Source organism: Rhinolophus sinicus, chromosome 17, assembly GCF_057876585.1.
Source record: "Rhinolophus sinicus isolate RSI-liver-muscle chromosome 17, RSI-T2T, whole genome shotgun sequence".
Classification (NCBI taxonomy): domain Eukaryota; kingdom Metazoa; phylum Chordata; class Mammalia; order Chiroptera; family Rhinolophidae; genus Rhinolophus; species Rhinolophus sinicus.
Window position 1 is genome coordinate 159,026,431 of NC_142517.1, and position 144,179 is coordinate 159,170,609.

Consider the following 144,179-nt stretch of genomic DNA (forward strand, 5'->3'; position numbering starts at 1 on the left):
CGATAACATTGTTCAAGCTGGCAGATTCTGAAGTTATTAAACGTTCACTTGCATTCAAGTCCCTTGTTGATGGTATCGGCTTTTCTAAATACCAACTCTCCAACATGATTGCTATGGATGAAACTTCAGTGTTTATGGGCCAAGGATCTCAAATGACAATTGATCAGAGGGGTGCCTCGTCAATCTACATTCCCTTCACTGGTTACAGAAGTGCACGTGTTACCTGTATTTTGGCAATTCGTCTGGATGGAAAGAAAGCCCCACCTCTAATCATCACTAAGGGAAAGAAAGATTAGGTTGAACATGTTTCAGGCATTTATGTTCTTGAAACCGAAAGAGCCTGGTGCATACAAGCAGGTATTATAAGGAAGTGAGTCGATTTAATGCTGCCACTTGTTTTGCATAGTGGCCAAAAAGGTCTGCTAGTCTGGGATTCAGTCAGCACTCACCGAGCTAAAGACATGAAGAACTTCCTTGCTGACAGAAGAATAGATCAAATAATGATTCCCACAGGAATGGCTGCTTACCATGTTTTCCCCGAAAATAAGACCTAGACAGACAATCAGCTCTAATGCATCTTTTGGAGCAAACATTAATATAAGGCCCGATCTTATATTATATTACATTATATAAGACTGGGTCTTATATTATATTAAATTAATATAAGACCCGGTCTTATTTTACTCATAGTAAAATAAGACCGGGTCTTATATTAATTTTTGCTTCAAAAGACGCATTAGAGTTGACTGTCCAGCTAGGTCTTATTTTTGGGGAAACGGTATCTCCAGACTCTTGATATTGCAAGAAACAAGCCATTCAAGGACCATTTGCACGTGGATATCAATGACTACATTGAAAATAGAATGGAGAGAAATCAGTGTGGAAACTTTTTGAAACCTAGCCTGCAAGAGGTCGTGATTTGGGTGAAGAGTTCATGGGATAAAATCACTGACAGCTGTTGTCAATGCACTACGAGCAGGCTACATGGACAAGAAGTGCTCATTTAAGGAAAGCTCTATTGCTGGACATGAGAGATTGGGGCCAATGGTTCTACAGGAAATGGAGTTGCAAGAAATTCAAGCCGGAATTTGGGTTTTGGAGAGTTATGACGATGTTCCAGAAGAACATGACATGACTGTATTTGAATAAATGTAGATTTTTATACATGAATAAATGGAGATTGTTGTACATGAATAAATGTAGATTGTTGTACATGAAAAAATAAGACATCCCCTGAAAATAAGCCCTATGCATCTTTTGGAGCAAAAATTAATATAAGACCTGGTCTTATTTACAGGGAAACATAGTACATTAACCTGGTGACCACAACTCTTCCCACTCTAGTGACTCCCTGAGACCCTGCCTCACTCAACTCACATACCACACAAGGCATTATCAGTAGTTGAAAGTTAAGGGAATTGGCAGGTGGCAGCAGGCCTCGGGATGTCTTGGCATTTTGCAGAGTTACCCTAGGTCTGGTACTGGTGACAACTGTCCTAGGTTCGCAGTGTGGCCTCTCTTACGTGCCTCCAGGTTTAGCACAGGCAGCAAAAAACTGCAGACCACTTTGTAGCTCCTACCAGGCAGTCCCTGGACAGTCACAGGCAGTGGCTGACCTGGGCCTGCACTGGAGCCCCTCCCGAGAGGCCCCAGAACCAACATACTTGGAAGATGGCTTCAGCCCACAGCAGAGCACTGCCCAATTAACCCCACAAGCAGCACACACAAAGGGTGGACTAAAAAGGCACCAGAACCCACTGGGGTGAATCCCACTCAGTGGGGTAAGCCTCCTGAACAGCTCAGTGAGAACTTCAACAAAGAGATAATAGAGGATGTAGAAACCATTAAAAAGAACTAGTCAGAAATTAAGAATACAATCACTGAAATGAATGCACTAGAAGGAATTAACAGCAGACTAGATGAAGCAGAGGATCAAATCAGAGATTTGGAAGACAAAGTAGCATAAAACACACAACTGGAGCAGCAAAAGAGAATTTTAAAAATGAGGACAGTTTAAGAGACATTCACATCATAGGGGTACCAGAAGGAGAAGAGACAAAACAAAGGATTGAGAACCTATTTGAAGAAATAATGACTGAAAACTTTTCTAACCTGACAAAGGAAATAGATATACAAGTCCAGGAAGTACAGAGGGTCCCAAACAAAGAACCCAAACAGGCCCACACCTAGACACAATTTAAATGGCAAAGGATAAAGACAAAGAGAGAATCCTAAAAGCAGCAAGAGAAAACCAACTACTAACTTATAAAGGAGCTCCAAAAAGACTGTCAGCTGATTTCTCAACAGAAACTTTGCAGACCAGAAGGGATCGGCAAGAAATATTGAACTTGATGAAAAACAAGTATGTACAACCAAGACTACTCTACTCAGCAAAGCTATCATTTAGAATCGAGGGACAGATAAAGAGCTTCCCAGACAAGAAAAAGCTAAAGGAATTCATTACCACCAAACCAGTATTACAAGGAATGTTAGAGGGACTTCAAGATGGGGAGAAAAAAATCGAAACTATGAATAATGAAATGACAATAGCTACGTATCTATCAACAATTACTTTCAATGTAAATGGATTAAATGCTCCAATCAAAAGACATACGGCGGCTGAATGTCTAACAAAACCCTTACATATGCTTCCTACAAGAGACTCACTTAAAATTGAAAGACACACACAGATAGAAAGTAAAGGGATAGAAAAAGGTATTTCATGAAAATGAAAATGAAAATAACAGATGGAGGAGGTGGAGTTGAAAGAGGCAGGATTCAGTTGCAGGTTTCCGTAAGCCATTAGAAGACAGATATGAGAAACACAGTCCTATCTTCAAAGATCACAGTCTAGAGAGAAGAAACAGCAACAGATGGTCACAGAGCAGCAGCTGTTCCTGTTGGGTACACCGTTCACTCCTGTGATAATTAGCCTACAGTAGTTTTATTTGTATATCCTTACACCTAAAGAAAGAAAATGGCACGTGCTGAGTATTCCTTTCATGTGCCAAGTCTAGAGGAGTTTGTTGGAGTTCTGCAGAAGAGGCTAAAGGATAACTTTGTTGATGTCCAGGCCTCTAAAGTTGATTGCTATGATTTGACTAGGAGCCATTTACCTTTCCTGTAAAAGGCATCTGTGGGAAAACTACAATTGCAGAAATAGGAGGTGTGCCTTACTTATTGTCTCTTGTAAATAAAAAAAGAGTTTATAATCTAAATAAGATCACAAAAGAAATCAAGCTACCTGGAGCTTTTATTCTTGGAGCAGGGGCAGGCCCATTTCAGACTCTTGGGTTCAATTCTGAGTTTATGCCAGTCATTCAAACACAAAGTGAACACTAACCTCCTGTAAGTGGAAGTTACTTTGCCTGTGTTAACCCTGCAGGTGGAAGGTGCCTACTAGAGAAATACAGTGAGAAATATGATTTTGGGTGTGCATTACTGGCTAATCTTTTTGCCAGAGAGGGCCACCTGGAAAGGTCATTGAGGTGAAAGCCAAAAGAACTGGAAAACTTAATTTTGTGACTTGTATGAATGAGACAGACTCTTGAAAAACATTATGAATATAAGCCTGTAGGGATGGGAGATACTTTTTTAATTCAGAAGGGAAAAGTGAAGACTTACATTATGCCTGCAGAATTTTCTTCCTGCCCACTGATCTCTGAAGAGGTGAATAAATGGTTGCATTTTTATGAATGAAGGCTCCTTTGGTGTGTCTGTCAGTTTTTGTCTCTCGAGACCCAGGGTTTGATTTGTGATTGGAGCACACTCACTGTTTTAGTCATCGTGGAGAAGGTAGACACTACCATTACGACTCTACCCCAGACACAGTGGAATATCTTGGCTACTTCTTACCTGCAGAGTTTCTCTATCACATTGATCAACCAAGAGACCCATTCATTTGGGTGAGATTAAATCAACTGATATTTAGAAAAAGAAATGATTAAGGATAATTAATTCATTAATACAAATATAAAATCCAATAGAAGTGATCTCACTACTTACACCCTATTTTTTAAGCCTTTAAATGAAACATATGTTGACATTACTCTGTATTATTTCATAGATTTATCTGAAAAGTTTATTGGGAACAAAGATACATGATGGAGATGTTCTTCATTATTTTTTTATTCTAAAAATCAGTCCTAAGTATAAACATGATCTGAATTATTTGGTTATTTTTACTATTTAATAGTAATAACTTACATTTGTTTCACATTATTACATTTTTCAAACTAGTCTCACAACTGATAATTGGATATTTCTGGGTATTAGAAAAATCAATGTTGGAAATTTTGATAGTTGTTGAATCTTTGTATTGAATTTAAAAAGCCCATTTTAGAAGTCAGAGTATACTTTTTTCATGGATAAGGTGGTCAGAGGGAGCAACTTTACCCCTTTTAGTGCAGTTGAACCAGACTCGGTTTGCAATTTGCCTTTCACAAACATTAGCAACTAGATGATTAGCCATGATTTCTCCTTTGTTTGGATTGCCAACTGAAAGCAGTTTGTGCCTGGTAGGTTATTTGCAAGAAGAGAAGGGAAAAGAAACAGTATCAAAATACAACATTGAAGTGAACATACTTTAATTCATAAGTGAGGCTATTGCTAAACATGACCACTGTCCTTCGTAAAATATAAAATTATACTCTTACTAATTATGGTTGAAATTATCTTCAGTTTTCTCCTATAATAACCATTAGCCAAAAATCAACTCTACAATTTTACTAATGCCAACAATGTACAGATTTAGGAGCTCTTTAGTACTAAGCACATAATAAATCTTCAAAAAACATTTTTTTATTGTCTTCTTTGGATGTTAGCTATTACATGTCCTTTGAGTTAGCTATTAAATATTAAGTGAGTAAATCACTAAATATTATTTAAAAATAAGCACTAGTTTGTAGTAAAAAAAAATGAATAAAAATTTCATATTAAAAAATAATGAAAAAAACATAAAAGCTAGGGTAGCAATACTTATACCAGACAAACTAGACTTTAAAACAAAGGCTGTAAGAAGAGACAATGAAGGACCCAGTAATCTCACTTCAGGGTTTTTATCTGAAGAAACTCAAAATGCTACTTCAAGGGGACATGTGCATCCATATGTTCATTGCTGCACTGTTTACAATGGCCAACATGTGGAAGCAGCCTGGGTGTCTGTCGATGGAAGAATGAATAAAGAACAGGTGGTACACATGTGGTACACATATATAATGTGTATATGTGGTACACATATACAATGAAATATTGCTCAGCCATGGAAGGGAATGGGTTCTTGCCATCTATAACAGCATGCATGGACCTGGAGGCTGTTGTGCTGAGTGGAGTGTCAGACAGAGAAAGGCAGATGCAATGTGATTTTGTTTGTATGTGGAATCTATATAACAAAATACAGAAACAAAACAGAAACAAACTCATAGATACAGAAAACATTTTTATGGTTGCCTGATGAGAGGGGGGTTGGGGGTGTGGGTGAAAGAAGGGAAAGGGAGTAAGAAGTACAAAATGGTTGTTACAAAGTAGTTACAGGGATGTAGGGTTTAGCATAAGGAATACAGTCAATAATATTGCAATAACTATGTATGGTGTCAGATGGGTACTAGATTTGTTGGGGTGATAGATGGGAGCGGGGATTCAGAAGTACAAATCAGTAGTTATAAAACAGTCATGGGGATATAAAGTAAACCATAGGGAATATAGTCAATGATGTGGTAATAACTATGTATAGTGCTAGGTAGGTACTAGACTAGTCAAGGGGATCATTTCTTAAATTATATAAATGTCTAACCACTCTGCTGTACACTTGAAATTAATATAAAATAATATTGAATGTCAACTGTACTGATACATTTAAAAAGGGGGGAAAGTGAAGGGGAATAAGAGGTCCAAATTTCCAGGTATAAAACAAATACACCATGGGATGTAATGTAAAGCATAGGGAATATAGTCAATAATATTGTGATAACGTGGTATGGTGTCAGATGTTTACTGGACTTATCATGGTGATCACTTCTTTAGGAATATAAATGTTGAGTAACTTTTGGTGTAAATGGTGTACCCCTGAAACTAATATAATATTGTATGTTAGCTGTATTTTTTAATAAAAATCTTTAAGTAAAATAAAATAAAAATTACACCTATCAACAATATTCCTAACACCTCCTCTGAATTCTTCTCCATAGCATTTAATATCATCTAAGATATATTTTATTCATTTATTTTGCTTGACTCCATCCCTGGAAGATATGCTGTATTCACTGCTCTATTCCCAGCATCTAAAACAATTCCTGGCACATAGTACGTACTCAAAGATGAATTGTAAGCTATTTTAAGTTTCTTAAAAGCCACATGTCTTTTTCATTAAGAATTTTAAATAATTTCCCAACCAGACAGTAGACAAAATATTGTGTTGTAAAATATCTGTTTATTTTAATAGGGATGCAATTGACCTTGAAATTAGTCAATTCTATACTATTATATTTTAACTGAGTCAGGTCACTTAATTAAAATAAGTTCATATGTGATACAGTATGATAACTAATCTTAAATAAAAACTACAATCGTGATTTGCCTTCTCCAAATATACGTTCTCTCAGGTAGTCCATACGCGCATCCTTTGTCGACAGTGCCATAGAATTCCACTCAAAATGAGGGATCTGTAAAATAAGTAATGGAATTTTTAAGCAACAACAAAAAATATCAGGGAAGACTTCTAAGCACGACTGAGCAGAGCTACAGGAACCCTATAGAATTAGTTTACATAAGCATAGCCTACGAACCCTTTTTGGAAGCCAAGTGAGTCCTTCCTAACAAAGCCCAGAAGACTTTTTTCTGTCTCACAATTTCTTTCATCCTGTTTCTAAAATATCAACAATGGACATTTTTTCCTATGTATCTTTCCTACATTCATACACTAGCCATTTTCTCTTATAATTCTATCCATTTTGTAAGATAAATGTGCAAATCAACAGATCTTCTAGAGACAAGAAACAAAGCTTTTTATTCTCTTCTTATGTCCTAAATCGAGGATGTTTTGTTTTAGAGATATTTTAATACAATTTTTTAAATATTAAAATGAGGGAATTCTAGAACTTTAACATTAAAAGGTAACGCATGTATAGGCAAGGGTCTCCAGGTTTTTTAAGGACTGATTTATGTGAGTCTCATACCTGAATTACACGATAGCCCAAAATTTCCAAATGTCGTTTTTTCATAGCAGATTTTCCTTTTAAGTGAGGGATGTTTCTACAGAAAGCTCTTAAATCCAAAAATTCCAAAGCAATTCTATGTAAGAAATTGAGAAACTGAGTAATTATAAGCCTTTCAGAAACAAGTTTGCATCTTTATAAACTAACAAAAACAAAATTAATATAAATGAGTATAGCTATTATTTTTCTACTTAGTAATTAATGATAAGCCTATTCATTAGTAGAATTACAGTAAATTATAGTAAATATATCTCCACGCTTTCATCCTTTTGTTTCTTTGTCAATATATATTTATTAAGCACCCAGCATACGCAAGGAAGGCACGGGTGAGGGAAACAAAGATAAACAGACATAGCTTATATTCTGACAGAGAACACGTAATATGTAGTAAGTAACTGTAATGTAGTGTAAGAAGTGGCTAAGTGCTATCAGAAAAATAGAGAGATATGGAAGCTCCAAAGAAGGTACTATTTGCTTCTGCTGAGATCAACTAGAAGGTTAGTACTATAGTTAGAGAGATGCAAGGCTTTAGACAATGAAGAACGGGCATTAAGGCGGAAAGCACAGGAAAAACAAAAGTACAGAGGTAGAACGTATGAGATAGTTGAGAAGCAGATTTTACTACATCATAAAGCCTTGATAAATGAGATCACTTAATTATGCCAAATTTAACATCTAGATGACAAAATCTGAAACTAAGAAATAACTTACCTTTCAGCTCCTGGTGGCAGCCTTGATCTAACAATTGGGGTATTTGATTCCCAGTGACTTGCTGGCAGTTTTCCCAAAGTTATATTATGGTTTCCATAAGGAAGAGGTTTTTTCCTTTTATCCAAGATACACTCAAAATCTATAAGCAAGTATAGGAATCAACAGTATGAATTAGGTAAATTCTTACAGGTAAAAGTTTAAGATATTTTGGATTGCTGTTGGCTGAACCTGGAGCAATCATTTTGGATCATGAAGTGTAAACTACATGTTGAGAATGGTGGATTATAGTAAAATGGAAGGATCCTGGATCTTTAATATTTGTGGAGCTGGCATCGCAGCCCTGGACATCCCAAGTGTATGGGAGAAGGAAACACAGTTTGTTAAGTTCCTGTTATTTGTGGACTTTTGTCAGTCATAACCAAACCTAATACTGGCAAATATAAAACCAAACAACTGAGAGCGTGTGTTTTGTAGTGCAAGATGAGGGTATAAATGACCATCTGCTTCAGCCTCCTGCCAAGTACAGAAATCACATGCATACAGCATCATCTGACCATCCAGCCTCTGCTTGAACAAGTCATAAAATATTCCATATATTCAAGTTAAAATATTCTTCCTTTAATTTTTACCATTTTTTATCCTTGAGATAGACATCCAATTCTTTCATATCACAATCCTTCAAAGATTTTAAGTTATGCTCTCCATAAGACTTCTCGTTTTCAGACTAAACATCCTACTTTTTAAAATAAAATTTATTGAGGACTTACTATGTCCCAAGGGTAGCACTAAATGCTTTTCATGCAATATGTTGGTTAATCCTGATAAGCAGGAATTATCCCCAGTTTACAAATGAAAAAAACTAATAAGGTTCAGAGGTTTAGGACCTTGCTCAAGGCTTGAAACCCGTGCAGTCCCAGTCTTCTCTAGTTCTTTCTATGACATGATTTCTAGATCCTTTGTTTCTGTGCCTTATTTGTCACTGTCTCTCATGAAATGCAACACTTAAAAAAAGAATACAACACTGAGATGTGTGTAAAGGACAGAATACAGTGAGACTACCAAGTTTCTTGTTATTATTAATAATATACTTTAAAAGAGCATTTGATTTTTGGCAACCACTTACATTATTATTTGTATCTAACTGATAGCCTTTTAAAATACCCTTTATGTACACAGATGTTTTCTAAACCTGATTTAGAAAATCTATGTTAATCCTCTTAAAATTTCTTCTTTTCATTTAAGCCTACCATTTGAATTTAGCAATTTTTAAGAATCTTATATTGCCATCCAACATATAACCTAGCTTACCAGCTTTGTCATCCACAAATATATGGGAATGCCTCTACCATTACACCTCTGAGAAACAAGATTAACCAGGTTAGAGTTGAGCACATACCTATGGAAATCCTCGTCCATGACACTAATCCAATTTAGTTTCTGAGATGAACTTAAAACAATGAAATTGACATAAATCATTTCCCTAACTTTAGGGCACTAAGTGGAAAGGACGTAATCTTATGAAGATCCAGAAATGTCCAATGCATCTAAATCTTGGTTTTACGTACTTAGAATTGGTGAAAGACTGACCTTAAAAATCTTAAAAAGTTTTCTTTGTGGAACAGCAAAATGCTGATGGTTACAAAAGCTGGGTCATGGGAACTTAAGGATTCATTGCACTGTTCTTTCTACTTTTGTCTCTTTGGAAATTTTCAAGATAATGTGAAAATATTTTTTAAAAACTTTTTAAAAATTCCAATTGATGAGATGATTAAAGACTTACCTACTGTGTGGTAATAAGGTGTAAGAACCGAGGCTTTTACACAATTGATTCCTCCTAGTACCTCTGCTAACATTTTATAAATATGCTGTTGTATTCCATTCATGCTGCCAATATCTTTATGAAAACAAAAATAATTAGTTCACTTAAAATAAGTTAATCGGTTTTTGAATGAAAATCATCCAATTCTATAAACTGAAAAATAAGAATTACTATTTCCAACAAGAACTTCCATGTAATAACATATGCAATGACACTAAATTCAGTATAACACACGTTCTTTGCTCTCTACCATGAGGTTTAGTGTCCTAAATATTAAGAAATTCTTATAACAAAAATCTCACCTACAAAATGATTCCATTAAATAGGTCATAGCACTCTTGGGAACTCTGGTGTCATGGTTAAGGTTTAACAATAATATCAGTGTACTACCTAATAATTTACTTTATAATTAAACTTCACTGTCTGACCCAAAGAAAACTCAAACCTTTATTATAATGTTGTTGACAGAAGCGGTCGTGGAACCATGGAATCTGATACTCAGGACATTCCAAGCAGACTGCTCTATTTAATTCCATGAGACGAAACTGGACCCTCATATTTAGAGAGGAACATAAAACTGAAATTAAAAAAAAATATATTAATGGATTTTGATAGCTTGGACCTAGCAAAAGCAATCCATTTGTGCACAGACATTTATCCCCATTATTGGTTGATACTTTTATTCTCATAAAATCATTTCAGTTGCACACACATGCTTTATATTTTTAAAGTATTACATTCAGTGGCATAATTACGATCAACTCCTATATTGTTTCCACTAATTATGAATGTTAAAACTACATTTTTAAAAATACTACCAAAGAATTTTCATTAACCTAATATCCCACTTTTAGGAATCTATCCTCAATCAAAAAAATGAGGTCAATGAATCATGCATAACAACCATTATTTATAATAATAAAGAATTGGAAACAATCTACAAGGTAACAAATTTTATTATATCCATATAGTGGCAGATAATGGCAGATTATGTAAATACTAAAAAATCATGATATCAAAAAATATTTAATGGCACAGAAAATTGTTCAATATAGTTCAACGACAAAAGGCAACATACAAAAGTGAATATATAAATAATCCAAATTTTCTTTTACAATACACATAGGTATATAAACATACACGAAAGAGCAGGAAAGAGACACAAAAGCAACACTCCAAACACTTAAAAGCAGTAGCTCCTCTTGGTAGTAAGATTATGAGTAATCTTTTATTTTCTATTTTATAGTTTCCTGTATTTCCCAAATTTTCTATCATAAGCAGGAAATACTTTTATAAACAAACAATAAAATTAACATTTAAATGCTTCAGTATAGATAGAACTGAAACTTGGATATAAAGTACAAATGATAATTTAATAAAATGTAGATACATACGTTCAAGTTGGGAATCCAATCTGTCTAAGAATTTGATGTTAAAAATTGTCTTTAGCAGATCTTCTGGAAAATACTGAAGTGTGGCGAAAGAGAAACCAAGAAACACTAACATGAGAGGATCCAATACAGCTAAAACAAAATTAAGATATTTTTAAAAATTATAATGTACAGCCACCTCACATGTACATAAGCACACACTTTATTCAGTTAAAACCAGGTTTTAAAAAACAGATACAGACACAGCCTTCACAAAACTAATCTAATTTATATTGTTACAATACTATCAGGATAGTGGTGAAGTTTTAGTGGTTACCTTTGTGCGGGGGCTAGATAGAGTAGGAAAGGGGAACAGAGAAGAAGGCGACTGTGGTATATTCTATTTCTTGATCTGTGTACTCCTTTGTTGGGTGAATCAAGTTGTATAAATCCATACTATGTACTAAGGATACGTGAACATTTATTTACTATTATCCTTCCATAAAGTTTTTTTTAATTCCCTTGAAAAGAGAAAGAGTTCAAAACTAAAGGTTAATAAAAACTAAAGGTTAATAGTATATATAGGGGTGGCCGCATGGCGCAATTGGTTAGAGGAGAGTTCTCAACAAGGTTGCCGGTTCAATTCCCACAAGATGGTGGGCTGCACCCCCTGCAACTACCTTGTTTCCCCGAAAATAAGACCTAGCCAGACCATCAGCTCTAATGCGTCTTTTGGAGCAAAAATTAATATAAGACCCAGTATTATATTGTATTATATTATACTATACTCGGTCTTATATAAATCCTGGTATTATATTATATTAATTATATTATATTGTATTATATTATATCATATTATTGCTATACAAAACCCCGGTCTTATATTAAAAATAAGACCAGGTCCTATATTAATTTTTGTTCCAAAAGATGCATTAGAGCTGATGATGGTCCAGCTAGGTTTTATGTTCAGGGACAAACAGTAAGATTGAAAACGGCAACTAGACTTGGAGCTGAGCTGCGCCCTCCACAACTAGATTGAAGGATGACTACTTGAAGGATGGGCCCTGGAAAAACACACTGTTCCCCAATATTCCCCAATAAAATTTTTTTTAAAAAGTGTATATGAAAAGAAGTTATTCCAGTCTCTATGTATTGATAATAATAAAATATTACTCAGAGTGTGTTAGGTACCACTGTAAGCACTTTCCAAACTTAAACCTCACCTCAGTATACAGTAGAAACAATTACTATCTCTGCTTTATAAATGAATGGACCAATTTACAGAGAAGGTAAATGACTTGCCCAAAGTCACACCGTTAACAAATGGCGAGTGAGATTTAACCTGGAGGTCCAGCTTGGAGCCTAGACCACTATATTGTGCAGCTCTGTAGGGCTCTCAGATCTCCAGGCTGAGTGTAGACAAGTATGGAGCTCGGATCTCCCCTAGCACCTCCTCCCTTACCTGTCACCGAGAAGAATGGTACATATTCCACCATACGGTGTAAGATAATTTAGCTGATTTGCCTCATCCAAGACACATTTCTGATGAGAGGGAAGGGATTATCCAAAAAACTGTATCGCAGCAATATTCTTACAAAGTACAAAACTGACATTAAATATTTTCTTTTGGATTTTTTTGCTGAGTTTCTTTAATAAAGCAAGATCAAGTCACAAACAAGGTTATGATGATCTTCACCAGCAAAACTGATCTGTCAAAACTAACATTCATTCAAAATAAATTACTCCATGAGTTATGTTAAATTGTACTCAAAAGGTCTCCAACATTTTCCAAACATTCTCAGTAAATCTTAGAAAAAAAAAAAAATTAAAGCTGTACATTTCAACATTTTTCTCATACATTTAATTTTTTTAAAAAAAATTGTAATATATAAGCCTCTATTTAGAAAATATGGGAGGACATGTACTTTCATTTCCTTCTGGTTGTTGAAACATGACTAAACAACCCGGAGAGCACACTCCATTTCAAGTCTCAATTTCAAGTCTGTTTCAAGTCTCATCTTTCTACATATAGTTGTAGTAAGTACTAAAAAGGGGTATATGTGAATGTCACATATGCATACACTTACACATAAACATGGACGTTTTACAGTCCCATTTTACTTGTCTATTAGCAGACACAGCAGTACCAGACATGGTTAGACACTATCTGGCTTATAGATCCCACGAAAGTGTAGCAAAGTCTATGAGCATGATACTGATATAATCAATGTATTTATAGTGATCTTGTACCAGCTTAACTATTAAAATTGACAGAAACAATCAGATATTATGTATCTCCACATGTGATACAAATATTAGGTACACAGCACCACATACAAGGCATTTTTGCTAAAAATGTTTAATCTGAATCTAATTAAGCATCTATAACTAAGTTCTAGTTTACAAGAAATACTGGAGATGGAGGAGCAAGGTTTTAATAGAAAGCAATCACACAAATCCAGAACGTGCGTGATCCACAACAAATAGCCAATCTCTTTTATAAAAAGACAAATGCCAAGACAAAAAAAGATAGGGAGAAAGTGACGTAACAATTCAATGTTGGTTGCTTTGAAAAAAACTTATAAAAGACAATCTGGTGAGATTTGGAAAATTTTGATTATGGTAGTATATGGTACTCGTTCATTTTCTTAAGTGTGATACTTTACTTCCTTATAACCTATTTAGGGCTAACACTTCAAATGTTTCATCATACACACACAGTAAATGTGATAAAATGTTAATCATTAATCAAAAACTTGATTGTGAGTATATAGTATATAGATGTTTGTTATATTGTTCTTTCAATTCTTCTGTGTATTTGCAAGCTATGGTAACAAAAAGTTGTAAAAAAAAAAAAAAAAAACTTTTCCCCCAAATCGAAATCAAGCAAAAAACAAAACAAAAAACCAAGAACATTCTAGACTATAAGAGACCACAAAAGATAACTACAAAACACAATGAGTGAAACTTGATTGAATTCTGGGTCCAAAATAACCACACTACACAGTATTTTGGAAATAATGAAGGACATTTACACATGAATTGTGTTTATATTAGAAGATTATTAATTTTCTTAGGTGTGACAACAGAATTGTGGTGATATAGGAGGTCATTGCTCTTAAGAAGGTGTATGCCTGAGTATTTAAGAGGTGAAGGGTCACAATGTCTACAACTTACTTTGAAATGGATCAGAAAAAATAGAGCAAGAGGCACAAACAGTAAAGCAAAGCAAATAGGATAAAATGTTAACAATTATTTGAATCTACTCACTGAGTATTCAGGTGTCCCTTCTTGGTTCTTTTCATTTTATCCGTAAGTTTGACATTTTTCATAATAATAAAGTTTCAAAAATGGATAGAAACATTTCTTTTCGGTATAGAACTCACAGCTATTATGGTTACCCTTTAAATGAGGAATATCTGCAACAGTGTACTCCCACCTACTCATTCAATGTAGTACCAAACAATATACCTACTTAAGTAAGAATTAAGGTGTTGAATGCAGGTTCCGAAAAATTCATCCCTTTGAGGTGGATCATAATTCAAGATGCTGAATGGAAGAATAATAGCAAGGACTGCAAAAGGATGGATCTATATATAAGAGAACAAAAATGTTATAGTTTAAACTTCAGTAAAACACATTTTAACCTAATTATTATTTTAGAGAAGTCTTTTTCTAACATACCTATAAAGTTAAATGAACATGCCTACAGTTAAATGACAAATGTATCACTATTTACTAATTTTCCGACCCTGCTATGATCTATTTAGTCCCACCACTAATTTCTAGCAACTCTAAGTGTTAAGAAAAAGTAAATCAGACTATCCACAAATTAATTTTGTTAGGTATAAAATCCTGTTCCAGAAATACATCAGTCATTAAAGTGAATAGGAAATAGTATCATTAATTTCCATGTCATCAGTGCATTTTGTAGATACATCATATAAGGTAATTAAGGGAGTTTATAATCAGAATTTGTTTTTCTTTTATTCATTCATTTTTAAATTTCATTATTTACTCATTCATCTAATATTTAATGACTGCCAAGCAATATGCTAAACAAGTAAGACAGACTTTTTTTTCATTAGTGGGAAACACTAAGTAAAAGCCTTACCCTTGTATATATACATTTTGTGAGTTTCTTCTCATTTAATCCCAAAAGCAGCATTTTATAAGTACGTTCCAGAAACAAATTTGTAAAAAGATACACTGACAATTTAAGAATACAGTAGACACTTCAACAAAATAGGTTTGAATTCCATAGGTCTGCTTACATGCAATTTTTTTCAGTAATTACTGTAAATGTATTTTCTCTTCCTTAGGATCCTCTCAATAAGATTTTCTTTTCTCTAGCTTACTTGATTGTAAGAATACAATATATAATATAGATATGAGGTCAGACAATTAAGTTCGCAAACTCATCCTAGAAAAAGTGCTACATACCTTATTGCTGACTATCACTACAGTCACCTTCGAAGTACTCCCCTCGGGAAGCTATGCACGGACACAAGTGCCTAGTCCACCCTTCAAAGCAATTTTGGGACTCTTTTTCTGGAATGGCCATCAGAGCTACCGTCGTATTACCCTTGATGTCCTGAATGCCATCAAAATGCCTTCCTTTCAATATTTCCTTTATCTTCAGATGCAGAAAGAAGTCATTGGGGGGCGAGATCAGGTAAGTAGAGCAGGTGTTCTAATACATTTATTTGTTGACTGGCTAAAAATTCTGTCACAGACAGTACCGTGGGAGCTGGTGCATTGTCGTGATGCAAGAGCCATGAATTGTTGGCGAAAAGTTCAGGTCATCTAACTTTTTCACAGCCTTTTTAGCACTTCTAAATAGTAAACCTGGTTAACTGTTTGTCCAGTTGGTACAAATTCATAATAAGTAATCCCTCTGATATCAAAAAAGGTTAGCAACATCCTTGCAAAAGTTCGTGAACTTAATTGTCAGACCTCAAAACATACAAAATATGTGTTAGTCAACTGTTTGTTACCAGTAAGGCTTCGGGTCAACAGTAGGCTATTAGTAGGTAAGTTTTTGGGGAGTCAAAGTTATATGTGGATTTAATAATAACTGCCACATTGTTCAAGGGTCAACTGTACTAAAGTCAGTGGATATCTTAAAATTTTTTTGATTTTCACACTTTTGAATATGGTAGTTTTTATTTTGTTTGGGGGGAGGTACATATATTATTTTCTTAATTATTAGTTTCAGGTGTACAAAACACAGTGATTAGACATTTACGCACCTCACAAGGTGATAACCCCAACAAGTCTACTACCCATCTGACTTCGTACAGAGCTGTTACAATACCACTAACTATATTCCCTATGCTGTACTACACATCCTATGACCATATATACTTTTAATTATATTTGACATTCAATATGATTTTATATTAGTTTCATGAATGTAGTTGTTCTTAAATAGTAAAAGTAGGATTACAGAAAATAAAAAGGGAAAAAATCATTCACACTCTATCTTTATATAATCAGTATTGTTTTAAATATTTCCTTCTAGTCAATGAATTTTGACTATTGATCTTAACAATACTGCAAGAATGAAAAGATGACTGCTAATCTGCTCAAATCTGCAATGCTGAACAAAGAAACTTTAGGAGGAGGAACAACAAACTGCTGAACCAGAAACTAGAGTTTAATTTTTAAACTTCAAATTCCAGTCAAGTTCTCAAAGTACGTATGATAAACATTTATGCTTTTAGAAGTTGACTATATAAAACTGTGACATTTCCATTTCACCTTTTCAATCTGCTGAAGGACCACTGAGGCTATCCTATCAAGTATCAAAGTATTGAGGTAGTTCATTCTAGCAATAAAAGATGAAATTCCCGCAACATTTACGTAATTAATTTCATCCATCAAACACTGCAAAGTAGCAATTGTTTCTTCCAGAAGTGACTCGACAAACCAGTCTCCTTTTAAAGATTTAAGTTCTTCCCATAACAGATTCAAATTGTTGCATTTTTGTAGTCTCTGATGACCATAGTGATCTAATTTTTGAAGTAGTTTCAGCTGCTTTCCAGTAGTACTCTCCAGATACATGTAATCATACTGAATCCATCTTAAAACAGATGTGGCAAAACTATTCAGGTCATTTAGGTCACACTGTGGTAAAACTGCTTCAATTCGAGATATCACCACTTCATCTAGGTGAGGAGACGGAAGCATGGAAATAGCATAGACCAGGAGAGATATCTCACTAGATTTGACACTAATTTTCAAATGACTGTAGAGGGGGGGAAGTAAAAAGAACAAAATTAATACATCAGCAACAAAATACAATGCATATAATTATTAAAATATGAATGTTATTATTATTATAATTAATAGGTGTTGTAGTCTTAACATAAAGTTAATTTATTTTAAGAAGGGTTAACTAATTCAAAGATGACAGGTCCACAGGAGTTACAAAGGGAAGCCTTAAGATAATCTAAAGCACATCCTAAATTTTATAATGCAAAAATAAAACCATAGTCTCTGGAAAACAAAAGGTCAGTGTCAGAACAATGTTTCTTTCCAGTACTGTTGCTAGAGACAGAATTTGGGCTGATTTTTTTTTTATATATATATATATTTTTAAAGATTTTATTGGGGAAGGGGAACAGGACTTTATTAGGGAAGAGTATGTACTTCCAGGACTTTTTTTTTGTTTTCCAAGTCAAGTTGTTGTCCTTTCAATCCTAGTTGTGGAGGGTGCCATTCAGCTTCAAGTTGTTGTCCTTTCAGTCTTAGTTGTGGAGGGCGCGGCTCAGCTCCAGGTACAGTTGCCGTTGCCGTTGCTGGTTGCAGGGGGCACAGCCCACCATCCCTTGCGGGAGTCCAACGGGGACCTTGTGGTTGAGAGCCCACGCTCCAACCAACTGAGCCATCCGGGAGTTCAGCGGCATCTCAGCTCAAGGTGCCGTGTTCAATCTTAGTTGCAGGGGGCGCTGCCCACCATCCCTTGCGGGACTCGAGGAATTGAACTGGCAACCTTGTGGTTGAGAGTCCACTGGGCCCATGTGGGAATCGAACCAGCAGCCTTTGGAGTTAGGAGCACGGAGCTCTAACCACCTGAGCCACCGGGCAGGCCCCTGGGCTGAATTTTTGATACGACCTGTCAGAAGTTGGTATGACCTAGTATAGGCCCTGGCATACAGTGATCACTCAATTTTATTAGTTCCTGTCTTATTTCTGCTATATAAGAAGTCCAACCTTAAAAAAAAACCAGAAAACACAGGACATATAATTAAATCCATTCTCTACTCCTCCTTTTCCAAACCCCCACAGTTAAGAGTCCTTTCATCAGGACAGCAGTTTTTAAAATACAAATAAAACACTAGGAGCTTTTAAAGAATCTTCAGGTTTAGAAGTAGTGAAAGAGATAGTCAAATCTCTTTCAATATAAATTAAAACAAAATTGAGTAACTTTTTAAAATATTAAATTAATACATTGAAATAATCATTATATTCAACGTTAGCAAGGGTGCATTGATACAGGCACCCTCATGTAAACTTTAAAAGTTAGTATAACCTTTCTGAAAAGTAATTTAGCAGTACAGCTCAAGAAATTTAAAACTAATTATATCATTTGATATGATCAATCCCTGTTGACGAAAGTAACCTAAGAAAATAATCGAAAATGCAGGGAAAATGTATATGTTATTCACCATATTTTTAATGGGGCTAAAATTTGAAAACAATCTAAATACCCAATGATGGAGAATAGTTAAGTGAATTATGGTAGTCATACGTTGGCTAATATCTAGTCATTAAAAACATTTACAAATAGTTCTAAATCATGTGGGGAAATGCTGATAAAGTTAAGTGGGAGAAATAAATAGCATGAATACCACAAATCGTCACATTTATGAACCACAAAAAGATCTCAAAATAATTTATATATAGTATTTGGCCCAGTACCTGACACAAATTAAGTTCTCAATAAGTACTAAATGAATATTTTATTCTAATAACCACGAAAAATTAACACATTGTATAAAGAAACGAAAGCCCCCAAAAGCTGTATCAGTTTCCAGAATTGACCCAAGGACAGAACTCTCAATATTTGCTAATCTTCTCATAGTTGTCTAAAAATAAACCCCAGAGGCACCAGATGGCTCAGCTGGTTAAAGCGCGAGCTCTTAACAGGGTTGACAGTTCAATTCCCACATGGGATGGTGGCCTGCAACTAAGGATTGAAAACGGCAACTGGACTTGGAGCTGAGCTGCACCCTCCACAACTAGATTGAAGGACAACAACTTGACTTGGAGCTGATGGGTCCTAGAGAAACACACTGTTCCCCAATATTCCGCAATAAAAAAAAAAAATAACCCCAACAGACAAAATCTATCCAACCTGCAACTGATGTTATTCCTTGTGATTCTTCCTCAAATTCCAAAATTTACATACGCATGTATTTATTTACAGTACTACCATATATCCACCCGCATGACTAAAATTAGACAATAAAAGAACACCTAGGGTTGGTGAGGATGTGGAGCAACAGGAATGCTCACATTCTGCTAGTGGGAATATAAACTGGTCCAGCCACTTCAGAAAACTGTTTAGCAGGATCTGCTGGAGATAAACATATGTATAACCTATGAACCAACAATCATACTTCTTGGTAAATATCCACAGAAATGCATACATATGTCCACTAAAATATATGTACGAGGATATTCATAACAGAACTATTTATAACAGCCCCAAACTGGAAATAAATCAAATACCTATCAACAGTAGAATGAGTAAAAAAAAATGTTTGTTACATTCTTATGAGAATACAACAAAAACATAGGTAAATCTCATATACATGATACTGAGCAAAAGAAGCCAGACAAAACAGGCAAAACTAACCCATGCAGTTAAAAGGATAGTAGTTAACCTGGGTTGGGGGTGAGGGAGCAGGGTTATGAGGAGTGGATACGTGTATTTTATGTAGATTGTATTTCAGTACGTTCAAATGAAGAAAACCATGTTATTCCAGTACATGAACTCCCTGGGTTTCCCAAATGGTTTCTGGAGCTATTTATGTAAATACTTAGGTGAATTGGTTTACTTAGATTACATTGTGTTCTTTCACACAATCTGTACTGAGTGGGAGAAGATAATCCTGAAGCATAAGCCCCTCTGATTTTATGTAACATCTCCCAACTAATTTTTGATAAAATTTTAAACTAGAGATATATAGGGGCTCTTTCTACTGACAACTACTAAACTTCAACACTGTCATATTTGCTTCAAGTCTTTTTATAAAGGAAATAAAACATAGGTAAAGTGAAATCCCCTTTGATGCTCCCACTCCTGTCTTATTTTTCTGTTAACACACCTATATGCAAACAGTATTGTGTCATTTAATTTTTTTAAAAAGCACTGTGCTGGCCAAATAAATCATGTCTCTGGGCCAGATTATGATAATATAATTTAAAGCATGAAATTCTTCATTCAGAGGCTATGTGAAAGTCCATGCTAAATACGGAAAAGGTGAAGAAACAATAATGCTGCATATATAAGAAAGTTATTTCAAGAAAAGTGTGAACTTTCTTATACATACCTACTATGCTAAATTCTCATCTGATAAAGTGCCACCTCATATTCCTCAGCTCAAATCCTTCTTAACCATAATGGCGTATCACTTTGTCAAAATAATGATCATTTTCAACTGTATGCCAATCTTTTGAATATAGCATAGAGCCCCATGCCTGGTCTTTCAGAAATCACAGTAAGAAATCAAACTAGTATGGGAAAATGGAAGGGAAAACGATTCATCTGGTTCTAATTTCATTCAGTCATTATTCTAATCTTTAAAATAAAAATTTTTAATGGAAAATTCCATTTTAGTGTAATGAAAGTCAATGAAAAATTGAATTAACTTCTTAGTTGAAATATGAATGCTACCTCCATAGAAAAGCAGAGAAGTTTTAATTACAGAGGGAGAATTCTGCATAAAAATATCTTTTCATTATCATTACCCTCATATATTTTATTTTAAAAATTACAAATTAAAAAATGTAATATGCCTTAAAATGCACAAATAAGCAAACTGAAGGCCCCTAAATATGGTTCTCCCAAATGGAGTTTGGCCTTCTTCATCAGCTCCACTGTTTTCGTATTCTATTTCTGCAGGAAAGAATGACTTGGCTTTTATTGTTATTCATGCCATAGGGAAATCATACCCAACTGGCCTCATTTCCATTTCAAAGTATACCAAGCTTAATTGGCAGAATGGGTATGGGGAAAAATAAGTGTCTTAACATTTGTAATAATAAGCTGTCCAATTCTTCCTCCAACAGTTCCAACAACTCTATACATAATTATATAAAACAAGGTTATAAATTGAAAGATTAGATTATAAAATGAAAGATTAAATAACTACTTCTATTAGCTGGGTGCAAAAGTAATTGTGGTTTTTGCAATTATTTTTCACCTTTACTTTAATCTTACCTAAGCAATACTTCTCTGAGTTTCACAAAAAGCTCTTTACTTCGGTAATGTAAAAAAGTCAATGCTTGTGTTATCTTCAATAACTCGATTGGTTTATAGTCATCCAAATGCTTATGCAGAATTGAAGCAATTCTAAAAAGAATAAAGATAAAACATGTATTATAATCAGTTCATTCATTTATTTATTAAACATTTACTGAGAAGCTTTTTCATGCCAGACAAGCTCTGTGCGAGACAAACAGCAATGAGATAAGGTTTTCTGTTCTTGAAGAACTACCTCAAGATGACGATAGAAATGTAACAATTAAAATAGAATAAGTAAGAGCTATCAATGAAGTGTAAATGAAATAATATTTAATTATCAATAGTAAAAAGACAGAAAAGCATAGTTTTACTTCCCAAATAAAAAAACCTCACAGAACAGCCATCAAATCCCACACCCTCATTCCAAGAAAATCTTTACCAAAAGCTACTAACAATTAGCAAAACTGATTTAATTTTCTTCCTTAAATCCACTGGCCCTCTAACAGAGATACTTAAAGGCAATGGACAATGCTAACAGGGAGTAAGTTGGAGGAAAAAGGGCAAAGGAAATATTTTTTAAAAGGGATAACAGATAATAAAAAATTATGTACATATGTATAATCTGTACCATGTATTTTTTTCCTTGTTAAATCTCAAATTAACAAAAAAGTCAATATACAGCATGGTAGTTTGAGTTCAAGGTAACAACTGTGGTGTGAAACGATTCAAGTTCACAAAGATGTCAACTGTTTTGCAATAAATGTCCTTTTAAAAAGTAGGGTCCTGCTCTATAATCTCCACTTTCCTAGATTATGATGCTCTGTTTAAGAATAACAACAGTAGCAAATGAAATGAAAAACGCTATAAACAATTTTAGAATCTCTATTTTTAAAAAACAAACTATTTAGGAAATAAACAATACCTTAAGTGTTAATTCCTCATTTCTTCAAAAGCAACAGCTATATTATAGAAAAAAATCGTAATTTTCCCTCAAAAACATAGCTACTTATGAATGACAACTAAACTTAACACCATAAATTTCAGGAAGGACTACTTTTTAATCAAACGTGAATTTCTGCTTTCCATCTCTTCCATTGCTCCCATCACTGCCAAAGCTTGCTGGCTGGTCAACTCTTCTGACATCAATAATATAGATGATTCAAGTCTAGAAGCAAAGAAAAATGTTTTTATGTTGAAAAACTGACAATTAGCTTATAAAAACAATTTTAAAATAACAGTTCTTAGGTGACAAATAGGAAAGAAATAATATGAACAAAAACTTAATTCAAATATATAATTTCAATTTTCTCTCCACATAATTGGGGAATATAAAATATTATCAAATAAAAAAGTTTTTCAAAGCAATGAAGGTCTCAGTAAAATCTAAACTGTCTCTTAAAAATATACATAAAAGGTTTTTTAATTCATTTTTCAAAATAAGATTACAATGGTTATAAAATACAATGGTTCGCTGAAGTTATTCAGTACTAGAGAGCTAAAGAATTAACAACTGACATTTTAACAATATCCCAATTTTTTAAATTAAGATTTGATCAGGAAATCAATATATCTGCACATTAAACAAAAATCTTATGTACTAAATGCTTGCTGTAACACTATAAACTGAAAATTTACAAAGACAGTCCATTTTGAAACCATCCATCATGCAGTAATAAGAGTATCAAAATATAAGTGTCTTTTAGAATAATTTAGAAGACAAACCCAAAACATGAAATCTGAGAGTAACAGGATAAACTAATTTTCTATTCACACTACTCCACATCATCCTTTTCATTAACCTTATCAAACATTTCAAACCCAGCTTCTCATAGCTTTTCCCAAATACCGTGTTTTGCCATGTATAATGCGCTCCTATGAATAATGTGCACCCACATTTTTGGCCCAAACTTTCAGGGGGAAAAATCTTTTAATTTTTCAATTCAAATTTTTATTTGTTTATATTTGGGTACTTGCTTTTTGTATCATAAACGAATTTTAGCATTTATTTTTTAACATTGTACATGGTACAAGAGATTTTATGTAACAAATAATTACAAAACACAAGAACAGATACAAGGTACCAAGAAATAAGGCCAAGAAGTCTCCAAAGTTGGAAGTTTGCCCCAAGTGCAACAAAACTGATTATCGTTTTCCAGGATCCGTATTTTGCATACGGATATCATTATTGATTTCTAGTTACACTTTTAACTTATAAACATAAATAAAAGAATTAAAACATTTATATAGATACGGAATTAATACTACCCATGTATAATGCGCATCCATATTTTTCCCTCACAAATTTGAGCAAAAAAGTGCACATTATACAAGGAAAAATACGGTACTTTAGTCCACATTTTTCTCTATTCTCTCTGCCCATGGCACTTACTATCAATATCACTAATTTGAGTATTTATTCATAAACTATATTGCAGTGTCATAGTATTTACATTATTTCAATTATTATTTCTATCCTCCCAGTTGACATATAAAATCCTTGAAAGGTGGGACCCAGTTAAGTTCAACTTTTATACTCCTTTAGCATATGAGATTTAAACAGTGCTTGGTGACAAGAAAAAGAGAAAGATTCCAATAAAAGTTTTTTAAATCATCATCTTGTTCTCATCTTGATACAGTCTCTTAAAATGTATCCTTAAATTTCTTCATATATAATTCAAAGGACTCTTAATTAAAACTCTCCATGAAGTTTTGGCTAAGAAAAATGATGTAAATACCTCTATTATGCAACTCCTGAACCCCTGCTTAACTGATCCACTAATAGTACTTATCGTTTTGCTATCAATAATCATGTATTTAGTATTTGCTCATCTTTATATCCCAAATATTTCTAGCTACATCAATATCTGGCAATACTGAAAATTCTTTCTTTAAGGAGGGCACAGCTCACAGTGGCCCAGGTGGGATTCGAACCAGCAACCTTGGTGTTATCAGCACCACGCTCTAACCAGCTGAGCTAACTGGCCACCCCTAAAAATTCTTAACAGACAGGAGACAGATCAAATTCACTCAAACCTGACATGAGAATATATGCCCATTTGCATAATAAATGCTTTTGATCATGAATGTGAAGACAACAAAGCAAAAATGGTAAGCTGTGAACTACTACTATAATTCTAAATAGTCCACACCCTATACCGAGGGTGCGGGAGTCTTATGCCTGTGTAAAAGTCAGTCACAAGGCCTAGAAAAGTAGAATAAAAACACTTAAATGGTGTTCTCCTTCATCAATTGCTGTGCTGGCCACCACCAGAGGGTTACTGGCCCCCTTTTAGAATACAGTAGACTGTATAAACTATATTGCAGAGTCTGAGGAGTAAATTAGAATAATTAGAGAAAGAATCAAGGAGCAGAGCATATGAGATTACTTTCCATTCCATGGTTGAATGGGTTGATTTTTGTGCCTTCCAGAACTGCAAAATCTAAGCTTAAAGGATCCATGTATTCTCAACAAGTAAAACATTTTTAGCTGAACTTACTGTTTCTTTTCTTCAGGTCCTGCAGTGGGTCCCAATGCTATAAACAATTTTACAAAGCTAGCAGGGTGATCAATTAGAGGAATCATTTCAGTTAGCCTCTTTTTAGCCATTAAAACAAATTCAAAACTATGAAACTGTAGAAAGTGGTACAGACTAAGTATTTTACTGATGGACTCCAAATCAAGGTGGTTTGCATGGCTTAAGAATATTTTATTACACCTTTCTAATAGGGGGTAATAACAATACTTAATATTTCGAAGAAATTGTACTATTCTTCTTGCAATGTTGACCTGGGAAGAATCTATGGAGTCAAAAAGAAGTTCTGTTTTTTTCACTAATTGTTCTTGAAAACGTTGTGATATTAAAGAAGATATGCTGACCATCAAAACAGACAAGGACCTGAAAAAGGAAAAAAGATGTAAAGATATTTACGTTATTTAAGAATAATGAACAATTCTAAAACTAAAAGAATAGTTTCAAAACAGACAAGGACCTGAAAAAGGAAAAAAGATGTAAAGATATTTACGTTATTTAAGAATAATGAACAATTCTAAAACTAAAAGAATAGTTTCCCTTTGTGAATGTCTTATGTCACGTAGCATAATGTCTTTAAGGCTCATCCATGTTGTAGCATGTATCAGAATTTCCTTCCTTTTTAAGGCTGAATAATATTCCACTGCAGATATATACCACATTTTGATGGTCAATTCGTCTGTCAACAGACATTTAGGTTGTTTCCAAATTTTTTGGCTATTGTGACCAATGCATCTATGAACACTGGTATATGTTATGGACTGAATTATGAACCCTCAAAATTCATGTTAAAGCCTCATCTACAGTATGACTATATCTGGAGACAGGGCCTGTAGGGAGGTAATTAAGGTTAGATGAGGTCATGAGGGTGGCAGGCAAACTTGTCAGCTCGCAAGTAAGGTAAAACCTCAAACCTTTCTCAGATCTCAACAATATAGTTATACTTTCAATACTTTATGTCAAATTCCCAGAGCAACATTGCAAAGTAGACAGACTACTATCCCTATTTTATAAATGAGGTTAGTAAACTTTCCAAGTTAAAAGTAACATAGCTAGGAAGTGACAAATCTAAGTGTATGAGTATCCAACACCCAGGATCTTTCCACCACAACACAAGGCCCCTAAATAAATTTACCTTAAGTCCTGTATGGTTTCCAACTTCCTATTTACAATATCAGCTATTTTTCCCATTAATGGACTAAAATGTAAGTGTTGATCTGCTAGGCATGTGGAAAATTTTGATAGCACATGAATATCAAACCTATTAAAGGAAATATACAAAAGAGATTATTAGTATTTACTTTCACTTAAAACACATAAAAAATAGTTGTAAAATAAAAAGGAATCAAAAATACTAATACTGTATTACTAATACATTACTAATTTGAAATGAATTTTTCTAAAATGTTGATTACTTATTATAAAAGTAATCCATGCTAATAGTTAAAAACTCAGATTCTATCAGAAGATTTTAAAAAGGGAAAAATTACTCAAAATTATTTGAAGCATTTACTTATTTTTTAAGGTGCCAGAACAATTTCGACTCCAGGTTGTATATTAATAAGCAAAACAACCACTACTACAACTGTGCTGTGAAAAACTTCAGAATTTTTCTATAAGAAAGAAATGACCCAATTCCTTCAATAAGTAAATGGATAGATGAAAGGGAGGGAAGGAGAACTATTATAGATTCTAAGACTTAGAATTCACTAAAAGATAAGCATAACGAAGTTCACAGCAGCAAAACATGTGATAGCAAAAAACTGCAAACAATGTAAATGTGCATTAAGAGCACAATGAATAAATAACTTGCACATATTTATAGAATATCACACCACAAAATACCACAAAACAAAGAACAATTGAATCATGCAACATTATGGATAAATCTTTAGAACATATTGAACAAACTAAACTAGATATAAGAGTATATACTATAGGATTCCACTTCTATAAAAACAAAACTAACATATAAGAAGTCAAGATAGTGGTTACTACTTCTTGGGATGAGGGGACATGACTGGAAGAGCACATAAAGAGAACTTTGGGGAAATAATGTTCTGTTTCTTGATCTCAGTGCTGTTACACAGAAGTGATCAGTATGTGAAAATTTATCAAGCTGTACATTTATGATTGGTTTAATTTTATATGATATTCTTCAACCAAATGTTTACTTACAAGGAAAGAGAAACACGAGACAAATCAATCAAAGGTAACGTGTGAACCTTGTTTGGATACTGATTTAAATAAACCACCGATAAAAAGACCTTTATAGAGCAATGAAGGAAATTTGAACAAAACCAGTTATTAGGTGATATTAAGGAATTATTATTCATTTTTATAGGTACAATAATGGCACTGTGATAATACATTCTTTTAAAAGAGTGCTTATCTCTCAGAAATATACTGAGGTATTTACAGATAAAATGACATAACAATTTAAAATATACTGAAGATAGATAAAGAGAACATTCTGATGGCTGCCAGCTGGGAGGGGGGTGAAAAGGGCAAAGATATTAAGAAGTACAAATTGGTAGTTACAAAATAGTCATGGGAATATAAAGTACAGCACAAGGAATATAGTCAATAATATTGTAATTATGTATTGTGTCAGACAGGTACTAGATTTATTGGGATGATCACTTCGTAAGTTATATAAATGTTTAACCACTATGTTGTACACATGAAACTAATATAATATTGTACGTCAACTGTAATTGAAAAATATGTAAAACAATTATAAAAAGTAAAATAAAATATGGGGTAGGGAGGGAATGGGAAGGATTTAGATAAAACAAGACTGCTATAGGTTCGTAATTGTTGAAGCTGGATGATGGGTACATGGGAGTTCACTAAACTAATCTCTCTACTTTTATAAATGTTTAAAGTCTTCTATTTGAATTTCAAATATATGCTAATTTTCCTCGTTATGATCCATTATATAGTACTAATACATAATCCATCTTATTTGAATCATTACAAATTATATTAATGTAACACAAATTCACAGACAATTTAACAAAATCACTGATTAATAGCTATTGGAGTAACAAAAAATTAAATCATAGGGCACAGCAACTATAAAAATTCAGAAATTAACACTTATTTTATGACTCTCTTAGAAAGGCTATAGATGAAACACAAATTAGGGTTTTTAAATTTTTTACAACTTTGTATTATAAAAAAATAAAAGTACTGCTACAAATAAAAATCTCCATATAGAACAAAGTCATTATCTTCTGAGCTACTTTGAAAGGAAGTAAAATTAAAAAGCAACATTTGATTCACTGGGAAGTACAACTGTACGTCTATAATTTAATTACTTAGTATATAGTAAAAGCAAAATTTTTAAAAAACATGTATTTTACAACAGATTTGTTCAAGCTGTTCAGTATACATAACACTTAATGCTGCTTTGAAGAAAAATAAAGTGTTGAGTTATCATCAACAATGACCAAATTTAACCACAAAGATCCAGTAGTTTAGATTGCTCACAAAAGCAGTTAAGATTATTCTCTTTACTCTCAATAAAGGATAGTTATAGGTAAAGAGAATCCAAAAATGAAGGATGAAAAGACAGATGCATTTGGATAATGATATTAACTAAAATCACAATTTAGAAGGTAGAATTTCTAACCCCAGAGAACTGTTCAGTCCCCTTTGATGTAATCCAGCCCCTATAATAAAGGCCTACAGAGCTCCCTCATATATGACTACAACTCTAAGAATGTATCATGGTTTTGGCTTTAAAAAGCAATATGCTATAAAAAAGCATAATACGGGAATGCCTGCTCCGCCCTATCTACAAATAAATAGCCTGTTGTTTTTTCTTTATCTTAGTCCATCGTCTCCTTTCTGCTCTAGGTTACTATTGGTTTAGAGGGTGAGTTGTTCTGTGGTTTTTTAAAAATTTTCCTGTCTCTTTCCCACCTAGATTTTTCCTCTCTTCACTAACATTTGCTTTATTCCATTAATGGACCTTGGCTATCCGGAATTTCTAGGTTTCAAAATTCAAAGTTTTCAGAACTTAGCTGAAGATTTACCAAAATGAATTGTTATTACCTCAGCTGTCTTATAAATGGAGAGCTTCTCATATACTCTTATATTAGTATAAATAACATCGATTTCTCACTACTCATTAAGAATACCAAGAACAAATTTCACATTTTTTTAGCTGATTATCAATTACAACAACATGTTGAAAATAGCTGTATAGTTTAGGAAACAGATCTGAATTGATACTATTCACAACAATGGACCTGAAAGCTTCTAAGTCACCTGTGAGCTCTGTTCACTGCCTCTCCATAAAGGAGAGATAGGCAATTATAAATGTCAAAAAGCACACTACATTCCCTACTCTTAAAGAGGGAACATCTGAAATACTGTTCTCCCTCTTAAGGAAAAAACACACTCCACTCTTTTCCTACAATATTTCACTGTGCTAACCCTGAAAAAGATAACCCTGATTATAGATGAAGAACCCAAAGTACTTGCCTTTCCAGTCTTCTCCATGCTTCTGTAACTAGTGCTTCAACTAGTGGGTCATGGGCCTCAATAGCAAACCTCCATAAAAACAAGAGAAAATAACTTTCCATACATATGCATCTTTAAATCATTAAAAACACATGTAGTAAGAATTATAATGCAAAAGTAAACCTCAAGTTATTATACTCTTACACAGTGAGTCCTTATTTTTGGTCCACTCCCACTTCAGTATTCTGATTTCTTGAATACAATCTAATAAACATTCATACTTTATCTCATGTCCCTCTCATCCTTTTGTATGTTCATTTCAATGCCCTCCAACGAACAATTAAAATGCTCAAAGATGCATTTCATATTAAAAGTGCGCACAACATATCACTTTGCTCTGACTATAAAAATATTTCTATAGGAGAAAGTTTGTAAAATAAAGAAAAATTTAATATGGTAATAAAAATCATTTATAACTGCTATTCATAAATAGCCACCATCATTAATTTGGAACATTTCTCTCCAGTTATTTTTTTTCTACACACATATGAAATATACATATATTTCCTTTACATTTCCATATCCTGCCCTTTTCAGTAAGTTAACATTATATTGTGGGCATTTGCTAAGTCATTACATATTCTTCAAAACATTATTTTTAACGATTGTATAATATTCAATTGAGCAACTATAATATCGTTTGGTTAAACATCCATCTACTATTCGAATTTTAGTTTTTCAATATTATAAACAATGCTGGGATGAATATCCATGTACAAGAATACAGGTAACTTCCGTATAACACAGCATTTCTATAACACGGTTCAAGAATCGGGGGAAACCCTCATACAACATGCTATCCTAGAACATGGTTTCACTTAAACACGGTTTAAGAATTAGAGAAATCTCCAAACAACACGAAACGTAATAAAAGCTTAGTAGTGATGACGAATGAAACATTGTTTAATACATATTAATATGTTATACTTTTGGTGAAAATTGCTTTAATAAAGACATTTCTCTTAACTATAAAAATAAAATAGTATGTTTTTTTCACTTTTTGGAACCTAACCCCTTTTTTGTACTAGTTCTTTGTTTCCTATAACACAGATTTGCATAACATGGCATTTTTTAGGAACCTAACAACTGTGTTATACAGGGGTTACCTGTATTTATATATGTGTCTTGGATTACTCTCAGGATAATCTTAGATGCAAAATTATTGGGTCTAAGGGTATTTTTAAAATTAATGATCTATATTATACCACCAGCAGCACCTAAGAGTTCCTGTTCCAGTATACCTTCACTAACAATGCATATTTTACATACATAATTAAGCCACATATACTATATACTGTATGTATAAAAGTCTCTCTTTTAAACCAATTTCAACATGTTTATAATGTTAAGGCTGTATTATTTTGTCTCCTAAAAGTCAAAATCTTTTGGATTTAGTCATGAAGCAAAATCAAACTATATCTTATTTAAAAAAACTCGAAAACAAAATTATATTCCACTCTTAAAATCCTTTCCTTATTAAAATATGACTTAGGAGGGTAACATAAAAATGCAGCTTTTAGGTAAATCATTACGAAGCAGCATTTCTCCATCTGAGCCTGACATACATCAGTCTTGTGAGGTGTTCAGCATGATGTTTTGTGGTTGTATAAGTTTGGAAAATGCCCCGATTTAGAAATTCACAATATACACTGGCATATTAATGGCTCCGAAGAGTCCTGCAATAAAGATGTTTAATTTTTGTCTGGTTCAGCATTCTCCAAAATAACATGGCCACTAGAAAACAAAAACAGGTGTCTTGCCTGTTATCATTACATATTTTCTTCATTAACTTATTATAGTATTCAGAAAAAAACTTTGGAATATGAGGAAGACCACCAGAAAAATGGGGAGCCACTCTTTGTTAGTCTAACATCAATCCCCAAAATAAGTAAAGCCTCAAGCCCCCTTCTGTATGCTGACTCTCTAACAAAACAACTGCATCTCTGCATTGTGCAATGCTGACATCTATAGCTACTTAAATTGCCCCTGCATGTTGGATAATCATGTAAGAAAACTGCTGTTTTTCCGTTAATGAGACTAAGAAACAGACTAATTGTAACTTTTATGTGCTTTTCTCCTTTTATATAACTGCTGAATCCTTTATTAGGGAGCCACGTTCTTCCGAAGGCTGGATTCCCTTGCAAACAAGGTAAAACTTCTTTCCTTTTTTAATGTTTTTTCCAGATTTATTGAGGTATGATTAACAAATATAAATTGTATATATTTAGGTTGTACAATGTGATGTTTGGATATACAAATATTATGAAAATACTACCACAATCAAAGAATATCTTCTAAACATCTTAAAAATATTAGATGGTCAGTAAATTTACAGAAAAAAAGTTTTTCATTTTAAAGAGATATTTAGAAAATTAAAATACAAAAACAAACTATAATCATTTCTGTAAAATCTAAAAATACATTACTTACTGTTGTGTGATGTACAACACATTCACCAGGGTATCGTCATTCATGAATTCCACTTTACTTGTAGTCAAATTATAAAGAGTAAGAAATTGGGGGTGGTCTCTGATATATTCAACACTTTTTAACAAGCTGGTCTTCTGCTTTTGAAACTGCCAAAGTACATTAAATGCACATCCCACTTGCTTTTCTGAAAGTACGGCTTTGTTTTTTTCAATAAAATCAAATACTTGTTCTTCGTCTGTACACTTATCCATCTGGCTAATTAATGGTTCACAACTGAAGGGTCGAAAAGGAAACAGTCTCCAAGGAAATAGACAAATAGCTCTTAAGCGAAGCATATTTGTTAACAGTGTCTAGAAAAAGGGTATATTTTCATTTACATCACAAATTTTCTTGGGTAAAGAAAATTTAAAACTAGTGGCCAGGTGCCATATGCTGGTATAAAAATAACGGTTTTTCCTTCATACTTTTTGCTTTCATTCTGATGACTCCAAATCCCATTCCAATTAGCAGCTTCTGTAAAGAATTGGTTTAACATCATTATACTTTTATTACCAAATTAATTCTAACATTCAAATAAAGTAACAAGCTTTTTCTGCATTAACTAGCGATCTTGGTCTTAGTCTGAACCAGATAGTAGATCTGATCCAAAACTAAATGTCCAAGAAAGTGGCTTCTTTCTTCACCCCACTTAAAAAATGTTTGTTAGGGAATACAGTCAATAATATCATAATAACTTTGAACCGCGACAGATGGATACTAAACTTATCAAGGTGATCACTTAAGGTATAAATGTCAAACACTACGTTTTACACCTGAAAGTAATATAATATTGTATGTCAACTATAATTTTAAAATTAATGGACTTTTAAAAATGTTTGTTACATCTAACATTTACATAAAGTTGTCAAATTTCACCATAAAAGCAGAAGGGGAAAAAAATCCTAAATTCAGAACTGTCTTTTTAAATAAAAGAGTAAAACCGTTTACAATAAATAAATATTATCAGCTTTAAAGTTTCTACAAACAGTAGCCATTAATTCAGGGCCACAATAAAAAAAAATTTTCAGAAGGATAAGTCTCTGGTTTATTTGCTTTCTGGATAATTTCTTGCTTCCTTCTCTTGGAGCTCCAAAATAACTCAAACGATTTAGTTACTACTGACCTTAGATAGGTTTCAACCAATAAGCAAGACGATTAAAGGTCCAATCAGAAAATATGAAGAAATCAAGTAATGTAACAAAGACATTGTGAGGCAATATATGAACCAATTTATGAAAAATAATTTGTTTAAAAATATATATTATGTTTATATTTCTAGTTGAGAAACAATGGTTTAAAAAGATGGGACTAAAATCATATCTACTACTTCTGCAACATTTTACGAACAACTTTTAAGATATATTATCCCATTAGATTCTCTGAACTAACCTTCCAGATAGATATTATCGTTTGCATTTTTTGGATAACAAAAGCTAAGTTCAAAAAGATTTAAAAAACTACTCTACTACTAGCGAAGCTGGAACAACCACCCAGTTATTTCGACTCTCAACTTGAACAGTCTCTTTACAGCAACAAACCAACACTAAAAGTACGCCTTAGACTCCACTCCGCTATGCCAACCTCACAAGAAACACCGATGACACAGCATTGACTACTCTGTGCCAACCAGTACAGCAACCTGACCCAAAGCGACCTGGGTCACACACATACACAGAAAAATCTGCACAAAATTATCTTCAAGATTCTCCTGTCCTATCCATCTGAAAATGGAAGCAACTCAACTTTCAGAATACCAAGGTGTCAAGTCCCCAGCTAAGGACCCTGGGGAAGACATTTAACCAAAGGAGGGGCCTTGGGACTAAAATTGAGGGGTAGGTACCAGCTCTGAACAGGTATAGTGCAGATTAAACAGTGACACCCTTTGCAAATGACAGGCATCGTCCGCTCCGAGCACAACAGTAGCGTTGACCTTGTATATGTGGTCTCTCTAGATGCGGACCAGGAGTGGGCTCAGCCCTGCTCTCGTGCTCCGCGCTCGGGAACAATCCAATACCCGAGAGGCTCGGGTTTTCTCAGCTGAACCCTGCATCCCGGGCCTGAAAACCTGCTGATGGCGTAAAAAAAAAAAAAAAATTCTGCCGCCACGTTCTGAAACTTTTCAGGATTCCAGCGAAGGCTGGTTATTCCCAGCAAATAACCAAGGTTATTCCCAGCAAAGAACGCAACAGGTTCGGTTGTGTCGCGCCCCCCTCTTTCAAATCCCAGTTTTTAGCCTTTTCTCGAGAGATATCACCTTTCCTCCGGTGGTACCGACCCCAAACCAGGAAAAAACGCCGGGCAGTACAGCGTGCAAGGCAGAAGGCACGCACTACATGCCCCAGAGGACGTCGCGGCGAAGTCAGCGGAATAGACGTCGCTTACGCATTTGGGAGGAATTCTGGGCATTGTAGTTTCTCATTGAGAGAGGCAGGGGCAGTACATTTTAACTGTCGAAGTTGCCAGTCGTGTAGGTTAGTGTTTCTCAGCTACCTAAGGTTTTATCACAGTCCATGTAAGACTAACATTTTTATAATATACAATAAAAATTAATATTTAGAAAAATGAAATTTGAAAACGTAAACATGGAAGACACATGTGGAATTTTGTTTCTTACTATTGGGATGGAACTGAGCGTGACCTGTGTCAATGCCCCTCAGTCAAAGACCACCAGAAATACACCTATAGTTAAACAAAGTTGGGGTTACTGACTGGTTGCAATGAAACAGAACACACCCCCAGGGGTGATAAATTAAGAAGGTGTTAGAAAGAATTTATTATAGTATTCAGCCTTGTGTTAAGTGACTGGGGGAGGTTTAAAAGGGGTTTTTCTCCACATCGGATGCTGTGAGGAACCAGGGTAATTCTATTATTGAATATCTTAATAAATTTTAGAAGGCAGAAGGAAAAAACATCTGCAAATGATATGTCTAATAAGGGATTTATATCCAGAATATATAAAGAACTTCTACAACTAATGACAAAAATATTTTTAATGGGCAAATAACTTGAATAGACTTCTACAAAACTATAGGCATATGAAAAAAATGCTTAACATCACTAATTATTGGAGAAATTCAAATCAAAATTACAAGACACCACTTCACACCCAATAGGGTGGCTATTATCAAAAAAATCAGAAAATAACAAATGTTGGCAAGGATATGGAGAAATCAAAACGCTTGTATATGACTAGTGGGAATGTAAAATACTGCAGCCATGTGGAAAACAGTATAGTGGCTCCTCAAAAAATTATCATGTAATCTAGCAATTCTACTCCTGGGAATATACTCAAACAAATTGAAAGCAGAAATCTGAACAGGTATTTGTACAGCAATGTTCATAGCAGCATTATTTACAATAGCTAAAAGGTGGAGGCAACCTAAGTGTCCATCAACACATGAATTGATAAAGCAAATGTCATATATACATACAATAGAATTATATTCAACCTTAAAAATGAAGGAAATTCTGACACTTGCTACAACATGGACGAACCCTGAAACACTATGCTAAGTGAAATAAGCCAGACACACACACAAAAAAACAATTTGTAGGATTCCACTTATATGAGGTACCTAGAGTAGTCAAATTCATAGAAACAGAAAGTAGAATAGTGGTTTGCAGGCGTTGGAAGAAAAATGTGATTTCTCAATTACATCACATTCCAGTATGGTTATCCCTGGTCAGTGGAGGACTTTTCTCCACACAGAAATTCAGTGAACTAGGCTTCCTCCATAATCCACCAGGGGCTTTAAACCCTCTGGATCCAGCTGACAAAAACAGAGAGGACATGGAGAAGGCATACCACTTCAAAAACATGTTGGCCTGGATGTAATACACATCTTTTTCACACGCGTTCCACTGATGAGAAGTATTCACATATCTTTACTCAGGTGCAAGAGGACAACTAGCAGGACAGACATTTCCCAGTGACACCCTTCACCATATAAGTGGGAGCACAAATTTGGGGGCTGTCACTGCAATGCTAATCAAAGACTGGCATTTTATAATTGGAGCTGGCAAAGACTCAGATTATTAATATATGAGACAACCTCTTGAAGAAGTCAGTCTAGAGAACGAAGCCAAAAAACAGGTAAGTAGAACTAGACAAGAGAGAAAAAGTTCCATGATATTCTGACTATTCTTTCTTCTCTGTATGAGTTATCCATTGCTGTGTACTAAATCATCCAAAAACTTAGTGACTTAAAACATTTATTATTCCACGGTTTCTGTGGGAGAAAAATTCTAAAATTGCTTAGCTGAGTGGTTCTGGCTTAGTTTCTCATGTGATTGAAGTCAGCTGTTAACAAGGCCTGCACTCATCTGAAGCCTTGACTGGGGCTAGAGGATTGCTTCCAAATAACTCATTCATATGGCTGTTGGCAACGGGTCTCAGCTCCTCTCTGGCTTTTGCCAGGAAGCCTGTTTCTTGCCACTGGGCCTCTCCATAGTCTGCTTGAGTGTCTTCATGACACAGCAGCTGATTTCTCCTAGAGTGAATGATCCAAGAGACACAGCAAGAAGGAAATCAAAGTGACTTTTATGACTTGGTCTCCAAAATCACATACTGTCACTCTGCCTTATTCATTAGGAGAAAATCACATTAAAGAATGTATGGCCATATTTTAAAACTACCACACTGTCCAAACAAAACCACACAGTTTTGTTTCATGAACCAATACATTCCCAATGTTACCTAAGCTAGTTCAAACGGGGTTTCTATTATTTGTAAATGAGAGCTCTCACCAATACTGGAATCAAAAGGCATATACAATAATAGTATTATACAAGCACTTCAGAAGAGTCTTTGGCAGTATCTACCAAAGCTGACCTTATCCATACCCTAAGATCTAGCAATTCCATTCCTGGGTGTATTTCCAACATACATGCAAAATATATGTGCTCCAAGATACAAGAACGTTCATAGAAGCTTTCTTTGTAATAGCTAAAACTCAACACAAATATCCATCTAAAATAAATTGTGCAATACCCATTGTGACGGTTAATTTTATAGGTCAACTTGACTGGGCCAAGGACTACCCAGATTAAACATTATTTTTAGGTGTGTTTTTGAGGGTGTTTCTGAAGAGATTAACATTTGAATTGGTATATTTAGTAAAGTACATTGCCCTCCCAATGTAAATGGGCATCATCCAATCCATGGAGCATCTGAATAGAACAAAAAGGCACATGAAGGAGGAATTTGTCCCTTTTGCCTTCTACTTGCCTGACTGAGCTAGGACACTGGTCTTCTCTTGCCCTTGGACTGGGATTTTCACCGTCAGTTCCCCTGGTTCTCAAACTCGGACTGAAATTACACCACCAGTTTTTCTGGGTCTCCAGATTGCAGACAGCAGAGTGAGACTTCTCAGCCTTCATAATCACATGAGCCAATTCCTCGTATTAAATATCTTCCTATATATACATATGCTATTGGTTCTATTTCTCTGGAGAATTCTAATACAACCATATAATGGAGTACTGTTCAGAAATTAGAAAGAACTATTGTGGCATGCAGTAATATTGATAATCTCACAAACACAACATTGAGCAAAGCCAGCCACAAGTAAATACATATTCGCAATTCCATTTACACAAGATTCAAAAATAGATAAAACTAATACAAGCTGATGTAATTCTGAATAGAGGTTACCGTATTTTATCGTGTGTAATGCACTCCCATGTATAATGTGCAGCCACGTTTTGGGCCCACAAGTTCAGGAGGAAAAAATCATTCACTTTAATTTTTTAATTCAAATTTTTATTTGTTTACTTTTAGGTACTTGTTTTTTGTATTATAAAAGAATTTTAGCATTTATTTTTTAACATATTGTGGTACAAGAAATTTTATGTAACAAATAATTACAAAACACAAGAACAGATACAAGGTACAAGAAATTTTATGTACCAGTAACAAATTTACAGTATTTACGCATCATAGAAGGTCAAGAACTCTTTGTCACTGCAAGTTCATTGTAAGTTCAACAAAACTGATTATCCTATTCCAGGGTATTATTTTGCATAGGGATATCGTTATTGATTTCTAGAGTTACAGTTTTAACTCTTAAGCATAAATAAAAGAATTAAAAACATTTATATAGATATGAAATTAGTACTACCCATGTATAACATGCATCCTTATTTTTCCCTCACAAATTTGGGCCAAAAAGTGCACATTATACACAGCCAAACATGGTATCTTTGGCAGGCTGAGGTTGTAGAATTACGGAAGGGCATGAAGGAGGCTTCCTGGGATGCTGACGTTGCTCTATGTCTTCCCCCGACCCCACCTCGTTTTTTTTGTAAGGAGGGTGCAGCTCCAAGTGGCCCATGGGGGATCGAACCATCAGGTGCAGCTCCAAGTGGCCCATGGGGGATCGAACCAGCAATCTTGGTATTAGTAGCAACGTGCTCTAACCAACTGAGCTAACTGGCCACCTTGTATGTCTTAATGTAGTGGATGTTAGACCTGTATGCTCTCTTTGTAAAAATGTATCAAAGAAACCTATAACTATACTACGGTTTATGAATATACGTTAAACTAATTTTAAAATCCTACCTTTAAAAAAGGCATGCAAAGTAAGTCAAGGGCTAACTGAAGTCACCCTTTGAAAACCCGTCTTGATGATTGTAAATCTAACTTTTTTGGTCTTTACATCTGCTATTAAAAGTGACTTTAAGTAACAGCTCATCTAAGAGTGCTGGAAACTAACCATATTTCAAAACACTAGCAACATCACAGCAAATCTTGTGTCTGCTCACAGTGTAGAATGGTCACACAAACTAAGTACGCAAACAATTATCTTTTAATGGGATATGTGGCCCAGACTGTTAATTTTCCACCAAAGTACCTTTTTGTCTTCCTTCTGGACATATGCCAACATTACATTTCCCAGAACTTTATAATTGAGTTTGGCTGTGTTCTCATTGATGGAATTAGAGCAAAGTAGCATGTGCTAGTTCCTGGTCTAGGCTTTAGGACATTACCTCTTCTTCCTGTTTCTGCCAGCCAAAACCCAAGGCAACACATTCTAATTATGCAATGTCAAGGCTCTGGAGTAGGTTAGAATAACATGATGGAAGGAACTCAAGTTCTTGAATGAACATATGGAGAAGAGCTGTGCTCTCTGACTTGGCCCACTCACCTCAGGTCTATTATGAGAGAAATAAATCCTTTGTTCTTTAAGTTGCAGTACTGATAGAGATAACACTTCCTTTTACTTGCAACAGCTTTCTTCTTGGAACAATACATCCATGTCAAAGCAATCTGAAAAAGTTTCAGATTTCACACACCAGTAAAATTTCAACATATTTGGGACCCAACAAAGCATGTCAATTTTTCATTTGTCCACGTAAGGACATCTAGAGAAAGAAAACAACTAACCACATTCTATAACCACAACTAACCACATTTCACAAAACGATATTTTAACACTAAGAAAAAGTGACAAACTCAATTTAAGAAAACAATTCTTCCTAAGAAAAGAGCAGTGAAAACTTTGTCATGGCCAGCACCAGCCACCAGTCCTTGAATTGCCATTTGTAATGCTGCTTCAAAACTTCTTTCAAGAATCTCCTAAAATCTGACCATTTATAATATACATTACATCTAATAAGCACTGTGGGGCTAAAAAAATTAATGCTTTTCCTCCCACCTTCTAAGGTCTTCTAGCTGGGCTAATAATCAAATTGACAAAGACAGATTAACAGGAGAAAATCAAATTTTAATACATGTACATGGGGAATTCACATAAGCGTGAAAATTCCAAAGACAGTGAGGCAACACAGGATATATATATGACATTTTAGACAAAGGAGAAAAGGAGAGGAACAAGGATGCTAGATTTCAGAAGTGAGGATGGGCAACTTACAGGTAATTGAGGAAGAGCAGAACGTACATGGCAGAAACATTCTTGCTTGGCAACTCAGAAACAATGGAACATGGGAGATATCTAGCTAATAGGCCTCTGCCTAAAGCCCTATTTAACATAAGAGGTAGGACAATTAAGTTCGCGAACTCATCCTAGAAAAAGTGCTACTACATACCTCATTGCTGAATATCACTACAGTCACCTTGGAAGTACTCCCCTTGGGAAGCTATGCACTGACACCAATACCTAGTCCACCCTTCAAAGCAATTTTGGGACTCTTTTTCTGGAATGGCCATCAGAGCTATCGTCGTATGACCCTTGATATCCTGAATGTCATCAAAATGTCTTCAATATTTCCTTTATCTTCGGGTAAATAAAGAAGTCAATGGGGGCGATATCAGGTGAGTAGAGAGGGTGTTCCAATACAGTTATTTGTTTACTGGCTGAAAACTCCCTCATAAACAGTATCATGTGAGCTGGTGCATTGTCATGATGCAAGAGCCATGAATTGTTGGCGAAAAGTTCAGGTCTAACTTTTTCACGCAGCTTTTTCAGGCCTTCCAAATAGTAAACTTGGTTAACTGTTTGTCCACTTGGCACAAATTCATTATAAATAATCCCTCAGATATCAAAAAAGATTAGCAACATCAATGAAACAAGTTCATGAACTTAATTGTCAGACCTCGTATTTAATTCAAATTATGCTATTTAGGCTAGAGCCATCCTAAGATTTCCTTCCTAAAGCAGGTTTTTCTATATGAATCTCTTGGGCAGGAAAGGGGAGAGGGTCAAAGGTTCTTCCTAGTCTTTTGTTTCTTAATAACCAGCTTAAAAATCAATATCCTAAAAAGGCAGCTTTAGGGACAAAACTTTGGTTCCCTTCAGTTGGTTGATAATGTGGGCAGGCAGGGACAATGTGATAGATTCTCCTGGTCTGTAGTTTGAATGTCTCTGATAATGTCATCAGGTACTCAGGTAAAATCTCTGTGTGGCTTGCATCAGTCACTGAGATTGTTTAAACATGAGCTGTTGTGGCGATTTCTCTGAAGTGTGTATCATGTTGTCTAGCTGTAGTTTGTAATTGCAAGGCTTAGAAAAAAGTTTTAATTCTCAATAATTCCAAGTCAAAAGACGGGAGAAAAATGAAACATTACATTAGAGGATGTAGCCAAATATTAAAAAAAAAAAAAAAAAAAAGACAACTAAACTAGAATCTAATTAATATCCTCAACTATGTATTATAGTTTCTACTGAAACACAATTTTTTTTTCTCTAAAATCACCCTCATTTTTGTCAAAGATAGCCAAATTAAGACTAATTTATTTACCGCACAAGTCTAGTTTTAATGATTTTGGCTCGATTATTTGTATAAATACAACAATAGCAATTGATCATACAGGCTCTTTTAAATCTGCTTTGCTGGAATTTTCTGCCTATGTGAATTCCCCATGCACATGTATTAAAAACTTGATTTTTTTCCTATTAGTCTGTCTCTGTTAATTTTATTATTCACCCAGCTCGAAGAACTTAGAAGGTGGGAAGAAAAGTAGTATTTTTTTTAGCCCCCACAGTACTTATTAATATTTTACTTAATATTAAACAATTCTTCAGTCACTTCATATGTCTGTTTCTCTTGGAAGATGGTATATCATAGAACAAGATTGGGAATGTTACCTTTCTACATCTCAAAATGTTAATTATGGCATTATGATGATCTGTAATATATCTTCGAAAATGTCTCTGACTGAATTGGTGAAAAAGAGGAAGAGTACACCAATGTTAAGCGCAATATCACTTACCCATTCCCTCTACCAGTAAGTACGAATCTAAGAAACTAATATGTGTATCATAGCTAAATAAAAATATATTCCCATGGAAGCTGAATCAAAAATCAAACAAACCAACGGTCAAAAAAAAAAATCTATCTTAACATAGTGCTTAATATAAATCAGATTTATTAAGATATTGCAGCATTGCCCTCCTTACTGTAAAGTGTAAATCATACAACCACTGAACTGTCTAAAGATGGGTATCCTGTTGCTGCCCTGCAATAACGGCAATGGCTCAAGGAATTTTCCTCAGTTTTACAGCTATGTAAAATTGGTCAAGACCCTTACATGTACCACATGCCTGTTGTTGATAATTAATTCACCTCACGTAAATGAGTGAAAATTTTAAATGATCATAACGTAAGTTCTTTTTATACAATAATATAGAACTCAGATTATAAATTTCCTTATCTAGTTCCTTTAAAACTTACCCACATTCCCACAAGGATTTCTGATTCCTCCTCCCCCAAATAGCAGTGGGCATTTATTTCTAACATAATCTAGAGAATCTTACTTCTTAAAATAATAATATTGTATGTCCTATTTTCCCTAGAGAGCGCTGGATTTGGAGTCACAGACTTGCTCTGATATTTAGAAACAGCGTCTTTGGGAAGGTGGCACTTGCCCTCACTGGGCCTCAATTTTTTTATCTGTGAAACGATAACCTACATCATGGGTTGGTTGTGAGAATATAAAAAACGAGCATCAGTTACCTTTGTAATTTCATTCTTTCCTCAATTGCACTTTGGTCATTTCTGTTTTTTAAAACTCGTGTCACAGCGTTAAGTGGAAACGGAACTAGAAGCTCCTTGAAAGTAGGGCTTCCTTCCCAATACTCTGGCAGACGACCAATAAATGTGTACTAAATGAAGCACTTCATTTCACAAACGACGTGGCATTCTGAGGGTTACAAACGTTCCCAATCAACTCACACTTTATAAAGCATTTAGCTACCTATAAACTAGTATTTAACAGGCACCAAAATCCTAGATCTCCAAGGCAGGCCGAGGTCACACAATCAAGGGAACACCAGGAGCTACCGTCAGCCCATCCGTGACGCACTTCCGGAGCGACGCTTTCCCTCCACGCTGGGACTGGGTTGTGGGGGAGGGAGGCGGTTAGTGGGCTTTAGCGCCTTTTCTGGCGGCGGTAGATTTGAAGCGCTTTACAGGACGGGACCCTAGGAAGAGGAGACGGTACTGGTACAGGTAGGTGGCGTGAGGCCCGTGTTGTTTCGGTGGCGTCCTTCGCAGCAGACCCGGGGTAGGAGAGCGGGAAGGGCCCGAGAAGAGGGGCGGAGCCGGCACGGTAGGCCCTGCCGAGATAACCGTCTTCCCCTCGCGGTATCGGGCTGCTTGATTCCAGAGGGGACCCCCAAGGACCGTGGCGCTGGCTTTGCAGCTGGAGAAGGCTTCCAGCCGTGCCTTCAGGTCTGGGAAACGTCCCTCCTCCTGCCAGCCCCCGCCCTCTCGATTCGGGCGCACGCCTCCCTTCCTGACGCATTTTGCCGCACAAGCTGTAATATGGCGGCAGCGACGGCGGCCTGAACTCTAGAGAGCCAGGGTGATTTTTGATGCTTCAAAATTGTAAGACTAAACACTAAACTGGTGAAGGTGGGAGGATTGGTGGGGAAGGGGGAGGCGTAACATGACGTCCTGTCAGGTTAGGGTTGGAGAGTGGCAGGCGACGAGCCTGAATCGCGGGTTAAGATTAGACTGAAGACAGGCTTGCCTCCTCTTGCGACCTTTTCCTTTTAGACAGCGTCTTTTGTGCATAGGTAAGTGGCACAGGCCACTTAGTTAAGCATTCTTCTAAAACTCAAATCCAGGCTCTCTTCCCTCATCCCAGAGCTGTCTCCACGTTATCCCACGTTTCCGAGTAGCTTTGAGCAACGCAGGCCTGTTAGGAGGAGGGAATTCGTTTAGGAGGAAGGTGATGGCTTCGGAGCTTCTTGTGCTTTGGCGGTAGTTGTGCGAATCTGGCTCATCTTTAGACTTTTAAGGAGCTAAGTTGAGGTCTGCGGGAATGAAGAACTCCCAGTCGTTTTGGAAATGTTATAAAAGCATCATTTTGTGCATTGATCTTAATTTCTCACAACAGTACTTTCTGTGCAGGATCAAGTTTTTGCAGTAGTGATAACAAGTACATCCAAGGAACAATTAAATGGTTTGGAAATTTGGAGGTACGTCAACATTCAGCAGCTAAAACCAGAGTGGGGAAAAATATGTGTGTGTGTGTCTGTATGTGTCCCCCTTTGGCAAAGAATGGCCAGTAATTTACAGATTAGGAAGGATGGTGGGGATGGGGTGTGTGACATTTTTAAAATTGTGCCATAAAATCCAGAAAAGCACAGATATCTAGAATACCCACTTTTCTCACTGATAATTTGTTAAGTACCAGAAAATTTACCCGTTTTAGCATCCCCCTTTTAGCCATTTGAGATGGGATTATTTTTATAACAAATTACATACTTCAGCCTTAGAATTCATTTTTCGTTGTTTAATGTATTATGATTCAGGATTATTGGTGCCCTAGGATCCTAATGGGTCTTGTCTTGTAGTAGGAATCTGTGCCTTTTTAAAAAAATTATGTTTGCTTTTTATGGTCTTTTGTTTTGTTGTTGCAAGCTATTGGCAGGTAGCCTTCCCCTGCTGTCAGGAGTGTACAAGTTTGCACACTTCCTAAGTTAGAAAATTTTGGTTTGTTTCTGGTTCAGCCATCTTTCTGAACCTCAGTTTCTTCATATATAAAATATTTTGATTTCAGACTATCAACTATGGGCTTCAAAAATAAATATTCAGGTTTGTTAAAATTTTGTGTAAAATTGGCTTTCAGGTAAGAACTCAAAGCTTCTATGAATGAAGTGAAAGGCATACATTACATTTGTTGTGACTTATTAAAGGTCTGTAGTTTTTGGTGCTTCTTATTGTGGTCTTGCATTATCCGTGGTCGCTATGTAAGGTCTTTGTACTTTTGCATATTTTAAATTAGGTTTTCTGACAGGCAGCATTCATTCTTTATGCAGAGTGAAATTGGTAGCCATTCATAATAGGATGAACTAGTTGTAATAGTTGTTAGCACACCATCTGCAATTCTTTCAGTGTTGCTCTTTTAAGAAATACACGTTGATTGGTGTTTTTTTCCTTACTATACTAATTATAATGTATTATCTACTTTTAGTATACTAATGTATTAAGGTGTCTTGGGAATCATAGATAATTCAAGTGATTTGAAAAGTTTGTTGCAAATCTCTGCTGCATTGTGGTATTACATCCTTTTTTGTCTTTAATATTAGCAACAAGCTTCAGTTTTCATTTAAGTGTCAATGATTTTGCCGTGGGTTAATGCATATACTGTCTACGTAAGAATTCTGCATTATTTTGTTTCTATAGGGCAAATCTTGCATCTGGACATTTACTACATGCAGTATTATAAGTACTCAGAGAAAATGATTGTAACTGGGACTTTGTACTTTTGTTACAAAGGAAATCTTTAGCACTTTGTTTTAGTTTGAGTGGTGGCTTAAAATAATCACCAACCTCTTCCTGAAATTTAATTGCATTATACTTACAAATATAGGCATCGATTTTTGATATTAAAATGTTCTTTTTAAAACATGAATGATTTAACTCATTGATTTTTAAAATGAATGAAGCCTGTTTATATATTAAGACACTGTTAATAACGTAAAATCTCAGCTAATGTTTACTCATAACTAAATCATTGCGTTATGGTCATATGGTGGAAAATTAAATAAGCCATTACCTGGAATATTTCTGGATAAGCTCGTTTCTACAATAAAGCTGTAGAGTATAAGAAAACTCTTGCTTTTTTCCAGTTGTAACCTTGATCCATTCACTTCAACACACTAGTTCTCTTGTTTTCAATCTATAAAATCAGAAAATTGGACTAGATTATCTCTAAGTTTCCTTAAAATTTCAGAAGTCTGTAGTTCTTCTTGTAGGAATTAACTGGGTTGAGTAATATTGCTAACATGGTGTAAGTAACTCTGGAGACAGTGGAATTAATTTACCATTATAAGAATTGAGATAATTACAGGTACAATAATAATATTAGAAGGGATTTCCCACTTAATATACTCTCTTTTTAGTTCAATGCTAACACAGTTTTACTATATTTTTGTCTTAGATTGTATGTGTGAAAACATGTAATCTCTTATTATTATAGCATATTATTTACACTGAACTTGGCAACATTACAGCTTTTCTCTTTAAGTTTTCTAAAGGATTTAAGAATTCAGGAAGTGCCTATACATTGTTTATCATGTTTCTACCAGTGATGGTTTGTGACTAACTGACAGAGACTAAGGGAAGGGACACCATATGGAAGAGGATAGTTGTCTTTCCTGATGCCTCAGAATGTTAACTTTTTTGTACTTAGCTCATTAGCAATCTGGCATTTATAAATTTATTTAATTATTTTTGAAGCAATACATTTTTATTTCTCATTTATTCTCTGTGAACTACATTAGGAGTAGGGTAAAGAGGCTGATTTGAATATTGTATTGCTTTCTTTGAAAGTAATCTTCAAGATCTGCTATAATTTTAATTAGTTTAACTTAAATGATTGCACTTAGAGGTGGAACTCTTATATGAGAATTATCACCCATTTTATTAAACTCAAGCAGATAAGAACTTCTCATCTTTGTTTCTTGGTCCTGAACTGAATATGCTCCCTCTTACAGCAGATTGTTTTTAAAAAGAGAGAGGGAGGGAGGAAGAAAGAGAGAAAAGGAAAGAAGGAAAGAAACACTTTGTTAACAGAACTCAGTAGGCAGATCTAGGAAAAAGGTTGTTTCAGTTATGAAACAGGCTGACAGGATGGTTACTGGTAGGCTCTGGGAGAGTTTACTGACTACAGATACATAGTACTTGTAGGAGGAAAGGCACTAAGTTTTAATAGCAGAGTCTAGTTCTGCACATGCCTCAATAAACATTCTTTCTATTTGATAATGTAGTCCTGGGCCAGGCACTGACTGCTTGGTGTTGAAGATACAAAGGTTCTGAATTCAAGGAGTTTACAGACGAGTTTATGATAAAGAAAATAAGATTCAACAAAGGAAGATTATTTAAGCTTCAGAGTAAGGGCTGAACTCCCAAAGTGTACCCTGGCTAGGTTGAATCTTTAAGGACACATAGAAATTAGCCAAGGGAATGGGAAAGGGTAAAGACCTGCTAATCATGTTAAAAGTTTAAAAGGATTTATTATCTGCTTTTCCAAGATTCAAGACTATGCTGACTCCTTCATACTGTGTGAAGCTTCCAAATAATTCTTTGAATGTAATAAAATCATTGCATTATTTCTTTCCTAATTACAAATACCTTGTCTTTTACTATATATTTTAATTAGTTGCCTATATTCTTGTGCCCTCGTCCTTGTTACTTTAGGGTGAATATGGAAATTATTTTATGTATGAACCTGTAAGAGTAAACTTTTCAAATACGAATTTACTTCTGATATTTTTTATGGAATATATTTGTTGCAGAACTTTATACATCTTAGCATTTCGTATTTAAAATTTTATAAAATCTCTTATTGACATACAAAAATATATTGTTAAGCATTTAAAACGTGATTTTGTCTGCTTAGAAAAAAGTGGAATATACATTAAAATATTAAAAGTTATAGCTAAGTATCAGGATTTTATGCATTTTGTGTAATCTAACTTTTCAATGAGCTTATTTATTTAAAATATTTTCATTATGAATAAAGTAGATGAAATTAAGTATTATCACATACTCAAATTTCTGAATGGGAGGGGCAGGGAAGTTGAGTGCATGAGGTCAAGTAGATAAATAGTAACAGCTAATAGGCAATAATGGAAACTAGGTCAAACTGGAACATATACACCTCATGTAATGGGGGCAGACTATGCTGATTTCTGTATGGGAACAGCACACATTGTAATAAATAGTGATTTTTTTTTTTCAAGAAAAATTTATATCTGGATTTTCTAGAAATAGTTGCAACTCATTTGGATTAAACAAATTTGCAGCAAACAGATCACCCACGTAGACTACTACAATGAAAGCTTTCATTATGTACGATTCTTGGGAAATACATGAATTATTTTACTGAAAATTGCAAAGGCTTGATTTTTTTTTCCCCCTGAGCTATATTTTTGGTATTTCTCTGCAGTTCTCTCTTTTTCTTGGAAAAAAAATGAAACATTGACCAGGTGTTTGTTTTGTGGTTGATTTTAGATACTATTTGAGTAATACCAGGAAATCATAATTATAGAGGAAACATTATGTCCTTTTTCTGATTAGATGGAATCTGATTTCAGTAACATTAGAGACATAGTGTTGAGCCACCTTGTGTCACCATTGTTCTTCATTAGCTGTCACTAATAGATCATTTACATACTTAAGAGATTTGTGTAGTGCTGTTAATGATAATTTTCTATCTTTAATCTTTCTTGAATTAAGACATATTTGTCATTTCAGGAAAACTAACGTTAATCTATTTCTATGAAAAGTATCCTTGTGTGGTATCCTAAGTATAACTACTTACAGACATGTACATTATAATCTTAGAAAGTTGTATATATATTTTCCTTTTTATTACAAATGTTTTCTTTATAGCAGCAATTAGTATCTTTATTAAAGTAGAAAAACGTATAGTCAGACAAAAATCCCTCTCCCAGTCTTACAACCAAACGCAGTAATGATTATTTCTTTACAATCTTTTTCTTTCTTTCTTTTTGTAAGTCTTTGAATTTGAGGGTTAGGGGTGGTTTATGAGATTATAATGATACTGCATATGCTGTTTTATATTTGGATTATTTTTAACAATTTATGAACATTTTCTAAATTATTAATCTTTGTAAGCATTGGTTTAAAAACTATATTTTATTCAACCAGAGAACATAATTAAACCATTTTTCATATCGAATATGTTGCTTCTGGTGATATGTTAATAAAAGGAATAGTAATATGGCCAACTTTATACATGAAGGCTTTCTAAGTTTAGGGTAGTTCCTTACAGTAGATTCCAAGTAGTTAAATTTTACTGATTTAAGGTATAAACCAATTTAAGGTATAAAAACTTAAGAGTTTCACATATTGTTTCCAGAGGAGTGCTGTCTTGGGAATTATTCTTTTAAAAGATCTTTGCTTACTTTGATAGGCAAGATATTATCTCATTTTATTAGTATTTTTAAAAATATTTTTCTTGATTATAACAGTAGGTACTGCTTCAACTGTTGAAAAAATTTGGAAAACAGAAATACATAAAAATTATCCTTAAACCCATGGCCCAAGTATAATCAATGTTAATATATTGGTAAATCCTATTTCTTCTTGCCTTATTTTTTTTTGAGATATAATTGACATATATGATTATATATTTCAGGTATACAACATGCTTTGACATATATATTGTGAAATGATTACTATAATAAATCTAGTTAACATCCATCACTTCACATAGTTATAATTTTTTTCTTGTGATAAGAACTTTTAAGATCTCCTATCTTACTTAGCAACTTTAAAATATATGGTACAGTATTAACTATAATTACCATGCTGTACATTACATTCTCGAACTTTGTGAATTTGAGATTTTTGTTTTTTAAGATTCTACATATAAGTGAGATCTTAAGTATTATAAGTATTTGTCTGATTTATTTCACTTATTATGTTTCCAGGGTTCATCCATGTTGTGACGAGTGGTTAAATTTCCTTCTTTTTTTATTGCTGAATAATATTTCATTGTGTATGCGTATATTTTTTACTTACCTTTTTTAGATACCACATTTAAGTGAGATCATACAGTATTTTTCTTTGTCTGACAATTTCACTTAGCTTAATGCCCTCAAGATCCATTGATGTCTCAAGTGGCAGGATTTCCTTTTTATGGCTGAATAGTATTCCATTATGTATCTCAATCACATTTTCTTTATTCGTTCATATGTTGATGGACACTTAGGTTTCTCCATCTCTTGGCTATTATAGATAATGCTGCAGTGAACATGGTATAGTTATCTCTTCAACGTAGTAATTTGGTTTTCTATCTTTTTTTAATGTGCATCTGATATGTGTAAAATTGGAATTTTACAGACACTACTGCTTACTAATTTACTTTTTTTCACCTAATATGAGTATTCTCCCATTCATGGGGAGTCTTTGATAATTTTTCTTTTTCAGTTTTATTTATAATTTTTAATAATATTCATGTGCTATAAAATTGATAGGTTATACAGTAAAAAAATCTTCTTACCCAGTTTTCCCCGGCTACCCATTTCCTCCCCTACCAGATGACTCTTTGTTAGACAAGGCCTCTGTATTATTTGTTTACTTAAAAAAATATATCTACAAAGAAAGTAGTCTATACACATTTCTGTACCTTGCCCTTTTTTTCACACTTAACAAAATGTCTTGCAGATAGCAGTACGTGGACAGCTTCCTCTTTGTTTTTTATGCAGATGTGATAAGATTTATATAGCCTATTCCTCCTATGTGGACATTTAGGTTTACAGCCTTTTAGCTACTACAAATGATGGTGCCTTGAAAACCTTATTTTGCAAATGTGTAGGATGTATATAAAATAAATTCCTAGAAATGGAGCTATTGAGTCGAAGAGTATTTAATGCATTCATAATACTTTATGATGTCAGATTGGCAAAGGACTATATCGATTTACTCCTTTACTAGCAGCAGCAATGTATTATTAGGTCAGTATTTTTTATTTTTGTCAAATCCATAGGTGAAAAATATTATCTCTATAATTTTAACATGTAAGAATATGATTTCCAATGGCACAGATGAATACCATCCATTTTATGAAGGTATCGTTTATTTAACCAATTTCTATTACTGTACCAACCGGTTTGTTTTTTATTTTACTATTGTAAAATGTACTACAGTGACAGTATATATGAATTTTTTATACTTAATAGTTTAAAAGGATTTATTATCTATTTATAACATATAATGTTGGTATCTCATTTAATATTTTTTCCATGTTGTATTTAAAAATTGTGTTTTCATAGGCAGTGTAATATTCCATCATATGAACATTTTGTAGTTTACTTACTTAATTGTGTTGGACATTTACGTTGTTTCTAATTATTGTCTATTATTTAAAAAAAACCAAGGAACATTTCATTTAAAATGGTTGCCTTTCTAGAGATTCTAAGAGACTGAATTACTAAAGTATTAAAGGTTAGAATGACTATGAATATATTCAAAGTCTTAGTCTATAATGCCAAATTGCTTACCAGAATTGTTCATACTATTTGTATTTTTAATTTACTTTCTGTGTATTGTATGTTTATGTTCCTTTGGGTGGGCTTTCTGCTTTTAGTTGTTTGGTACATGGATCCTATGATAGTGGTTCTCAAAGGTGGAAACAAAGGGACAATGAGAGTTTTCTTTGATCATCACTTGGAGTGATATTTAACAGTTAGGACCAAGGATGCTTAATTTTCTGCAGAAATTAGGACAGTCCTAGTCAGTGCAGAATTAAACTAGTGCCCCCATTATTAAGCACTGTTCTACAGAAAGAAAATGAATACATCATGTTTGTTGAAAAGATTTACCCCAATTTTTTACTTTCTAATTTTACATTGATAAATAGATATAAATTTTTTCATGAAGTCAAATTTCTTTATCTCCATTATTTATTTCATTATTGTGAACCTGAAAATTTATTTAACTATCCAGAGTTTAGGTAAATATTCACATGTATTTTTCATAGTTTCCATTTTGGGGGATAGAGTTTTGTAAAAAGAAAAATTTCCTAAGATCTTCTAGACTTGAGAACTCTTTTGAAGTGTTTGTTTTACAGGTCTATATTTGTTGTAGAAAACATGGGAAATAAAAAAACTAAAATAAAAACCACCTATCCTTTTACTTAGAGGTAGGCTTTTAATATTTTCATGTATTTTCTATTTTATTTTACTCTGCAGGTATATTTTAAATTTTATTAATTTAAATTGGGAAACTAATACATGAATATATTGTCGTTGCAAAAATTCAAACCTTATAGCTAAAGCTAAAGACCCCCATCTACTTCCATCCCTACTCCTGGTCTCTGCAAAGTACTGTAGCAGTTTTGGTATATATCTTTTTTTTTTTTTTTTTTTAATTTATTGGGGTATATATCTCAAGACCCGTTTCTTTTAGATACAGAGTATTATTTTAGGGTATAAAAAAATACTTATGTGCAATTTTGCTTTTTTTTCCTTTTCAGTTAAGTAGGGTTTTTTTGGATAATGTCTGTAAAGACTTTTTAAACTGCTGTGTAATATTAAATAGTATGTATATACCATAATTTATTCAGCTTTTCTCTCATTGTGGGACATTTTGGGTGTTACCTTTTTGTTGTTTTTGTAATATTGCAGAAAAGCATTCTCACACATGCCTGTCCTTTCATGTCTGTATTAGGTTGGTGCAAAAGTAATTGCAGGTTAAAAGGTTAAAAATAGTTGCAAAAACCGTAATTACTTTTGCACCAACGTAATATATTCATTCATTTATTAAATACTGATTTTCTGCCGTAGCCAAACACTGAGGCACTAGGAATTAAGAGGTGATCAAAACTGCAAAGGTCTGTCATATCATGGAATTTATATTCTAGTAAGAGAAATAGATATAAAAACTTGAATTTTTAATAAAATACCGAATAGCAATGAATGCTGGGAGGAAAATAAAGCAGAGTAAGAGGATATAAAGTGGTGGAGGACAGGGGCTGCTCCTTAGAGTAGTTTCCATGAGGAAGTGCTACTTGAGCAATGGCTTCAATCAGTGAGAGGATGAACCATGTTCTAAAGATCTGGGGTTAAGATCATTCCACGGAGAGGGAAGCAAATGTGAAAGACTGGATGAGGGAATAGGTCTTGGAATGTTTGAAGAACAGCAGAAACACCAGTGTGTCTGAAGCAAGTTGTGAAGAATGTTAGATGAAGTCAACAGGAACTAAAATACTTAGAGCTGTGCCGTTCAGCACAGTAGCCCTGAGCTGCATGTGGTTACTGAGCTCTTGAAATGTGGCTGGTCTGAATGGACAGACACTGGATTTCCAAGACTTAGTACCAAAAAAAGAATGTGATGTATATCATTAATAACATCTTATGTTGATTATATGTTGAAATAATATGTTGGACGTACTGAATTATATATATTATTAAAATTAACCTATTTTTTTTTACTTTTTAAAATGTGGCTACTAAAAATTTAAAACTACGTTATGTGGCTCATATTTTATTGGTCAGCACTAATTTAGGGTCTTAAAATCCATGGTAAGACATTTTGATTAAATATGATAGTAAGACATTGGAAAATATTAGGAAGATGAATGATGTGATAAGTTTTGTGCATTTAAAGAATCATTCATTCTATCCTGGTTATTCTGTGGAGAGTAGACGGTACAGGACTAAGTAAAAGGAAGAAAACTAGTTAGAAGGTTTTCATCTGTAGTAGTCCAGATGAAAAATGATAATGGTGAAAGACAGTGTAAACATCGGGATAATTTTTGAAGCTAGTGTCAAACTGACTTGCTAATGGTTTTGATAATGGGCTGTGAGGAGAATAGAACCAAAGATGATTCCAAGTTTTCAGCCTTAGCAGCTGAGTTGGACAGTGAAATATTTACTGTTTTTTGAGAGAATTGGGGTAGAGAAATAAGAGTTTTGTTTTAGATATATTGTTTTTAATAAAGTAAACTTTGTATTGAAGTATAACATAGCATACTGAGAAGAATGCAAATTCTAGGTGGATTGACGTTTTCCCCAAGTGAACTCACCTATACAAGTAGCACTCAGATCAAAAAACAAAACAAACCACTATCCTAGTCGCTCCCACTTGTGCTCCTAACTCCATAAATTGGTCATGGTGTTCATTGCAATTTCAAAGGCCCAAAACTATAGGATTGTTTTCACTGTACTTCAAAATTGAGAAACTTAGAAAATCATGAAAGATTGTGTTATCTAAAAGGTTATATATAGGTAATTAGGAATTATTTTCTGAGCTTTCTTATCGATTGCCTGCTTTTCGTATTTGGAGTTTGTTTTCAAGAATACAGTATATAGGAAATTAACTGTAGTCTTAAACTATTTGATGTATTTCGGGCAGTACTATATATATTCTACTCATTTTGTAAGGTAGAACTCTCCACCTGGGATATTGTAGTTAAACAAAAAGATCTAGAGGTGGTTTTTTATTTTTTTTAGGAAAATAAATACTTAAACTGCTTCTGAAACTTCCTCTATTGCCGAAAGTAGAGAATTTAAGAATGCCTACAAAAATTATTTAGAAGATAAAAGGGATAATCGGGTACTACCTTAGTAGTAATGTAGTACTTTTCTTTAAGATAGGGTAGTCTCTTCAGATTTATGGATTCAACATATTCTTAATTTTAAATGTGCAGTAATTGAAATTCTGTACAAGTAAAAAACTTAATGCAACAAATTTGGCAAGATATTAGAATTGCTAAGATTTTGTTTTGTCTTACTGTTTTCAGGAAGTCTATGTCCATGGTATGCTGAAGGATTGAAAGGTTATCTTTTTTGCTTAGTTTCATGTGAAACAAATTCTAGTATCAGATATCTGTTAGAAATAAAAAAATGAAGTTATGAGAAAATGGTATATTCTTCCTGTTTCCATTCAGTAATGCCAAAAGTGACAATACCAGCACTTGGACTCTATTTGAATGCAACATAATCTTATTTGTATGTAATTTAATCTCTAATTCACATAATCAACATAAAACAAATGAATGACTACATGTAATTTGTATTTTTCAAGTTATTGGTAACTTGGGCAGTCTTCTTCCTTGCTTTTATTGTTGAATATTCTGACTTGTGCTTTGTGGGGTGTGTAAAATTGGTAAGGGATGATGGGAGCTATGTGAACCAACATTTGGATAAAATTATGTTGAGTTACATAAATACAAATGCACACAAATGAGTATGAGTAAAACCGGGGAAATGTGAATAGGATAAGTGGGTTGTATGAGCGTTTTTATGCTTTTATGCTACAATTATACTCTAGTATAGTAATACTAGAGTTTTGTAAAATGTTACCATCGGGTGTAACTGGGTAGAGTACACACTGTATCTTCCTGTATTGTTTCCTACAACTCTGTTGTGACTGGGTGATTTTCCCAATAAAAATTGTTAAAGAGAGTAATGAATCTGTTCAGGATGGAGGATATTGATCTTTCAAAGCCTCACTCGACCCAAGATATCATCAAGTACTGCTTGCTGAATTACAAGCTCAAATACGGTAATTTTCAGGAAAGCATATCCATTTTAGTTAGTCTCTGTTTTGAGTGGATGTAACTGTCATTTTTATAGCCCATCATTTTTGTATGCTATTTACACTAAGTGCCTTTGTTTCTTCTACTCTTCACCTTACCCTGTCATTCCTCACCAGGTATTATGATTCAAACTTTTTCAGTCCTTAAATGCTTTATCAAGAAGAATGTCTGTTAAATAATAGCCATCTGCTATGTAGATAAAACTGTTACACAGAGTAGCCCACTTATTGGTGATTTTTGTGTGTCTACACTAACTAGCATATTAGTAAAAGTTATTGCTTATGATCAGAAAATAGCCTGATATGTAAAACAATGTGCTTTTACTCAAAATGTAAATCTACCATGTATTACTATAGTTAAAAAATCCTACTTTCTTCCTTGATGATTTCTTTTTGGTGATTTTTTAAGAATTTGATTGATTTTCTTTTTAAAACTACCATTTTAATTAAAACTAATTTTTGTTTTCTAGGAGCAAAAGGATTGGATCAGTTTGTCCTTGATTTTTCTCTGTTTAAAGGTGATTTACCTGTTGAGTTCACTAAAACAGACTTAATACAATTTTCTGTTTGGGGTGGCAATTTGTATTTGGTTGTTAAAATAGAAATTTAATTATATAATGGCTAAGCCTTTTCTTTTATATCTTTTCTATTTGCTTCACAAAATGAAATCTAATCTCTTAAAGAACAATCCATGTGATTTGTCATGGAAGTAAATATCATCAAAGGAAGTAAATACCAAAATAAATTCAAACTACATTTCTAGTTTATGCTCCACAGAATATTTTTTTTCTGGAAATTTATGGGAAATCTTTGTCTGTTTGCCTGAAACAGTATTTTACTCATAGATTGAGTTATTGGAGCCATGGGAATAAAGGTTCAGCGTCCTCGATGTTTTTTTGACATTGCCATTAATAATCAACCTGGTAAGAAAATTAATGTTCCTATTTAACCTTTATAAATGAGAGTTTAATATTTTAAATTAGTAAAGAAGTTTAAAACACCTATCTTTCTTTTCAGCTGGAAGAGTTGTCTTTGAATTATTTTCTGATGTGTGCCCCAAAACATGCGAGAACTTTCGTTGTCTTTGTACAGGTTTGTTGACACTTTCAATTGCCCTAATAGTAGTCCCACTTGACTATGGCTTGCTTTAATTTTTACTTAACACATTTTAGATTTCTTTATGCATATTCCTTTTTTCTCTTAACATACAGATTATACAACATTGACTAGAATGTGAAAGTAATTCTTAGAAATAATAGTTGTAATGGGATTTTATCTGAGATTGATTTCTACATTTTTACACTCCAGGAAAACATGGATGATTTTCAAATGAAGTTTTTAAAAAAATTACTGAGGGGAGTGAAAAAGCCTGTAGTTTAAAGAAATCTGTATAGTTCAAGAGAAGTATATTTTACAGAGTGAAAGCTTTCATCATTAATTTTGCTTCAATGCTACTTCCTTGATTTTCTTTCTACTAAATGGCCTACTAATTTTTCTTATTTATAGGTGAAAAGGGGACAGGGAAATCAACTCAGAAGCCGTTACATTATAAGAGTTGTCTCTTTCACAGAGTTGTCAAAGATTTTATGGTTCAAGGTGGTGATTTCAGTGAAGGTAAGACTTTGGTTCCCACAAAAGAAAATCATATATTTTTGTTAAATATCATAGGTCTCAACATTAGACAAGTCTTAGTACAGTTTTCTTCTCACCCCATTTAGTCTTTGGTCAAATAATTAGAAGTGTAATTAGAAGTACTCATAGAAATAGATAAAAAGAATGAAGCATAGGAAATAATGCCACTTTTGATACATGAATGAATTTCAGAAATTTGCCTCTGAGTAAAAAAACAAAATATTATATTCATCTTTTAGTAACCTATCAGTGTATCTGTCTGATTTTGTCACACCTAATAATCTTTATAGTACAGTTTTTACCGATCCTTTTTTATTAGACAAACATTGAAATTGTATTTTAAAGATACTTTGAACAAAAATGTCAGTTATTTTTAAAAACCTACATAATGATTAGAATCTGAAATTCTTTTTTTCACATATCTTAATAGATTTTGTCATATTCTTACTATTATATGACAAGGAAAAGAAAGTAATTTGGGATCTTGTCAGTATTGACTTTATGATTTGCTGTGAACCTTGGAGTATTATTGATTCAAAATCATTCGATCACCAACTTTCTAAGAAGTGTTTTGTTCAGGTAGCATATTCAAGGAGATTACTGTCTTGAGAGTTCTAAGAATCCATGTGTTTCATTCTTAGGAAATGGACGAGGAGGGGAATCTATTTATGGAGGATTTTTTGAAGGTAAAAATGCTTACTTTTAAATTGTGTTTTTAATGTTTTCTACTTTATTAATTTGATTTTTCTCTTGAATCATTAAGATTATTCATTGAACAGTATACTAATATCCACCTATCTTCAACTACTCTGGAGGTTAATTTTGAAAAATCTGTGAAAAATTTTATAAAACATCTATAGAGGTAGGATTTTTTTTGTCTAGGACATCATATATCATCTTGAAGAGTTGCAATAATCTATAATAAACTCAGAATTGTAGTGCTAGACTGGGAACTTCTATGGCATCTTAATCCTGTTTTAAATTTATATTTTCAAAGCAATTTTTAAAATTCTTTTTATTGAAGTATAGTTGACATACAATATTATATTAGTTTCAAGCATACAACATAGTGATTAGACATTTAAATAACTTATGAAATGATTAAGTCTAGTAACCATCTGTCCCCATACCAAGTTATTACAATGTTATTGACTATATTCCCTATGTTGTACATTACATCTTCATAATTCATTTAGTTTATAATGGGAAGTTTGTACCTCTTAGTCCCCATTACCTATTTCACCTGTCCTCCTATATCCCTCCCTTCTGGCAACCATCAGTTTGTTCTCTGAATCTGAGTCTGTTTCTGCTTTGGTTGTTCATTTGTTTTTCTTTATAAATTCCACATATAAGTGAAACCGTATGGTATTTGTCTTTCTCTGACTTATTTCACTTAGCATAATACCCTCTATTTCCATCCATTGTCACAGATGGCAAGATTTCGTTCTTTTTGTGGCTGAGTAATATTCCATTGTATGTCTATACCGTATTTTCTTTAATCCATTCATCTATTGATGGACACTTAGGTTGCTTCAGTGTTGTAAATCTTGTTTATTATAAATAATGCTACAGTGAACAAAGGGATGCATATGTGTGTTTGTTTTTTGTGTTTTTTTTTTAACCCTAACCCTGCATATATGTTTTTGAATTAGTGTTTTTGTTTTCTTCGGATAAATACCCAAAAGTGGAATTGCTGGATTTTATGGTAGTTCCATTTTTAATTTTTTGAGGAACTTCCATACTGTTTGCCATAATGGCTGACCAATTTACGGTCCCACCAACAGTGCATGAGGGTCCCTTTTTTTTCACTTATCATGCTTACCACTTGTTATTTGTTGCCTTTTTTGTTTTTGTTTTTTTATTTTTCAATTACAGTTGACATTCAATATTAGTTTGTAGTGTATAGCATAGTGGTTAGACATTTTTGTAATTTAATGAAGTGAATCCACTCAATTAGTCTAGTACCCACCTGGCATTATACACAGTTATTACAATATTATCGACTATATTTCCTATACTGTACTGTACATCCCCGTGACTATTTTGCAACTACCAGTTTGTACTTCTTAATCCCTTTTCCTTTTTTACCCAACCTCTCTCCCATCTGGCAACCATCAGTTTGTTCTCTGCATCTATGAGTCTGTTTCTGTTTTTTTGTTGTTGTTTGTTTTTTTCCTATAACACAGCTGCTTTTTTTTAACTTTTTAATTTAAGTGTGTTTTTCCAGGTGCTAAGACCAATATTTTTCCAGGACCCGGTCAAGTAGTTGTTTCAATTTAATTGTGGAGGGTGCAGCTCACAGTGGCCCACGTGGGGATCAAACCGGCAACCTTGTTACTAACAGTACAGGGCTCTAACCAACTGAGCCAACTGGCCGCCCCGTTTCTGTTTTTTTTTAACCCAACCTCTCTCCCATCTGGCAACCATTAATTTATTCTCTGTATCTATGAGTCTGTTTCTGTTTTGTTTGTTTATTTTGTTCTTTAAATTCTACATATAAGTGAAATCATACGGTATTTGTCTTTCTATGTCTGACTTATTTCATTTAACCTAATACCCTCTAGGTCTGTCCATGTTGCCACATGTTGTTTTTGATAATAGCCATTCAGGCAGGTATGAGGTGGTATCTCATTATAGTTTTGATTTATATTTCTCTCATGATTAGTGATGTTGAACATCTGTTCATGTGTCTGTTGACCATCGGTACATCTTAGAATAACGTCTGCTCAGGTCCTCTGCCCATTTGTTAATCAGTTGTTTTTTTGGTGTTATATCAGTTCTTTATATATTTTGTATATTAAGCCCTTTTCAGATACTTGATTTGCAAATATCTTCTCCCATTCAATACGTTACCTTTTTGTTCTGTTGGTTTCCTTTGTTTTCTAGTGCAAAGTTTTTAGTTTGATATAGTCCCATTTGTTTATTTTTGTGTTTGTTGCCTTGACTGAGAAGACAGACTCCAAAAAATAGTGCTAAGACCAATGTCAAAGAGTTTATTGCCTGTGTTTTCTTGCACGGGTTTTATGGTTTCTGCTCTTACATTTAAGTCTTTAATCTGTTTTGTGTTTATTTTTGTATATGGTATAAGAAAGTGGTCCAGTTGCCTTTTTTTGCATGTATCTGTCCAGTTTTCCCATTACCATTTGAAGAGACTGTCTTTACCCCATTGTATATTATTGCCTTATTTGTCATAGATTAATTAACTATGTAAGTGTGGGTTTATTTCTGGATTCGCTGTTCTGTTCCATCTTTATACATGTGTGTGTTTGTACCAGTACCATATTGTTTTGATTGCTGTAGCTTTGTAGTATAGTGTGAAGTCAAGGTGTGTGATACCTCCAGCTTTGTTCTTTCTCAAGGTTGCTTTGGCTATGTAGGGTCTTTTGTGTGTGGTTCCATACACAGAATATTCTAATTCTGTGAGAAATTTCATTGGTATTTTGATACAGATTGCATTGAATCTGTAGATTGTTTGGGTAGTAAGGACATTTTAATGATGTTAATTCTTCCAATCCATGAGCATGGTGTGTTTTGCTGTTGTGTTGCCTTCTATTTCTTTCAGTGTACATACAGGTCTTTCACCTCCTTCGTTAAATTTATTCCTAGGTATTTTATGCTTTTTGGTGAAGTTGTAAATGGGATTGTTTTCCTAATTTCTCTTCCTGATAATTCGTTGTTAGTGTATAGGAAAGTAGCAGGTTTCTGTATATTAATTTTGTATCCTGCAACTTTACTGAATTTGTTTATTTTACTAGTTTTATTGGTAGAGTGTTTAGGGTTTTTAATATGCTATCTGCAAATAGTGACAATTTTACTTCTTCCTTTCCAATTTGGATGCCTTTTATTTCTTTTTCTTGCCTAATTGCTGTGGTTAGGACTTTCGATACTGTGTTGAATAAAAGTGGCGAGAGTGGGCATCCTTGTCTTGTTTCTGATCTTAGAAGAACAGCTTTCAGCTTTTTACCATTAAGTATAATGTTATCTATGGGTTTGTCACAGATGGCCTATATTATATTGAGGTATGTTCTCTCTGTACCCACTTTGTTGAGAGTTTTTATCATAAATGGATATTGAATGATCTTAATCTTTATTAAAGGAGATTCTACAGTATTTCTTAGTAACGATACTTACATTTTTAGTGGGCCAATTTTTCTGTGATTTTTTTTTTTAAACTCTTTGATATTCTAAAATTTGGCTATGATGTTTTTCCCAAGTTTAACTTTTCTCTCTGAGATTTTTTTATTGATCTGAAGATTATTTGAAAGACTATAAGCATGTGATCATCGAAATAACTTTGTATTTCCCATCATTCATCTTGGGGATTCACTGAAATTTTGTTTCATATTCCATTTACTTTGTTCTCATTCTGATCCACGATGGGAAGGCAAGCTTCTCTCTTTACAATAAGTAATGCTGTGACAGAGATTAAGTTAATGAATGCCTCTCTGTGCTCTGGATATGTGCCTTTTTGTGCTTAAAAATGAAACAAATGAAGTATAAAAGAATCCTATCTGGATTCTTTCTCTTCCTTTTTAGGAGTTTCATTTTCTTTAAGCAAAGAAATTTGTATTGTCTTTTCCCCCAAAAAAATGTAAAGGACAAATGGAAATGGAAAGAAAGAGAATAGATACAGTATTTGGATTTTATAGCAAGAGATTAAAAATTAGAAATGTATTAATCTGAAAAAATGGAGGAAGGAATTGGTTAACATTTGACTCTTCTTTTAATCTGACATTTATATAAATTTTGTCTGACAATTACACATGATATGAACACAGAATGATGTGGGGTTTTTTGGAGTTTATCCCTATATTATAACTGAAAACTTTGCTTCTCTGTAGATGAAAGTTTTGCTGTTAAGCACAACAAAGAATTTCTCTTGTCAATGGCCAACAGAGGAAAGGATACAAATGGTTCACAGTTCTTCATGTAAGTATTTATGATTTGATGGCTTAAAATATCCCTCTTTTGGTGTGTCTTTTCTGTGTGCCTGCCATCGATCACTAATAAATAGAAGAAGGATTCATAAAGGGACAATTTTTGAAGGAGGGAGAACAAAGAATTGCTGAAGATTGGGAAATTGTTGAAAGGGGAGTTGAACTGTAGGGCTAAAGTTTTCAAATGATAAAAACTTGTCAAGAGGACACAGGAGACAGTTTGAAGGGGTGGGGTTCCCAGTGGCCAAATTAGGACAATTTGACCATCAAAATAAATAATGATAATAATCAGGTTATAAAATAAAACAAATCCAGGAGTCCACACAGATAGAAATAATAACTGAGTGAATAACAGGGAAGAAGGAAAAAGCTGTTCCTTAGAAGAATGTCAACTAATAAATGTAAAAGGAGTGATAGAATTAGAAAAAAATGACCATTTTCCAATCATCTAGTAAATATTGATTCAGGAAAGAATTAACTATTATCCTGGTAAATTTAGAGGGCATGTTTAACAAGGAATGAGGTATTTACATAGAGACTCTCTCCATAAGTTACTTAATTATAAAGAGTAAAAATACAGTCGATCCTTATTATTCAGAGATTCTGTATTTGTGGATTTGCCTACTCACTAAAATAAATTTGTAACCCCAAAGTCCATACTGCTAGTGTTTTCCAATTCTAACTACAAAAAAATTGTGACCAGGACTCTTGTCAGCAATGCATATTTTTTATCATGTCCTGTGGGTACAGATTTGCTCTTTCCTTCAAGACCCTTAAATTCTTCTGGTCTCAGAAGAACTTAATCTGTTAGCACTGTGTGTATTATTCTAATGTTTTTCTATTCCATATTTGTAACTATCTTCTTTAACAGTTAAAAACCTGGCTCCCATTATCTTCAAATTTTCTACTCATTTGCTGAATCCTAAAATAAAAAATTGCCATCCTATACCACTGTGAAAAGGAACCTATTAACTAGACTTCACTGTTTATAGCTATTTTTGTGTTTAGACAGAGAATGATATTTAGTTAAAATATTATGTTTAAAAGTTACCTGGGTTAGTAATTTTTGAGGTGAATTTTATATGGTCTGACTCTCAACATGCTATATATGATGTTTTATTCTGGAAATCACTCCCTAGATAGAACGTTCTCTCTTTTTTGTTGTTGTTGTTGTTGCTGTATAATGCTCTATTATGTGTATATACTGTAGTATATGGGTCTTGCTGATTTTTTTTAAGTGCAAACAACTACCATGTTTGTTGTAGAAAAATTAGACCACACAAATAAAAACAAGAAAAACATTCCCATCCCCAGAGCATCTTCCTAATACAATAAAAATGTAGGTAGAGTGTTGCATATAATCTATAATCAACTTTCAGATATAATACAAATTTCTTTGCAATCACTAAATATTAATCAACATTTTAATAACTGTATGTTAATTTATTGTTTGAATGCACTGTGCTTTGTTTAATTAACTTAATTTTTGTACATTTGTTTTGTTCCCATATTTCAAAGTGCTGCAGTGAACATTGTGCCTGTTATTTGATGCATTTTAATTATTTCTTTTATATAAGTTACTAGAAGTTTACTTAGTGAAATGATTATACATTTTCAAGCCTTTCCATGTATATTGCTGCTTTGACTTTCAAAAGGAAGTACAGTATAGTATCAGCAGTAAGTGCCAGTTTCACCAGATCCTTAGCAACACTATTATCATTAATTTTCCTTTAAAATTCTTCCTGTGCTAGCTAAAACCCTTACGTTCATATACTCTTTCAAGTATATTCTCTGAATCTTTCTTATAAGTGTTAATTTCCTCTTACCTCTTTCCATTTCTAAATAACCCCTCTCTACTTTTCCTGTGTTCTATTATTTTTTCTTTAAAGGAAACAGCTTCAGTTTTTAATCATTAAAAAAATTTTTTTATCTTGGTAACATATATAAAATTGGCCACTTTCACCATTTGTAAGTGTACAATTCAGTGGTATTAAATATACAGAGGGTGCCAAAAAATATATATGTATTTTAAGAAAGGAAAAAATTGTATTAAAATTATAATACTCAACATATACTGATAACGAAAGATGCATACAAGTCAAGTATATACATTTTTTTGGCACCCCTAGTTTTGAAAGAGCTTTGTAACTATCACCACTGTTTCCCAAACCATTTCATCATCCCAAGGACTAACCATTTTCCTTTTCCCCCACCCCTGATGACCTCTATTCTACTTTCCATCTCTATGAATTTGCTTATTCTAGTGGAATCATGCAATATTTGTCTTTTTGTGTCTGGCTTATTTCACTTAGCATGTTTTCAAGGTTCATTCATCTCATGTATCAAAACGTCCTTTTTATGGCTGAACATCACTTCATTATATGCATCTACATACCACATTTTATTTATCCGCATTCATCTGTTGGTAGACATATGGTTGGTTTCACCTTTTGGCTATTATGAATAATGCTGCAAAGAACATTGACATACACATATTTGTTTGAGTCCCTGTTTTCAATTCTTTTGGATATATATATACCTAGGAGTTGAATTGTTGGTTCATATGATAATTTATGGTTAGCTGTTTGAGGAGCTGACCAAACTGTTTTCCACAGTGGTTGTGTCATTTTATATATCACGTGCACTGTATAAGAGTTCCTATTTTTCCATGTACTCATCAACACACTTTTTCACCAATCTGAGAATGACCATGAAAGCACTGCTGCTAGTATTGCTTTAGGGGTTACAAATTCTAATGAGCAAGTAAACTTGCAGATTCCGAATCTCTGAAGTGAGGAGCGACTATATCTAGATGCAAAGTAGATAGAGAGATAGAGAGATAGCTATAGATAGGTATATACTGAATATAATAACATGTAATATAAATACATATGTGATGAACACCTAGGTTTTTACATGTCTACATGGTTTTAGCAAGTTCAAGTGAGCATAGCTTTTGATACTGAGAAAATAATAATAGGTTTTTTAAAAGTAAGGTGAAGTTTTAAAAATATATGTACGGGTTAGAAAATTTTTTAGTAGTATTGCATGTGCTTTAGCCAAAGGTTAAAGTCTTTTTGATAAGATTTTTAAAAAATACTAAATCTTATAGAGTGCCCATCTACAGTCCACGGTACCAGTATGTCCTAGCAGCTACTCAAGTATCACTCTTCTTAACTACAAAGCTTTAAGGCTGGTATGGAGAAAGAAAGAATTTTTTAAAATTGCTTCATTTGCAAAAAAAGACTTGTTGCTTATTTTGAGTTTTGTCCAAAGTTTTAATCAAGATCTTCTTCTTCAACATGATGCTTATGTCAGGGTTAACAAACCCAAAGGTCTATAGTTCTTAGGCAACTAATATAAGCAATAAAGCCTGCTGGGACAAGAAACTAAATTGTTAATCCCTGTATTAAAGAAGACGGGATTGTCAGCCTGGCCAATTTGTCATGTGCCAGGTGCCACATCTCCCACGTTTCCAAAAGGTCTGAAATCTGGATTTTTGTGTAAAAGAATCCAACATTTAAAATATTGGCAGCTAATTTAAAAATTTATAAACACTATATGGATCATTTTCAAAAGAAAATATAAGGGCCATCAGAATATGATCTGTACTTTAACTGTTTAAAATGTTACGATTGAAAACACTAATGTTAAATCCATAAACTGGTGAAATGGTTCGATAAATTATGGTATGTTCATATAGTAGAACATTATGCAACCATGAATGTTCAATGAGAACCCAGTCACATGCAAGAAACATAGGTGGATAGAAATAACACCAAAAATGTCAACTTTAATTACATGTACATTTTCAACCATGTGTAGATATTAACTTTTACAATCAGAAAAAGTTTTTGAAAATTCATTATGTGGAAAGCATCTTGCATTCTCTTCTACTTAAAGTTAAGGTAATAAGATTCTATTATGTTTAATATATATGATTTGTTTGTTTGCAACTTTGTTTCCAATGCAGTTATTTTCTTTTCCTTTTTAGAGATGCTAACTTTGTTTTTCTCTGACTTTGTTTTTATTCTTCTGTCTGATGATTTCCAAAAGAACAACGAAACCAACTCCTCATTTGGATGGGTAAAGATTATTTTAATTTATTTTATAACCTACTTTAAATTAATATTAAAATAAGAAGCTTTTATTTAATCATCTTTACTTGACTCTTTAGGCATCATGTTGTTTTTGGACAAGTGATTTCTGGGCAAGAAGTCGTGAGAGAGATAGAAAACCAGAAAACAGATGCAGCTAGCAAACCATTTGCTGAGGTGCGGATACTCAGCTGTGGAGAGCTGATTCCCAAATCTAAGGGTAAGAATTACATATTTCTGATAATTCTTATGCATATAAAACAAGTGGGGGCATTCTAAACAGTTGGCATGAAATTCACATTAAAGTGAAAATAAATATAAGGTTTTTATGTTTTTAATATATTTTTGTGTGTTTTAAGTGTGTTTTATCTTCATACTTTGTTCATTTACCACAGAACTGCTTAACTTTTTCTTGTTATTAATTTGTAGTAATTTGTCCTTCTGCTTCCACTTTGTTTTTGGGGTTTTTTAAAAACTGTAGTTGTCCTAATAGCACGGACAATAAATATTCTTCTAAGGAAAAAGATGATGGAAAGAAGATGATAGTTGAAGAAAATAATATAGATTAAGAAACTTCAGGGGAATAAATTATTTCCCCTTAATTCATTGCTTAGATTCAGAAGCATCTGGCATGTTTGAGAACCTTCGTTTACTTAGACCAGACATTTGAAGTTAACATTAATATTTTGATATCTGAAATGTTAAAAACTTTGTTTTTAGTAAATATTTGTCTTTATATTACATATGAAATGTGTAACTGCTACCATTTGTTACAGATACTGGTTCTGACACTCCAAAGTAACGGGATGAGATTACATTCAAACCTGTGTAGAAAGCAATAAAATATTAAATTGACTCTCTTTGTATTCTTCCTAGTCTAGGCACCAATAATATCAATACTTAGTTTTTCATGGTTAACAAAGGTGAGAGTCATCTATAATCATACTGATCCTCACAATAAGCCTGTAAAATTATTTCCCCTATTTTACAGATGAAGATATATTTACCACATCAGGGAACTAAGCATCAAACCCAAGTTTGCTGCCTCCAGATATAAAGCGCTTTCTGTTATGTGTTGCTAATTCATTAAAGTCTTTAACATTCCTTTCAGAATTGCCCAGAGTAGAACATTATATTCTCAAGTTTGAGGTATACTGATTTGCTCTGTAACATTTAGAAATAGGTACATTTTGGTTTGTTTTAATTTAAAAAGACCTAGGATGGTCAAAGAGAAAGCTTATGTTTAATTTTCGGTCTCTGCATTCCATTTTGATTCTGATGATTTTTTCTTCTGTATCATATAAAATATGTACCTCATAAACCATTGCAGGAATATGCTGCAGCTCATAATGGGAATGTTTATATAGCGTCTTGGTTTTCATGAGTCTGGCTGTTCTCATTTACAAACGGCACATGTAATGCATGCTTTGTGTTCATGAAGATACGGTAAAGAATGAGGTGTTGTTGAATATCTTACATTAAACATTTTGTTTTTAATTTGCAATTACAGTTGATATACAATTATATGTAATTTTCAGGTATACAGCATGGTAATTAGACATTTATCTACATCATACATTTAAAAAAAAAACTAAAAAGCAGTCTGTATTAATGTTTGCAAATTTTAGACCCTGAACCTACTGATCTTTAATTCTTCAAAGTGTTGTACAATTGGAATATTTTAGTTTAAGGCATTATTTCTTCCCACATCATATAGGAAATCTTCATCTTCTGTTCTCTACATGACTTTTTTTTCTTACATTTTGTAATCTTTAAGTCTCTTGTGTTAGGATCTGTTCTCTGCTTATAAAAGTTAAGCATGCTGTGCGGTTTATATTTTTAGAAAGAGTTTAAGGTAATCTTACATTTTAAACCGTAAACAGTTACAAACTATGAAATTTGGTGTAAAGATTCTTTTGGTATTAAAAGATCAGTGTTTGAATATTTGCTGAAAGCATGACAAAGTGAATGAACGTCACTCTTTACATATTATTTATGCCTTTATAATGTATTTTCACTTGAATAAATGGTAATTTTGCCCCTGCTGTTGTGGTCAGGAAATTGTGCTGAAAGTTGATGTAGCATCTTAGTGTATGTTCCTCAAACTCGCATGAAGGAAACATAGTATGTTTCAGCAGTTGGGGAAAATTTGGCCCCTTATTAGTATCTGACTAGGAGTTCCTGCAAAGGTCCCATTTGTTTTGAGCCATACCTCCCATGCCTATGCTATTCTGAATAACACTGGAAAGAAAGAGGAAAAGATCTTCATGTTTGAGATCACACAATTTAGTACTTATTCTACAATCCTTCAATTACCATTCAGAACATTAGTTGGAGTGGATTTTTTGTCATGCATTTATGTAACCTTTTTTTAGGCAGAGCTATGTCTTATATCCATTTTGAAAGTTTCATGGCCTCCTTACAATTTTAAATCAGGAACTGTCATAAAGCCTTGTGCAACACTGTGGAGTTCACCATCATTGCAATTAAAACGTTGAGTGAGAGATTTACACCCCAGTTTAAAAAGAAAAAAATACAGAATCTTTTTTTTTCTTTTCTAACTTCCGGAAAGAAAACAAAAAGACTTCTGAAGAAATCTGACTGTCTCGGCCCACTTGTATGTGGTCTTGGTGAGTCTGGGCAACCTTCATGGGCCTTTCTTCCTTTACTATTTGCAAGATTGGAAATTCTGCTTTTTGTAGCTATTTGAATGTACCTAAGAAGGTTCAGAATCTGAGAGAAGAACCTTCCAACAGATGCAGAGATGGAACACTGGAGGCTAATAAAACTATAATACATCCCTATAGAGGCTGTCAAGGGGCAGAGTGGAGGATAAAACACAGACCTCCTGAGATTGAAACTACTACCTTGATTAAGGTACTTCCTGGTTTTTCATGAGTTGGCATGACTTCAGGACATGCTGGTCTTTTCAGGATTCATTGCAGTTGTTTAAAGAGAGATGTGTCCACCTTGGCCATACAACAAGAGATTGGGGTCATTGCTATTTACACAGAAACAGAAGTTCTGAGTTATGGCAATATGTAGTTACATGAGCAGAAATTTTGCATATACGTGGCAGGAAGCAGATTGGTTGGCAATACAGAAAAAAGCACAATAGAGGAAGCAGCTGGTGAATCTTGTACTCAGGAGACTGGAGAAGAATACTATGATGAGAGGATCCCATTTGTGTCCTTATTCTGGAATTAAGAGCCATGGTGATGCTACTTTTTACTGGAAAATAATGGGATGTTTAGAAACTTTAAAAAAGGAGACCAGTAATATAGAATGAAAATATCTAAAGGATTCCTATTTTAGGAATATTTCTATTTCAAATTTTATTTTGTTGATGGCTTAGAAATTTTCTTCAATATAAAGTTTTCATGTGAAATTCATTGGTATAACATTTATAGATCTCAAATAAAAAACTAGTGAGGCAGCATTTTCTCACCTTAGATTTTTTTACAAGTAAAATGTTCTGCACTTAAGAAGGAGTTTGTTAAGTAAAGTCAATGCCTATTTAATAGGATTACACCACACCTTACCCCACCCCACCCCCAAAGAAGATCCGTGAACAGGTTTGGGAAATTCTTTTACATAGTGATAAGCAAACTACATAATCTAAAATAAACTAACCAGAAGAGTTGGAAGTGCTAACTCATTTGTAATTCCTTTTCATCCATTTTGATTCTTAACTTGCATTGTGGTTTTGCTGATAGTTTCCTTTTGTCTTAAAGGATACTTACATGCTTGTAAAAGATATTTTGAAATAGATTTTGTGTATGTGGTTAGGCAGGAGATAGGGTTTTTTGGAGCAAAGAATGAAAACAATAGTTGTCATACTTGGAGAGTATGACAACTTTTTAAATGTAATACATTCGTTTGGCTCAAAATTTAGAGTATAAAAGGATAGTCAGTAAAGTTTTCTTTGCATCTCTGCCCATCGTTTCCCATTTCCACATTTTGCATATCATTCTACATGTATGTGACTGTTCATGTAAGACCAATTCCTAGAAATGGAATTCAGATTATAGGGGTCATGGATTTGTAATTTTGGTAGACACTGCCACTAGAATATAGGAAAATAAAATTTCTCTATACCCTTTGTAGAACCACACATTATCAAACGCTTTTATCGTTGCCAGCCTAAAAGTTGTTTTTTTTAAGATAGTTTTAATGAGCATTTCTCTAAGCTGTTTAATGTTAGCATCTCTTAGAGACCCATTTATATTTATTTTTATATGAACTGATTGTTAATTTCCCTTACCCTCTATTTGAACCCATTCTATTACTCTTCCTTCCTGAAATTCCAAGCCTCCTGTTGTTTTCTGTTCGGAGGACTTTCTTTTGCCTTTTTTTATTTTTATTTTTATTGGGGAACAGTGTGTCTCTCCAGGGCCCATCAGCTCCAAGTCAAGTCTTTGTCCTTCAGTCCACTTGTGGAGGGCGCAGATCAGCTCCAAGTCCAGTCGCCGTTTTCGATCTTTGCAGGGGGCACAGTCCATGATCCCATGTGGGAATCGAACCAGCAACCTTGTCAAGAGCTCGCACTCTAACCAACTGAGCCATCTGTCCGCCCCTTGCCATTTTTTTAAGGGTAGGTCTGCTGGCAATGAATCGACCTAGTTTTCTGAAAATGTCTTTATTTTGCGTTCATTTGATGAATATTTTCACTGAATGCAGAATTCTGGGTTGATAATTCTTTTAGCACATAAAAAAGTGTCATGCCACTTCCTTCTGGCCTGTCTGGTTTCAAATGAGATGTGTTTTGTCTTTCAAATTGTTGTGCCCCCGTAGGTAACTTACTGTTTGTTCCTCTCTAGCAGCTTTCAGTATTTTATTTTTGTCTTTTCTTTTTTAGAAGTTTTATTTTGATGTCTTGGTGTGGATTACTTAAAGTTTATCCTGTTTGAGGTTTGCTTAGCTTCTTGAATCTGTAGATCTGTATGTTGGGCCAGATTTGGGAAATTTTCTGCCTTTCCCTTCCCCCGACCCTCCACAGTTTCAAACTTTTTCTCCCAGGATTCTGATATCACAAATGTTACATTTTTTGTTTATTATTCCACAATTCTCTCAGGCTCTGCTCATTTTTTATTTTCTCTGATGTTCAGATAGGGTCATTTCTATTAGTCTGTCTTCTGGGTCACTGACAGTTTACCATCTCTACTCTGATATTGAGCATGTTTAGTGAGGTTTTTTATTTTGGTTATGGTATGTTTCTTTTCATTTGGTACTTTATATCGTCTTTTTCTCTGAGTTCTTTTCCCCCACTTTTTGTTCATTTGCTTAAAGAGTTAATAATTGATTGTATTTTGAAGCATTTTTAAGATGGCTTCTTTAAATTCCTCTTCAATTCCAGTATCAGTTTCTGGGTGTTGGCATCATTTGTCTTTTTTTTTTTTTTTAATTGGGGAAGGGGAACAGGACTTCATTGGGGAACAGTGTGTACTTCCAGGCCTTTTTTCCAAGTCAAATTGTTGTCCTTTCAATCTTAGCTGTGGAGGGTGCCGTTCAGCTTCAAGTTGTTGTCCTTTCAGTCTTAGTTGTGGAGGGCGCAGCTCAGCTCCAGGTCCAGATGCCGTCGCTAGTTGCAGGGGGCGCTGCCCACCATCCCCTGTGGGAGTCGCGGAATCGAACTGGCAACCTTGTGGTTGAGAGCCCACGCTCCAACCAACTGAGCCATCCAGGAGGCAGCTCAGCTCAAGGTGCCGTGTTCAATAGCTGCAGGGGGCGGAGGGGAGTTGAACCTGCAGCCTTGTGGTTGAGAGCCCACTGGCCCATGTGGGAATCGAACCGGCAGCCTTCGGAGTTAGGAGCATGGAGCTCTAACCGCCTGAGCCACGGGGCCGGCCCCGTTTGTCTTTTTTTATTGTCTTTTCTCATTAAGCTGCAATTTCCCTGGTTCTTAGTATTAGTGATTTTTTTTTTTTTTTTTTTGGTATCCTGGACATTTGGGGTATTATGTTATAAGACTCTTGATTCTGTTTATGTTTTCTGTTTTAGCAGGCAGTCACCTTATTTAGGTTTAACACGTAGGTCCTGGCCTAACTTTGCAGAGTGTGGTTTCAATAATTAAATTTTCAGAGCCCTTGCAGTACTATTCAGTTGTACTTTGTTTGTGTGCTACCCAGGAGCTTATCTGAAAACCTGGATGCTATTAACAATGCTGTTTAATTCTCAAACCTTTTGCCATATTCTGGTCAATTTCACTTGGTGGTCTGCCCAGGACTTCATATATAAGTTTAAACAATCTATTTCTACAGCTTCCTTCTCTCTTGAAATCCATGCCACTTGCCAGTGCAGGGAGGGGCACCAAAACCCAGGCTTCACATTTGGTCTCCACTGACATCACTCTGCCAAGGAAAGGGGGGAACACGCTTGCTGTCACGGAGAAAGGGGGTTGGTGGTGGAGTAATAGGAGGTATATTGAAAATCCAAGTTGTCTACTTTGTCTCTGCTGACATAACCGAGAAGGAGTGGATATATCTTTTTATTTTCTTGGTATTTATTTACTTAGAGTAGGACAAGTATTGGTAACGAATATTTTTAGTCCTGCTACACCAGCCATCCTTCCCAGTCTTTTCTCTGGAGAGAGCTTTTCTTGGGGCTTTTAAAATTGTGTCCCATTGGCCTTTCTGAATTTCAGGCTTCCCCAGGGTGAAGTCAAGGTTATATGGAAGGCAAATTGAAACCATCATGTCATCCTCCAGAGATCCCTGGCCATTCTGCCTTCTTTCTGTTTTTCAGTCTTATGTTTGTTATTTTTGCATTATGTCTAGGGTTTCTACTTAAACTTGGCAGGTTAGGGAGAGATGAATCTATTTCATCTTATACAGAATTGCCCCATTCCTTTTTTGAAGCTTTTTACCTTATATAAAAATCTGCCCTTTTTAAATCCAGAATCTACTCATCCTTAATTTAAGCCTGTAAAGACTTTGTTCAGTGCTTAACACTCTATAGGTACTTTAAAGGTATTACTTTCTGCTAGCTTTTCCTACTCCTATTTCTAATCCTAATATAGTTAATTCTGCTGTTCAGGTTGTTTTGAAAACATGCATTTGTTCCATTTGGTTGATATATTAGAAAACAATTTGAAGATAACACCAGTTTCATCTATTACTGTGCATGATTTTGTCTATAATAAACACTAAGTGATATCAGAAAACCATACCCAGCTGAACAGCTTCACATATTGCACATCCTCAAATATCTACTAAGCTACCTCAGTTCATCACCTGTGTTACGAGCCACACCTAAGCACAATCTGCTGCTGAAACTTTCCATCTGCTTTCAGATCATCCTCCTACTACTTTATAGTAACTCAGAAGCTGCAGCCCTTCTGACGTTCACTTCCACAAGCAAACCCCAGGTCTTTTTCAAAGCAGTATTGTCATATTTATGTTATTTCTTAACCATTTAACATGTGTAAAAATCTGCTGCCGTTTTGATTAGTTTCCTTTCTTTTGATGTGTCACTGATGAAGTTTCTGGGTTTTGTGCCCCATTTTTCCAATAGGCCATGTGGCTTTTATTTTGCAGTTTTTCATAGCACAGTGATTTATAGGAACACAAATGTATAACTAACTGTACTTCTACAAAGCCTTTCTACTTTACACTTGTCCTTGCTGACCATACTCACTTCTAAATCCATATACAATCTGTAGTCAGAGTTTTTAGAAAATTTAGTAAGTGTATATTTTCCAATGCTATTTGCTATTGAATTCAAACATGTTGATCTTACTTTCCAAGTAGATTGTAAACTCTGCAAGGGCAGAGCACATGTCTTACAAAGTTCCCTGTGGAACTTCCCCATATATTCTACAATTCTTTCTCTCCGTGTCTGAGCTTCACATTGAGTATATATCTAATACAAGTCAGTTAAACTGAGTTGCTGATCTAAGAAGGATAAAATTTCAGTCAGATTCACAATGTATCTAAATCATATATTTAAATTTAGATTAACGTAGATTTGTAACTGAAGCTACAATCTATTAAAGTGTAACTGCCATTTCTCAATCATACTCGGGTTTTTTGGTGTTTTTTTTTTTTTTTTTTTTTTTTTTTGTATTTCTTTTTTTCCTTAGCAGACTCATAGGAAAAGGGCAGGTAAATTAAATTTTACACATAATTTGGACAGATATGAAAAGGGGAGCTTTTTCAACCTTAGAGGAACTTTCCAAACTCTCTTCCAGGGCATCTTCCTAAAATCAGTTTCTTTTCCTTTTAAAGTTGATGTCATCTGATAGGCAGATAAAATTACCATAAAAATACTTATAAATCTCATTCTGGATTTCCATACTGTTGTAATATCTTGCTTCACTCAACTGCATTATTTAGTATAAACTAAATAATTGTCATTTGAATATATTTAATACATTTGGTGGGGAGAATAGACTTGCTTTTTAAAGAAATGAACTACAATGTATTTCTCATAGGAAAGAATCTAAAGAATGCAAAATAAATATAAAAGTTGGAATTAGTGAAAGCTTTGTTAATCTTGGGGTAAAGCATTACTACTATATTTTGTCGAATAATTTTAACAGCTATGTTTTGTGCTTACGTGGAATATTTTTATTTTGCTTACATATTGTGTGGTCTCTAATATTTTTATTTAGAGTTATTCATTTGAATTTATTTTAGTCCTTAGATTTTTTTGACTTTGATCCCCTCCTCCATCCCTCAGATTTTTAGTATATATCAGTAGATTTTTTTTTTAAGGTTGTACATATTTGCAAAGCCAGACTGCCTCACCAGCAACAGTGGTCTTGGGTTCAGGTTAACAACTGAACTCATGGGGCAAGGTAGGCTTCACTCGGCAATAAGTTTATTTACCTTTACCTTTAAGTTTATTTACCTTTAAGAAAGGATACAGGACAAAACAGCACAGCTTATGTAGCAACAGCGTAATGGAAATCTCACGTATTCTGGGCAGAGCTTGCACACATCCCAGGCATCTCACACTTGGTATTTTCATGATCCTGAGGAGCACAACTGGGTGAGGAAAGACCACCTTAGTTCAGTAAAGCCGTCACCTGGGTTCCTTCAGCTTTTTTACCTTGTTCCCACTCTCCAGTAGCATGTCACTGTTACTAGAAAAGCAATTACGACCGAACTACAATTCCTCGACCAAGTGTATATAGTAACTTCAGCCAGATTCTCACTTATTTTGGATTTAGTGCATGTCTATAAAGTCTGAGTTAAGAGTCTCAAGAATGATTTGACCAAATGCCAAATTCTTAAGTCTTCCTGAGACTAAAGAAAGGTTACAAACCAGCTGTTAAACCTTCCAGTTAAGGTCTATAAACAGACAGACAGCAGTCAGTCCAAATAAATACTTTGTCATTGATTTTTCTTTTATTGAAAATATTAACATACAGGGAAGTAATTGAAATAGTACAACAAAACACCCATGTTCATTACCCAGCTTCAACGATTAATTCATGGCCAATTTCGTTTTTTACCTCTGGTTGGCCAGTTCTCCATTTCCTGTTAGTTTGAAGGAGATTCTGGTTATAACATTCTATTGATAAATATTTCATTATTTATCTTTAAAATGTGTCTCTTTAAAAACATAACCAGTACCGTAATAACATGTGCATGTATGTGCACATACATATTCCTTAAATATCAAAAATCCTGACAGTATTCAAATTTCTAATCGTTTCATTGATGTTAATTTTTTGATGTTTGAATTTGAATCCAAATAAGGTTCAAACATTGGAGTTGGTCTTGAAAGTTTTTTTGTTTTTGTTTTTAATAGATTCCACTACCATCTCCTTTTATTTGCTTGAGATTTGTTGAGAAGTCTAGGTTATTTGCCCTGTAGTGTTTCCCATTATGGTACACACTGGATTTTACTGATTATGTCTTTATATGTATGTTCCTTCTATGCTTCCTATTTTGTATACTTTTAAAGTTCTAGAAAATCGATCAGATGCAGTTTTTTGGGTTTTTTAAATTCCTGTTGATAGGAGCAAGAGTCACATAGGGCAGATTGCCTTTGTGCTCTGCAGCAGCCATTGGTGATTAGTACCTCATTAGGAGTTGTCACATTGTGATATTCTAACTATGATTCCTTCTTCATTTATTGCTGGAATACTTCTGATAAAGAGCATCTCCTTTTCATCTGCTATTTAGTTAGCCAGTGGTACAGTTCATATAGAAAAAGGATAAATGCTTTGTATTTTATTTATAAATATCATTATGAACTGATGGATTCTAATATACTGATGTGTTCCAGTTTATTGTAGTTATCCGTATATCAATGTTGTCTCATCTTTGGCCTGTATTCACTTCTTTAATTCCACCATGGTTTGAATTAGAATACCTTTAGATGGGTCAGGCTTTATCCAGTTTGTCATATCTTTCCCCAGTTCCTGTTGAATTACACCAGGTTAACATCACTAATTTATGTTAGCTGCCGAGTCCTTAAAGCATTTGAGTTTTGGGAACCCTTTTAAAATTATTGCTTCCTTAACCCAAAACAAAATTTTAATTTGAAATTATTTTTTGTAGAAATCCCAAAATATTGTTATTAATCATTAGTAAATAACTATCCTCTGTTGTAAGTCTTTTCTCTAACTTACAAATTTCTTAATCATCAGGGAATGTTCAGGCATTGAAACAAGCCAGTGGACTTGTGTTTCTTATCTTTCAACAAAGTATTTTATACTTCATGCAAAGTTATTTTTTTTTCTTTCTGTTATTTCTCTCCTCTACTTGTACCTCCAGTCTTGAGAAAAAGTTGAAAACTACAAGATTAGAATCTGGGATTCTTAAATGTTACTTCTGTGCTTTTTAAAAAACTGTGTTATTCAAATGTTTCCCAAAATAACTTAGTTTATTGTTTTAGACTTACTTAATACTTTTCCAGAATTCTTTGGTTTACTAGCTGCAACTCTAACCCGTGAATCTGGGTATCTGGGTTCTAATCCTGACTCTTGACTCCATTCCTGTACTCCTCAGTTCAAATAGCTGGATGAGCTAAATGTTAAATACTGGACTTTAAAAACATAAATTTCCACTTACAAAGTTTGTCTAAAAAGTATTGACTAAAGACCTGTTATTTTTATTAAAGCTAAGAAAGAAGAAAAGAAGAAGCATAAATCCTCCTCCTCCTCCTCCTCATCCAGTGACTCAGATAGCTCAAGTGATTCTCAGTCCTCTTCTGATTCCTCTGATTCTGAAAGTGCTTCTGAAGAGAAATCAAAAAAAAGAAAAAAGAAACATAGGAAAAATTCCCGAAAACACAAGAAAGAAAAGAAGAAGCGAAAGAAAGCCAAGAAAAGGTCTTAATTTTATTTTTCCAAATACTAGATTTATATTCTAATTCCCTTCTGTTTATAATAAATCTACTGGGATTTTGGATCGATTATATGGGAACATTAAAATAGAAATATTTTATAGCATGAAGATAAGACCGTCTTGATATTCCACAGTCTATAAATTAAATGGGGGTACATTCATCTTCATTTCTTTTATTTTAATAATTTATTTTTCAATTACAGTTGACATATTAGTTTCGGGTGTACAACATAGTGATTAGACATTTAAAAAACTTACAAAGTGATCAACTCAAAAAAGCTAGTACCCATCTAACACCATACATCGTTACTACAATATTATTGACTGTATTCTCAATGCTATACTTTACATTAATCCCTTCCCCTTTTTCACCCAATTCCCTCCTATCTGGCAATCATCAAAATGTTCTCTGTATCTATGAGTTTGTTTCTGTTGTGTTCATTTATTTTGTTTTTTAGATTCCACATATAAGTGAAATCATATGGTATTTGTCTTTCTCTGATTTATTTCACTTAGCACAATACCCCCCTCTTTGTCCATGATGTTGCAGATGGCAAGATTTCATTCTTTTTTATGGCAGAGTAGTATTCCATTGTGTGGGTGTGTGGGTGCATGTGTGTGTTGTGTCACTTTATACATTCTTCTACTGATGGACACTTAAGTTGCTTCCATATCTTAGCTGTTGTAAATAATGTTGCAGTGAACATATGGATGCATATGTCTTTTTGAATTAGTGTTTTGGGTTTCTTTGGATAAATATCCAGAAGTGGAATTGCTGGGTCCTTCTTTGTTTCTTGTTGTAGCCTTTGTTGTAAAGTCTATTTTGTCTGGTAAAAGTATTGCTACCCAAGTTTTTGTTTTTCTTTTCTATTTTCATTAAATTAATCTTTTTCTATCCCTTTACTTTCAGTCTGTGTGTGTCTTTGGATCAGAAGGGAGTCTTACAGTCAGCATATGTAGGGACCTTGTTTTCTTATCTATTCAGCCACCCTGTATCTTTCGTGGAGCATTTAATCCATTTACATTTAAAGTCATTGTTGATAGATGTGTAGTTATTGCCATTTTATTATTCACTTTTTTAATCTTTTTTTTTCCTTAAAGAAGCCCCTTTAAACATTTCTTGTAATATTGATTTGGTAGTGATGAATTCCTTTAGCTTTTTCATATCTGGGAAGTTCTTTTTCTTTTCTTTGATTCTAAATAATAGCTATGCTGGGTAGAGTAATGTTGGTTACAGGTTCTTTTCATCTTTGAATTTTTGTGCCAGTCTCTTTTGTCTTGCAAAGTTTCTTTTGAGAAATCAGCTAACAGTCTTATGGGAGCTTCCTAGAGTTTTGTTCTATTTCATTTGCTACATGTTTCTTTGTCTTCATTTTACCTGCCACCCTGTGTTTGTTTCTTTGTATTAGGTAGAGCTGCTGCATCTCCCAGTCTTGGTAGAGTGGCCTTAAATAGTAGGTGTCCTGTTGGGTTCAGTAGCACAGTCTTCCCGGTCACCAGAACTGGATGCTGCAGGTGTGTCCCTTGTGTGGGTTGTGTGTGCCCTCCTGTTGTAGTTGAGAGATGTGGTTGCTTTTGGGACATCAGTGGGAGCAGTTGATTCTCAAGCTGATTGGTTGTGAGGACTGGTTGTGGCTACAGTGGAGGAGCTGTTTTTCCTCCTTGCGGAGCAGGATTTGCTTTAGCAGGGCTCTGGTAGCTGCCAAGTCTGCCCTTTAGGTATGTCATTTGTGGAGGTGTTTGGGTCGTACTCTGGTTTGGCCTAAAGCTGGCCACTGAGTGTATTGGTTCTGGGGTTTCTTGGGAGAGGCTGTGGTGTAGGACATAATCAGGTTCTGCCTTTGCCCTGCCCGGGCCACTTGGTGTGCGCTACAAAGTGATCTGCATTTGTTTGCTACTTGTGCTGGGCTTGGAGGTGTCTGAGAGGCTAAACTGAACCAAGGCTGGCTACCACTAGTGCCGGGCGTGGAGCTGCTTATCAAGAGTTACAGGGCACACCAAGGCCAGATGCTACTTGTTTGGAGTTTGTGAACCTTTGAGAGATTTTAGGAAAGTTCACAATATGAGTCAAGACAGGCCGTTTGTATGAAAAGCCACTGGATGCTGCTTGAGTGTGCCAAGGTCTCAGGGAATCACCAGGATGGGGCAGATGGTGTTAGCTAGGTTGATGAAGACTCAACCTTAATGTGTGTGCAGGCTGGGTGGTAGGAGGATCAGCACTTCTGTTTGGGGACAAGCCCCCTCTCCCCAACCGTCTCCCTAAAGCCAGATAATTCAGTTCCTCCCCATATGCCCCTGATGCCTTTCAAGCTGCTGCCCCAGAACTGGAGCTCAGAGCAAGTGAGTCCATCAGAGTAAGTTTGTGTGTGGACCCTTTAAAAGGAGTGCCTGGGACTCCAGCTGCCTTTCATCTCACTTAGCCACAGTCTCTGCTGGTTTTCACAGCCAGAAGTCATGGGGACTTCTATTCCTGGCACTAGACCTCTGGGCTGGGGAGCCTGGTGTAGGGCTGGGACCCCTTGCTCTTCAGGGGGGACCTGCAAAGCTGAGATAGTCCTCCCTATTTTTAACCGCCACATGTGGTTGTGGGACCAGCTCATTCTGTATCTACACCTAGTCTGGACATGACTTCTCTCTTTCCTTAGTTACACGACTTTTGTTTAGCTAGAGTTCAGGTGATTCTCAGTGATGGTTCTGCAGTTGTACTTTTGGTGTAGTTGTGGGAGGAGGTGAGCACATTTTCCTACTCCACCATCTTAACCTGAAGCCCATTCATTTCCATTTTCAACAAAACTATTGTTTATTTTGTTTGAACTCAATGAAATAATGCTTTTGGTTTTATATTTGTGGGAGGAATATAGTATTAGTGAGAATTACAGGAAACTAACAGTTGTCTTGCTTTGTTGTTATTTGTTTCGCTCCTCTAAGGGCATAAGGGTAGAAAGCAGATAATGTCAGCATATTTACTTTCTTTGTTTTGTGTGGAATAATATGTTTTATACTAAAATTTGTCTTTATATGCCTATTGCCTCTAAAGTAATTAATTTCTTTACCTATATTTTGAAGTATTTTAAATTTATTAGAATACATTGCCTATGGAGAGTCATATTTGGTTCATTTTATTGGGAAATATTTTTTAAGAATGTGGCAACGGAAATATTTGGTTTGGGTTTTTGGTTGGTCACTTGGTTTGTCAGATGCATGAAGGAAGATTTTCCCCATGGAATTGCACCTTTGGAGGGGTACAGGATGGTGTACATATTGTGACATCTTCCAAAGGAAAGAAATACTAACCACTGGAAATTTGGGGTAGGCACATAATAACCAAATTAAACTTGTTTTGTCTTCCTATTAGTGCATCTAGTGAAAGTGAGGCTGAAAATCTTGAAGCACAACCCCAGTCTACTGTCCGTCCAGAAGAGATCCCTCCTATACCTGAAAATAGATTTCTAATGAGAAAAAGTCCTCCTAAAGCTGATGAAAAAGAAAGAAAAAACAGAGAAAGAGACAGAGAGAGAGAATGGTATGTGAATGTCAATGTCTTGCGCTGTGCCCCAGATTCTTTACCATAAACTTTCTAAGTTTCTACTTCTTTTAGACAAGATTTAATTGGTGATCTTGTTTCAAGATTGAAATTTCTTTTTTAAGAATAGTGTTGGTAAAGCTCTTTTTTGCTAACCACATAGCAAAAAGATAAATTCACTTAATTCAAACACATTTTGAGTAAATGTCACTTTTTAAGAAACTAAACACTGCAAATGCCAAAAAGATATGTTAAGTGGCGTTCTAAACCAAATCTATTTAAAACAAGGTAAGTGTTTTACTGTGTTATTTATATGCATTAAACTTTTAAGGAAGTAAAAACCTTTATTTTTCAATTTCTCTGTAGGGAAAAAAATGCTGTTTTCCTTGTGTAGTTTATGATACTATGGTAATGAAAATTGATACTGTTAAATACTTGCAAAATTTTTCTACACAAAAGGTTGAAGTCTTTTACTTATGATCAGAATTATGTTACATAAAAGTAATAAAATTCTGAGCAATCCCCCTATATGTTCACAATACAGTAAAAATATGAAAACGTCTTGCTAATTCAGACCAGTTTTTTGTCTGCTTAATTCACATTAATTACCCTCTCTACAGTTTTATTACCAATGAACAGCTGCTCATAGGATAATAAAGTATTTTGGAATAAGATAGTTTTTAAATTGTTCTCTCACAGCATATAGCCTACTCTGAGCTCTGCTATGTTGATTTTTCTTAGTACTATCAAGTTAACTTTATCTTAGTTAATAACTTTATGACAATTTTATAACAGTGTTTCTCCACAGGACACAATTGGAATTTGGGGACAGAATAGTTCTTCATCCTCATGCATTACAAAATTTTAGCATTCTTGACTCCTGGGCACTTGGTACCAATAGCACCTGCTAGTTATTGACAGTTGAAAATAATGCTCCTATACATTTCCAGATATCTAATAGAAATTGATAACATTCCTGCTTGAGAACCCCCGATTATATGTAAGATTTAAAATTTATTAGTTTAGATCAGTAAAACTGTGTTTTCCAGATTTATTTTGATAAAATAATGTGTTTGAATTTTCCCTTTGCTTCGTTCTAGTAATCCACCTAACTCCCAGCCAGCTTCATACCAGAGGCGACTTTTAGTTACTAGGTCTGGCAGGAAAATTAAAGGAAGAGGACCAAGGGTAGGTGATTCTTGTCTCATAAATCTTAATAGTATTATATGAGGTTTGACAATTAAGTACGAGAACTCATCCTATAAAAAGTGCTACATACCTCATTGCTGAATATTACAATGGTCACCTTCGAAGTACTCCCCTTGGGAAGCTATGCACCGATGCCAGCGCCTAGTCCACCCTTCAAAGCAATTTTGGAACTCTTTTTCTGGACTATCCATCAGAGCTGTCGTCGTATTATTCTTGATGTCCTGAATGTCATCAAAATGTCTTCCTTTCAATATTTCCTTTATTTTTGGGTAAAGAAAGAAGTCATTGGGGGCCAGATCAGGTGAGTAGGGAGGGTGTTCCAATACAGTTATTTGTTTACTGGCTAAAAACTCCCTCACAGACAGTGTTGTGTGAGCTGGTGCATTGTTGTGATGCAAGAGCCATGAATTGTTGGCGAAAAGTTCAGGTCATCTCTTTTTCATGCAGCCTTTCAGCACCTACAAATAGTAAACGTGGTTAACTGTTCATTTGGTACAAATTCATAATGAATAATCCCTCTGATATCAGACAAGATTAGCAACATTGTTGCAAAAAGTCCGTGAACTTAGTTGTTGGACCTCGGATTTATCTTAAATAATCTTAGAGTGTTTCTTAAATATTGTTTTACACATTAAGTAACTATAACTTAGAATAGATGTGGATATTGAATTGTATGTTCTTTTTTTTATAGTAACTTTGTGTTAATTACTTGCAAACTGCAAATCCATGGGATGTTAAGGGATATTCCTTGTACGCATATATAGCATAAAATTACATCAAGGTCTTTCTTCTGCCCCCTTGTTACTTCCTGACCCCTATATCTCTACTCTTGATAAAAATTAATAAAAAGTAAACCTAGTCTTATGTTTTATCATCTTTGTCTTTACTGGATTTTCCCCATCAGAATTTAAATATCTACAGTGTTTTCAAAACTTAGAAACTTGGCTATACTTAGTCTATTATTTCTTTACTTCCTGTTCATTCATCAGTCATTTCAGTTTGTCTTCTACCATTCTGCTGAAAACAGAATAGTCTTTGTGTTAATCTCCTTCCTTGTAATACTCTTTCAGCTTTGCTTCCATCATATTTTCTTCCTATTTCTATCTTGAATTTCCAATGCCAGTTCTACCTCACCTTTAAATATTGTAGTACCTCAAGATTCCAACTATTCTCATTGTACATATGTTCCTTGGGGCAATTGCCATTCCCATGGCTTTAGTGGCTGCCTAAATGCTTATAACTCATTTTCATCTGCTGTTCTGTCACCTACTGGGTGCCTCAAACTCAGCATATACAATGTTGAACATAAGCACTTTCTTCAGACCTGATCCCTCCTTTAGATTCCTGGTCTCACTGACAGACACCACCACCTGTAGAGTTACTTAAGCCTGAAGCCCAAAAATAATTGCTTCCCCTTTTTTTCCTACCTTCTATATCTTATTGGACACCAAATCCTGTCAGTTCAACCTCCTAATTACTCCGAAATTCATCTACTTCTCAAGCTCCACTCCTGCCATCTTAGTTCAGTTCATTATTTAGTCTTAGAACTATAAATAGCTTCCTAACTGTCCTCCTGGCAGTTTTCAAACATTTTTGTCTTGGAACCTCTTAACACTTAAAAGAGATTGAGGATCCAAAAGGTCTTTTGTTGATGTGGATTATATCTATCAATATTTACTCTTTTAAAAATTAAAACAGAAATATTTCAAGCACAAGAATATATAAGCACATATTCCATTAGCTATGAAAGCAAAGGCATCAAAACATGTCAGGTTGTCTCTAAAAAACTCCACTGTTCAATGATGAAAGAATGAAAGTAAAAAAGGCAAATACTGTGATACTGTGAGAATGGTTTTGACCTCACAGATCCTCTGAGTCTTGGGATCCCTATATCACACTTTGAGAATCACTGAACTAATCCTTTCTCTAAACAGTATCCAGAAAAGTCGTTTAAAAATAAAAATGTGATTATGTCACTCCTTTTCCATTTACCTTAGGATAAATCCAAAATTGTTACCGTGGCCTATAAGACCTTACAAAATCTAGTCCTTGGCTTACCGCATCAGATTATCTAGTACTACTTTCCCTTGCAGTTTTTGTCTTTAGCCATACTGGTCTACCTTCTGATCATTTTTAAAACATCCTATGTATTCCTGTTTCAGGACCTTCAAACATGGTATTTCTTATGCTTTACATGTTCTTCCTCACCCATCTATCCTCACCCCTTTATACTTTCCGTACTCTTGCTTAGGTAACTCCTCATACGTATTCTTTAGTTCTCAGCTTTTAATGATCATTTAATTTTCACACCTTTTCCCTATACTAGGTCAGATCTCTGTTATATATTCTCTGAGTGCCTATTACTTCTCCTTTTACATTCATCCTAATCGTAGCTGTATATATGCTTAACATCTCTGATTATATGTCTGTCTGTGTGTGTGTTCTAGCCTTGTAGAATATAAGTTCCCAGAGAGCAAAATCTCATGTGTCTTGGCTCACTAATGTTTCCTCAGTATGTGGTAGAGTAGTTTGCCATCCTAAGAGCTGAATAAATATTGGTTGAATAAGTGAACATCTATACATTTACTCAGTTTTTCTCATAATATGGGAAATGTCTGCTTTGAAACATTAAGAATACCTATATCCAAATTGCAACTTGGCAGTTTATAAGGGTTCCTGCACCTGTTGTGCTCTAGCATTACTTAAATAGGACAGTTCCATGGAGAAGGGTGGCTAGAGTTTCTGTGGTTAATGCTTCTTTGGAACGTACAGTATGACTATTTAAAGAATTTCTGCCTCACTGATTTCCTATCTGAAAATTGGGAAATTTTAGAAATTTCAGAGGATACGGAAAAATATCAGACATTTTGTTTGAACCTAGAAATATATACACTTTAGCTATTGTTGTAATGCCTTTATTTTTTACATGTTAATTTTTTCTCCTTTTTTATTTTCTTCAGCGTTATCGAACTCCATCTAGATCCAGATCAAGGGATCGTTTCAGACGTAGTGAGACTCCTCCACATTGGAGGCAAGAGATGCAGAGAGCTCAAAGAATGAGGGTATCAAGCGGTGAAAGATGGATCAAAGGGGATAAGTAAGATTTAACTATATTATTTCAAATGTAGCGATAAGTATTTTTTACTATTGTACATTGTTATTTATAGCCATTTCAATTGTGTTTGAATATCTTAAGGAAAATAGAATATCATTTTAGCTAAATGGATATCAGTCTTTCCCTAATAAAATTTCAAAAAAAATTTTTTTTCTTATTTTTTAGGAGTGAGTTAAATGAAATAAAAGAAAATCAAAGAAGCCCAATTAGAGTAAAAGAGAAAAAAATCACTGATCACAGGCATATGTCTGAAAGCCCAAACAGAAAAAATGAAAAGGAAAAGAAAGCTAAAGATCATAAATCTAACAGCAAAGAGAGAGACATCAGAAGAAATTCAGAAAAAGATGATAAGTATAATAAAAACAAGGTGAAGAAAAGGGCCAAATCTAAAAGTAGGAGTAAAAGCAAAGAGAAATCAAAGAGTAAGGAAAGAGATACAAAGCATAATAGACATGAAGAAAAGAGGATGAGGTCAAGGAGTAAAGAAAGGGATCATGAGAATGTTAAAGAAAAAGAAAAGTCTGATTCTAAAGGAAAAGATCAGGAAAGGAGTAGAAGTAAAGAGAAGTCTAAACAATTAGAATCCAAAAGTGAGGAGCATGATCATAATAAAAGTAAGGAAAAGGATAGACGCGCACAGTCTAGAAGTAGAGAACGTGATTTAACTAAAGGCAAACACAGTTACAATAGTAGAACAAGGGAACGAAGCAGAAGTAGGGACAGGAGCAGAAGAGTGCGATCCAGAAGCCACGACCGCGATCGCAGCAGAAGCAAGGACTACCATAGATACAGAGAACAGGAGTACAGGAGAAGAGGAAGGTCACGGAGCCGAGAGAGAAGAGCAACACCAGGAAGATCAAGAAGTAAAGATAGAAGGAGGAGGAGGAGAGATTCACGGAGCTCAGAGAGAGAAGAAAGTCAAAGCAGAAACAAAGAAAAATATAGAAACCAAGAAAGTAAGAGTTCACACAGAAAAGAAAATTCGGAGGGTGAGAAGAGAATGTACTCTAAAAGTCGTGATCATAATAGCTCAAATAATAAGGAAAAAAAGGCCGATAGAGATCAAAGTCCATTCTCAAAAATAAAACAAAATAGTCAGGACAGTGAATTAAAATTTTCCACGTTGAAAAATAAGGAGGATGAGAAGACCATATCTTCAGTGGAAAAAGAAAACCAAAAATCAAAGGGTCAAGAAAATGACCATGTACATGACAAAAATAAAAAATTTGATCATGAATCAAGCCCTGGAACAGATGAAGATAAAAGTGGATGAGTGAGTTGTATAAATATCTTATTTCCATTCTGTCTCAAATTTTAAGTTTTAGAGACTTGCTGATGAATCTTTTATGTTGTTTTCCTCTTTTCATTGTTTTTGGGTTGTTTTATGTTTTTTGTTTGTTTTTTAAATGTGGACTTTATTGAGTTGATCTTTTGATAATCTGCAACCTGGATGATTTGTACTGCTAAAGTTTTAATAAACTTGAAATGAGAAAAACACTTTGGTGTAATACTGTGTGCTGTGTTTAACTATTTCATGTATGCATTTTTGTATTACAACAATCAGCCAGTAGCAAACATGCTATTCTGTACTTTAATTTGTGTGATCAGCCAGTTAGAAACCAGTATAACTGATTGTTGGAATACATTGTTACAAAAGCTTTGTGTTCATCGTGATTAAAGTAACTTTAGAAGCCACTAGATAGAAGAAGTCTTGTAAAGATTTTCTGATTGCATTTATAATAGAGGCTTGCAGCAGCAGCTTTTAATTACACAGAAGCAGGATCCTAATAACGAGATCTTAAATCATCACTTTCAATTTTATAGTAATTTGTGCTTTAAAATAGATAAATATTTAGTTATTTATATTGTACATCATGTTATTCTTTACAGTTCGATCTGTAGCTTGTTTCATATTAATATTTTTTCCTATATAGTTTTGTTTTACTGTCCATAAAAATAGTTGAGTATTTTTTTCCAGTTGATGTACTGATTGAGGTTGACTTGCTGTTATACAGCATCTGACAAGAACTAGACCATGGAAGATCAGATTGTAATTCTCAATCTATGTTGATTTTGGTATGAAGAAATGAAACTTGCTTTTTGAGAGCATTGTTTTATTGTTAACCTTCTCTAAAATGAAAAAAAGTACTATCTCACTAAAACATACCACTTTGTGCAACTCTTTAAGTTAAATTCTAAAAATTGTTAATATTGACACATTAACTTACAAGATTTCTCTTTTTGGCCACTGACCTATATAGAGTTGAATGTTAATTCTGCATGGTTGTTTGTTTTTTTATTTTTATCTTGAACTGATTAACACCCATAGCTGTGAGTTTCAAATGGCAAGTAAATGCATCTTTTCTATATCTGTATCACAATAGGCTATAGCATGTTTGTGACTCTGGTTTCTTTCTATTCAGGTGGCTTTATACCATTACCTTTAACGTTTATTTTAGCTTGGCAAATATTACCACATGCGGTAGAAAGTTGCGAAATTTGATAGCTTACAGAGTTAAACACTAAAGATATCTAAAGTCCATTTAGAATTTTATGTGTTGTATATTGCTATTTTTGTGATGTGTGGCCTTTTATTCTGTAACTTTTCTTCTAAATAAAATACTGAACATCCAGCAAACACAAAACCTGCCTCATTTGAAAAGAAATTTCAGAATTCCGATTAATAGCTTCTAGAGTATTTTGTACCTTAATATTTGTCAATATAATGTCTATTACCACGATAGCTTCTTGGTAAAAGCAATAGCTTTATTCAATGCTATTTGTACTGAGCAAAGCAATGCTTAACATAATATTTCCCATTATTGGTTAATATAGTAATGAAACATAATGTTTGCATAATGAATAGGGTAATGATTATAGATTATTTGGAATATCTTGAAACAAATATCCAAAGTGGAGTCTTTACAAATTTTTTTTTCCTAATCATAAAAGTTAATAGATATTTATAATAATTCAGGGTAGCTTTGACCACCTTGGGTGTAACTGAATCTTAAATGCCCAAGCTGTATAATCTGTTATATTAAATTAGTTATTTGTTTTAAATTCAGTAAATTGCATTGTAAAAATCTGTTATAAATTGAGCTTCAAGAAAGGTGCTATTAAGAAAGGATTTTTAATAAACAATTACATTTAAAAAGAAAAACCCATGCTAAGTAAAAATACTATGTTGTCTGATCCCAGAGCTTTATCTACTAAGAATTATAGGCAAGTAACTATAGGGAGGAAATTTTAGTAATTTCTATAAGTAGTATTGTCCTCTTTGGTTTATCAAAAGAGCAACTCCATGCTAAGCATTATTTGTAGGCTTTTTTTAAAAAAGCTTTGTTAGTTTTTACAATAGAACAGATAATGGTAAAGGAGTGAAGAAGAGAGACGACAATCAGCTAGATTTTATTCAGAATATAAAGAACATTTAGAAAATGATTAAACAGTATTAACTGTACCTCAAGTCTGCCTTTGCATCTGGATAGCGCATGGCTCCAATGGTCGTTTCCTTCCGTTACATTTTTAATAGTTGTACCACCTTTAGTTAATACTTTGAACATACTCATTTTCCTAAAAGTGAACCAATTAATTCCTTCTTGTCAAATTGATTTTATAGTTTTCATGCTTACAGTTTACCTAAAGGTTTCTGACTTAATATCTTCTTAAAGATATTTAAATTTGTTTGTTTTTATTGCAGAATTGGCAACATATGAGAAATTTTTTCATGATTATTATTTCACGTGAATGCTTTTTTTTTGGGGGGTAAACCTTCTGCCACAGAAATGGGTGCAACACAGACATTAATGAACAGTAAAAAAAGATGCTGGTTTTAAAACATTTTTTAATTTTAGTTAAGAGTTCATACAAAGACCATTGTAGTTTGAGTTCCTTAAAGCCCTGGCAGAAGTTTCTGAGAGTTTGACTGATACATGTATCTGCACAAGGATGAAACTGATTCATATTGGCTTTCCTGAATGGCCTTTGATTCTTGTACCCAGTAGAAGATAGGAAACTGAAATGTGAAAGTTTCCTAATATTATGGACAGGAGCACATCGGGTTTCTAGTATTTTTGAGTAGTGGTATTAACTGACAGTTTTAAAATTTGTTTTCAAGTTAGTATATGGAACAAATTAGCATGTTTTTTAATAAGTAGTTAATTATGCTTCGCTCTGGGTGGCAATTTTTTTCATCACCTTTGAACCTTTTATAGTAAATTTCTATAGAAACTTGTTCTCTTTACCACCAGAAAGTACTTTAAATATACACAATATAGTTGACTATTATAAAGAAAAATGGGAATTTTTCTGTCTCTTTTTTGTCTTATTTACTATATTTAATCAGTTTAGTATTCATACATTTACAGTTGAATGAAGTCTCCAAGAATTGTAGGTTTATAACCTGTTTATTGTGAAAAGATGTGTTTTGTTACAAATACTTGTTTAAACTCAAGAAAATGCAGCATTGGCTAACAGCTGCCCATAGTGGGCTTCCCAACTGCCTTTAAAGGATTCAGGCAAATGCAAACTCTGGCCTATGGTGTTACACAAGAAGCGAATAAAGGAAAAGAAAAATCACATAAATTAAAATTCTATCAGCAAAACTGGAGAAGTGAGTTGTTGAGGGTTTTGTTTGTATTTAGGTGCAGGAGGGAGTGGTGGGGTGATTTGTGTTTCTGCCTTTTTTCTTTGTTAAAGCAAATTCCTATGCTTACCAAAATCACATGCTGTACATTTTGTTCCCCTTAATATGTTTATAGTATTTTGAAGGATTGATAAATGAATTGGGTATTTGTATGTGGGGATGTTAAAAGTTGTGGCTGCTATATTTGTTGAAGGGAAAAACAAATGAAGTTAATGCACTTCTTTTCCTAGCTCAAAGTCACTGTGATGTATATTTTTTTAATGAAATTTAGGAATAAAGCGGTTGTCACAATTGCAAAATTAGTTCCAAATGCTGCTTCTCTTATCAGACTAGTAACTTAAACTTTTCTGCAAACTGCATTTTACAGAATTTAAACTATGAAACTATCAACTTTTATAGTTAAACATTGTATTAAATAAACTATAATCTTTGTTTTTGTATTTTTAAAATTGTTGTATTAGTTACTCAGCCTTTATTAAGAGCTAAATAATGAAGATAAATTAACTAAAGTATGCTTTTATTTTATCCATGGGGATATAGAATTTGTATTAGGAAAAAACTGAGCAGAGTTTAACAATACTGAGCTTCTTTAAGAATTTAGCCAGCAGTGACAATTTCCAGAATGTTTGGGAATAAGTTCTAGTGTAAATGTTTAACTATAATGCTTCAAATTGCAATGTGACTTTGCCTCAGCAAACTTTTAAGGTTACATTTGGAATTGGCATAACTATCTACTGGAATGCTACCATTTGCTTTTTACTTCCTCCAAATTTCTCAGCATTGGGAACACTGTATTATATGCTGCGCCTGACAGTTTTAATGTAACATTTACTGTTGTAAAGCCATATAAATGTTAATTGACTTGTAAAAAAATTGACTCTGGTTTTTGGTTTCTTGTTTAGTTTTGTTTTTATTTAAATTAGACATTTAGGGAAAATATACCTACTTGAGAGTTAGTCACAGAAAATATAAGTCGTGGTTTGTATGTATTAACAGGTGAATATTATTAAACTTTCAAATTATGGAGTGTTTTTAAATGCTTTATTTAGCCAGAACAATATGTAAAATGGGAGTGCTTCCTCATATAGACTGTGCAAATTGTGTATTAAAATACTTTTAGTATCAATTTGCTTTTTCCATTTTCATTGCTTTCTAGGTTTCTTTCCTAAACATTTCCTAATCTAATACTGTATTTTTATTTTCGGTGCTGATACATAATGTTGACACTTTTTTTTTCAAAGTCCTCTCAATACCCAAAATGTCTTAGTTCAAGTTCACATCTTTGCCACACATTTTAGCTACGGGTTTCTTTTATCAAATGAGTAGACTAGAGCAGTTGTATTTCCACTGCTTTGAGTTTGTTTTGCCAGGCCATTCTTTTCATTGAATTGTTTTGTGATTAGTTTTAAAACTACATAGGCTTTTTGTTTTTAATATGCTTAATTCTAGTAGAAACCTCAGCCCAGTTGAAAATAAATGATATGTTTACAGGAGAAAAGCTTATAATGTCTTTGGTGTTTTATGTTATCCTTCACAGCTAAGTTGGTTATAAAACATTTATGTAATTAACCATTTTGTAGAAATTTGTTTCCTGTTTTAAAATATGAAAGTAACTTTATCCAAAACTAGTAATCATCCCTAAATAAATCACTCCCTAGAACAGTTTACAGCAAAGGATATATGACAGGTTCCCAGGCTTAATTCATTATACCTTTGCATCTCAATTTTAACGTGGTGGCAACTCTAGTCAAAAAAATAAAAAAAAACGAAAAACCAACAGTTCTATTAAATAGTTAAGTTCAAATAGCTAAAGTATGTCCTGACAACTTAGTAGCCATGTGAAAAAATGAAATATTTTTATTTCACTGTTAACCACAATTATTTATGAGATGCGCACAACTTAGTCATTGTACTACTCAAACTATTCAGATTGGATGCCATCATGCTCTTAAAGATATGTTAATTTTTGTGCCATCGTTGCATTTTATCCCAGCAACTGCTAAACTACCCAGGTTTACAAAGATAGGATATCATCAGAAGGAATGGCACATTTAATATGTTGAAACTGAAACTACCTCAAACCAGTAATACCTGTGGTGTCCTATAGATGTAAAATATACTCTCTTGAAATTTTTAAAATATCCTACGAGCTGAGCCTTTGTGAGTTCACTGTGGTCCCTTAGAATCCCTTGGCATACAATTTGGGAATCAGTGTATGTAGTGTTATTCTTAATAACTGCATTATTCCTTTAACATAGGATTTGTTTAACCTGGGATCCATAAACACAAACTGGTTCAGAATGGTGCCTTTGCCTACAGAATCTATTCCATTTTTAAAAAGTATGGGTGATCACTTCTCGGCCTTTTGGCTAAGATCAAGTGTAAAAAGTATGGGTGGCTATCCTTTTCCCAGATACACTTAATCATGCTCTTGGGTATGGGTGAGAGTCACTGTCCTATGTAGCCTATGAGAGGATGTTGTGGAAGTCCTGAAATTACGTGTAGAATATTGAGGGAGGGAGAGGAATAGCAGTACACCTACTGCTGAAGGAGAGCTAAGTTTTATCAGATTCCCAGAGAGGATCATGGCATCAGATATTTTTGCAATCAGAGAATGATGGTCTGTAATTTATACCTGTCCCCAGCAATCTTATTCGTAGAAATCTATCTCAAAATTACATTGATGAAAATATGCAACAAATCTGTTGCAGAAATTTTTTTTTTTTTTAAGATTTTTTTATTGGGGAATAGTGTGTACTTCCAGGACTTTTTTCCACCTCAAGTTGTCCTTTCAATCTTCATTTTGGAGGGTGCCGTTCAGCTTCAAGTTGTTGTCCTTTCAGTCTTAGTTGTGGAGGGCGCAGCTCAGCTCCAGGTCCAGTTACCGTTGTTAGTTGCAGGGGGCGCAGCCCACCATCCCTTGCAGGAGTCGAAACCGGCAACCTTGTGGTTGAGAGGACGCGCTCCAACCAACTGAGACATCTGGGAGCTCAGCGGCAGCTCAGCTCAAGGTGCCATGTTCAATCTTAGTTGCAGGGGGCAGAGCCCACCATCCCTTGCGGGACTCGAGGAACCGAACGGGCAACCTTGTGGTTGAGAGCCCACTGGCCCATGTGGGAATCGAACCAGCAGCCTTCGGAGTTAGGAGCATGGAGCTCTAACCGCCTGAGCCACCGGGCCGGCCCCTGTTGCAGAAATTTTTAATAGCAAAGATTGGGAATCATATCTCTTGGTATGTCTGGTTGAATAAACGTACATGCAACAGAATACTATGCCAATTGAAAAAGGAACGAGTGTATATGCTGCTGTGCTGTGATCTCTAGGATATATTAAATGAAAAAAGCAAGGATCCTTTGTGCAAGAGTAAAATACAAATCAAGTATTTACTTAAAATACTTATTAAAGTACAAAATAAGTATTTGCTTATTTTTTTAAAAAAAGACTAGGCAAGGACAGCAGAGTAAAAAGGTAACCTTGTTTTGGGGAGAGTAGGGGAGAAAATAATTTGCAAATCATGTACCTGATAAAGGATTAATATCGACACTCTGTAATGAACTACAACTCAACAAAAAAGAGAAAAAAGCTACTCAGAAGGACTTGAGTAGACATTTCTCCAAAGATGGTACACAAATGACCAACAGATACATGAAAAAAAAAAAAAAGCTCAACATCACCAAGTAGGGAAATGCAAATCAAAACCATAATGAGATTGCACCTTATATCCTTTAGGGTGGTTACTGTCAAAATAAGTGTTGGTGAGAATGTGCGCCCTTGTGCAGCGTTGGTGGGAATGTAAAGTGGTGCAGCTCATGGAAAGCTGATGGTGCCTCAAAATTTTTTAAATAGAATTGTCAGGATCCAGCAATTTCACTTTTGAGCATATTCCAAAAGAATTAAAAGCAGTATGTCAAAGAGACACCCATGTTTATAGCAGCATCATTCACCATAGCCAAGAGGTGGAAGTTACCCAAGTGTCCATTGGTGAAGAAATGGATAAGAATATATACATAAGATGTAATATTTTTCCTCCCAAAATATGGCTTTTTATTGTCTTGGAAGTAAGTACAGTTTTTATCTTTGGTTTTTTTTGTTGTTAATTTCTTTCATTTTAAAATACAGTTTTTAAACTTACATATGATGTAATATTGAGTCTAAAAAGGAAGGAATTCTGATACATGCTACATTAGATGAACCTTGAGGACATTATGCTAAGTAAAATAAGCCAGTCACAGACAAATACTGTACGATTCTACTTCTTGAGATAGCTAGAGTGGTCAAATTCACAGAAACAAAGTAGAAAGGTAGGTCCCAGGAGTTGAGGGGTGGGGGAAATGGAGTGTTGTTTAATGTATATAGAGTTCCAGTTTTACAAAATGACAAAGTTCTGGAGATTGTTTACACAATAGTGTGAATATACACTACTGAACTGTATACTTATAAATGATTAAGATGGTGAAGTATCACAAAATTGTTCAATTAAAGAGCAGGGGAATGCAATTCATAAAAAGCCCCTATATCAAGTTGGTCGCCTAACTACATGTGGTTATTTCAAGTGACCTTAAAACATGGTAATTTGCACATGTGTAATGAGATACACTCTAAACCACAAATTCAGAAATTCAGAAATGTTAGTAATATTGGTAGTGTTATTTGAAACAAATTTAAGTATTGAATAATAAGGTAAATAAGTACATAGGTTTCCTAAGAGGAAAGACTTCCAGTGGAATATTCAGCTATAAAAAAAATTACACATGTACCTCTGATAATGGTACATGTATGAACCTTGAAACTGCTAAATGAAATAAATAAGCCAGAAACAAGGCCACAGTATGATTCCATTTATTTGAAATGTCCAAAATAGGCAAATATTAGAGACAAAGTAGATTAGTGGTTGCCAGGGGCCAGGCGGAGGGGGAGTGGGGAGTGAGTGTTTAGGGACAGTTTCCATGTGGAGCAATGAAAAGGTTCTGGAACCAGATAATGGTAATGGTTATACAATGTTATAAATGCCACTGAAAACATTTTTAAGTGGCTAAAATAATGTGTATGCATTTTATTAAAGTCTTAAAAAAGAATGAGTTAATTAACCTTGGGTGGTGAAGATCAGACATAATTGTATTTAGATGAGCAGTTTTATTAAATTAAAAGCATATAATTCACTTACATTTGAAAATAAACTTTTTTCTACCACATAAAACCTAGCCTTCCCTTAGACTTTTGAAAATTATATTTTGACCCCTGAGAGTTACAGAAAGGGAGCTGGACTCCAATGGCATCGTTTGCCTGATAGCTGGGTCTTAATCCACCTCTGTCCATACAAACGGGTCCAGGGCCACCTCCAGGCCCTTCTTGTGCAGCTTTTACAAGAGGATAAATATATTTACCTGTTGAATCTGACTCAAGCTCAGTTACTTCTCTGGCATAATCCTGAAATTCTTTCTCCTTTTCAGCCATCAGAGCTTCAGTAAGTCTCCAATACTCTAATTCTGCTTGTTTTGCTTGCTTCGCATTAAACTTATTTTTGGCCTATTGGGGGAAGAAAGAAAAGACAACCCTATGGTAAAGAAGATCAATTTTTTAAATGTAACATTTGAAGGTGTAGATATAATTTTCTAAACTCATTCATATTTGACAAGTTGACTTAACTATATTCCATAATTTATTTTGGAAACTCTCCCATGCTTCTCACAATACCATCATGCTCAAAAGTCATGGCTCAATGAAACTTAATAGTCTTCTATGATGATACATCTTCAAACAAACAATACAGCAAAATGGTTAAAAGCATGAAGTTCAGTTAAAAACCAACCAAGTTTAGAATCCTGTTTCTCCATTTATAACATGTACTTTGGCAGGTGTGGAAGACATACCAATCTCTGTCCCCCACCCATCCACTATTCTGAAGGAAGGAACTCAAACCCACTGTCCTAAGTCACCCCTATATATCATAAGACCTAGCCACGTAAGACTAAATCGGCAATGAATATGTGAACTAAGTTAAACCAATTATACTCTCTTTCCAAGAATATGTACTTGGAACAAGTGACACCAATGTAGGCTAATCAGGAGATGGGGGCAAGAAGTACTCTAAACAATCTACCAAAAGACAATCTACCAGCATTTCATAATTTTTTTCTTTTAACTTTATATTTACAAAAACATGTTCTTTTAACTGCTTATTTTATATGAGGTGATTCTAATAGCTTTTAAAGACTTCTATGAAGTTTTAGTTGACAACTTTTCATTTTTGTTTTCTCAGCAGCATTTTAAGAAATGCTGTCTGTCAAAAATTGAGTGATTTTGACTACTTATAAATATATTTAATATTCATAAAAATATTTTTCAAAGTCAGTAACCAATACGTCAGCATAAAATAGTAGCCCAAACCTGATTATCTACCATACATTGAAATTTATGAGGAAATAGAGCAACCATTTCAATATAAAATACCAAATTTTCATTACTGAGTGATGCAATTCAAAATTAAGGCTTGCATCCTATTTATTGGATTGGTGATAGAATACCAGGAGTTTGAAAACCTGGAAAATGACATTCAGTAAGAAAAGGCTAAAAACTATCTCATCAAAGGTAAAATACTGCAATGTGGGGCCTTAAGAAGCAATTGAGATATGTTTATTTGGTGGTAATTTGTAGAAAGATATTGAGAGAATAGGGAGAAACATTTGAAATGAAGTGACAATGGAAGGAAAGGATTACATAATGGATCACATGATTGGTGCCTCAAATTTGATACGCACTAAACATAAATACAGATTCATAAAGAAACTTAAAATATTGGTTAAAATCCTAAAATTTGTAACTGATCGGGGTAAAGTACCAAGCACCTTTTTGAAGGATGCTAGAGAGCTAATTATTTTGAAAACTGGAAAACAAATTGAGAGAAGTATTTATCCTGTCTTTCATTTAAAAATTGTACCTCAGGGAACCAAACTGGTGATCATGAAAAGGTTTTTGAAGATGTCAGCAAATGAATCAGAAGGAATAAAAGACTATCAACATTTTGCCACCTCATGAATTAAAAGATTTAGGCAATGATCATCAAAGGCTGTTCATATCATAGAACGTGAGACAACAGTCATTATGTGCCGTCTAAAGGAAGTACATCATACCACCTATGAGGAATTTCACCCAAAAATTGAATGTAAATCTGAAAGAGTTTACATGAAATGCAGGGAACATACTAAACTACAACACACGGATCCAACCAGCAAAATCCAGACTAATCTAAAAAACAACAAACCCAGTTTCTTCAATAAATAAATTGTAAGACACAATAAAGACAAGGAGGGAGAACTTACGACAAAAATGATGGGGGTGGAGAAGGAGTTATATATTAAAAGAGACTTGAAAGACATATCAACCAAACAATATATGGACCTGATTCAAACACCACCATTTAAAAGGTATTCATGAGACTATTTGTGAGAAATTGAAGCACTGAATGTTTATTGTTTTAGGTGTGATAATGGAATTGTGATGTTAATTTCTAAAGAGTCCCTGCGTTTTTAGAGATACATACTGAAATATACATCAATAAAATGATAGGATCTCTGGGATTTGCTTCAAAGTAATATGGCAGCTCCTACTTCTGGTAATGACTGCATGAAGACGTTGGCCAATTCCCCTCCACAGGTAGCAAGTCTATTAATAATTATTAAAATCAAATATTTCAGAACACTAGAAAGTAACCATTTGCAGACAACTACTTCAGAAGTGTTTTTTCATGAAAAACTGCTGCTGAATCAGGTAAAAACTGTAAGCTTATGGCATTCTTTTCTGGAGGGCATTGCTATACCTCCAGCTCAGGTGATGAAAATTTTGCAGATGGACTGGATAATGATGGTAGATTCCATTTGGGTTGAGTGGCAAAGCAGCTAGAAATTTAAGAGGGAAATAAGACAGTTATAGAAGGGCTGAGGTGATAAACTCTACAGACACCCCTGACTAACTGATAAACTACACATTCACACTGGAGACCTCAGGAAGCCTAGCAAAAATTAAAAGCCTAGAGGAAATTATGAATTTGCTGTTTTTTGGAATATCATCCTCAATCCACACACAGTTTACGCAGCAGGGTTACATAAAAGCATTATTAGCTTACGGTGTCCGAACATAAACTCTATCCACGTGACATGTTGTCTGCCAAACAATGCCAGTACAGTGAGGAAACCTAGAGAACCGCGCTTTAAAAAACAAACGTGAGCAGAGACATCAAAGGCTACCTACTGTGGTGAAAACAGATTTCATAGCTTGGGTCCAGGGAAAGTAATTGCCTACTAAAACAAAAAGCAACAACTCTCAGAACAAAACAGAATTTACAACATATTCTATACAACGTCAAGTTTTCAATTAAAAATTACTAGACCTGCAAAGAAACAGGAAAATGTTACATTGTTCTAAGGAAAAAAAACAACTAGCTTTGAGTGGAACTGCATATCGAATTTAGCAATTAGATTTCAAAGCAGTTATTCTGAATATATTCAATGAATTAAAGGAAATATGCTCAGAATGAGTAAATCGATAATCTAAACAGAGAAATAGAAACTAAAAAGAACCAAATGAAAATTATAGAGTTGAAAGTTCAATTGAAATGACAAATTCACTAGATGAGTTCAACACCAGAATCAGTGAATTTGAAGACAGATCAATAAAAACTGTCCCATCTGAAGAACAGAGAGAAAAATATTGATGAAAAATGAACACAGCACCAGAGATCGGTGATATACCAAATATCTCTTTGTATGTGCAAATTGGGCCCCTGGAAAAAAAGAAGAAAAAGAAAGAGGCAGGAAAAAATATTTGAAGAAATAAAGTCAAAAACTTCCCACATTCGGTGATATTAACTGGAAATCCAAGAAGTACCACAAACCCCAACTAGGATGCGCACAAGAAAAACACATCATAGTCAATCTGCTGAAAGCCAAAAATAAAGAAAAATCTTAAAACTAGCAAAAGATAAATGACACATCACATTTAGGGGCCAATAATATGATTAGAAATCTGCTGTCAATCATATTATTGGCCCCTAAATGTGATGTGTCATTTATCTTTTGCTAGTTTTAAGATTTTTCTTTATTTTTGGCTTTCAGCAGATTGACTATGATGTGTTTTTCTTGACACTGAAACAACATATTCAAAGGACTGAAAAAAATGGTATCCAATAATTTTATATCCAATGAAATGAAGACAAGATAAAGAGATTATCAGAAAAATAAACTGAAAGAATTTATTGCTAGCCCACCTGTACTATAAAACATACTAAAGGAAGACTTCAGGCTGAACAGAAATGGCCATAAGCATATAAAAAGGTGCTCAACATCATTAATCATTAGAGAAATACAAGTTCAAACCACAGTGAGATATCATTTCAAACCCATTATGATGACTATTATAAAAAAACAGCAAAACCAACAACAAACCCAGAAAACAACAATTTGTTATGGTTTGGAGAAACTGGCACCCTTGAACATTGCTCATGGGAATGTAAAAAGGTACAGCTGCTGCAGAAAACAGTGTGGTGGTTTTAAAAATATATGTTAAATATAGAATTACCATATAACCCAGCAATTCCACTTCTGGGTATACGAACAAAAGAACTGAAAACAAATTCAAATAGATATTTGTATACTAATGTGTGCAGAAGTATTATTTGCAATAGTCAAAAGATGGAAACAACCCAAATGTTCACTGATGGATGTGTTGAATAAACAAAATGTGATATACATGTACAATGGAATATTATTCAGCCTTAATAAAAAAATGAACTCTGACACATGCTGTGACATGCATGAACTCTGAAGACATTATGCTAAGTGAGATAAAAGACCAAAAGGACAAATGTTGTATGATTCCACTAATATGAGGTACCTGGAATAATCAAATTCATAGAGACAGAAAGGAGAACAGTGGTTACCAGAGGCTGCAAGGAAGGGAGAATAGAGAGGTACTGCTTAATGGTACAGAGTTTCAGTGTAGGATGAAGAAAACGTAATCGATATGGATAATGGTGATAGTTGCACATCAGTGTGAACATTTAATGTCTCTGAACTGTACACTTAAAGTGGTTAAAATGGTAAATTTTATGTTATATATATTTTACCATATTAAAAATATTATTTAAAACAACAATAAGGGGTCGGCCCAGTGGCTCAGGCTGTTGGAGCTCCGTGCTCCTAACTCCGAAGGCTGCTGGTTCGATTCCCACATGGGCCGGTGGGCTCTCAACCACAAGGTTGCCAGTTCAATTCCTCGAGTCCCGCAAGGGATGGTAGGCTCTGCCCCCTGCAACTAAGATTGAACATGGCACCTTGAGCTGAGCTGCCTCCCGGATGGCTCAGTTGGTTGGAGCGCAGGCTCTCAACCACAAGGTTGCCAGTTCAATTCCTCGAATCCCACAAGGGATGGTGGGCAGCGCCCCCTGCAACTAAGATTGAAAAAAAACTCCTGGAAGTACACACTGTTCCCCAATAAAGTCCTGTTCCCCTTCCCCAATAAAATCTTAAAAAAGAAGAAAAAGAAATGGAGGAAGGAAGGAAGGAAAGAAAGAAAGGGGGAAAAAAAAAACTTCAACAATAAGAAACCAAGCAACCCAATTGAATAATTAGCAAAAGATTTGAATAGACACTTTACAAAACAAGGCACACAAATGGCTAAAAAGTACATGAAAAGATGTTCAATATCTTTAGTCATTAGGAAAATGCATAGTAACACCACGAGATATCACAACACTAGAATAGTTAAAGTCAAAGGACAACAATACCAAGTATTAGGGAAGAAATGGAGCAACAAGTCCTCAGAAAATGGTACAGCCATTTTGGAAAACAGTTTTTAGGTACAACAATTGAATGCCAGGTCCTCAATACATGTTCTTAAAATCTTTAGTACTAGTACCCATACTCACCTCAAATATGAAACCAGAGAACCCAATCAACATAGTCTCTGGGTTATGGTTATAAAGAGGGGAAAAAGTAAAACAAAAACGATAAGCATCATAGCCCGCCATATGCATTTGTATTTTCTTTAATATGTTCTAAAGCACAATAGACACTATTGAAAGGTAAATATTTGTGCAAATGACATGAACCTTTTATGGGAACATCAATACAGATAAAAATAGAAACTAACTCTTCGCATTTCTTATATATTTTATTTGTCATAACCACAATGACCATCTGATCTTACTTGACAAAGGAAACTGCACGGGAAACAGAAAATTAACATGACTCTGTACTACATATTTATCCCTAAAATAAGTATAAACATATAGGAATAATTACCATTTGCTGAATATGGGCATCTTGAACTTCTCGACGTTCTTTATCAGCTTTGCGTTTTTTCTCCTTTTCATGCTCCCAGAAAAACTGATCTGCTTTCAGGACAGCCAGCAATTGTTCTTTAGCCTCTATTTTTCTTTGTCTTTCTTCTTCCTCTTTATTTTTCATCTAGTGTTAAAGGCAAAGGAAAACATTAAAAACATTTTTAACAACCAATGCTCTCTAAAAAGAGTCAGAAAGCTCCAAGCAGAAAGGCTGCCAGGAGCAATGCAGGGACAGAAAACTGTAGGCACCTGGGCTGATTCCCATGTAGACAATTTACTTTGGTTTTATTTCCTGAATATCAGGAAACACAATGAAAACTTAAATAGAATAATACTAAGAAGAAAATAGAGGAACAGAAAAGGAGTATCTTCTCAAGATAGGGAAATATTTGTAGGTAAAAAATTAATACAATGTTTACAAACTAACCAATTTAAATGTGTCACAGTCAGTCATGTATGAAATAAATTCTGAAGGAGTAATAAATACAGAAATGCAATAGAAATGCAATAGGGTAATTTCTACTTGATTTGTCTTAAAAATGTTCAAATAAAAAGTATGTTAAATGAATAACATATTTTGTACTTCAGATGGTTCTGAAACGAGATTATTTGTACCTGTAAATACATGATTTGTAATGAATTGTCATGTCATCTTGTGTTAGAAAGTAAATATGGTCTGATTTCAAGAATATAGGAAGATAATTTATACATTGTTTTTCAAATCTGCTACTTTTTTTTTTGTCAGAGAGGCAGAGGGAGTGGAAAACTACAGTGAAAAGGGCTTAAATTTTAAAATTTTTATTTGTCATAATTGAATTGCTTACCACAATGCCTCTATATTCTGCAATTGCTTTTAATTCTGCTTTGTTTTTTTCATATTTCTCTTTTTCTCTTTTTTCCTGTTCAGCCTCTGCTTCTGCAATATCTCTAGCAATAATCAAATCTTCATTGTCAAGTTTCTCTTTCATTAGTCCACTCAGGAAGTTATTTATTCTTTCTCTATGTTCCTCCATTACCCTATAACAAAATAACCATCACTTGCCAAACCTTCATGAATAGATCTGCTATGGAGCCAATATAATTTAATTAGAGAGTCAGATATTTTATATAGTCTTGTAAAAGACTAAAAGGAGGCCCATTGCTCCTTATATAGATTGTTTTCAGTGGAAATTATTTTTTAACCCTTCATTTTTAGAATAAAGTATGCAGTAGGCACCTCTTGTCTGTGGTTTTGCTTTACATGGTCAATCAACCATGGTCCAAAACTATTAAATGAAAATTTCCAGAAACAAACAATTCATAAGGTTTAATTGCACATCATTCTGAATAATGTGATGAAATCTCACTCAGTCCCGCTCCATCCTGCCCAGGACGTGAATCATGTCTGTCCACAGTATCCACATTGTGTATACCCACTGTATGTACCCAAATGTTAGTCATTTCATGGCCATCTCAGTTATCAGATCGAATACTATCATATTAGAATAATTCTAAAAATCCAAAGGGAGTAATGCATATAATATGATCGTGCATGTGTATGAAATAAAGTATTAAAATTCTCCATAATGAAAAATATTTTTATATACTTTATTATACAACCCGGCTTACTCTAATGTTGGAGGCTAAGGATATAAATTAAAATAAATCAAAGGTCTTTTTTTAAATAAAAATCGCAAAAATGTCTAGTAAAAATTATCAAAATTCTGAATAAATCCATCCTCTCATTATCCACAAAACTGTGGATAAGGGGGACTACTGTAATTTTTTAAAGGAATGGGTCGTTTTTATTTAGAAAATTTGGCACAAAATACTTTTAAATATAGATGTGACAAATTCACAAAATTATTGAGTAACTTTGCAAAGCAACTTGGGAGAAAGGATGAGAAAGGACACAGTGCATTCCTCAAGGAAATTACGGTCTAAAGTGGGGAAAAGACATTTACGCACATAACTCTACGAGGCAAAAGGTGATAAATGCCATGAGAAAGCTGGAAATGATATGGACAAATGAAAAAAAAAAAAGAAAGTCTTCATGGAAAAGGTGATATTTTATCTAGGCTTCAAAAATAATATTTTAAACTTTGCCTACTATGTGCCAGGCTCTATTCCAGGTGCTGGAAACAATAATAATCAACAAAATGATTAAAAATCTCTGCCTTCATGGAGCTTTCATTATAGCTGAGGTAGGGGGACAGTAAACAAAACAAATAATTAAAATAGTGTTATGTCGTGCAGTGAGGAAAAAGGAAGCAGTTAAAGGGATAGCAATGCAGGCAGTGGGGTTGTAATTTAAATAAGGTAGTCAGGGGAGGCCTCAATGAGAAAGTACTATTTCAGTAATGATCTGAAAGAGGTAAGGGAGGTGAGCATTCCCCAGAGGGGGTACAGGGGAAGCCCAGTGTGAGTGACGAAGAACAAAAGGAGGAGACAACAGTTAGAGAGGAGGTCTGAGAGATGAGGCTGGGGGCAGCTGTAGTAAAGACTCTAAGTGTGATGTAAAGCCATCAGAGGATTTTGCCCAAGGGAAAAGCATGATACAGGCAGAAACAAGAGGTACTGCATATAGATTCCTACTCTCCTCTCTCACCTCATTCCAAACTGCTCACCAAAGCAAGCAATGACCTTTAAATATGATGAGTCCTTCATTTAAAAAATCTCATTGACTCCCTCTATTGATCTAATACTGGTCATTGCACTCTTCTTACTGAAACTCTCCTCCCTTGCAGTTTTCCTCCAGTCCCTAGAAACTATTCTTTGGTCTTTACATTATCTTCTTTCCTCATTTGACCCTTAAATATGGACTTCCCTAGGGACTATGCCACCTTCCTTTGTTACCTACTTCTGTATCCACAGCTCCAATTACTTTCCACTTATCAATGGCTCAAAGCCATCTCCAACTCATATCCGTATCGTAGAGCAGAGATTTCCAACCATCTATTAGACAGATGTCCTTGATATTCCAAGGGAATCCCAACTCACATGCCCCAAACTAAAATCACCATGTCACTAAACGCCCTCGTCATGTATAAAATAATGAGACCTTTATTCCTAAAGGCTACTCTCATATCATGACTTCTGATTTATAATAAAATAATTCCAGATAGTATTGTTAATTACGTAAATTATTTTAAAAGCTTACCTGCGTGCTTCAGCTTCTTTCTCTTTCATCCTTTGTGTAAGACGCTTTTTGGCTTTGATAAATTTTCTAATCTTTTCATTTTCCTCCTCTTGCAGCTGCTGTTCTACAGCTTTGATGATATTTTTATCATTCATATGTTCCTTGGAGAAAAAATATTGTGTTTTATCCTATCACGAAGAAAAATATTTCTCAGCATATCAGAATCTAGTAAGAACTTGTCAAATGGGCACAGCTTCTGACCCAGTTATTTCTCTCTCAGAAATTTATCCCAAGGTCATCAGAAATGTACATGAGGTTTTATGTACCATGTTCTTCATCTCAAAGTTGTTTATAATGGTGATGAATTGGAAACAACCTCTAAATATTCAATAATGGAGAAATGGTTAAATAAATTATATTCTCAGTGACATGAGAAGGATACAAATATTTGGTAAGTAGGGGGGAAAAGCAGAATACAAAACACTACACAGCATATTTTAGTTTTGAAAAAATATATATAAGTACAAGTTTATAATGTATACATAACTGGAATAAATGTATCAAATGTTAACAGTAGTTATCTCAGGTATGAGATTATAGGTGACTTTTACATCTTAATGCTTTTCTGTATTTCTTTTCAAATATCTCATTTCTTTAAAATACTCAATTAAAATAATTCTATAATCAGAGAAAATACATTAAATATATACATTAAACGCATTAAATATACAATTTTCATTTAATGTTTGAATAGTTAATAGTCACATAGCACAAACATTAAAAATATTTAAAAGATACACAGTATAAAGTGTCCTTCGTACACAATCCACTATCTACCTACCTATTCTTAATTCACCCCATCAGACTTAATCACTGTGAAACTAGTTCCTAGTCCAGACTCTTTTTGCATATACACAAGAAAATACACAGACGTATGTTCTAACAAAAATTTTAATAATAGGTCATTATTTTTAACAACAAAAAATAAAAATCTGTTCATATCAGCATACATTCCAGGTCCCAGTCATCATAAAAATAGGCACCTTTGAAAACAATAGCCTGGCTACACAGATACATTACTGTATTCTGTTAGTACAGATAGAAACCAATTCAATGTGAAAGTTATTAGAAGCAACATTTAATCTTCAATATATTTAATCTTCAATATCAGGGTCTACTATGTGCCTAGAACTCTTAATTATTCTTGTATTTTATGGGTTGTTACTTTTAAAAGCTTGTCATCTGGTTAAGGAGATGCATTAGCCAATATGAAAAACTAATAAAAATACCAAACTGTTAAAAGGGCTTATTTTGAATGAGTTCTCAAAAGTTTTATTTTGCTGTTTTTTCTAAGTTTTATTGAAATGTTCATATTTTTTTAATAAGGAAAGTATAGAGTTAATTAACATAAAGTTAATTCTCATTTTTAAAAAATTGAAAGCCTCAGCTCAGGATCACATAGCTAGTAAGTGGCAGAGCTGGCATTCAAAACAAGGTCTATCCCATTCCAAAGTGACTTGGAGAAATAAAAATATTGCATTCATGAAGCAAGGATAAGATTTTTTACCAAAAAAAAAATAAGATTACATGTAAAACTCTTAGAAATTAAAACTTTGAGAGCTAAAATTAAAAATTAAATAGAAGGCTTGAAGACAAAATTGAGGTAACTCTCAAGATCAAACAAAAAACAAAAATGGCAGGAACAATTAATTGCCTACCCAAGATTTTTTCTCTGCACTAGCAGCAGGACACCGATTTTGTTCAAAGTAGCAATATGTTCAGCTAAAAGACTGTATTTCCAAGCTGGCTTTGCAGCTAATGTGACTAAATTATGACCAATGAGATTTAATGGAAATCATCAAGTGGGACTTCTGGAAAAGTTCCTTAAAAGGAGAACAGATAGTTAGGGCACTCTTTTTTGTCCTTTATCCTCCTTTCTTCCTTCCTGCTGCTTTGAATCTGGACATGAGGGCAGGAGCTCCAGTAGCCATTCAGGGCCATGAGGCAACCTTGATGACAGAAGCCATCTATAGTCCAAGAATAGCAAAGCAAAAAAAGAGAAGCTATCTCAATTGAGCTAAAATCCTCAACTACTAGGGCAAAGAGACAGAAAATGTCTAAAATAGAAAAATCAAGGTACGTATCTTTAGCACTTAATATATACATTTAAAATATATAATTATTTAAAACATAATGTTATACCAGAAGATACAGCTAAAATAGCTTGGAAGTGGTTGCCTCCAAGAAGCAGAACAAATGAAGCAAAGAACTTCTACTCTTCTTTTAAGCCTTTTGGTCTTGTTTGATGTTTTAACTCTGCATGTATTACTTAAGAATAAAAACTAATTTTAAAGAAAACAATGTAAAAAATTACAAAATAAAATAAATTGCAATGGCCATTAAAAAATGACCATTTATTGAGCACATGTTAATAGTGCAGCGGACACCAAACACATATCACCCCATTCATTCCTCACAATAACTTTCATTTTAAGGATAAGAAAGTAAAATCATCTGGAAAAAAAGAAATCTCATTCTCTTCTGTCTTTATTATTCATGCATGAGAGCACAGCCACATAAAACCATACCAAACATAGCTCCCCCAAAAGTATACTTAGAAACCCAACTTAATAGCAACTTATATTCTACTCCACTATTATTTATTAAAATATATTAAAAGTTAGGCATTGGACTTTGTACATATTTTAAAGAGATGCTGTTATTTTCAACTTACAAAAAACAGTCTCCTTTCATTTATCTCTTCTTTTTTCTTTTCTAATTTTTTTCTCATTTCTATTTCATACAATGAATTCTGTCGCTTTATTTCCTCAGCATCCTTTTCTTCAAGTTTTCTCCTTCTTTCTTCTTCCTCTTCATGTTCCTTTATTCTAAAGCAAAAACATAATTATAATTGAAAGCAAAGGAGAAGAATAGGTTACATTTTAAAGAAATGAATTAGATTCTAACCTGGGATGACATGAAGCTGTAAGGGAAAACTTGTGGATTTGGGGGGGTGGGGGGGTTGGGAATATATAAAGAACATACATAAAGAGCAGTGATTAAAACCAAATCCAATCTGGGTTAGCCCAGAATTGCAAATATTTTCCTTTCTTTGAAATTTGTTTTACTCCTCATCAAAATTAAATCCTACACTAGATTCAAATGTTCCTTTCCTTTAGAAAGAACCAGTTAACTGACTGACTGTAGAGTGGAATGGGGACCTTATTTTTCAGAAATCCCTAGTGCTTCTCAATTTCAGCACTAGATGATGCTACCTAAGATACGGGTCTAGCCCCTCAGATGGTGTTTGATGGAAGCTTAGGAACAAAGATTTCCTTAACCAACTGGCCAATTTGTCATTCTTCCTCCGGCCAACACTGAGCAGCTATTGATGCCTTCTGACTGGTAAGCCACCAAATGCTGGTTATTTATTTTACATAATTTTAGACAGAGCTGTTCCCTAAGACAAGGAAGATTTCTTTTAGCTGGTGAAAGCCAATGGATGAGGACTGGGAGAGTAAAATTCCAGGCAAAAGAAAAAGCATGTGAGAAGGCCCTGAGGCAAACAAGGGTTTGACAGATCTGGAATATCAGAATTAAGTGCTGGAGCTGGTTGTTTCTGAAAAGCCTTCTCTAACTGGATCAGGTGTCCACTTGTATGCTTCCACACGCCCCATACATATATTTATCAAAATATTTATAATCATATTCTCTACAGTTGACTCTTGAACGATACAGGGTATAGGGGTGCTGACCCTGTGCAGTTGAAAATCTATGTATAACTTGACTCTAAAAACTTAACTACTAATACCCTACTGTTGACCAAAAGCCTTACAGATAACATAAACGATCAATTAACACATATTTTGTATGTCAGATGTGTTATATATTATATTCTTATAATAAAGAAAGTTAGAGAAAAGAAAATGTTATTTAAAAATCATAAGGCATATACTTTTAGAGTACTATACATATGTATTGGAAAAAATCCACATATAAGTGGACTCACACAGCCTGTGTTGTTCAAAGGGCAAATGTAATTATTTGTTCCAGATGTATAGCCTCCACTTCAGACTGTGAACTTAAGGAAAAATACTTCATTGTATTCAGCTTTATAGTTGCTTTTCCTTCTCCCTGGATCTCAGAATGAAGAATGCGCGGAGCAGATGCGAGCCCTCCCCACAACAAGCAAACCCTGCCAGTTCTGCAGTTTGAAAAGCTGCCCAGCCAAGCGCCACCAACCCACACATACATGAGAAATAAATGTTTAATACTGAATGCCACTAGATTGTGTGGGTGTTTTTATGCAGCATTGTGACAATAGTAACAAACACATTATCTCTGGGTAAGGGCGTAATAGTGATAGAATCATGATTTTTAATCTCTATCTTTGTATTTTTTCTACTTACTAGGTATTTTAGCCTGTATTACTTTTATAATCAGAAATAAATCTACATCTATTATGAGAAAAAGAGGAAAGTACAAAAAAGGTAGTTTATGTGTACATACTGTTTTAAATGATCATTGGCAAGAGCCACTCTATCTCTGCGTCGTTTTTCTTCTTTTCCTTCTTCTTCCTTAAAAGCTTTTTCAATGTTCAGTTTCAATTGTTCCTCCCATTTTTTATCTGATTTTATTTTGTTCTTGTTGGATTCAATCTGTGCATCACGTTCTTTCATAACTCTACTAAGAAGAAGTCCTGACTACAAAAAAAAAATTTCAGTATTTAAGAAAATGAAGTCTAACTATGTATAGATATGTTAAATATATATATGTATGTATATAAATATAAGACAATCAAGTAGTACATGAAAGTTTTTCACTCTTTCTGTCTGGTAAAATTGAAACTGCTTTGCATATTCGATGGCCTTTTTTCTTTCTCCTTGTTTATATATTTCTTCTTCCAAATCAAGAATTTGTCTTTCTGCCTCTATTTCTTCATCATGCTTCTTTTTGGCTTTAAGTTTCTGTTCTTTCATCCCCTGCAAAAAGACAAAAGCAGTTTTCTGCTTTCACTTTTTAATTTACAAAATTTAACATTATAATGTGATAATTTGAGTTTTCATTATGAGTCTTTATAGTATTTACTATACTACGTGGTTCAAACATTTACATGGTTCAAAATCTCAAAATATTATAAAGGTACAGTGAAACTCTCCCTCCAACCCTAACTCCCATCTTCAGTCTCTAAGATAACCACTATTAGTTTCTTATGTTTATTTCCAAAGTTTCTTTATATATTTACACAGTAAATATATATATTAATACTTTTGTTCCTTTAAAAAATCAACAGTAGCATATTTCACATGCTCTTCTACACGTCTGAGGAGTCTACTTTCTATATCTTAAGAAAATCTTACCCTGAAATCCTGAAGATATTCCATGATTTATTTTTAAAGTTTTAGTGTTTTGCTTTTCACATTTATGTCTTTAATCCAACTGAAATTCATTTTTGTGTATTCTATTCCATGGGGATATAATTTTATCCTTCTTATACGCCAATTATCTCAGTATCAGTTATTGAATTCCTATCCTTTCCCTTCTGATTTGCAATGACATTTCTGTCATATGCCAAGTTCCTATATATAACATGGGATTGTTTCTAGGCTCTGTCTTCTGATCTATTATTTTGTCACTCTCTGTGCCTATATATTGCAGTTTTTACTACTACATTTACTACATTTTTTCTTCTTTAGTACCCATGGAGATGTAAAGTATTACATATAGTATGCTACTTCTGTGTAAAAAACATTAGGGGATCTATTCCACTCCTCTATCCCTTTAGGGACCAGGGTTTTTTTGAGAAATGAAAGCCTATGTCCATACATAGACTTACACATGACTGTCCATAAGCAGCTTTATTTATGGTAGCCAAAAACTGCAAACAAGTCAAATATCAACATTTGGTTGATGTCAAACAAACCAACAACTGAACAGATAAACAAATTGTGGTATATCCATACAATAATCCATATCACTCAGCAATAACAATGAATGAATAATTGATATATACAACAACATTGTTGTGTATATTTCTTGTGTTGAAAGAATGTGAAAATAATTGTGCTGAGTGAAATTTATAATAGAAAGCAGATCAGTAATTGCCTAGAGACAGGAGAGGAGGGGCAGAGAAGAGTGAGAGAGAGTAAAATAGGGTATGAGGAAACATTTTTGGAGTGATGAATATAATCGTTTTAATTATAATGATGGTTTCAGGGGTGTATAAATATGTCAAAACTTATCAAATTGTACACTTTAAATGTGTCCAGTTTATAATATGTCACTTATACCCAAATAAACCTGTTGAAAATGTGTTTTAATGCATATTTATATGTTACATGTAAAACATATTTATAAGAATACTTTCTGAAGAAGAGTAAGCCTTCAGTGCATGTGACTCCTGGGTGGTTAACACTTACTGCATATGTATTAGTCCAATGTTTTGCCACTTCATGGGATCGGAAATGCATTTCTTTCTTGGCCTTTCTTTCCGCACGAAGGCATGCGGCTTTTCTTGTCAAACCGTCAAGGCTATCTCGAATCCTTTTCCACTCATTGTGCGGAATTATGGTGACCTGTCGGAGATCCTCCTTACTAGGTAGAAGAGGTGGATAGAGAACTTGATCTTCAGAGTTCTTTATTTCTAATAAAGTTTAAAAAGTGAATATTAAAGACTTTCAAGAAGGGTCAAGTGATATTTCTTCTCAGACATTTTTATATTGTCATAATATCTGGAAATCGTTTCAAAGAATGATTTTTTTCTTGTTATCTTAAGAACAGCTGGGTTAAGTGGGAAGTATACAAGACTTTGAAATCAGAAGACATGGATTTGAGCACTTACTTGGTCATTTCTTTACTATGTAAACTTGGGCAAGTCAATTAACTTCTTGGAGACTTGGTATCAACATCTTTAAAGTTGAGAGCAATAATACCTACTCCAACAGGTTGTTATAGAAGCATTTTTCAAAGTTAACCAAGTAGCAGTTTATAAATGGATCACTTTGGAATGTTCATCTTTGGGGGTTGTAGACTTTGTGATTGACTCTATTTCCCCCCTTTCCGAATTGGGTAGCAGCAATGTCATTTGGAAAAGCCAGGGTCGGCTTCATTAGTTTAAGAATACTTGCATCTCCCTTGCCAATAATTATTTCTGTAATAAGCAAATAAATAGGAGAAGAGGTTTATTTGAGACTTTTAGAAACGTTCTTCCTTGTTCTTCTGGGAGACATCTGAGAGTGATTCTGAGAGGTAGGTATGAACATCTGAGAGGCAGGTATGAACAAGAAAGCATGAAGCCAGATGGGCAGCCATCCTATGACCACAAGAGAATGAACATGTTACTGGGAACCACAAAGAGGAAACCAAGAAAGCACCTGGGGCAGTGAGGATCTCATATACTGCTAGATCAATCAGACCTGAAGCCTGGAGTTCCTGTTATATGAACAAATAAAATGAGCAATCATTTTAAAACATGATTGAGTTGGGTGTTCTGTTATATGAATTCAAAAGCATCCGAAATGACACAATGGAGCTCATAACAGCTCCTCTCTAAGAAATGCTCCTATCCTTTTAATAATTGAGGTTCTTAATTATAAATAATCAAACTCACTCTCCCACGTTTAAACAGAAAAGGAATTCATTTAAAGGACATGAGGCAGCCTACTGAATCTCTCAGTGAGCCAGAGAGTGTAAGACATCACACAAACCACATCATGAGGTTCCAGTGAAGGCTCATGGCAAGTGGCACTGGGTAAACACCTCAACTGGCCCCACTTAAGTCTTGCTCCACTGCATACTATATATCTGAACCTTCACCAGCATTGCCTGTGAAATTGGTACACTTTTGCTGCTACTCTCCCCAGAAAATGGATTCAACATGGTGTTTGCTTCCTTATATGGCTCTCTTCAAAATGTAAATCTAGTATATGTACAACTGATTGGTCCCATGCCTGTGCACTAGCTGCAAGGGAGGCAGAAAAATGAATTCTGCCTTCTATGTGAGGAGGTAAAACTTGTAAAGAGGGAAATGCACCAAAATAGTAAATTGATTTAAATAATGATGGGTGGCCACAGACATAACAAAGGTAGTAAAGCACAGTAAGAATGTGTACTATGGAGACTCCCTGGACTTTTTCTGAACATACCACATACGAACTATGTGAATCTAGACAAAATTATTTAACCCTCTAAGTTGAATTTCTTAATTGCAAAATGGAGATATTAACAGTAACTACTTTATATGGTTGGTGTGAGAATTAAATGAAATAATATTTGTAAACAATTTAAAATAGTGCCTGGCATACAATATGTTCCCAGCAAATATTAGCTATTATTACTACTACTACTATTTTTATTAGGAGAAAAATGAAACAGAAGTAGAGAGAATACTGGAAGCAAGAAATCATATGGCTCTGGAAAGAAAGAAAGTTACTGAGGGAAAATCTGCCAGGATCATTAGAGTCTTCTTGAGGTTTGAATTATGGCTGATGAGAGTGAGAAGTTGGTTGATAAACTAAAGTGTGAATTTAGAGCTGCCAGCACCATCTTGCCTACCACATACAAAATCTCCACATGCAGAATAAAGTGAAGGAAAGCTGGGAAGTAAAACAGAGTACTAGACCAAGTTATACCCAAATTGCCAGATATATGAGCCAAAATATTCCCCTTCTGTTTTAACTACAGTGAGTTAGTCACTTATAATTAAACAATCCTAACCTTCTAATCTTGTAACACATTTCCTTTGTTTTGCCTAAACTGGCTCAACTTTGTTTGTGTTACTTACAATCAGAAGCTAACTAAACAAAGTTAAACTATCTGCATTTTGATTAACATATTGTTAGCCATGTTGATATCTTCTTTGACCCAAGAGTCATTCCAATTCTTAAGATGGGAAATAAAACAGAGAAAACTTAATTCGCAAAATACTAAAGGGGCTGGGAAGACCTCACAGCCCTTATTTACAGGAGCTGCTTCCTACACAGCCTGGTGAGCAGTCTTTGGCAGTAGTGCAAGATGGAAGGAGAGCAGGATTTCAGAAGCTATACAGTGCACAATGTAACCCCTCCTCTATGACATCCCAAATCTTCAGCATTGTAACTGCATTCATGAGATGTTTTATTTAAGATCTTTTCACGGACTCTGACACAGGAAGAGAACCAAGAAAACAACCACAGAAGAAGCAGAAATGGGCAACCAAAAGAAATAAGAGATCCCACAGAAAGTTTGGGGAAGTTTTTTGACTCTCGGGCCACTGAAATTGGGACAAGTTCCCACATCTCTTTGAGGATCAGGAGAGCCCTGATTGGTATCAGAGCTATGGCTAATTTCACATGTCCATGCTTTAATCCACTGGGTTGATGGGGTTCAGCTCTCAGAGGATAATCTTATTTCTAGGATTCCTTCCTAGAAATAGCTCTCATACAATGCTAGTAGTGGCTGTTAGAGAAGTTAAACAGGCCACAGATGAAAGAAGGGACAAGAAAGAACGATGGACAGAGAAAGAAAGATGAATAGGGAGACTCTCAAGCAATAGAGAGGGGAGAAATGTAGTGGTAAGTGATCTAAGAGTATCTAAAATCAGTCCATGAGCCTGTCATCACTGACACACTTTCGGTGGTTTACAGAATCTCTTTAAATTGAAATATAGTTCACATATTATAAAACTCACTATTGTAAAGGGTAATATCCAGTGTTTTTTGTCTATTCACAAGGCTGTGCAACCATCACCACTAATTTCAGAGCATTTCATAAACCCAGAAAGGAACCCTGTACCCATTAGCACTCATTCCCCCATCTCCCCTCCCACAGTCCCTGGCAACCATTAATTTACTTTCTGTCTCTATGGATTTGTCTATTCCAGACATTTCATATAAATGGAATCATACATGTGGCCTTTTTATGTCTGGCTTCTTTTATTTATATAATGTTTTCAAGATTCATTCATGTTGTAGCGTGTATCAGTACTTAATTGCTTTTTATAGTTGAATAATATTTCATTGTATAGATGATGTATTAGGTTGGGGCAAAAGTAATTGCGGTTTAAAAGGTTAAAAATAACTGCAAAAACCACAATCATATTTGCACCAACCTAATATCACATTTTGTTAGTATTTGGGTTGTTTCCACCTTTTGGCTATTATGAAAAAATGCTGCTATGAATATTCATATATAAGTGTTTGTGTGGACATATGTTTTCCATTATTTTAGATACATACCTAGGAGTAGAACTATAACTCCACGTTTAACATTTTAAAGACATGCCAAATTGTTTTCCAAAGTGACTGTACCATTTACATTCCCACCAACAACATGTGAGGGTTCCAATTTCTCCACATCGGCAATTGTTGCAAGCCTTTGGTTAATTTCCTGAGTTCTCAAAAATTTGATTTTGACTATTTTTGCCACTGTTCTTTTTTATTTAATGGAAGAAAAGATTTTCAGAAATCCTCATTCCACCATTCTGGCTGATATCATCCTACTAAATCTTTACATAATTATTTGTTTTACAGATATCTGTTTACATATCTGAACCTCTCTCCTCTTCATCCTCTTCCAAATAGAGTTTACAATATAGCAGTGAGGCTCCAGTGGAAACTTTTGGACCAATTACCACAAAAAACCTATCAGGTAAAAATCTAAGTCTTTTAGTGCAGTACTGCATACACAGGATAGTGAATATGTTGGAGTAACTGTGTTTTTTCAATGCATGTCACATGGGTACTGTCTCGCTCCTACATACCATGACCCTCTGTTGCTACTTCATAAGTCCTCCACTGCACAAATACCCACTAATGGAGAATGGCTGGCTCTCACTCTGCATCTGGCACAAAGGACTCAATTGCTACAGAAGCTCGGGCACTAACATGAAGACAGTCCAAATTCCCAAGGTTCTAGTTGTCACCATGAGATCGTTAATGGGGAATTTACAGACTTAAGAAACTACAATGGTTGGAATTGATAAAGAGCTCTTAAGATGTCTGACTAGTCTACTTCTGTTCTAAAAACTTTATAAAAGGTCATCTGAATTACAATACCTTAAGTAGCATCATATTTTACAGCCTATCAAAGCATTTTTCTTAGGGTGAGACCATACCCTCACTTTAGAGATGAGGAAATTAAGACATTTTCCCTTAGAGACTTTCATAAGAGCACTGAGTAGGTTCACATCAGAGCCAAGACTCTAATGAGGTCATCAATATTTCCAAAAGATATTCCAATTCACTCAATAAAGAACAAAGCTTAAGTGCAAGAAAACTCAGCAAACACCAGACTCAGAGCTGCAACTGTGCAGCTAGAGAATCGGACCAGCAGGTCAATTGGATCAGCGTTCTTATATTTTCTCCACCTCTACTTATGTAAACATTTCCCACCTCTTAATTCAACCGAGGGCAAAACTGTCTAATTTACATAGAACCCAACGATGCCCAAGGGGCTGATTTCAACTTGGTGGAGTCCATTTCACGTGGACTAGGCACCCTCACTTGCACCCTCGCCTCTCACCCCATGCCTGGGGGCCAGAAACAATCCCCGTGCCGGGATGGGCCAGTTTAGCTCACCCGTGCTTTCCCTTGCCTGTCCACAGCGCCTTCCGAACCGCGCCAGCATCTCTGATGGGATGCCCAAGGCGATCCAGACTTGGAAAGGAGCCTCCGAGGCAGAGCGGCACAGTCTCTAGGCAGCGGAGTGTATTGTACACCGCGCAGTTGCTTAGCAACGCCGCCGGAAATGACGGCGGCTGTCGCCAAGGAACGAAAAATACACCGCAGTCTGCAGTGGGGCTGGAGAACCTAGGCTGCGCCTGCGCGGGGAGCCGAGGCCGGGCGTGCGGATGGGGCGGCCCAGCCGACATGCGCAGGAGGACTCCGCGGGAGCGGGGCGGAGGCTAAGGCGCTTCCTGACGCCCGGCCTGGGCCAGTGAGGACACCTAGGGAACCCGCTGGGCCTGGTGTTTCCATTCTAACTCACTGCGTGCCTCGCGGGGGACGACCCCCAAGTAGTTTCATGCGCTTATCTTCCGGGCGAACCTCACAGGTGTGTGAGAGAGCGGGGCCTAGGCTTGGTTGTGTGCGGCCCACAGTCCTCCTCGCGGTCGTAAAGGTGAAGGGCAAAGTCCTCCCTTAGCTAAGAAACCCAGGGATTAATGGACAGAAAACCTACTTTTAAATACTTTGGCTACTTTGGTTTCTAAGGCATGATCCGGGATAGACGGGACTTAGTTTTTTAAAATATAGAAATGGTAAAACTTGGATGTTGTCTCAGAACATTCATGTTAGGACCTTTAAGGTATTTTAAATTGCTTGGTAAATACAGTAAATTGAACGTATTTGGGGGACCTCTAAGGACAAAAAAATCTGTTAAGAGTGGATGGTGGGCTTGGTTTCAAAAGATCCTTTTCTAACACATCAAGGTACAAATTATTTCGTTACAAGCTAGTTAGCTACAGTATGTACACATTAGGCACCCGATTGGAGTCGCTCAAAATGAAAGGAGGTAAAATTATTAATCGCTAAACTTCTAACACATAGTTGTACTGTTTTTCTTCAGGTGTTCTATCAGATGTCCCACCGTAATAATGCTAGTAAGTATGAAGTATTAATAAACTATTTGTTGACAAAAATTAGTTCTTGCACATACAACATTGGTGGGGATTTTTGGAAGCATAGAGTTTAAAATGTCAAGAACTGGGAAAGGTCAGAGATTTTATCCTACTTGCATACTAACAACTTGAGGTAGCTTGCCACAGTTTTGTAGAAGATGCAGACCTGGATTACATCAGATACACCTGAATTAGATGCAGAGGTGAATTACAGCAGTAGCCGGAATATCAGCAGTTTTGCCCCAGACCCCACAGGATGATGTAAAGAAGGCCAGAAGTCACCTGCACATGGAGTTAGGTTAAGGAACCCAAATCTTGATTACAATGAATAATAAACATGCCTTTCAAAGCTGTTTTCTATACATTCATTTTTGAAACAATAGTCTATAGCAGAGGTGTCCAAACTGCGGCCCGTGGGCCAATTGCGGCCCGCAATCCATTTTTTATTGGCCCACAGCAAATTCCAAAAATATGTTTAGTTTACTTAAATAAACCAGGTGAGGCAATACGTACTTCACCTCCAGGGAGTGGCCCGGCTGTTTGTGTATTTTACCGCATATGGCCCTTGGTAAAAAACGTTGAAAAAAGTTTGGACACCCCTGGTCTAGAGCAAAGAGCAGTGAGTGCTGTGCTTGTAAGACAAGCGGAACCCGTAGAGACCCACGGAGAATTACCTTCCAATAAAAATTCTCTAGAATTTCTACTAAATTGCTTACAAAAAGTATTTGAATCATATGAGATTTGATGTCAGGAATTTGCCAATTTGACATGGTTGTCTGATATAATTTGACTTCCTACACCTTGTTCTAGCTCTAACCCATGGATCTTCAGAGCCAACTCAATCTAGAGTTAGTTAGGTCTCTAATACATCTGCTCCTTTTGTTTTTTCTTTGTTGAGAAATTCAGAAGATAGCATGTGAATATACACTTTGATCTAAAACAGACTTTAAATTATTTTGGAGAAAAAAATCAGTGTAGAAAAAGATTGCACAACAGTTGAACCACCCATGCTCCTACCACTGTACACAAAGACACTTATTTTTAAAAAAAACAAAAATGGCATTATACTGGGCATATTTTTGTGATTTGCTTGTTTAATTTAAACTGAACATCTTTGCTTTTACTAGCTAAATATTCCATCATATGGCTATCACATACATATCTTATTTAACAAGTATGTCTTATCCCCAGTTTGATGTCTGTGTAGTTTCCAGTTTTTATTATTGTTAGAAGTACATAGGTTATTATTAGACTATGGAAACATTGTGGATATACCAAATATACAATGCACATGCTTTTGAAGAGAATAGTTAATAACTATTTTTGGGAATTTTAACAAATTGGTTTCAAAATAGATTTACATTAAAACTAAATCTTTGTGCACACCTTAATTTTCGGAGACATCTCAAATACAGCACTAAACCTTTTAATGTTTACTGACAACAGAATATTGTATTTGTCTATAATTTAACAAGTGAAAAGAAAAATATAGACTCTGGAAATCGCAACATAGTCAGCCTAACACTTGGGATTTTATCCACTGGATAACAACATGTTTACATAACATACCCTGTTTTGTATATAAAGTTTCTATTTAATCAAAAATTTGTTTCTCCCATTGCCAATAGGTGCTTTTCTGATGTAAGAGAAAATAGCATAATTAGAAAACATAAATTTAAAAATATCTTAAATACTCTTATTAATTTTAGGAGTTAAGAGGTCTCCATTCCTTTGCTCCTAACCAGAGGACTTTGTTTCCTGCATATGGAGTAGGAGTAATGTGTTAGAAACTGACTGGTGTTTAAAACTGAAGATTGTCCTGACTGTTAGAACTTTATGGTGAAGTAAGATTGTGTTGGAAATACTAAGTCGGGTAAGTATTTTTAATAAAGTTTTATGTTGAATGCTGAGGAAAAGACAAATATAAAAAGATCTGAAATTCAGAAAGTTTGACTTTTAGATAGAAATTAATAGCAGTGGAACTATGTTAACTTCAGGCGTATGATACATCTTATTAGTTTTAGGTTAATAGTTCAGGAATTTCGGTAATTTGTGGCTAATTAAATATAAGCTTGAGATAGTTTTTAACCAACAATGAGTTCCATTTGAAAAAAAATGGTTAATTATGTATAAATTCAGAATACTTAAAAAGCATGTTTAACTTGACATATACCTAGGTACAGTACTAATGTGATTGTCAACTATGCCTTATTGCTACTTATTATATTGTTTCTGTGGGAAAGTGAATTCTGCACTTCAGTCTGTGGGAGCTAGTGAGACACCTGGATTAGACATTTAGACATACAAAGATCCAGAGTATCAGAATATTATATACCATCTAAATTCATACCACAGGAGATACCCCTCTAGGTTATTCTCCAGATCTTCTCCTTTTTTTTTTTTTTTCAATTACAGTTAACATACAATGTTATATTAGTTTCAGGTGTACCACATAGTGTTAGACATTCATATACCTTACGGAATGATCACCCTGATAAGCCTTCTACCCCTTGACCCCATACATAGTCATTATATAGGGAATAGTTATTATTCCCTATGCTGTCCTTTACATCCCTTTGACTATTTTTATAACTGGTAATTTGTACTTCTTAATCCCTTTCACCTTTCTCACTCAGCTCCTCCAACCTCCCTCCCATCTGGCAACCATCAGTTCATTCTCTGTATCTATGAGTTTGTTTCTGTTTTGTTTGTTCATTTGTTTTGGTTTTTAGATTACAGGTATCAGTGAAATTACATGGTATTTGTCTTTGTCTGATTTATTTCACTTAGTATAATACTCTCTGTGTCCATCCATGTTGTTGCAAATGGTAAGATTTCATTCTTTTTTATGGTTAATACTCCATTGTATATATGTACCACTTCTTCTTTATTCATTCATCTGTCAGTGAACACTTAGGTTGCCTCCATATCTTGGCTATTATTAATAATGCCATTGACTATATTCCCTATGCTCTACTTTATATCCCGTGACCATACATATATTTTATTTTATTTTATTTTAATTATATTTGACATTCACTATTATATCAGTTTCAGGTGTACAACGCAGTGCTTAGGCATTTATACAATTTATGAAGTGATCCTCCCAGTAAGTCTAGTATCCATCTGATACCATACATAGTTTTTACAACATTATTGACTATATCACCCATACTGTATTTCATATCCCCGTGACTATTTTGTGACTACCAATTTGTATTTCCTAATCCCTTCACCTCTCTCACCCACCCTTAATGCCCCCCCATCTAGCAACTATCAGTTTATTCTCTGCATCTATGACTCTGTTTTTATTTTGTTTTTTCTGTTCTTTAAATTCCACATATAAGTGAGATCATATCGTATGTGTCTTTCTCAGTCTTATTTCACTTAGCATAATATCCTCTAGGTCCATCCATGTTGTTGCAAACGGTAAGATTTCATTCTTTTATATGGCTGAGTAATATTCCATTGAATATGTGTACCACTTCTTCATTATCCCTTTGTCTGTCAGTGAACACTTAGGTTGCCTACATATCTTGGCTATTGTTAATAATGCTGCAGTGAACATAAGGGTGCATACATCTTTTCAAATTAGTGCTTTAGACTTCTAAAACAAATAAATTCTACCCAGAAGTGGAATTGCTGGGTGATTTTTAATTGGGGGCCCTCCATACTGTTTTCCATAGTGGCTGTACCAATTTACAATCCCACAAACAGTGCACAAGGGTTCTCTTTTCTACACATCCTCACCAGCACTTGTTTATTGATTTATTGATGGTAGCCATTCTGACAGGTGTGAGGTGATATCTCATTGTGCTTTTAATTTGCACTTCCCTGATGATTAGTGATGTTGAGCATCTTTTCATGTGTTTATTGGCCATCTACATGTCCTCTTTGGAGATATGTCTCTTTAGGCCCTCTGCCCATTTTTTAATCAGATTGTTGGGTTGTTTTTGTTTTTGTTTTGTTTTTTGGTGTTAGGTTGCAGTTGTATGAGTTCCTTATATATTTTGGATATTAACCCCTTATTGGATCTGTCATTAGCAAATATGTTTTCCCATTCAGTAGGTTGTCTTTTCATTTGTTGACGGTTTCCTTGGCTGTGCAAAAACTTTTTAGTTTGATGTAGTCCCATTTGTTTATTTTTCCTTTTGTTTCACCTGCCCGAGGGGATATATCCAAAAAATATTGCGAAGACTCATACTGCCTATCTTTTCTTCCAGGAGTTTCATGGTTTCAGGTCTTACATTTAAGGCTTTAATACATTTTGAGTTTATTATTGTATATGGTGTAAGAAAGTAGTGTTGTTTCCTTTTTTTCTATGTATCTATCCAGTTTTCCCGATACCTATTATTGAAGAGATTGTCATTACCCTATTGTATATTCTTGCCTCCTTTGTCATAGATTAATTGACTATATAGGCATGGATTTATTTCTGGGCTCTCTGTTCTGTTCCATTGATCTATGTGTCTGTTTCTATGCCAGTGCCATGCTGTTCGGATTACTATAGCCTTGTAGTATAGTTTGATATCAGGAAGCATGATATCTCCAACTTTGTTCTTCTTTCTCAGTATTGCTTTGGCTCTTCAGGATCTTTTGTGGTTCCATATACATTTTAGGGTTATTTATTCTAGCTCTGTGGAAAATGCCATTGTTATTTTGATAGGGATTGCATTGAATCTGTAGATTACTTTACTTAGTATGGACATTTTAACAATATTAATTCTTCCTATCTGTGAACATGGTATATCCTTTCATTTGTTTGTATCCTCTTCAATTTCTTTCTTCAGTGTCTTAAGGTTTTCAAGTACAGGTTTTTCACCTCCTTGGTTAAATGTATTCCTAGGTATTCTTTTTGATGCAACTGTAAATGAGATTATTTTCTTAATTTCTTGATTTCTCTTTCTAATACTTCATTAGTGGTATATTAAAATGCAAATGATTTCTGAATATTAATTTCATATCCTGTTACTTTACTGAATTCCTTTATTAATTGTAATAGTTTTTCTGGTGAGATCTTTGGAGTCCTTTCTGTATGGTATCATGTCATCTGAAAAACGACAGTTTTACTTCTTCCTTTCCAATTAGGATACCTTTTATTTCTTTTTCTTGTCTGTGGCTAGGACTTCTAATACAATGTTGAATAAAAGTGGCAAGAGTGGGCGTCCTTGTCTTGTTCCTGATCTTAAAGGGAAAACTTTCAGATTATGTAGAAGGTGTCCTGTGGGGCCCAGTGGTGCAGTTTCCCTGGTTATCTCAGCCAGGTGATCCAGGAGTGTCCCCTATATAGGTTGTATGTGCTCTCCTGTTGTAGTTAGGTCTCAATTGCTGATGGCATGTTAGTGGGTGGGGTTGACGCTCAGGCTGACTGGCTGTGAGGGCTGGCTGTGACTACAGTGGATGAGCTGTTGTGCGGGGGTTAACCCCAAAGAGTGGGAGTCACTTTAGCAGGGCTCTGGTGCCAGCTGAGTCCATCCTTCCCTTTGGGTGTGTCATTTGTGGAGCTAGTTGGGTGGGGCACTGGTGCAATCTGAATCTGTCCCCCACGTGTGTTGGGTCAAGGTCATCTGCCTCTTGTGCCAAGCTTGGGTCCATTGGTAGGAACTACAAAGTTATCTGTGGTTGGTTGTCTCTTGTGCTGGGCTTCGAGGTGCTTGGGAGAGGCTATGCTGCGAACTAAGGCTAGCTGCTACTTGTGTTGGACATAGCATCCTTTGGTGGGTACTACGATGTGAGCTGAAATCACCTACCACTTGTGCCAGGCTTGAGGCTGTTTAGTTGGAGCTACATTACACTCTAAGACTGACCTCTGCTTATGCCAGTTTTGGGGCCACCTGATGGGAGTTACGATGCAAATTGAGACCAGTCACCACTTGTGCTGGGCTTGGGGATCCTAGGCAGGAGCTACACTGCATGCCAAGGCCGGCTGCTGCTTGGTTGGGATTTGTGGACCTTTGAGAATATCTGCAGCGCAAGTCTAGGACAGCCAGTACTCTTTTGGGGTTTGCAGTCCTTTGAGTCTGTAGCATGAGCCAAGGCAGGACACTCCTGTGGAGTTGCTGCTGGAAGAGGCTCAGGCCTGGTGAGTGAGTTGAGTGGGGCTCGTTCTCAGGGAATGACCAGGGTGGGGCAAACGATATGAGCCATTTTAACAGAGATCACAGATTTGGCACCTGCCTGTACCAGGCCAATTGGATGAAAGAATAGCCCAACAAGGAAAACGATGTCTATCACCAGTTCTGTCAGAGTTGCCCTGACCCCTGCCCCTCCAGCCCTTACCCTGAAGTGAGTCAATTTAGTTCCTCTTTGTATGTCCCTGGCACTTTTCAAGCTGCTGAACTTGTGCTTGAGCTTAGAGTAAGTGAGTTTGTAGGTGAGTGAGTCTGTCTGTGGGCCCTTTAAGAACAGCACCTTGGTCTCTAACAGCCCTTTGTCTTCCTTAGATGCCATCTCTGCTAGTTTTCACAGTTAGCCCTCAGCTGAGGAGCCTGGTGTGGGGCTGCGACCCCTCTCTTCTCAGTGGGGACCTCCATTGCCCAGGCATTCCTCCTGTTTCTTAATCTCCACACTGTGGATAAGGGACCTGCCTGTTTTATGTCTCCACTCCTCCTACCTAGCTCAATGTAGTTTCTTCTTTATATCCTTAGTTAAAGGAATTCTGTTCAGCTAGTCCTCAGGTGTTTCTCAGTGAAGGTGGCTCTATAATTTAGTTTTAATTGTGATGTGATCATAGGTGGAGGTGAGCACAGTTTACCTTCTTTGCCATCTTGACCAGAAATCCCGATATTCTAACCTGAGAGATACCAAATACTTATTCTTATATGGGTCATGAGCTCTATTCTCTGTTTCACCTACTGGATGTCTGTTGTTATAAATCAGAGAATACATGTGGTTAAATGCCATGTTTTCAATTTTTAATTGATCTCTTCTTTTTCTTATTTGTGGGATTCTTCACAAATTTAGAATTTTTTGCTAAAACCTCAGAATGGTTATAAAGTAGAGCACAGATTTAATACAGTTAATATGTACTTTGAGACTAATGAGTGTTTTCATATAATTAAACATATTTTCATCAAAATGACCTTAGTATTTTATTTTAAACAGTTTTTAAATATTCTATGTGTTACACACTAGAGTGTGGTATTTAAAAGCATGAACTTTGGAGCCAAGCCAGCCTGAGTCCAAATTCCAGCTCTGCCGTTTAACTGATACTTAACCAACTTAACTAATACTTGGGCTCCAGCTTACATATTTTTAAGATGAGGATAATTCCTACTTAAAAGGGTTATAACAGTTAAATGAGATGATAATTATAAAGTCTTTAGTCCAGTGTCTGGTGTATAGTAATATCTTTAGTATTACTCTTTTTTAAAAAATTTTTTGTCTACACATACTAATTGTAGCTTTTGTTTGCATAATCTATAATTATCATTTTTACATGATAATTTTCAACCATACCATCTGTTGACCAATTCTTTTCTCTTTAAATTTATAATTAACAAGCTTCATTATCTTTTAATGTAAACAGAGATTTAAGTAATTGTCACATCATAAGCAATGTGATTACTCAGGTATATCCAGATTATTTGGCACTCCAGAGCTAAGCAACCTAGAGAAAATGTCAGTAAATTTGAAAATTGTTAATAAAAATTACTACTAGTCTAGAAGAACTGAATTGACCTCCACTTCAAGTAATTTGTTTAGAATTTCAAGTACAGCATCAAGCAACCATTTAGTTACAGCATTGGCATTTTCACTAGAAATTAATTTCAAGCTGAACACCTTTTAAAAAATTATTTAAAGTTTGCAAGATTTCATGTTATATTAAATTTGGTCTGAATTGTGGTTAGTACACAGTCAATATTATACACGACCTGTTAGTTAACATGAAGATTATTGTAAATATTTTAAGCTAATCGATTTGACTATGCTTGATAAAAACAATAAGAATGATTAGCCTACATTTTTTTTCTGTATTCTTCTTTTTTTAATAGGGGAATATTGGGGAACAGTGTGATTTTTCCAGGATGTCAAGTTGTTGTTTTTCAATCTAGTTGTGGAAGGCACAGCTCACTGGCCCATGTGAGACTCAAACCGGTGACCTTGGTGTTTTGAGCACCACTCTCTAACCACTGCTCCAACCGGACCCCCACTGGTGGCCCAGCTCCAAGCTCAAGCCGTTGTTTTCACTTTAGTTGTAGAGGGTGCCGTTCACTGGCCCATGTGTGAATGGAACCGGCAACCTTGTTGTTAAGAGCTCACGCTCTAACCAACTGAGCCACTGCTCCAACCGGACCCCCACTGGTGGCCCAGCTCCAAGCTCAAGCCGTTGTTTTCACTTTAGTTGTAGAGGGTGCAGTTCACTGGCCCATGTGGGAATGGAACCGGCAACCTTGTTGTTAAGAGCTCACGCTCTAACCAACTGAGCCATCTGGCCGCCCCTTTTCTATATTCTTTTAAAACTTTTCTAAATTAGACTAATTTAGAAAAGAGAAGAATTGTTTCATTACTTCTCTCGGTAGGTAGCTCTATAGTTTAATTCTGAATGGTCAAGAAACAATTCCCACAGGAATATAATAATACTGTGAGTATCCTTTTTAGATATTCTGTTTTCCATTCACTTAGAATATTCAAATATGAAAACTTTGCTTCTTAGGAAAAAGTGCTTAAATGGTGTCTTAAAATGCTTAATCATTTTAATTTGTTTATATGTTTTAGCAGATTAACACTCAATAATGTTTGCTAAATAAGTATAATAGCTAGATATGTGAAACAGAGTGTTTAGGGAATATTTTTTCTTTTTCAGGGTAACCCAAATCTGTTTCTGGAACCATGAAAATTTTGCTGGTTTTTGACTTTGACAATACAATCATAGATGACAACAGTGACACCTGGATTGTACGATGTGCTCCAGAGAAAAAGCTTCCCGTTGAACTAAAAGAGTCTTATAAAAAAGGATTTTGGACAGAATTTATGGGCAGAGTCTTCAAGTACTTGGGAGATAAAGGTGTGAGAGAAGATGAAATGAAAAGAGCAGTAACATCAATGCCTTTCACTTCAGGAATGGTGGAGCTTTTAAACTTTATAAGAAAGAACAAGGACAAGTTTGATTGCATCATTATTTCGGATTCAAATTCAGTCTTCATAGATTGGTTTTTAGAAGCAACCAATTTTCATGATGTGTTTGATAAAGTGTTTACAAATCCAGCAGCTTTTGATGGCAGTGGTCATCTCACTGTGGAAAATTATCATGCTCATTCTTGCTATAGGTGTCCCAAAAATCTTTGCAAAAATGTAGTTTTGGTAGAATTTGTAGATAAACAATTACAACAGGGAGTGACTTATACGCGAATTGTTTATATTGGTGATGGTGGAAATGATCTTTGTCCAGTAACCTTTTTAAAGAAGAATGATGTTGCGATGCCACGGAAAGGATATACTTTACAGAAAACTCTTTCCAGAATGTCTCAAAATCTTGAGCCTATGGAATATTGTGTTGTAGCTTGGTCTTCAGGTGTTGAAGTAATTTCTCATTTACAATTTCTAATAAAGGAGTAATATGCCAACAATTAAAATGTGTATTAGTTAAGTACAGCAGCATAAAACTAAAACTCCAAATACCAGTAGCTTAAGAAAAAGAAAGATTTTTTTTCCTCTCACTTAAAAATTCCAGAGGTAAGTATCTCAAAGCTACTGTGTTGCTCTACCAACTTCCAGCATTTGGCTTCCAACTTATGATCCAAGATTGTTGTCCAAACTCCAGCCCTCACATCAATATTATGGTCAGCAAGAAGGAAGGCAGTGAGTTGCATGCTCATTTAAATTGCATTGGCCAAAATGGCACAATGTCCCCACCTAACTATAAGGAAGAATGAAAAATATCGCTTTTATTCCAGATGGTCATATGCCTGGAAAAATTGGAAAAAAAGGAGTACAGAATTGAGGTAAGTGGTCTCTACCAAAGATGCATGATAGATTACATATTTTTTAAATTCTCAGAGAAAGTAGTCATAATTTTACTCTCTTAGATATTTATTTCAAAAGCATGTCTAGTAGTTACATATCTTTAAAAAAAGCCCAGGGGCCGGCCCGGTGGTTCAGGCGGTTGGAGTTCCGTGCTCCTAATGCCGAAGGCTGCCAGTTCGATTCCCACATGGACCAGTGGGCTCTCAACCACAAGGTGCCAGTTCGACTCCCGCAGGGGATGGTGAGCTGTGCCCCCTTAAACTAACAATGGCAACTGAACCTGGAGCTGAGATGCGCCCTCCACAACTAAGACTGAAAGGACAATAACTTGACTTGGAAAAAATCCTGTAAGTACACACTGTTCCCCAATAAAGTCCCGTTCCCCTCCCCCAATAAAAAAATCTTTAAAAAAATAAAAGAGCCCAATGCTTTAGTCACATAAGAATAAAAGACCCCCAAATATACTTAGGGTGCCAAAAAAATGTGTACACATGACTTATAATCATCTTTGTTATCAGTACATATTGAGTATTAAATTTTAATACAATTTTTCCTTGAAATGTGTATACATTTTTTTGACACCCTCAATATAATGTTCTCCCAAATCTGTATATTTTAGAGATAAGGATGCAGTACCTGTTGCCCAAGTTTTCATCAATTTCAGACTTTCCTTTTGAGATTAAATGCAAATTAATGTTCTTGAAATATTTTAAATTAACATCAGTATCACAACTATAACTCCAGTATGCTGGCTTAATCAGTGTGTTATTTCTGCTGGTCAGTGCAGTCTTGAATGATATATGTAATTTGTAGGAATACTCAACATTTAAGAGACCTTTTTATATAGGGACAGTAGCAAAATACCAGGTGATCTAAAAATATTTATAATTCCATGTTAATTTCTAGGCTCCCATGTTTTAGGCATATATATCCATTATGTAATAATATTAGGATTTTCTTTTTCTATTATGGAAAGCTCTGGAAATAGAAGTGTTCAATATAATTTAGTGGGAAAAAATGATACTTTTTAATTTTTTCAGATTGGAAAAGTAAATCTTTGTTTTGCTTTACATTTTTAGGTTAGATTATGTTTAAACATATTTACTCTTATACATTATCATTATAGATTATCATCTCTACATGTGAAGGCCAGTGACAAATTACAAATTATGGAAGTAAAAAATAATAATTGTAAGACTTTCATTTATAATAATGGTAGAGCAAGTAATTTGGACCAGATCTTCTAATGAGCACATCTAGAAAAGCTGATAGCTTGAAAACATTTAAAAATACCTGCCTAAAGACATGAGAGAGCAGACAACAATGAACAATTGCTACGGAAGCACAGAAACGTAGATAGGTGAGCTGATTTTCCCCAGAAGTGTTGGCTGATTCTTAAGTGGTGTTTGAGCTGCTGAGTGGCTATCTTGACAATCACATAGTATCAGGGGAAGAGGCATTGAGGTATGTGGCCTGCGTAAAACCTTTCCCCTTTGAATCAGAATCCCAAAAGGAATTAGAATTGCCCATTAGGGGTAAAACTGATCCAGAAGTATGCATACCTGCAAAGGGGTGGCATCTCAGCTTTGAATACTCTTTCCCTGAAATTGGATTGAGGTTATTTACGATTTTTAGAGCTCCCAGGTGCATGGCAGAAGCAAATCTAAATTATCTCAAGAGAATGTTAACATCCTAGGAATGGTAGGCAGATTCTAAGATGGCCCCCCATTATCCCTGTATCCTGGTATTCATTGTTTGTGTGTGAAGGAGGGGGCATATGACTTGCTTCTAATCAATAGGCTACCACAACGATGATGGGATGTATGTAATTATACATGATTACATTATACCATATTCTAATTCCCATCTTGTTAAGGAACTCTCTTCTCTCTTATTGATTTTGAAGCAATGTTGTAAAGCACCTGTTGTGTGCTGGTCTTCAGAGAGGGCCACATGGTGAGCAACTGAGGATGGCCTCTAGCCAACTGCAAGAAATAGTCACTGGTCCAGCAGTCTACAAGGAACTGAATGCTGCAACCATGTGAGCCTGAAAGTGAATCCTTCGCCAGCGGAGCCTCAGCTGATACACAGCCCAGGCTGACACTATGATTGCAGCCTGTGAGACCATGAAACAGAATCCCCAGCTAAGCTGTGCTTGGACTCCTGACCCACAGGACCCATGAGATAATAAATATGTGTTGTTTAAAGACACTGAGTTTGGGGTAATACTGTTATACAGCAATAGGAAATTAATGCAATAGGTCTCAAAATATAAACAGTTTTGCAAGTACACTGTAAGTCACACAATAAAAAAATAGCCGCACCAAGAGACATGATTGAACACCAGTAGAAATTTCCATTTAAACAGATATGAAGGACATCCAGATTCGGAATTTTCAGACACAAACTAAAGTTAGGAGAATTTAGGAAAGGATTGAAAATTATTAAGAAAATATATGGAAATACTAGTGCTGAAAATTACTATGACTGAAATTGGAATCTTGATGGATTTCACAATAGAACAGATATAGCTGAAGAGAGAATTAACAAATGAACACAAGTTAGAAGAAAATATCCAGGATGATGTAGAAAAAGATCAAATAATGAAAATACAGAAAAGTAGGAGACATAGAAGATACTGTAAGATCTAACATAGGAATTCAGTGTCCAGAAGGAAAGGAGTAAGAAAATAAGCAATATTTTAAGAGATAATGACAACTTTACTAAATTGATACAAGTTATTAAACTACAGATTCAAGAACCCCAAACAGGATAAAAAGAAAACAATGTGAAATCACATCATTGTAAAACTGCTGATAACCAAAGATGGAAAAAGCATAAAGCAGCCGAAAAAAACACACCTAAAAATGACATTGAAAGGAACAACAAACAGCTGGTATTCTTTCTTAAATGTTTGGCAGAATTCAACAGTAAAGCCATCTAGGCCTGGAGTTTTCTTTGTTGGAAGGTTTTTAGCTAGTAATTCAATTTCTTTAATAGATACAGGACTATTCAGTTTGTATAGTTTTTATCACAATCTTTGGTAGTTGACAGTATGTGTTATCTATTGCTGCATAGTAAATCACCTCAAAATGTAACAGCTTAAAACTAAGCATTAATTACCTCACAGTTTCTGTGGGCCAGGAATTCAGGAGCACTTAGCTGGGTTGTTCTGGCTCAGGATCTCAAATGGGTCAAGATGTGTACAAGGCAGTAGTCACAGAAGCGTGACTAGGGCTGGCGGATCTGCTTGCAAGGTGGCTCACTCTTATGGCTTCCTACAGAAGGCCTCAGTGTCTCACAGATTATTATCAGTAAGTCTCAATTTATTGTTGGTTGTTGGCAGGAGGCCTCAATTTCCAACCACATGGGCCTCTCCAAAGAGCTGCTTAAGTGTCCTAAGGACATCGTTTGTTGCCAAGTGAGCGATCGGAGAGAGGGCAAAGAGGAAACCACAATGACATTTGTGACCTAGTCTCAGAAGTTATATATCATTACTTCTGCCATATTTTAGTTGTTAAAACAGAACACTAAGTGCTCAAAGGAAGGAGAATAAGACTTCCCCTTTGAAGGAGGAGTCAAAGTGTGGACATACTTTAAAGTCACCATAGTGTCTCTTGAGGATTTTGTCTATTTCATGTAAGTTGTAAAATTTATGGGCATAATATTTGTCATAATATTCCCTTATTAACCCTTTAATTTTTCATTGAACACCTGTATGCTTACTATCTAGATTTTACCATTAAGATTTTTTTTTTAAAGATTTTATTGGGGAAGGGGAACAGGACTTTATTGGGGAACAGTGTGCACTTTCAGGACTTTTCTCCAAGTCAAGTTGTTGTCCTTTCAATCTTAGTTGTGGAGGGTGCTGTTCAGCTTCAAGTTGTTCTTTCAGTCTTAGTTGTGGAGGGCGCAGCTCAGCTCCAGGTCCAGTTGCCGTTGCTAGTTGCAGGGGGCCCACCATCCCAGTGCGCCCACCATCCCTTGCGGGAGTCGAAACCGGCAACGTTGTGGTTGAGAGGACATTCTCCAACCAACTGAGCGATCCGGGAGCTCAGCACAGCTCAGCTCAAGGTGCTGTGTTCAATTTTAGTTGCAGGGGGCACTGCCCACCATCCCTTGCGGGAGTCGAGGAATTGAACTGGCAACCTTGTGGTTGAGAGCCCACTGGCCCATGTGGGAATCGAACCGGCAGCCTTCGGAGTTAGGAGCACAGAGCTCTAACCGCCTGAGCCACCGGGCCGGCCCCACCATTAACATTTTACTCTGCTTGTTTTATCACATATCTATCCATCCCTCTATTTGTGTTTTTTTCTTTTTCCTTTTGCCTTTTTAATATAAGCATTGTTCTTCCCCTTTGCTTCTTTGTTCCCTAGTAGATCAAACCCAGTGCGTCTCAGGGTCTGATTGGAACTCAAATATCTTCCAGTTCTGTATGATCTCTCGAAATTGTTTAACTTACAATTCTAAGGTCATTCTTTGCCCAGATTTATGGAGTTTCACCCTATGCATGTATGGCTTAGTATTGTGTCACAGACTGAAGGGGACATCTCCCCTTCCAGATTTCTGGAACTCTCTTAATTTAGCTCCTTCCTGTCTCATATTCTGCCCTGCAAATTCCAGCCACTTCTGCCTCCCCAAAACTTATTTCCATCTCCTCAACTCAGCAAGACCACCATAGTCTGCCAGGGATTCCCTCTTCCTGTACCTTGAGCTAGAAAGTGTCTCTAGGCAGAAATACAAGCAATTATAGGGCTGCTTTATCTGTTTCCTTTCTCTTAGGGATCACAGTCCTGCGCCGCTTGTTTAGTGCCTGAAAACTGTTATTTCATGTACTTTGTCCAGTTTCCTCATTGTTTATAGTGGGAGGGTTGGGTTAGTCCCAGTTCCTGCAGAAGCAGAAATTTTATCTCATTTTACACTGCTAATACAACAAGGTGGTGAAAAGAAACAAACAAACAAAAAAATCCTGCTATGGATTAGAAGATCTGAATTTAAGTGCAAGCCCTGGATTGTGTAAATTACTAGCCTTTCAATACCTCAACTTCTTTATCTGTTAACTGGAGATAATAATAGTACCTATCTCCTAAGATTGTTGTGAAGGTTTACTGAATTAAGCATTGTATTAGTTTACTGTAGCTACTAACAAATTAAACTGGGTGGCTTAAAAGAATAGAAATTTATTGTCTCATAGTTCCAAAGGCCAAAAGTTCAAAACAGTTTCAAATGGGTCTCAGGATCTCAAATGGGTCAAGATGTGTACAAGGGCTAAAGTCAAGATGTCAGGAGACCCACTCTCCATTGGAGGCTGTAGGGAAGAATCTGTACCTTGTCTCTTCCAGCTTCTGTGGCTGCCAGCATTCCTTGGCTTGTGGTTGCATCATTTCAATCTCCGCCTCGTGGTCATACTGCTTTCTCCTCTTCTGTCAATATTAAATCTCCCTCTGCCCCTTTCTTATAAGGATGCTTGTAATTGCATTTAGGGCCCACCCACACAATACAGGACAATCTCCCCATCTCAAGATCCTTAACTTAGTCACATCTACAAAGACCCATTTTCCTTATAAGGTAACATTTACAGATTCCAGGGATGAGGACCTGATATCTTTGGGTGGCTATTATTCAGCCCACTACAAGATAATAAATCACTTAGCACACAGTGGTGATATTCAATATATTTAGCAACCACTACTGCACAGGCTCCAACCAATCAGAGCACAATTACGAAACAGAATGGATACTGGCCACAAACATAACAGTGGCTGAATAACACCCCTGCTCTTGTCATATATGCTAGCACCTCACACACATACTATGCATTCAATAAATATTAGTTCACCAAGGTCGAATTTTACTGAGTCATTTCTACTTTCTTTTTTAAAGTTCTGGATATGTCCTTTTTTATCTGTAGGATCTGCTTATCTTTTTTCTGAGCACTTTATATACTAAAGTTGCCATATTTGTGAAAAATATTGTTTCCATTACATTGTGTTAATCTTTTCTAAATCTTACATTTGATAATTTCTAGATAATCTGGTCTTAATCTTCATTTTTAAATATAAACATCTAAATTGAATATATGGCTTATTATGTCTTTAGGTTATATTTGATTTAATGAAACAAATATATTGATACATGCTAACTAGGCTTTTTAAAATGTCAGATTCTTGTTCTCCAAAGTCTTCCCTTTGCAGACGAAAGAATCCTGATGTTTCCCCAATGGTAAGCAAATTCTTTGTGGCTACTTTTTACTATGCTGAAATGTGAGCTTATAAAATTGAGACGTTAGTTAAATGTGAATTGGAAAAGACTATTAAAGTCATACTAGGATTGGCTAGGGAAGCAGGGACATCCTATTCTTCTCCTGAGACTACAGCACAGCTGTGGAAGGCAGAATTCCAAAATGGCCCCAGAGATTTTCCACTGCCTAGGGTACGTGCCACGCAGAATCCCCAGTACTGTGAACTTGATATACGTTACTACTGTAATTAGGTTATGTTTTATGGCACCGGGAGATTTTCTGGGTAGGCCTGACCTAAGCACATGAGTCCTATAAAAGTAGCGAGTTTTCCTGGCTGGAAGCAGTAGAGGAGTCAGTGATTCGAATCACAAGCAAAGACTCAACATGCTATTGCTGGTTTAAAGGAGGGAGGCATGCAGTAAGGAATGTGAACAGCATCTAGGAGCCAAGAGCAACCCCTAGCTGACAGCCAGCAAAGAAACAGGGATCTCAGTCCTACAGGTAACTGCAAAGAAATGAATTCTACCAACAACCACGTGAGTTTGGAAGAAGACCCTGAGTCTCAGATGCAAAAAGCACAGTGCAGGCTGACACCTTGATTTCAGCCCAGTGAGACCCTGAGCAGAGAACCCAGTCACACCACACCCAGATTTCTGACCTACAGAAACTGAGATAATATATTTGTGTTGTTTTGTGGTACCAAATGTGTGGTAATTTGTTATGTACCAAGAGAAAACTAGTACAGTAGCTAATCCCATCTCTCAAGGAATAGGTAGTCTAATTTTCACATGCACACCTTTTTCGTAATTTTTACATGTTTGGCAATTTATATTTTAAAGTAATGAATTGTTTTTTATTCTTATGACTAGACACCAAACATGATGGATGAAGAGATGCTGGTTAAAATGCCTCTGCCTTTAAAAGGTTTAAGGGTAATTTAATTTTTCTGCTAACTTTAATGATATGACTGTACTTCTTTTAAAAAGGAAACAATTTAAAGAAATAAAGCAACACCTCCTGAGAGATAGAGCACACCCCACTACCATCTACCAGTGAATGCTCCAGAGCTGAGCTGCTCAAGCAGGACTGACTACATAGTTTGCAAGGCCCAGAGAACGGTGAAAATACGGCGTCTCTTGTTCAAAAATTACTAAGAATTTCAAACAGCAGAGCATTAAACTGGGAGTGGGGCCCTTCTGACTGCACAGGTCACACACTCATGAAACCAGCTCTGTGCCCAGACCTTCTCCAGCATCTTCCAGATAAAAGCTTTGCCAAGGGCTACTTACTGTCCAAAGGCGCCACTGCTTCTTCACCGCTTGAGTGACATTTGCAAAATAATTGCCCATAATGTCACCATACAGGGCAACCAAATCCTCTCAGAATTTTCTCCAAGTGTGTATGTCTGTGTGTGTGTGTGTGTATGTATATGTATGTGTGTATGTATCTGTATGTGTGTATTTATATTCTTTGATACAGGTGGATTCTTATAATTGTTATATTGCTTTTGTCACTTAAAATTACAGCGTACGTATTTACCTGTATTAATAAATATATTCTTCAAGAATAAAATTTTAAATATTCACATATTTTTGCACTTTAAATGAAAGGAGAGTTAAATAAAATTATGAAAGACTTGTAAGAAAAAAAAAAGGAAGGGTGAGAGGGAAGGAGCGCTGTCCTCCAAAGAACTCACAGTAAAATAAGAGGACAGTGCTGAGATGTGACACAGTTACTATATTATAACTAGTATAAACATTACGACGTATACTGTGTGTGTAAACTCATTAAAAAAACAAAACGCTCAAAATAGGAATATTATTCCAACTTTTAAAAGTAAGAAAACAATCTCAGTGAAGTCACAGAACTAAGTATAAAAGGATTCTTCAAAACTAGTTGAGTCAGCCTGAATTCTGGTCCCAGCTCTAACTGCTAACTTTGGTAAGCCGCTCTGTGACTTTGGTAAATTTTTGTTTCGCTGGAGTTCATTTTGTTTTCTGTAAAATGACTAGATTGAGTGAATTTACCATAACTACCTTCCTGTTCTAAAATTTGGTAAATCTAATATTATGAATTTAAGTGCTTCAAGGAGCTTTTTAAATCTATTCTTTGAATAAAACTACGTCATCCTATTTTTAAGGCCTTTTGAAGGAGGTTTTACTACAACTTAAAACCATTTTGGGGTCTGCTTTAACTGTCATTTTTAGCATATTAATAGATCACGTGTTTGAACTCTCCATGTTGCTTAGTTTTCTTTGAGCTAAACACTATAAGTTTATCTGAATCCTCAGAAATCAATTTTTATTTTCATAATTCTCTGACCTACTCATAAGCCCTCTCTGACCTTCAAGATTGTCCCTGAACTGAACACAGTGCTGTATTAAAGGATCAGGTCACTGGTTCTCTCATTTTGGTCTTTTAAGCACGTCTTTCTCCTCTTTTCTCCTCACTGTATTGCAGAACACAGTGCTTGTCTGGGGATCATGTTAACCTGTAAATTGTTTCAGTAGGTCTGGGTCGGACTTGAGATGCTGCCTTTCTGACACACAGATGATGCTGATGCTGCTCCCTGAACCAGACTTTGATATATACGCCAATGAAATGTGCTTTGTTAAAGAAAAGTATGTAATGACCTCTTTCCCACAACCCTAAGTAGTAGCAATTCACAGAATTGTTGTGGTGAGGTCATGTACTCTTCTTCCAGAAATGCTCCCAGGGCATGCCTGCGTTCTGTCTACATGGCTACTACAAATACTTCAGATACTAGATGCCTCTTGATTGCCAAACCTACTGGATGTAGCACCATTTCCTATAAAAACCAGAAAGCAATCTTGACTGACTATAGGTCAAGTCTGGGTGCCATAGAAATCATCTGAAAGTGAATTCAACCTCAAAAAGTGAGTCCAAGCTGGTCCCTCTTAAACAGCCAAACGTGATGATGTGCAAGCTTATCTGCCACCAAATAGCCTGCCCAACTTCCTGTGCATTTAATCACCAAAGAACTACTAGACACAGAAATAAACTGCTAGAGTAGGACCTGGTATAGTAAGTGACTTAATGCAGACTTTCTCAACTTTGGCCCTATAGACATTTTGGGCTGGATAATTTCTTGTAGGGGTTCAGAGAGATGAGGGAGTGTTTCCTGTCCATCGCAGGATATTTAGCAGCATCCCTGACCTCTACTCACTAGATGCCAGTGGCACCGCCCAAGTTGTGACAACCAAAAATGTCTCCAGACACTGCCATATGTCTTCTGGGGAAGAAAACAATTCCTGTTTGAGAACTACTTATTAATGCTCAAAACTCCATGTCTTTTATTTGTGGATCAAGTGAAGATACAGCAATTATACATACTAAATACTACTACTCTTAAAGCCACAGAACCAGAATTATTTCCCCATATAAAATTTTCCTTATCACCCAGTCCATAGCTTTGTCACAGCACAGCAATCACCATAACAAATATGTTCGATGCCTAACTCAGTCACTTCTTTCCTGTGTTAGATACATATTAGGCTTCTTTTCCTACCCAGCTGTTATACGTATTGTGGCACACATCTTTTAGTTTAAACCTGCTTTTGTAGTGCAAGTGTAGTTTTTTGTAGTGCACATTATACTTACATCTTTATTCTACTTTGAAAAATGTTATCTCTGATGTGCCCACACATTCATTTACTTTTACAACATTTGAATTTTTTAGCTCTTGGTTTATACTAGCCCAGAGGGAGTGTTACAGAATCCTTTACGGTCTCATAAGCTACTTCAAGAGACCGCTGATATATCAGTAGGGCAACTGCAAGCAGGCGTTGGACAGGGTAGAGTAGCTCTATTAATACTGTGAGTGGGGCTGGAATTTGTAGCTACTTCCCTGCCTGATACATTATCAGATATGCTTTTTTTCAAAGGATGAGAGGAAGAGTTTTTTACTGACCTAGTAACCCCACAGCACATCTTCAGATGACACCATTTGTAGGGAATATATATTTGAATTGACTAAACTCTTACCTAATACCCTGTCACTTAGTGCATCCTGTTGGGTTTCTTTTTTAGGTGGACAGTGGATAGTTCTGTTGTAGACAGATTTTTTGATGTGCTGTACAAGGGTTTATAGAATAATGTATTCTAGGAGAGAAGTATAATCCATCCTACTTATTTGTCATACAAGCTGGTATCTGTGTGATGATGGCTCATGTGGAAACAAAATACTAACATAGATGTTTCCTAACAGAAATTCTTAGAAACTACTGTTTATGGAAGCTATTACTTAGAAAAAAATTACTTTGTCTTTTATATTTAATTAATAAATTTTCAGTTGTATACCTAAACAATTAGTAAAAATATTTACAATTAAACTAAATACCTTTTGCCGCATAGGATTATTTATAATCAGTGCAAATTGGAAAACCTGCACATTCACATTTAGTCTACCACTCTACAGTCATGTTCTGGATTTTGTTACATGTCAAAATCACAACTCTCCACAACCTGGTTCACGCAATATTTTATTATCCTCCATTCAATATGAAAGTATATTGTTCAGGGCTTAATTAACAACTTAGCCCTTTTCACATTTAAATCCAGAAAAATATCTTATTGCACAATTTTGAGGGCTAAAAGTACTTCATTCAACAAATGTTTCGGGGGGTACTAACTATATGCAAACAAAACAAACCTGTGGTAGTATAAGAAGTATAGGACTATGTCTTATGAAGAATGATGCCCTTCAAAGACCTTAACAATTTGATTGATGAGGTAGTGGGACATGTGTAATTTATAATACCAAAGTATGCTTCGTAAAGCATCTTAGTAATCAGCATAAACAAAAAGGACTTAGGTCAAGGAAGTACTAAATGACCATATCGCATTGTGTTTTCTACTCAGTCAATTGATTAATTGTGATATAAAAAGCTTTATGAAAGAGGTAGACTGATCACATCTTAAATGATGGAAAGGATTTAGAGACATGAAAAGGACATGGGAAAGCTTTCCAGGAGAAGGGAATAGTGTGAATCAAGATGAGAGTGAGCACAGCATATTCATTAGGTAGTGATGAGGTAGCTGGCTTGATGAAGTTAGGGGTTGAAATATAGAATAAAGCTTCATAAGTGGGATTTGGCTAATTTATGGACAGGTTTGAAAACTAATCCATTGAGTTTGAATTTTTTCCAGGAAGGTCTTAGCAGCAAGTAACAGGAAGTGCTGTGAAGAAAGTGGTGTTTGGGGAGTATATAGATGGTGAATAGTTTGGGAGGAAAGGGAAGAGACTGATATAGGAAAATCTTGCAGTAAGTCAAGTGAAAAGTGATGAAGACCTGATAAGAGTAAGGTCAGAGAGAATGAACAGGAAGGAATAGATACACCAGATGCTTTGAATTTGAAGTGAATAAAGAACAAAACTTTTAGACCATGTGCTTCAGGAGGGCAGTGTCTGCAAATTAACTAATTTATGTAATTTATTAGAGAACTGTGGGCCCTTGAACAAGTTTTTAAAGAAGATTCTGAAAGTCTTTTTTTTAACCCCTTCATGTTTTCATTTATACAGCAAATATTTATTGAGCACTTGTTATGTTGCAGACACTGTTCTGGGAATATAATCATGAACAAAACAGACAAAAATCACTGCTTTCATTCTAGTGGGAGATATCATACAATAAACTGATAAATAAACAAAATATTGGGGGGTGGGAGAAGAGGGTAAGGGGAATCAAATATATGGTGATGGAAGGAGAACTGACTCTGGGTGGTGAACACACAATGGGATTTATAGATGATGTAATACAGAATTGTACACCTGAAATCTATGTAATTTTACTAACAATTGTCACCCCAATAAATTTAAAAAATAAATTAAAAAAAATAATAATAAACAAAATATGTAATACAGATGGGAATAAGTACTATGGATTAAAATAAAGCAGGGAAGGGGGATAGTGAATAGCAGGAGGGGTAGGGAGATAATTTTAAATAGGTTAGTAAATGAAGGCCATACTGGGAAGTTAGTATTTGAGCAAAAACCTGATGGAAGTGAGCAAGCCAGTCATGTAGCAGTAGCTGGGGAAAAGAGCAGTACAGGTAAAAAGAACCCTAATCGTAAGGCCCTGAGGACATTCCTGGTGAGGACAGAAGCGGGTTGGGTGTGGGGGTCCTGGAGGCCATTTAAATACTTCAGCTTTTACTGAATGAGATAAGAAGTCGTTGGAGAGTTTTAATCTTTGACTTACGCGTATTTAAGAGTATTCTGTCTTGGTTTATTTGAGCAAAAGCTCTTTTATTCTTTTTCTAGTTGGAAGATTTGCGTTTCTATTGCTTGTAATTGAAAAAGATCCTAGTTTATGATCCTCTGTCTTGTATTAATTATATCTGGAATTGAGCTTTAATTGTGGCACCCAAAAACATTCTCAATAACTGCTCTCTTTTAAATGACGACCCCACGCCCCCCCCCCCCCCCGCAAAGAATAGTAGGCTAATTCCTGTTTTGAGAATAGACCCATGGTCTTTCAATATTTTTTTGAACAAGTACTCCTAAAATAACTTTGAAAAGCTATGTACTTACCTCCACATTTTCAGATTGATATGGAAAACTTTTCATCATAAGTTTAAACATTCACCAATGTTGTAGTTTCTACTATATTGTAAATAATTACTTTTTAATAGGTTTTTAAATAACTTTTAAATCTATTTAGTAAAAGCTAGCTATAGTAATTTGAAACCTATCATCATTCATTTAAAAATACATAAATAAGTTGTTCTTTAACAGTGGGAAATTTTTATCTCATTCTTTTTTCTACTTGAGCTCATATTTCCATTCCATTCCTCCCAGAGAATGTTGTCCTATTGAAAATACAGGCAGTCCTCACTTTGCACAGTAGTGCAGGACCATAAAAATGACCGTCCAAGATTATAATACAAAGTAATCTTGATAGTCACTGGGAAAAACTATAATTATCCTGTGACCTTTAAAACTTTTTTGTCAGAACATTAAAAACTCTCTTACTGTCAGTTATAAATGTATAGGAAAATGAAAAACATAGTAAGAGCAATATTTACTTAGTGTAATGCAGTTATAAACATCGGAAATTGAAGTATTTTATTTTTTTGTAAAAAGTAATTTATGAAGAGCAGTTTGAATAGTTCTTGCCTTCTTTTTGTCATCAATTACAATGCGGAGTGACCATCTTTCTATACCTTGATAAATTGTCACAAGTTCTTTCTAAGTTTGGATCAGCTTCCAACATTTTATTCTTTGCACTTTCAATGTTGTGAGGTATCGCCACGAGTTCTTTTAATATGAAGTTTTTTCCCAGCATCACTTCTACTGGGACACCTTCATCCTTTTTGTCAACAACAGCTTTCCTCACTTAAATCATAAATTCACCTGCACCAAGTTCCACTGCCTGCATATCCAGAGTCCGTCCAATGACAGCAGTGTCAGCATTTCCATGGTCAGTTATTCCTTCTAGAACTTCATTGTGTTCCATTCAAATTTCACTTGCAGCATTATCACTTTTTAATTCTTTGCTGCCCTTTGATTTTTGTTGGCCAGTGCCCTCTTCCAGTGATCTATTTTTGTTAAATATTACACAGATTTATTACTAGCAGATGAGGTAAGACAACTAGAAGCTTTGCTGTCTGTATGTGAACTGAATAACAGATGCACAATGACCAATCACTAGCAACTTTGAAAGCAGAGACATGATTGGTCATTGATCATGATGCTCATCTGTTATTTATGTAGTGATTTGTGGACTAAAGAGCTAGCAGGTGAAATTTGTATTTTATGCAATTACTCACAGTTAATATACCACAGTAATTGAAATTTGAAACCTGTTTAGGGATTGGCATTATTTAAACCATGATAAATGAAATTCATGCATACTGTAACCATTCAAAGAAAGGATTGTCTGTATATTTTTATACTTGAAAATCTTCTATTAATGGTCTCTTATACTTCTCTACAACAAAAATGTACATAAATTAAAATTTTAACTTTTATGGCCTTGATTTTTTTCTCTTATTTTAAAAAAATATTTATTTTTCAATTACAGTTGACATACAATATTATATTAGTTTCAGGTATATAACATAGTTATTAGACATTTATATAACTTACAAAGTAATCATTCTGATAAATATGGTACCCATCTGACATCATACATTCTTATTACAATATTATTGTCTGTATTCTTTTTGCTATACTTTACATCCCCGTGACTATTTTGTACTTCTTAATATCTTCCCCCAAACTCCCTCCCATCTGGCAACCATCCAAATGTTCTCTGTATGTATGATTTTGTTTCTGTTTTGTTTCTTTGTTTACTTTGTTCTTTAGAGTCCACATATAAATGAAATTATATGGCATTTGTCTTTCTCTGTCTGACTTACGCCACTTAGCAAATACTCTGTACTCCATCCATGTTGTTGAAGATGGCAAGATTTCATTCTTTTTCATGACTGAGTAATATGCCATTGTATATATGTATCCCCTCTTGTTTATCCATTCATCTATTGATGGACACCCAGGTTGCGTCCATATCTTGGCCTATTGTAAATAATGCTGCAATGAACATATGGATGCATATGTGTTTTCAAATTAGGGTTTTGAGTTTCTTCAGATAAATATCCAGAAGTGGGATTACTGGGCCCTTCTTTTTCTCTTGTTATAGCCTTTGTTTTAAAGTCTATTTTGTCTGATATAAGTATTGGTACCCCAGCCTTTTTTTTTAATGACATGTCTTTTTCCCATCCCTTTACTTTCAGTTTGTGTGTGTCTTTCAATCTGAAGTGAGTCTCTTGTAGGCAGCACATGTAACGGTTTTGTTTTCTTATCCATTCAGCCACCTTATCTTTTGATTGGAGCATTTAGTCCATTTACGTTTAAAGTAATTATTGATAGATGTGTCGTTATTGCCATTTAATCATTCATATTTTTGATATTTTATTTATTCATTCATTCATTTGTCTTAAAGAAGCCCCTATAACATTTCTTGTAATACTGGTTTGGTGGTGATAAACTCTTTTAGCATTTTCTTGTCTGGGAAGATCTTTTTCTGTCCTTTGATTCTAAATGATAGCTTTGCTAGGTAGAGTAATCTTGATTGTAGATCCTTGCTTTCCATCACTGTGACTATTTTGTGCCCATCCCTTCGGCCAGAAACGTTTCTGTTGAGAAAGCAACTGACAGTCTTATGGGAGCTCCCTTGTAGGTAACTAACTGCTTTTCTCTTGCTGCTTTTAAGATTCTCTCTTTGTCTTTAACCTTTGACATTTTAATTATGATGTGCCTTTTCGTGGGCCCATTTGGGATCATCTTGTTTGGGACTCTCTGCACTTCATGGTCTTGGATGTCTATTTCCTTCACCAGGTTAGGGAAGTTTTCTGTCATTATTTCTTCAAGTAGGTTTTCAATTCCTTTCTCCTCCATCTGGTACCCCTATGATGTGAATGTTGATACCATTGATATTGTCTCAAAGGCCCCTTAAACTATCGTCTTTTTTTAATTCTTTTTTTCTTTTTGCTGTTTTAATTGGGTGTTTTCTGCTACCTTATTTGCTACCTTATCCAAATCACTGATTCATTCCTCTGCTTCATCTAATCTACTGTTGATTCCCTTTAATATATTTTTCATTTCAGTTATTGCATTCTTCATTTCTGACTGGTTCTTCTTTATATTTTCTATCTCCATTTTTATGTTTCCTGTCTCTTTGTTGAAGTTCTCACTGAGATCATTGAGCACCCTTATAGCCATTGTTCTGAACTCTGCATTTGGTACATTGCCTGTCTCCATTTTGTTCAGTTCTTTTTCTGGAGCTTTGTTCTGTTCCTTCATTAGGGACATATTTCTTTGTCTCCCCATTTTGGCTGCGTCACTGTGTTTGTCTCTATGTATGTATTAGGTCAGGCTACTACCATGTTTCCCCGAAAACATGACCTAGCTAGACAATCAGCTCGAATGTGTCTTTTGGAGCAAAAATTGATATAAGACTTGGTCTTGGGGGGAGGTGAGGGTAAGGGGGATCGAATATATGGTGATGGAAGAACTGACTCTGGGTGATGAACACACAATGGGATTTATAGATGATGTAATACAGAATTGTACACCTGAAATCTATGTAATTTTACTAACAATTGTCACCCCAATAAATTTAATTAAAAAAAAAAAAAAAAAACTTGGTCTTATATTACTGTTTCCCCAAAACTAAGACCTAGCCAGACCATCAGCTCTAATGTGTCTTTTGAAGCAAAAATTAATATAAAACTCGGTCTTATTTTACTGTAAGACTGTGTCTATATAATATAATATAATATAATATAATATAATATAATATAATATAATATAATATAATATAATATAAAATACCAGGTCTTACATTAATTTTTGCTCCAAAAGATGCATTAGAACTGATTGTCTGGCTAGGTCTTATTTTGGTGGAAACACGGTATGTCTCTCAGTCTTAATAGAGTGGCCTTATGTAGTAGGTTTCCTGTGGGGCCTATTGGCACAGTCTCCTTGGTCACTTGAGCTGGGTGCTGCAGATGTATCCTTTGTGTGGGTTGCATGTGCCCTCCCGTTGTACCCTATTTCCCTGAAAATAAGATCTTTTGGAGCAAAAATTAATGCATCTTTTGGAGCAAAAATTAATATAAAACCTAGTATTATATTGTATTGTATTATATTATATTATATTATATTATATTATATTATATTATATTTTATATGACTGGCTCTTGGGGCTGGCCTGGTGGCTCAGGTAGTTGGAGCTCCGTGCTCCTAATGCCGAAGGCTGCCGTTTTGATTCCCACATGGGCCAGTGGGCTCTCAACCACAAGGTTGCCGGTTCAACTCCTTGAGTCCCGCAAGGGATGGTGGGATCTGCCCCCGGCAACTAACAATGACAACTGGACCTGGAGCTGAGCTGCGCCCTCCACAACTAGGATTGAAAGGACAACAACTTGACTTGGAAAAAGACCTGGAAGTACACACTGGTCCCCAATAAAGTCCTGTTCCCTTTCCCCAATAAAAATCTTTAAAAAAAAAAGACTAGGTCTTATAGTAAAATAAGACCGGGTCTTATATTAAGTTTTGCTCTAAAAGATGCATTAGAGCTGATGGTCCAGCTAGGTCTTCTTTGGGGAAACACGGTAGTTGAGCCTTGCTTGCTATTTGCACGTCAGTGCGAGGGATTGACCCTTGGGCTGATTGGTTGTGAGGACTGGCTGGTGACTACAGTGGAGGAGCTGTTATGCAGGGGCTGACCCTACAAAGCAGAATTCGCTTTAGCAGGGCTCTTGTGTCTGCTCAGTCTGTCCTTTGGGTGTGTCATCCTTGAAGGTGACCAGATGGTGCTCCGGCTGGATCCAAA

At 35.0% G+C, this 144,179-nt stretch overlaps 4 protein-coding genes and 1 pseudogene across 19 annotated transcripts; 3 read left to right on the top strand and 2 right to left on the bottom strand.

Moving 5' to 3' along the window:
* Positions 1 to 1,924: 1,924 nt before the first annotated feature.
* Positions 1,925 to 3,797, top strand: LOC109445271 (beta-keto L-gulonate decarboxylase pseudogene; annotated as a pseudogene).
* A 2,608-nt stretch (positions 3,798 to 6,405) lies between these two features.
* FASTKD1 (FASTK mitochondrial RNA regulator 1) lies at positions 6,406 to 42,888 on the bottom strand. Of its 3 annotated transcripts, XM_088794623.1 has the most exons (16): positions 42,534 to 42,888; positions 39,266 to 39,387; positions 32,082 to 32,594; positions 29,613 to 29,681; positions 26,254 to 26,379; positions 25,086 to 25,484; positions 22,643 to 22,753; positions 21,565 to 21,696; positions 16,875 to 17,361; positions 14,587 to 14,701; positions 11,136 to 11,264; positions 10,187 to 10,318; positions 9,703 to 9,816; positions 7,923 to 8,061; positions 7,173 to 7,287; positions 6,406 to 6,659 (listed from the first exon to the last, which is right to left on the bottom strand). In XM_088794623.1, the coding sequence occupies exons 3-16, from the start codon at positions 32,414 to 32,416 to the stop codon at positions 6,558 to 6,560; spliced, it is 2,505 nt and encodes an 834-aa protein (XP_088650749.1). In that variant the 5' UTR covers positions 32,417 to 32,594; positions 39,266 to 39,387; positions 42,534 to 42,888; the 3' UTR covers positions 6,406 to 6,557. The 3 variants fall into 3 exon arrangements, with proteins under 3 accessions (XP_088650749.1, XP_088650750.1, XP_088650751.1); XM_088794624.1 differs by lacking the exons at positions 39,266 to 39,387; positions 42,534 to 42,888 and adding an exon at positions 34,375 to 34,562; XM_088794625.1 differs by lacking the exons at positions 29,613 to 29,681; positions 32,082 to 32,594.
* PPIG (peptidylprolyl isomerase G) lies at positions 42,864 to 90,687 on the top strand. Of its 9 annotated transcripts, none has more exons than XM_019727384.3 (15): positions 42,874 to 43,028; positions 43,935 to 44,002; positions 55,571 to 55,618; positions 55,946 to 56,023; positions 56,118 to 56,192; positions 56,607 to 56,714; positions 57,374 to 57,418; positions 61,574 to 61,661; positions 65,726 to 65,755; positions 65,847 to 65,986; positions 76,840 to 77,050; positions 80,422 to 80,589; positions 81,690 to 81,777; positions 84,759 to 84,895; positions 85,079 to 90,687. In XM_019727384.3, exons 4-15 carry the CDS (start codon positions 55,963 to 55,965, stop codon positions 86,184 to 86,186), a joined length of 2,259 nt encoding a protein of 752 aa, XP_019582943.1. In that variant the 5' UTR covers positions 42,874 to 43,028; positions 43,935 to 44,002; positions 55,571 to 55,618; positions 55,946 to 55,962; the 3' UTR covers positions 86,187 to 90,687. The 9 variants fall into 9 exon arrangements, with proteins under 9 accessions (XP_019582947.1, XP_019582943.1, XP_019582941.1 ...); XM_019727382.3 differs by having other exon boundaries at positions 42,881 to 43,028; positions 55,932 to 56,023; XM_019727383.3 differs by lacking the exon at positions 42,874 to 43,028 and adding an exon at positions 43,292 to 43,406 and having other exon boundaries at positions 55,932 to 56,023.
* Positions 90,688 to 94,384: 3,697 nt separating this feature from the next.
* Positions 94,385 to 115,742, bottom strand: CFAP210 (cilia and flagella associated protein 210). Its single transcript, XM_019727390.3, has 9 exons — positions 115,573 to 115,742; positions 110,437 to 110,660; positions 108,826 to 108,999; positions 108,527 to 108,720; positions 106,752 to 106,905; positions 104,039 to 104,178; positions 101,724 to 101,916; positions 100,859 to 101,023; positions 94,385 to 95,087 (listed from the first exon to the last, which is right to left on the bottom strand). The coding sequence occupies exons 1-9, from the start codon at positions 115,619 to 115,621 to the stop codon at positions 94,746 to 94,748; spliced, it is 1,635 nt and encodes a 544-aa protein (XP_019582949.3). The 5' UTR covers positions 115,622 to 115,742; the 3' UTR covers positions 94,385 to 94,745.
* Positions 115,743 to 115,828: 86 nt separating this feature from the next.
* On the top strand, positions 115,829 to 139,251 carry PHOSPHO2 (phosphatase, orphan 2). Of its 6 annotated transcripts, none has more exons than XR_012498038.2 (5): positions 115,829 to 116,047; positions 116,561 to 116,594; positions 118,322 to 118,485; positions 125,419 to 126,925; positions 128,485 to 139,251. XR_012498038.2 is itself a non-coding variant. In XM_074337689.2 (5 exons), exon 5 carries the CDS (start codon positions 125,445 to 125,447, stop codon positions 126,168 to 126,170), a length of 726 nt encoding a protein of 241 aa, XP_074193790.1. In that variant the 5' UTR covers positions 115,837 to 116,047; positions 116,561 to 116,594; positions 118,322 to 118,485; positions 125,135 to 125,196; positions 125,419 to 125,444; the 3' UTR covers positions 126,171 to 126,477. The 6 variants fall into 6 exon arrangements, 4 of the variants coding, with proteins under 4 accessions (XP_074193790.1, XP_019582951.2, XP_074193796.1 ...); XM_074337689.2 differs by lacking the exon at positions 128,485 to 139,251 and adding an exon at positions 125,135 to 125,196 and having other exon boundaries at positions 115,837 to 116,047; positions 125,419 to 126,477; XR_012498039.2 differs by lacking the exon at positions 125,419 to 126,925 and having other exon boundaries at positions 115,832 to 116,047.
* The last annotated feature ends 4,928 nt before the right edge of the window (positions 139,252 to 144,179 follow it).

Coding starts and splice junctions, on each gene's coding strand:
- FASTKD1 (XM_088794623.1), bottom strand. CDS start 32,416: ATGCTTCGCTTAAGAGCTATTTGTCTATTTCCTTGGAGACTGTTTCCT. Junction 8,062..9,702: donor ACCTTATTACCACACAGTAG/GTAAGTCTTTAA, acceptor ACTTGCTTATAG/ATTTTGAGTGTATCTTGGAT. Junction 6,660..7,172: donor TGGGCTATCGTGTAATTCAG/GTATGAGACTCA, acceptor CTTATTTTACAG/ATCCCTCATTTTGAGTGGAA.
- PPIG (XM_019727388.3), top strand. CDS start 55,963: ATGGGAATAAAGGTTCAGCGTCCTCGATGTTTTTTTGACATTGCCATT. Junction 77,051..80,421: donor CGAAAGAAAGCCAAGAAAAG/GTCTTAATTTTA, acceptor TCTTCCTATTAG/TGCATCTAGTGAAAGTGAGG. Junction 84,896..85,078: donor AGATGGATCAAAGGGGATAA/GTAAGATTTAAC, acceptor CTTATTTTTTAG/GAGTGAGTTAAATGAAATAA.
- CFAP210 (XM_019727390.3), bottom strand. CDS start 115,621: ATGCTGGCGCGGTTCGGAAGGCGCTGTGGACAGGCAAGGGAAAGCACG. Junction 101,917..104,038: donor AAAGAAGCTGAAGCACGCAG/GTAAGCTTTTAA, acceptor ATTTTGTTATAG/GGTAATGGAGGAACATAGAG. Junction 101,024..101,723: donor CAGAATATAGAGGCATTGTG/GTAAGCAATTCA, acceptor CTTTAACACTAG/ATGAAAAATAAAGAGGAAGA.
- PHOSPHO2 (XM_074337689.2), top strand. CDS start 125,445: ATGAAAATTTTGCTGGTTTTTGACTTTGACAATACAATCATAGATGAC.